The sequence below is a fragment of the Buteo buteo genome, chromosome 20 (assembly GCF_964188355.1).
Source record: "Buteo buteo chromosome 20, bButBut1.hap1.1, whole genome shotgun sequence".
Classification (NCBI taxonomy): Eukaryota; Metazoa; Chordata; class Aves; order Accipitriformes; family Accipitridae; genus Buteo; species Buteo buteo.
In genome coordinates, this window is record NC_134190.1 from 20,554,476 (window position 1) to 20,698,654 (window position 144,179).

The following is a 144,179-nucleotide window of genomic DNA, read 5'->3' on the forward strand; positions in this document are numbered from 1 at the left end:
CTGTCCTGGCTGTGTCCCCTCCCAACTTCTTGTGCCCCTCCAGCCTTCGTGCTGGCTGGGCATCAGAAGCTGCAAAATCCTTGACTTAGTCTAAACGTTACTTAGCAACAACTGAAAACATCAGTGTGTTATCAACATACTAAATCCAAAACATAACACTATACCAGCTACTCGGAACAAAATTAACTTTATCCCAGCTGAAACAAGGACAGCAACCAAAGCACAATCCCACAAATTCTAGTTATTTAGTGAGAGCAATCTAAAACTGAAATGTTGAGAAACATTTCCCAGTTATAGAAAGTCTATTATTTTATTAGAGTTCAAGAATATTTAGACTCCAGCTTTCCAAGAATGAAATTGAAGTAATTCTTTACTAATTTGTTATGCGTGCTGTGGTAGCTTTTAAAGGCTTCCATCAGATATACATTCTCTACACTACAGAACTCATCAGTGAAGTAGTTGTGAAAAAGAGAGTATAGACAGAAAAAAATAGCTGGTTAATATGTAAAATGGAAATCTTTAAACAAATTAGTATTTTTCAAGATGCTCACAGTTGAATTTTGCAGATTCTTTATGCTAGATTTTTCTGTCCAAAAGGCTTAAATAAAGTCTACAAACATACAAATGTAAGAATGTGGCAGAAAGGACAAGAAAGGCTTCATACAGTTTTCAGAAAGGCAGGCAAAATTAGAAGCACAAATTGGGAGGTTGTTTGTGGAAAGAACGATACCCCTTTGGAAGACAGTTTAGAACTTTTGTATTGGCTCTTCCACCTTTTAATAGGAATCTAAAGAGTATCTGAAAGTCCACACAAGCCCTCTGATTTTTATTTCAGAGCTTACGTCTTGATTTATTTCAGTGTCATGAAAACGATATATCAAAAGATCAGAGCGTCCAATGCAAAGGAATAGCACACCACTTATACCTTCCAATTGGAAACCCCAAAATGAGGGATGTAATCTTCAGGAGCTGTAGGCATTCAAATCCTTTTTCAGTGTTCACAGTCCCTGGCCTTGTGCAAATCTTTCAGGTTGTGAATTAGCCTGTAGCCTTTGCTCAGCCTCCTCGGGTACCTATCTTCTTTTAAGGGCTGAGGCCCTGTCCATCCTACAGTACCAGACTTTGCCTGCTGTGATCTACATGCCTTAATATTGCAAGAAATCTGAAAGCAAAGTGTTGGAGGTCTAAGGTTCATACCTATCCCAAAGTCCAGGCTTTGCTGGTCGATACCATGAGAGGCTGAAAAACCCAGGTATGCATGCAGAAATCCTGCCCTTCCCAGAATGAATTCCTCTTGCAATACTACTTTGTAAAAAAATGGTAATATGGCCTCATACAGTGTGAGAGTCTCCCTGCTGACTTTGTCTTTCCTGGGTGGGTGGGTAGCAACCGGTTTCCTGTGCTTCTAGAGGCAAAATGGGTGACTGACTAGTTAGTACATAGTTATAAGCCTTCTTGTTGAAAAGTTTTTCACACAGCACATCCTACATGGCTTCCTTTCTGAGGTTCCTTTTCTACAGGAAAGAACAGAGGTAATAATTCCCCTAAGAATAGCACACATCCTGCACCTGGGTTGGCCAAAACACATGCCTGATGAGTATTCAGGGCATAATCTTCTCTTCAAAGCTGTCCTCCAAGGAACCCTTTTCTCCAGTAACTGTTTAGAAAACCAGCTCGTTGATGAAAGTACATTTATTCCCATCACACATATTCCGCAAATGTACAACAATGACAGATAGAAATGAAATTACTTGAAAACTAAAGCACAATCATCAGAGTGGGAGTAAAATTGAGATATTCAGAGCTTCCTTAAGTATGTCATTCATGAGTATGACTTCTTCAACAGCATATATGTGGAATAGTTTGACTTCATCATAATTACGATGAAAGACTATATAGCCAATAAAAGCATGATCAATCTAAGCTTCTTACTCTTTGTTTGTTCATTTCCCTTCATACCTATTCATACAGTATTTCCCTCCTCTCTGTATTAACCTTTAAGTACATACAGAAATACAATATAAATTATATGCAAAACACAGGCTACAGAAATATTGAAGTTCTGTGACACCCTTTCATCATACTTAAAGAAGCTAAGTAGGTGAGTCTGGACCATAGTAGTATCTTTTAGCAACCTACCACATTATTTATTGTTATAGACACAAAAGCACTGCACTAGAAAACAGTAGGTATGAACCTTAGACCTCCAGTACTTGTAAGAAAAAACTTTTACTGTTTGTACTGCACGTCATTTAATGATGTAGTGCTTTTGATACAGTTTCATTTTTTTTCTTGATGAGATTTATGAAAGGTATTATGCAGCTTTATGGACTGATTGATAATAAAGTGACTAGATATGATGACCCTAGTATGTTTGCAGCCCTTTGTTCTTTTTTTACTTCTTGAAATCTTAGGTAATTTATTTTCCCTTCCTATTTATGTTACAAACACCACTTCAAGTTTATATCTTTTCAGTTTACACTATTAAGTACTTAAACTGACAATCTGAGAACTACTTAAATATTTATTCTTTTTATTAAAAATAGATAATCAGAAAGAAAACATTTTAAAGATAAATGTTAAGTATTGCTGTAGGTAGTATAATGTACAACAATGTCTCCTGGGAATAATTCACCAATTAAAGAATCCTAATTGCTAAACAGGACAACTGTAGAGAGAACATAACAGCAGAACATGGTTCATTTGGCAGTAACCAATCCTATAAATTATCTCATGACAACGACTGAAAGGAAGAAATGTCCTACCTGTCATCTGTTTCCTCTGACTTTACTCTACCCTGCTTCTCCCTAAAAAAAAAGAATCATACATTTGAAAGGCTGCGTTTAGTAACTGCTGAAAATTTAGTCCTTTTAGAGCATCTAGAATTGGCTATTAAAATAATAAAAAATAACATCACTAATCACTGCTGAAAATCTTGGTTGGAGACCCAGGATCATAAAATCATTCACATGAAATGGAAGTTACCTGTCTTATAAAAGCTTCATTGTGACAGACTTCACATTTCAGAGCAGCTCCAGTATGTTTTTTTTCCTAATAATAAACAAACTGTTCCAAGGGCAAATGAAATAATGAAACTTAATTTCCTAGAGATGAGAAATGTACCTATAGTTCTCTTCCTCATTTTGCAGAGACTTTGTCCCTCCTACTCATATTTCCCATATTTCTTCCACCACCTTTTTCACTGATTTTTATCACAGGACCCATATTTTCTTTCCTGATCAAGAGACACTAAGTAACAGGCCAGGCATTGCTCTTGAGGTCACAGATGGGTCTCTCTTCTATTTATCTTCCAACTTTCTAACTTGTACAAAGTTAATTCTAAGACTTTTACATCTCTGAGAAATTTGGTTGTAACTGGATTCAAAAGTTACAATGGGAACTGAAAGGTAGAAGGCAGACGCTGATCTTTTAACTCTTGTTGCTTTAGAAAACCATCAAAGATTTCTGATGTTAGAGCTCTCCCACCAAAAGTTAATTTGAAACCATTCTAAACAGAACTAAGAACAAATTGTAAAGGTTTAATTATCTCTAAGTTTAAAATATCCAGTTTGTGGATCCAAACTGCTCTGCTTACCTTTCAGATATCCAGGACCCATCCAACTAACTTGCATCTTATAATGATTTCTACCTTAACTAAAGTGAATATATTTCACAAAGAGCATGCTTCTACCTTAAACAATCTTTAAAAAATAGCAAATATGCTTTCTTAAGTAAAATATGACAAGAAAGTTATCTTTATCAAGAGAGCTGTTAACATTGCGGCTTGGCTGGTGGGAGTGTTCACTCAATTTTCATGAGCCCTGATGACAGGAATTCACTTCCTAATCAAGAGAGCAACAGGAAATATGATAAATTTCTACAGAATTTTGACAGTGTTCTTCCAGTGTACCTAGCAATAAGACTCACAGGACTTAATCAGTCCCTGGATTTCTATCCATTTTGACTTCTGCATCTAACCTTCAGAGCTGCTCCTGAAAAAAATGAAGTTTAATTGAAGCAAGGTCTGCATGACATTGTTTCCAGTGTACATTTCCCAATAGGAACAGTTGTGACAATATGATTGGGGCTCATTTGGAGCACCCCTTTTTTCAAACTTTTCAGAGGAAAACATATAAAAACTTCTGACCAAATAGAAATAGGACGACAGCAGTCATGTTCTAGCACCTACTAAATGTAGAAACAGACTTAAGTATCTAAAAAAATATTATTTTTCTTTCCATTTATCTATCCACAGCAGAAGAAGAAGTAACTTTTGTGAATCTAGTTATTATTGTCATCAATACCAACATACAACCTCAATTTTGTGTTTCCTGACTCTTTTGCCTAAGAACTAGCCCTGTATCAGTTATGCCCTATATTTGTCTAAAAGTATCCCAGTTCCCCCAAAACTTTTCTAAATCTTCTGGGGAGAGAACAAGTGATGGAAATCCTACTGTTGGTCACCCAGTTACAACAAATGTCTGGCTATTTGTAATGATTTCCCAAATGTTTTTTTTTCCCTTAAGAGGGACAATAAAGCAAACTGAAATAAAGATTTTGGCATTCATATCTAGGGACAAATGCATTACTGAAATTAAAAACAGTGTTACTGAAAAAGATATTTGTATAATTTTTTTTCATAACGAGCACCATTACAGAGAAGAATTTAATGTCACATCAGAAATATGAAGTAATCTGAATCTAATGGAGCTGGACTAAGGTAGAAAACAGTTTCAGACCTATCATATTCAAGTCCAGGCAAAAATGCTTTGCAGAATAAGAAAGAAGCACCCTGGGTTCAAATTTACCTGCAAGACCAGTTCTTTAAATACTAAATGGCATTACAGTAATAATATTTTAAAATGGAAAGGACTATAGAGAAAAAAGTAAGCAAAATGAATTAACATTCCAAAAACAAGTCTGGAAGATACTCCAAAGCTTTAGTGTAGATCAGCTGTGAAATATAAATTTAAAAAAGAAATGTAACCATGATTCATCAGTCTTCCATAAGTACACATTGTTTCCTATGGTATTTTCCCTTTACAGCCTAGTTTTACTGTGCCAGACATAGAATCAAATAACAAAAGGGCATTCACAGATTATAGTGAGAGCTATAAAGGGATGGGGCAAAAGAAATAAGAATGATAAAAGCAAGCACTGTTTCACACTCTTACAAAGATCCTTGACAGAGGCTACATTGAAGAAATGAATCATGAAAATGATGAACTAACATTAGTATTTTCAAAGTACACCAAATTGCCACTTGTGATTATAAAATTACCCTGACTTCTCTATGAATGCTTTTTAAAATAATTTCTAAAAGAAAATGTTCAGAGTTTAGCAAAGGCCCATGAGCCTAAAAGCTCAAAAAAAAAAAAGTCTCTCCACAGACATAAGTAATCTGTTAAAAGAGCAAATTCATTTTGCCTAACAAAATTTTACTCATGATTTTGACTAGCATTTATGTAAAGAAGGACAGGAGAAAAATAATTGTGGTAAAAAATTAATGAGAATTAGAAAGCCTGCCTGAGAAACAGAATGTAAGAACGAAATCAAGGTTTAATCAATTTTTATCCTTAACTTACAAGCATTTACATACAAATACCTCCACGAAACCCAAACTTTTCATTATTATTTTTTAGTATGTCTTAGTAACTGTATACATTTTTGCAGGGCCATGACCTAATCTCTAAACTAGAGCACTAATGCTTTATTTCAAACATATGGACTCCAAATAATTTGCCTCAGGATTTAAGATATATTGGTATATAAAGATCAAATACTAACAAAGGGGAGAGTTTGCATTGTTATAAGATAGGAAAACATTATTTTATTCAAATACAGACTGTTTCTACTAAGCCATAAGGCTATTGCTGTAAAACAAAACCCATCACATAGCTAAAATAAGCAAAGATCTCTGAACTTCATGGAGGGTTCTGATAAAGTAGAATAGCCATAAAATGACCTTTTTTGCAAATCACCATGCCAACAATATCAATGCTACTAATGAAGGCTGAACTGGTAGTTCCTTTGTAGTCTTTGATTCTTTATCCCTGAAGAGCCAAAATGAGCTGCAATTCATTCTGTAATTTCATGAAACTTAATGTATGTCACCAAATAATTATTTGGAACTGTTTTGTGCCAGTAAAGTCCTAACATTAATCTCATATTTATAGAAGCATTAGTAGGTCTGATAAGTTTCCTCAATTCAACTGCTGAAGAAAATGAGAGTTTTCATTGCATGTCTATAATCTGGCCAAAAATTTGGGGAAGAAAACACTGGATATAAGGCAAGACAAGGCGGCAAATATGAAAGTGCCATAATTTCAACATATATACCCTGTGAGTAAAACAAGGAACAGGTACAATGATAATAAGCAGTTTACTATAGTTCTTTCTATAATGATAGCCTTCAGCCTCTAACCTTTCAGAGCAGCTGTCTTTCTCCCAACAAAATGCCTGTTGCCAACTGCCCAACTCTGCTCCAACTTTTGAGAGGGCTTTCTCATACTGTAGGTAGATATCTGTAAGAAAGTGTGATATATCTTATATGATCTACAGGAATAATTAAAGTCTATATCACAGGGACCTGTATGTGAAGTCTGGAGGAATATCCCTACTATATCTCATTGCTTTCCAAGAAAATAAATGAAGTATTCACATTTTCAAGTTTCCTTTTTTTCAGTTTGTAAACCAAAATTACTTTCAATATGGCAGTAAATTAAAAGGCCTAGGAAGGCATGCAGATTAAGCTTCATGTTTTGTATTATTCCCTTTTTGCATCCATATATTTATTTTGAAAACAGCCTGAGGACTGACCTGCCCCACAAGTGCATCCCAAGCTGGGTATTTACCAGAGCCTTTTGGTCTGCCTGAGGGGGTAGCATAGATATTGCCAGAGGACTGGACAACATTTAGATACAATTGTAGAAATACATCATTTGAAGCCTCTGAGACAAAATTTAATTGATTTTTGAGCTTAAAGCAGATATTTAATTCCATTCCCTTCCTTGTTTTAAAGAAGTAGCAATCATGTATCTTAGAACTACAGCAAGTACTCAACACTGAGTGAATTTTCTCAAAATATATTTAAAAATAAAGTCTTCATAAATGCAGAAGTACAAAAAATTGCTTCTTAAATGCAGAATGGAAAACTCACTTCAAAATAATGTGCCACAATTCTGCAAACTAGCCATCTCAAGACATCTATTTAACTGCCTAACCCAGTGGTTGTGGTACTTAAACCATAGGCTTCACACGTGCCTTCATCACAGTGGTTCAGATTATTAAACTAGGAGCATCTAGTTCCCTGTACAGGCAACAGCAGTAGACATATCTCTCTAACAAGAGATCCAGTATCTAATTGGAGTATGTTTACTATTCCTCATTGGCTATATAAAAGCTTTTGTGCTCTCTGAGGCAAATTTAGTATTTCTACATTGTACCGTGTCACATTGTTGCCTACAAGGACTATCAGGCAAACAGATAAGCTTCAACAGAAACCTAAGTCAGGGTTTCACAAGTAACCCCAGTATTCACATGGGATCTGGAACACCACATCAGCTCTAAAAGTGAAGTAACAGACAACCTTTTTGTAATTGCAGTGTTTGTCCAGGAAATAAGACTTGACTGGGTTTTGGAACAGTCAGGGATGAGATCCCTTCTCCTCCCTGCCTGGTGAAACTTGATCATGGTGTGGATAGAAATGTAAGATTTATGTGGTTTGAAAAAAAGGATTTTAGTCTGTAACTCACTGTTGAAGACGCTTGCCCTGAGGGGAAGATCTAGATTTTAGTCCCTGATCCCAGTGTTTTTATGCATTTTATCCAATAATTCTCAAATAAAAATTATATGCACTTCCAAACTTCTGTGCAGATACTACAGATACAAGGAGCTGTATGCATTAAAATGACAGACCCAGATTTCAGATATTTACAACAAAAAAAGACAAACTTATACGGGAAGCTCATACCAGCATACTAAACCAGAGAGGAAACTGAAAAATGTCAATTTTTAACTGATACTGAGTTCCTCTTCAAGAGCTTGTCCCCTGAAGATTTTGATCACCAGTCTTCCCTTACAGATGACTCATGAAAAAGGAGTATGAACAAGCATGCAAGGTATATTGTAGGAGTTTCCCTGCATGCACATGACAGAAATGTTGAAGGAAAGAGCAGTAATATGATAAGTGCATGTGAAGGTGTTAAAAAGCTTGGCAAATGTCAAGATACTTGCTGCATCAGACAAAATAAAGTGACTTTGAACCAAGATTAATGTGCCGGTATGGTCTGTTAAGAGTAGTGTAAAACATCTGCATTACTAATGTAGCCATTTAAACTTAGAATTTCACACAATTGAAATTAGCATAAGGTAAGATTTTCTTGAACTTTCTTAATTGTGTGTGGGATGGTTGGTCGTTCTTAAAAAATGAAGATGTTCAGATTCAATCAATATCGTATAAATAACAGAAACTTGGTATAAAACACTAGCAGTGATATTTCACCTGGCATTGTAAACCTGGGAAATTAGAGATAAATTACAAATAAGAGAAAGGAAATACATTTTAAAAAGGGAAATGCAGAACATCCAATATCTGCAATTATATCTTAAGTAGCACCACAGAGACAAAGGCTATACCTAATATATATTTTAAAAATAGCCTATTGACTAAAATATCCATAATCTCCAATGTGCATTATTCACTATCAAACCCTTATTTTTGACATTATCACGAACATAAGTTGGTGTGATTAAATGAAACACACAAAAAGAGGCTAGTGTCACGTCCCAATTTCTCAGGACGCCAACTCAGGTCTGCCAATTCCCAGGTTAAAATTAAGGTGAAACGACACCAGGGATCCTTTAACTCACAAAACTCAACTTTCATTCACTCACAACAAGAATTGGCAGGAAACTACATCAGTAGACTGTGTAACATGGTAACCATACGTCACCAAACATACTACAAGCCTTACTTATTTAGGGATCAGTTCAGGGAAGAAAATAAGACGAGCCCTCCCTTTGAGTCAGGACATTCAGAGCAGACCCCCTTGCTTTCTAGAATTCTTCTCATAGAGGAGCCCAGGGGCGGCTGGATCTGCTCCTAGTCCCAGACTTGGTCAGCAGTTTATGTCTAAGGGGATGAGGAAAGGGGATTACAGGGAAAAAAAGAGAGACAGAGAAAAAAAGAGAAAGATTTCACCAGTTCTGGGTCCTGCATTGGTCCAGCCAGCCTAGAGGTCCAGCTCTGGAGCGTGCGCACACCTGGGGCTTCAATTCACACCCTTTTATCACCTCCTTGCCCCTCCTTCAGGTGGGCACTCAAACTGATTAGGCTAATTAGGTGTCATGCAGTTTGTGCTTTCAGAACCTTCTGGAAATGGGTCGGTGGGCTTGGGGGTCGTTTGGGGAGTAACTTCTCCCTCCCTGCAGGCATGACTGTTCTTTTGACCTGTGGCCATACATGGTGAGCTGCCCTGCTCAGCATAGCGGAACACGGAGCTGCACACCCCCCAGCACGCCCTCCGTGCTCTGTTGCTGCCTGGCTTCTTCACCTGGCGATCCTTGCTATGCAGAGTTTGTTCTTATGCAGAACTTACCCCGCCACAATGTTTGAGACATTAACTCTTTCAGTCTCTCACAGCTAGGAACAGTAACATTTTATATTAAAATATTTTTTAAAATTTGAAGGTAAATAGCTATCACAGTGTTTTACTTAGTCCACATTTACAACTGAGTATATAGCTGTTGGGTATGCAGTTGACAGTATTGGTTGGGCACCCATTCAACAGAATACAGAAGTGAAAGAAACACTTTTGATAGAGTTCTTTGTTTCATGCTTTACTCTTTCAACATATTCACATATATCTAAATACAAGTGGCAGAACACACAATAGCTGAAAAATTTTCCACTTAGGGTACTTGTTGGCTTTTTAAAAGGATTAGTAAAAATACTTTAGGACTGTCATTTGAAGAGGTCAGATTAGTGGCACTAGGCAAACAATATGACCCAGGTAAATTTTTTGGAAGAGAATAAAAATCATTAAAGGAATTAATCAGGAAATCTTTTAGGGTCACTTTTCATGAAATAGAAGTGCACACCTATAAACTCATATTTGGGGTTTGTTTTGTTGGGTTTTTTTTCTCTTCCCAGACATAGCTAACGTACTAACTTTTAGGTATATTACTGGACATTAATTTACAAAAGCATGAAGATGCCTGAAGTGTTACATGCCTACTCCACCTTTTACTTTCTTCAACAGAATAACATTTTTATTACATGGGATTCTGCACCATTTAACAGAAATGAAATACATCATGTGATTTACATAGCTGTAACGAACCATAAATCCATGGGTTCACTGCTCCATGCAGTTTATCTTCAATCTTCTCTGCAATTTAAAAATTATGATTATTATGACTATTGCAATTTAAATGTTATGTCTGACTGCAGCTGGAAGCATAGGAAGTCATGGGTTCTTAATTTCAGAAAAGTTTACAGAGTACAAGCCTCATACCTGTTTCCTGATAATGCACATATCATAGATGAGTCAGATGTACAATTATAATGCTGCATTAATCTTACATCTCAAGAGCTATTCATGTTCTATATCTTGTTACACATACATATTATAATTCAAGGTGATTAAATAGTCTATTAAAGTGATAAATTTATGAAAAAACCTGTCGCAAAGTATAGTGTTTGAATTTTCACCTCTAACTTGCTTGCAAGCTGGAATCCAAATCATTATTGCTTGCTGATTTGTAAAATAAATAATGATAGTGATATTTTAAATCCATTATAAGCACAGTAGAAAACCATGATATAGTAGCACTTCAGAATAAGTATTCTGTCATTATTTTCTACCTTCCTTATTAAAATGAATTAAGAACAGATTAAAATTTATTTACAAATAGTACAACTGATGTTGATCATAATAAATGTATTTTTAGTAATAGAAAAAACATGGGCAAATAAAACTAGAGAAATTTGGACTAAAACCAGTAAACTTTTAACTTTTAAAAAATTTTAATAAAGGAAAATAAAGTTTATAAGTAAGCATAGGGTATATTTCTAAAACATATTATAGTCCAATACATGGGCATTCTGTAAAGATGTTGGGGTGAAGTTTTAGGGGTTTGCCACATCCCCATTTCTCACAACAATGACACAGGTTTGCTGATTCCCAGGTCAGGATTAAGGTGAAACGACACCAGGGATCCTCTCGCTCACAAAACTCAATTTTTATTTGCTCACAACAAGAATTGGCATGCTCACCACCCAAATTGGTACGCTCACAACAAAAATTGGCATGAAAGTATGTCAGTAAACTGTGTAACGTGCTAACTATACATCACCAAACATATACTACAGGCCTTGCTTATTTGGGGGTCAGTTCAGGGAAGACAATAAGGCGAGCCCTCCCTTTGAGTCGGGAGGTTCAGAGCAGACCCCCTCGCTTTCTAGACTCCTTCTCAGAGAGGAGCCCAGGGGCAGCTGGATCCACTCCGAGTCCCAGACTTGGTCAACGGTGTATGTCTAAAGGGATGAGGTGTAGGGGTTACAGAAAAGGAAAAAAGAGAGGAGAAAGATTTCACCAGTCCTGGATCCAGCGGTGGTTCAGTCAGCCTAGAAGTCCAGTTCCAGTGGGCTTGTGCACCTGGGGCTTCAGTTTGTGTCCTTTTATCATCCTTGCCCCTCCTTCAGGCCAGCACTGGAACTCATTAAGCTAATTAGGTGTAACCTTTGGGCAGTGGGCTTGGGGATTGTTTGGGGAGCAGCTTCCCCTTCCCTGTGGATGTGATCTTTGGCCATGCCTGGGGAGTTGCCCAGCTCAGCACACCAGAACAGCATTACCAGAGCAGGAGCTGTGCACCCTCCGGCCTGCCCTCCCACCCTGTTGCTGATGGGTGCTGAGGGGCTGCGTTTCACCTGGGGTTCCGTGCTGGGCAGGGTTTGTTGCCGTGCAAATTTCATCTTTAAGCAGAACTTGCCCCACCACAATGTTTGAGACATTAACTCTTTCAGTCTCCCACAGGACTATGTTACCACTGTGATTATTTTTTCTGGCCTTTTGAATATCTTTCTTTCTGAATGCTATAAAAAACTTTTTTTTTTAAATTGTTTATATCATTAAGTGGGAAGCATGGTAATTTTACATTAGCCAAAGTATAGTCTAATTTACATAGATTGAACTGAATTGTCTAAAAAAAAGACCAGACTTCATACGTAGCATCACACAATGACAATAAACGCATTCACATGAACGGAAGAACTCAGATTAATAGATATATTAACAATGTACAGACACTGGGTTGTCTGCTGTTATATAATGTTTTCTGATATTCTAATTCTGCATGTTCTTGCAATTTATTTAGAATATTTATATATTAAGAGTTACATAAGTTTAGGAGTATATTCAGTGGTTCTCAGGAAGCACTCAGAGATCATTATATAATGTCCTTCTCTGATTCTTTCAATCATCCTGTGAAACTTGTATTCATTAACATTTGACCATGGGTGTCCCACCAATCAGTTAATGTCTGGTATACTAACACCAATCATAAGTAAGCTGCAAGGCCTTCTTAATTGCCACATAAGAACTACAACCCACCTCATAATATACCCATACTATGCCAGTGTCTTTAAGTCAGATATCATTCTACATAATTTTTTTTTTTCTTCACAATAGAGGAGACTTTTAAACAGTGTATAACATTTCTATACCAATCTATTAAAATCCAGTGGTTTAGTTCATTATTTGGAGAACATTATGAATTAAAGAAACGTTAGACATTCCTTCCTCCCCCTCCCTTAACACATTATCAAAATCTTTTTGATTTATTTAGGCTACAAAATTAGGAAGTTGTAGATTCAAACCTGATATGGGGTATAAATCAACTTCCTATGAATATAAAGATTTTATAGCAGCGTTTGCAAACTAAAAAGCCTGACATTTATACAATAATACATGCATAATTTCCCCCTTGTATGTCACATCCTTGAGATGAAAGTAATTTTAAAACACAAGGTCAGAGAAATATCTGCCAATGTCACTAAAAAAAATAAAGGAAAAAGGCTAAGAACAAGCATAGAAAGCAATTTAGGATTTTTTCTAGTCTGCATAACATTTAGTGCCTAATGTTCATTTTCACACAGCATCAGGGAAAGAGGTAACATTTCCTTCTGTAAGATAGAGATAAATTCTAGGTAGAGAAACTTTTTCACTGATTTAATGACTACCATTGTTCATCGGCCAACAAAACAGTTGGAGCCACTCTTGCAGGACCACGATATCTTCTATATCTGATAGATGGTATGACCAGAACAACCTCCATCACAGCAGGAAAGACGTTGAACAAATTGTCAGCATGATTTACATACAAGTTGTCAACAGCATCTGTGTTGCTGTGCAGAAGAATGATGGACAACAGATGTTTCTAGAAATGTTCCCATCTGCCCTATCTGAATATACGTCCCCTGTGAAACAGTAGGTTTCAATGGCTACAAGAGATCATCCTGCTCTGATTTTTCAACTTTGATCCTCCTTCCTGTAACATAAAATCTCTCCCAAAGTATAACATAACCAACAAACAATTACTTACTGAATTATTACTGAGTTTTGTTCAGTCTTACTACTACTATAGAAAACTGTAGAATAGTTTCCAAAGATGGTTGAACCAAAGTGGTCAGTAGTGACTATGGTACTTTCAGGCATCTAAACCATATTTTCAAGTGTAAATGTGCTTTTGACCTTTTAACCAAATCCTGCTTAAGCTAATAAATACATCACAAGTAGCTAATTAGTATCCCTTAAAACTGTCTAACTCTAAAATATCTTTTAAAAAAAAAAGAATAGAAAAAATAATTTTCATGGTAGCCCATTTTCCTCTCTTCAGAACAACTTTATGCTTTTGCCAAAATTACCTGTTCTTTATAATATAAATATGTAACTATTGGTGAAAAATTTCAAACTCTCACTGTGTCTTTTATATATATATATTTTTACTTATAAATATATATGTGTGTGTGTATGTATACACATATACATACAGATATATATGCATATACATGTATACGTATGCAGATATGCATAGAAAGAAAAAGAATCCAGCTCACAAAAACTGTATTGTTATCATAGCTCATACTTGGCAGTCATAGAAAGAATGGTAAAAAATACATGATGGTGAAAAAAACCCACGAGCCATCACCACCTTTTTGCAATACGGCCTATTATGTATTTATTGCAGTCCTAGTTATTGCTTAAAGTTTCCCTAAGTTGATTAATATTGTATACTGCCATGTACAGATATATAGCTCTCTGATATATAATCAGTTATTTTTTATGTATATTAGCAAACTAAAATGTCATTTGATAAAAATACAATAGTATTCAACAAAGAAACATCTGAAATTAAGCATTTATGAAAATATTACCTGAAGATAATAACTCGATGGGCCTAGTTAGATTCTCTGTTTTCTTTGGCAACAGAGGTGATACTGAAAACTCCCATCACCAGCTCTCTGTTCCTGCCCAATCAGTTCTGGTTATAAACAGTTTTTGAAGCCCTGTCCATAAAGTGCTGGTAAGCTGTTAAACATGAAGGGGAAGGAGGGAGAATGGAATGTTATTGAAAGATACTGCAGTGCAAAACCGAAACATTTTCAGTGGGAGGATCTTTAATGGAAGTAAGAGATCAAGAAAGTGAATAGGCATCACAAAAGCTAGTTATGGCTAATTGTCACTAACTAAAAAATAGAAATTATATTAGATAAGGTGATTCAAAGATTCTACAGATGATGCTAAAATTAGAAAGTATCTCTCTAATATGCCATCTTGCTTCACAGTTTTGTTTTCTTAGTATGATTTTGTTACTCGCAGCAGAAGTACAAATTTAAGAACCCCTCCTCCTACAGAACATGGAAACAATATTCAGAACTTTAATTTCCCTTAGAGAAAGAAGCTTGCACTCACAAGTTTATGAAGACAACAGAGAAGTAAAGGAAACATTTCTGTGAAATAATACTGATGTCCACTAGACTACTTTTAGATGATTGTAAAACAGACACAGTTTCAGATGAGAGAATGTTAATGCAAAATAGAGCTGTCAGTTTATTAAGGGGCTTACTCTTTTTGCTTCCCCTCATACAGCATTAGCTAACTAGTGATGGTCTTAAGAAAAGAAGTCAAAATATTGCTTCTCACATTAGAAAGAGAGAACAAGTAATAAGTAATAAATGGAAACCAAGAACATTAGACAAATGCTTTAATCTCAGAATATGGATAGGTTCCTGAGTATTTTGTATGTTAGCTGGTTGGCAAATAATAACATACCTAGTCAAACAAGAACATAACATGCATTGGAAAATGCTATATAAGGGTATGTAGTAAATGACACTATTATTTACGAAATCTAATCCTGCATTGCAAAATGCACAGCAAGGGTATGATTAAGACATTCAAAACAAATTTACATAAAATTATTGAATAATTTACTTGGAAGGACTAAACAATTTGCAGTTTTCCCCACTGTCTTTTAACATAGTCTTCCTGTTTCTGTCTTCATGAACACTGACTTCAGTTTAAGTATATAGGTAGAGCATTTCAGCAACACAAGCTAGTCTGTACTGGCTCTGGCTGGGATGGAGTTAAGTTTCTTCACAGCAGCCCATATGGTGCTTTGCAGTTGCAGCTAAACCAGTGTTGATAATGCACGAGTATTTTGGCTCAGCTGTGCTTGCACAGCATCAAGGCTTTCTGTCTTCCCACTTCCCCACCACAGCAAGCAGACTGGGGCCCAAGAGGTTGGGAGGGGACACAGCCAGGACAGCTGACCCAAACTGGCCAAAGGCAGGTTCCAAACCATACGACGTTGTGCTCAGCAACAAAAGCCCAGGGCAACGGCTATGCTGTTTTCCGGAGCAACATTTACAGGTGCTGAGGTCCTGCTTCCCAGGGAGTGGCTGGATGTCTCCCTGCTGATGGGAAGTAGTGAGAACAAGTTCCTTATTTTGCTTTGCTTGCAGACACAGCTTCTGCTTTCTTTATTAAACTGTCAGTATCTCAATCCATGAGTCCTATCACCTTCCTTTGATTTTCTCCCCACCCCATGGGAGAGGGGAATGAACAAGAGGCAGCGTGGGTGTTTGGCCAATGGCCGGGGTCAACTCGCTACAAACTCAGATTAGAATCAGGAAAAATTAGAATTTATATTCCTCTGTATTTTTATTTACTATGTCTTCAACTGCAAAGTTTGTGGGGTTTGTCTATTAAATCTACAATCATAAATGGCAAGTGTCTACTTTTATTATATCTAACAATTTATCCCTGAGAGTGTATGAAATGACTCTTTAAACTAAATTAAACAATTTATGTACATAAAACCAATAAGCTACATCTGTGCACTAAAATAAAAAAAGGGCTTGAGTAACAGTATAGAAAAAGTTGTGTATGTTTGACATTTGCATTCAATATTGATCAAATATGGCACCTTAAAAAAAATGGAAATCAGTTATTTTTGTAGTACAACTGAGATAGCAAGCAGTAACCTCGGCTATAAATTGGATCCTACAGTTGCAGATGATGGAAAAATGGAGATAAGTGGGTAAAAGATTGTCACTTCCTTCCGAAGATTATTTCACCTCCTCCTGTCAGCTGCATTTCCTGCTAAAATATCTCTTGCTCACTTATACCCTTAATTTGACTACTCACTATATGACAAATCAATGAAAATTACACTTTTTCTGGCTATACCACTATTTATGATCTGCCAGAATATTATTCCAGGATTGAGATGACTGCTGCACTTACTGAGTTGATGACATGTTTGGTGCATATTTGGTCTACAGATCCTAGACTAACAGGAAGGCTAAAAAGGAGATAGATAAGGAGAACTGACAGTGAAAGGAGCTGGAAGATGGGATAGGAAATGTGTGGGGGGAAAAAATAAGTTATCTATATGAAGTAAAACAAAGAATGTAGCAGCTTAAGACAGCCTAAACCAGAGATAACAGACCTTCAACACACATAGCACCACTGTCACTCATCCAAACCAAGCATCCACCTAGTATTACCTGGAAACCTAATGAATAAAGGTACCAGATTAATGAGGTAGATCTGGTTGAGTATCTCTCAGTAGCCATTTGATGGGTTGCTAGTAAGGAATGCAACATGTTTGTTCTCTTTTGCCTGATTGCAAAAATGCAAGACCCTTTCCTGACTAAGGCCCTCTTGCTCAACAGTGTATGCACTGGTGGTGTGACTGTTCTAGGGTTCCCTCCCCCATCTCTGGTTCTGGATGCAAATGGTCTTCCTCAGCCTTAACTGCTGAACACAACCGAGAATCAGACAGCTCCACTTCCATTCCTTTTTGCTTTTCCTCTTGCTGTGCTTGATGGGAAACCTGATTGGAATTGTTACTGGAACTAATCAATATGTCAACCATCTCCCTTTGACAAACCAGTTTTTCCTTAAATGGAGCCAGCTGTTGGTTAGAAAAATTACAGGTCAGCAATGGAGCCCTTAAAGCAATAGCCCTCTTCTGTTAGCTCTGAACTATCCCCTTTCCTAGCTGTTTCTGAAGACTGGGCTGAAAAAAGCAGCAAAGAAGCAAAAAGCTCCATGTATGAACTGCAAATACCAACCTGGTAAAAATCCATAAAAAACATTAATAATCTTAATCAGAATTCATAAACAGAATTCTGCAGTTTTTCACGATATATTCAGCTGATATCAATAAAGATGTAAACTACAGCAGGAAAGACATAGCAGACTGTAAAGATCTGCCAAATCCATGAAACTGTTGAGATAGCTTAAACAGGCATTTCATTGCATCCTGATATCCCTTCCTCTCAAAAAAACCTATTGTTGATTTTCAGCTTTTCAAATAAGAGCTAAAATAAATCCCTAGTCACTTTTGAACATGTGGAATGGAAACATTTCTGACATTTCAATTTACAGATGAAATAAACCACAATGCACAAAATATTTTAATGTATTGTTAAATTGCTCATTTACCTCCGTTTGCTACACAACAAAAACATTTAAAATGATAGACTAGCATGTAACATTATTAGGTCAAAAGGCATAATTTCCTAGATTGCATTTTACATGCAGTTTTAAAATCTGTCATGCTTTAATTATCAGTGACCTATCCATTAGACCAAAGGGTAAGATGACTGAGGTGGGCATGGCAAGCTGCCCGTCTGCATATGTATATCATTATAAGTCTTTTGATCACTACATTGAACAGTGCAAGGAGATTTATTTACTTTTATCTACAATCAGTCTATCTTAAGTTTGACTGGTGAACTTGAAATTAAAGACAAGTACTTGGTTCATTTACATTTCAATCCAAAGCAGGGGTAGGGTGGCAGGAGTAAATCATCTTTCAGGAGAGATAACATTAATAGTGACAGTGCATAGTAATTAGATAAACATGGCAGATCAAAAGAAAATGTACAGAATATGGTTAAATCCCACAAAGATGTTGACCCTTCTACCAAATCCCACTGTCAAATGTCAGTCTTTCAACACAATGAAAAAAGAATGTTCATCTATCGCTATCTTGAAATAGGTAACAAGTTTATAATGTTAAAGATTTTTCTGCAAATTCCAGCTGTGTACTATCTTAAAATATTTTAGGATTTCTTCATTTGCCTTTACAAAATGATCACTGAGATACACTCTTGATTTTTTAAATAAGTTTGCATTAAGCACTTAAGATGGGAACAGGCAATGGTATTGTTCAGACTACATGCTGAAATATACTTAAAATTACTATTAAAAAGGAGTATTAATCAGTAACGTTCGTCAAGAATTTAGAAGTTTCCAGTTTTATCAGATCAAACATTGTGAAACCATGCTCTAAAATCTTTATGTAGAGTGCCCCTACGAAAAAGGTTCTGCCATCAGTCCATGTCTCTACAATTTTTTTTCCTAGAGTGTTTATCATATTTCAAGTTCAAACACTGCAATACTCTCTTTTCTAGCCTTAATGTTATTTTGAACTCATATGAGCAGGATACAATGCTGCTGTGTGAATTTCATTTTCCTAATTCATTCCTTTTAGGGTTTTGCCATTCCATTATATTCTCTTATAGCTCTCTCTATTCCTGAAAAATACTGCAAATTATTCATATTCCTGTTGCAGGGTTGTTTAACTAACCCTGTGAATTTTTTTTCTTATGTCAGAGTTGAGGTTTCCATACTGAATTTCAGCAATTAATGGCATTTGTTTTCACCTAGAGATAACATTATCAAAAATCACTGTTGTACTCTTCCTGTTCTTTTTCTTCGTAGCTTATAAAAGATGTGCTCTAAATAACATGGCAAAGCCAAACAAATCTTCCTCTGCATATCTGTTCCTAAAGCTCCCTTTTAAATCTGTTGGTTGTTCCTAGTAAGAAGCAGAAAAAACCACCCCAAACACTAGAAAACAGTGAGGCAACAACTATACATTTACAGTCATACTGAACAATAATTTTAACTTATGCTCCCTGGTCATTTTACTTATTTGCTTGCTTAGATTGCAGTATCATTGGCCAGGCTGGTTTTGGTTTTGCTTTCAAAAATATACTACTCAAATAAAACAGCTCTGACTAAATAAAATAGATCTGACTAGCTCTGTTTCCTACTGTACCACTGTGAAGTTAAAACCTAGATTCCCTACAGGATCTTAACATGTTAATGTCAGTCTCATTTAAACAATACTCGTTAAACATAATATTTAGCAACGTTCTGCTATCAGTAGAAAATTTAGCTTGTGTAGCCCTGTCAGTTAACAACACAGTGTTTTGTCATGTGCAAGTTCAGTTGTAAAAGCAGAATCATTTAAAACTAGGCCTTAGCCTGAAGGCTTCTGTGATTTATCGTATGGAAAAATCTATGATGTTGATTACATGCTCTCTTTATGTTATATGGTTTATTTTATCACCTCCTAAGAGCAATCCAAACAAACAGAAAATGCCTTAACACTACTCAGAAGTCTCTTTTCCTGCACTGCATTCAAGGGTAAAGAAAGAATATACTATCTCCCCTCAGGTGGAGTAGGCTTCATCCAGAACTCTGAGAGCATAAAAAACAATTAAAACAGAACAGAGGCTAGAATACCATAATCAGTGCCATAACAGTTAAGTAATTTTAATTCGATATTGATCAATAAGAATTTCTGACAATGAACAGTTGCACAGAGTAATGATGCTGTATGAAAGAATGGCACTTTTGTACAATATGAGATGTTCAGTTCTCAAAGTGACCAGGAATAGAAATGTATGGATTTATGTAGCTGTGCAATGGTGCTATTGTTAAAGCTTGTTATAGATGACTAACTCCAGTGATTTGAGCCAATGGCTTACTGCTATACAGCTGGCTTAAATACACATATCTATAAAAGCCTGAGTGAATGTGGAATTGCATCCCATGATCAGCCAACTTCAAAATGGATTTGAAATGGCTGAACTCTCAAAAGGAACAAGGGTGTGTGCAAGCGGTAGGCCAAAGAAAGATGTGCAAAACTGATGTGATAGGATGTGGAAAGCTAGAAAAATATGTTCCAAAGACATTTGCATCAACTGTGCACACCTTTCAAATTCTAAGAGTCAATAAACCTACAATGATATGAAAAAACTATAAAACCTGGGATTCATGAAATAAAATCCACTATACCAATGTAATTATAAAATCTAAAGAGGGTTTATTAGTTTTAAAACAAAATTAAAATACACTGGACTTGGATTCACTTAGTAATAAAATTCAGCCTTTGTATCAGGTTTACTATTGCATATTCATACAGTCCAGATGTCTTAGTACAAGAGTAATAGCAGCTTCTGCACTGACATTACATGGCCCAAAATACCAAGATTCTCTTCTGCTTCAAATTAAACACCAATTTTCTGTAATATTATATATAAACACCTCATCAATTATAGGAACTTAGAATTTCTGTTCTGCCATGACTATCAACTACTCCAGATCTTGAAATACTATATATTTATGCCAAATTCAGGATTAAAAAATATTTGTTTTTTAAAAGAAAGTTGTGGCAATATGTTGCACTGTCTAGTCATCTGCATTATTATGAATGTTGCAGCTATCATAACTGACGGAACAAAATATAAAACCTCTAACACAGGGAACTGCAACTGCAGCAGCTGGAAAGTCACACAGTCACAAAAAAAGAGTTACTATCCATTGCTCTTATTTATTTTTAATATTTATATTTCCAGCTCATATTCAATTTAATTTAAAACATCAACTTTTGAAGTCAGAATTCAGTAAATATTATTGTCTTTATTTTACTCCAGCAGTAAAGCAATCCTAAATCCAATTCAATAAAGATGTCCTCAGAGGTTAGCAAAGAATTAGGTCTTAGGATTCACTATTACCTTTAATAGGTATATTATTTATACCATACTATGCTTTTTTCCATTAGGGTTTTACATATTTAAACATACCAATAACAAGAACCCCAGAAGAATAAAAATAGCCTCTGATATTCTTACAAAAATAAGTGAAGACCTTGTATTCTATTATGCCAGACCTTAATCTGAGTTACCAAAATATCAGAAGCCTTTAAGAAGTCTAACAGAACAGGGAAAATCATTGCATTTTACCCCATCATATGAAGAATAACTGAACTTCCTTCACAAGATCAGTAAGAATAATGATTGTCTTTGGTTCACACTATTATAGTATGAGTTAAAAGTGAACACAGGTGTGTATGTCTCACCTACATTTCACCATTGCTCACGTAGGTAGAGAATGGCAACCTAAATCCTTGACAGTGCTGTGCACATCAGACTGCATAGTTGGGAAAAAGAAGAAATTCTTGTGTTTGGTAGTTAATCTCCTGGAAATGACAAAAACAACAGGATGGGCCATGAGAGTACTTGATTGTGCAACACAATTATCGATGTGGCACAGCAGGGCGAACGCAGATCAGGTATTTCCAGTGAAGAGAAGGAGGAGCAATGCTCATACCTTACCTAAACTATCATACACATTCACCATTCTTAACAAAGAAAAAATCCTCAGACTGGAACAGACACAAAGATGGGATACCAACAAGACTGTGGAAAATGAACATCTTACTATTAAAGAGAGGAGAGAAGTAGTTTTGACTTAAGAAAATTAAGTCCAACAAAGGGTCTGATTGCTTTCCTGAAAGTTATCAGGATGTGGCCATTAGGAAGTAGCAAACTCTATTAAAACTTAAGGGCAGATGTCGTCACAAGAACCAACATGGGTATATTTAAGATAGGAATTAAGCTGACTGACAGAAACATCCAGGACGTACTGTTCCATCAGTAGAAATAGTGGCAAAAAGAAAACAAAGGGGTGCTAAGACAATGCTTGTTAAAATCATGTATGTCTCTAATGATAAAACACTGGGTTTTTTTTAATCCAGGTCTATAGTTCTGTGAGAACATCCTGTTTTCTGAGTATGTTGTGGGTTGACCTTGGCTGACCACCAGGTGCCCACCAAGCCGCTCTATCATTCCTCAACAGGTCAGGGAGAGAAAATATGACTCTAGCATGGAGTCCCTCCCATGGGATGCAGTCCTTCATGAACTTCTCCAATGTGGGTCCTTCCCAGAGGTTGCAGTTCTTCAAGAAGTGCTCCAGCATGGATCCTTTCCATGGGGTATAGTCCTTCAGGAACAGACTGCTTCAGCATGGGCCCCCCACAGGCCACAGTTCTTGCCAGAAAACCTGCTCCTGCTTGGGCTCCTCTCCACAGGCAGCAGCACCTGCCAGGAACTTGCTCCAGTGTGGGGTCCTCCCTGGGCTGCAGGTGGAGATCTGCTCCACGTGGACCTCCCTGGACTGCAGGAGGACAGCCTGCCTCACCAGGGTCTTCACCACGGGCTGCAGGGGAATCTCTGCTCCGGCGCCTGGAGCATCTCCTCCCCTCCTTCTTCACTCACCTTGGTGTCTGCAGGGCTGTTTCTCTCACATATTCTCACTATTGTCTCCCAGCTGCTGCGCAGCATTTTCTACCCTTTCTTAAATATGGTATCACAGAGGTGGTATCTGCATCGCTGATGGTGGGGGGAGTGGGGATTTCATTCTTCATAATCCAGCTTTAGAAGGAAGAATATGATTGGTCTTACAAGTCACTTCGAAAATATCTAAAGGAAGGAAATATTATAAAAATATCTCAAAAAACCCTAAACTTCTTTGTCTTCCTTCCTCTATGTCACAGCTTTTGGAGGTGATAGAGAAAGGTATCGGTCTCAAACTTAATGACAGCTCAGAAAAAACCAACATTCATCTTTATTGAATAGGATGCATAAAAAGCAGGTAGAACTGTTCAAAAGACAACTCAGTGTTATCAATGAGATGACCTATCAGAGGAATTCGTTCTTCAAATGACCAGAAGAATGAAGCATTCCTGGCAACAGATCCATGTTTAGTTAAAGAGGAGGAAAGAACCAGAGACATTGTCTGTTTTGAAGCCTGTCTGCATTGCACACATTTACCTAACTCTGTTTTATAGACCACAGAGATGATGAGATAATGAAAATATTGAATAGGTAGAATTCATTTCATACTACTGGCATATGTTTCTTGGTGAGGAATTAATAAGAATTTGCCAATAAGAAATATACCATTCACTTCACAAAACCACTATTTTAATCAAAGCTCACTTTCATATTAATGGATATACTTGTACTATTAAGGGTGAATAATATGAACTGTTCACCCACAAAATATTAATCATTCAGTCATTCTCTACCTATCAGTAAATATATTCTCATACTTGCTATTAAAATATGCATTTGCATTTCAGTGTTTGCTGTACGACCCAACATGTTTGACTGTGAAAAACAAATAATGGACATATTTACAAACTTAGGAAGTTACTTCATTTTTGAAAGTTTGCATATGGTCAATCATTTCCATGGAGATCCAACAGTGATACCTATTATCAATCTGCTCTAAAGCAACGAATTAAGCAAACTTCATGATTGACCTGTTATAGCTAAATAATATAGAAGATGTAAACGGTTGTCAAGATGTCTCCCATTCCTTACAGGTTCGGGAGACTGATGTTCTGTATGTGGAGATTTTCTGGGGATTTTGGATTCATTCAGAGTTTATTTACAACACATGATGTATTTGACTATAAAGCCATCTTAAGAACTTCCCAGTTTCTCTCACCCACAGCTGCCCATCCTTCCTCCACACAAACAATTCACTATCTCCTCAGTTTTTTCAGTGAAAGTTTCTGAGAGACTGCACTGTTAAACAGACCACTGAAAAAATCCAAGCTGAGATGACCCAGCACACTGATGTATAATCATGTGAGTGTTGCTCACCTAAAATGGCTGGCAAATGCATATCACCCTACTGGAGTACATATAGTTGGGCTATCGCAGAAAGTAATCTCCAGTAACTGTGAGTAAGAGCAAGGGGTTTGACTTCAAAGTCATCAGCTATATTCTGGCAGAAACATTGATTTTAAATCTTTTGTGGAACTGCTGCATCTCATTAAATACACATTTAATAATGTATTTTTTCAATAATTTCTGTTCATGTATCAAGTAGTATACTGAAGAAATGAGATTCAAAGATGAATTATCTATATCTATTTTTCCATTCTTTAACATTGTCTTTAAGCAGTTTATACAAGGTTTCAAAGGAAGTGTGTCCTCTAGTAAAGCTTGGAATTTTCCTAGGTTCCAAATGCAAACCTTAAATGCAAGATTGTGCTGGTTTTGGCCAGGGTAGAGTTAATTTTCTTCATAGTAGCTTATATAGCCCTATGTTTTGGATTTGTGACCAAAACAGTGTTGATATTTTAGTTTATTTTTGAACAGTGCTTGCACACAAACAAGGCCTTTTTTGTTTCCCACGCTGCCCAGCCAGCAAGCAGGCTGGAGGTGCACAAGGTGCTGGGAGGGGACACAGCCAGGACAGCTCACCCCAACTGGCTAAAGTGATATCCCACACCATGAGACTCACACTTAGCAATAAAAGCTGGGGGAAGAAGGAAGAAGGGGGGACACTTGGGTTATGGCATTCGTCTTCCCAGGTAACCATTACGTGTGCTGGAGCCCTGCTTTCCTGGAGATGGCTGAACACCTCCTTGCCCAGGGGAAGTAGGGAATTAATTCCTTATTTTGCTTTGCTTGCATGTGCAGCTTTTGCTTTCGCTATTAATCTTTATCTCACCCCACGAGTTTTCTCACATTTATTCCTCTGGTTCTCCTCCCCAACCCACTGCAGGGCGAGTGGGCAAGCAGCTGTGTGGGGCTTAGCTGCCTACCAGCATTAAACCACAACAAAGATGAAACCATGCACCATTTCTTTTCCTCACTCATTATTAGAAATATTTTCTTAATATATAACCCTTATTTTCACTGCTGCAGGTTAAACACATTCCCTTTTCTCCATACAGTACAGTAAACCAGACTATTCTTACCTTTCCGCCAGCCACCTTAATGCATTTTAAAACCTTGTTATTCTGTCCCTGAACAAGTTTTCTAATCATTAGTTTAAATAACTCAAATTAGTTCATGCTTTCCTCAGTTTTCATAATTTCTAGCTTTCTGGTTGTTTTCCATAATATTTCCCAATGGATTTGTATCTTTCATTGACACTGAGAGGTCACAAATGCGTATCATATTCTCCCAGAAGAAGATGAAGTTATTGATGCCCTGGAATAGGATTTGAAATCTAATTCTAATGAGATATCTTAAAGCAACCTTTGTTGATTAAAATTACCTCATGGATCAGCACACTTTTCATCCAGGAAAAGGTAAGTTCATTAATCATTTTATAATGAATCTAAATTTGATTTATAAAAACCTGATTTTTTTTCAGAACTTTTTTTTTGTTTTAATCTTTGTCTGATAGAATTTTTTAAATTGTTCCACAACCTTAAAATTTTTAAAAATAGCACACGATAGCACTTTTAAATTTGATTTTAACTACATTGTATCTACATTGCAATGACTGTGGAATCACAGTTAGGCAATTGTCAGAGTTTCACATTAGCAGAACGTTGAAATATTTCTAGTGGCTCATCATCATTCTATTTTCTGCATACTTAATGAATGCATTGTTAACATGTAGGTATATTAATTACATTATAATCTAATCAGAAGAAATTAGCCATGTTTGTAGCTGTCAAGACACAACTGTTGTATATTACATGGTGCAGTATCCTTATAACCACTAAGTTAAAAAGTCATTTTCTACTGAACTTGGATATTCATAAGTTAATGATCACAGTAGTATTCATTCAGTACACACAATGTAAATGGTACCTTTTGTACTGCTCCAAGTCTTATTATTAGCCTAACTGTGTCTTAGAGACTTAAAAGGTAATTAATGTTTCAGATTAATATGCACAAATAACTCATGGTATTCCTGAGTAAAAAGTTGCAGATATTTGGAGATATTTGTAGATACTTATTATGGAGCATATTCTACATAAGTATTTCTGCAAGCATGAATATCAGAAGGATTTATGGTACTCATGCCCTTTTTATTAACAAAATTAGTGATGGTTTTTAACCAATAATTTTCATATTTTCAAAGCATGCCATTTGTTTTTATTTGAAATTTTCTCTTGTTTAATGTTCACAGTTTGTGAGTTATTCATTTAAATTACAAGTAAAATCTTCTTTCTCACACATCTCATATCTGAGTTTATGTTAAACCATTTAGGAAAGTAAAATTCCATAGCAGTAATAGAAGTAGTACAATCATTCAATTTTGCTTTGGTATGTTGTATTCATCTCCCCAGTTGATGTAATCCACTTTCCAACTATTTGCTTTTCTAAGTTTTCCTTTTTCCATGGCTGACAATGTCCCTAGAGAAATGGTAAGAACACATTTGTAGTTTCTCTCCCACAGCACTGTACATTTTTTCATTTAATTAAAAGAAATTTTGGACTTGCTTCTGAGCAAGGTAATTTTAAAACGAGCCTTTAACTGCTGTCTTTAATTCTTGTATGTGATCATATCAAGACACGTGTTTACACGACTTATTACTGTTACATGCTTTATTTTAAAAGACTATATCAAACCTTATAGATCATTGAACAAGACAAAAAAATATAGTTTCTCAACAAGGAATACATGAAAATGAAATCTGAAAACATACACAAAAGACATGTTTCACTTTCTAAGAACCAATACAATTAGAAGTCAACCTTTTGTGATAAATAATTGTACTTCTCACTGGAAAGCACTAGGCTTTGTCAAAACAATAGTTAATAATAAGGTACATATTTGCCCTCTTTCTTGCAAATTTTTCCTTCTGCAGCTAATCTGGCTGCCTTTTGTGATATATTTTTTCTTAAAAATACACTGCACATAGAAGTTAGAGGGAATTAAGGGTATCAGGGTTGCATCAAGTTGGCTTGACATAAGCTTCTCCAATGCAGAAATCAGACCATTTCATTAGCAACCATGAGTCTGAAGCAGGTATCGTTAAGTTCTGCTGAGAGCTAACAAACTGCCAACTGAGAGAGCAGAGGTTTGTGAGTGGTGTATTTTGCTTATACCTCAGCTGAGGGAGTACAATAGTGTCCTAGATTATCAGTTCGCAGTAAACATTGTAATGACCACGTTCTTGCTGAGAAGAGAGGATTCAGAGAAAAACAAGTAGTCACTGTTCGAGTAAATAGATTAACTCTACTAGTAGACACTGAAAGCATTATTTTCTCTTAAATATGCTGTAGGTAAAGCTTTTGAGCATCAAGAGTCGTTAAAGCAAATGAAAATGATGCATCTCTTACGAACTGACCTTTAAATCATTACACTAGTTAAGAAAAAAAATCTAAAAACCAGAGTGTTAGTTTGGAAGATATCATTTGGGCCTTTAGCTAAGTAGCAATTCAACAAATGATTAATATGCCTCAAAGGGCTGTCTTCAGCATCTGTATCATGTAATTGGAAGATGAGGACAGAATCTTTACTTCTTCCTTTCCTCCTGCCTGCAACAAAGGAACATAACTACAAGCTTAAATGTTACATCAAGTAATCATTTATTTTTGCTTCAAATTTCCAACTGCAAAGATATTTGTAAGTGCTTCACTGCAGTCCTGAGATTGTCTATTTGTGCCTTATAGCACAGTAGGATATATTATAGTTATCCCTAGCTGCTGCTTTTTTTTCTCGAAATGATAATGCACATAATAAAATATTAAAGAAAAATCTGAGAGCTGTACAATATATACAAGTTACAGCTGGAGGAAGAACATTTAAGCTCAGAGGCCTTTTATAAACTACACCAGAAGTGACATTTCAGAAGAGCCTTTTCAAGAGTACTTGTGGGATAAATGAGCTTTTAGATTTAAGCTGCTATGGCCCAGATCTCTGAAAATCTTTAAAGTGAAGTTGCATGTTCTTTTACCACCTTCGATTTAAAAAGAGAAATAAACACCACATAAAACCAGCAAACTTGGGATGTAAAAATCTGAGTTCATTTTTAGTGACTGAATGTAGTTGTGGTGGGGCATTGCATGTACATAATTACTACTAAGTAAACATCTTTATGGTTTGAGGAGGCAAAACATACAGTTTATAACTTTTTATTCATTGGAAGCTGTCTCTTATTCTAAACTAGAACTTCAGTTTTATTTTGCTTTCAATAATACAATACTGAAGTAGGCATTTTAAGGTCTAGACTTACACTTTTTTTTACATCAGCATAAGTTTATTTAGCTTTCAAATAAAGGCCTGAGTTTTTATTTTCACTTGGTCCAGAAGAGTTAAAAAAAAACAAAACATTTATCCTGGAACCTTTCGATGTTTAAGGGGTTACTAGATTATATGTACCCTAGAAAAATTGTTGGCTTTGGACAGATAAAGGAAACATACTGTACATGGTGTATTATTATATGCTGAATTGACATGGGATATTTTCTTCTTATCCATGCATTAAAGCAGTAGTAGCAATGTAATAGTCACTTACACTGCAGTACATATCATGCAGTCTGCATATGGCATCTGCATGAACTAATTAGGTTGTGTAATTTCCATCACTACAATCCTCATTCATCAAAATACATTTGAATATCTTAGCCCATTAGAATGAAATTTTATTTTCTTTTGATCATTCAAGAACAATTCCAATGTGATTGACATTCTATTAAACAAGAGCTGGAAAGTATATCATATTTCATTATTATTATTACTAGTAAGAAGATAAAAAAAGAACATACCACTGACAATTCTCAGACATTTTATCACTTAGGCAACATTTATGAATTTTAAGTAAAGCAACCAAATACAATGGCAACAAAAATTACTAGCAAAGAATAATCTACAAAATTGATCAAAATTCTAACAAATACAGATGCTGCCCAAGCTGTTATTCTACTTCAGGGAATATTTCTCATAAAAAGCACATGAGGACTATATTACTGGATTCAATAGGTAGCTATTTTTCGTGTATAATCTCTTTGCATATTTGATTGAAATGTTCTTTTATCCTGTTACATTCTGACATCATTGACATCTAACTGCAAAAGGGCCAAAAGTGCCCTGACAATTTTAAACTGGTGGACTAGTGATGGACAGGTCATTCAATGAATTTTAATAGACTGGACTATAATTTAGAATTATTTTAACACTCACAAAAAAACCCTGTTCGTTTTTATTGTTTGTCTTGAACTTCTTTTTCAACCCTACAGTACGTTGTGTGTTCAAGGAAGAGTGTTATCCCTTTACTTCTTTTATAAGTGTGGGAGGATCACAGTACTGATGAAAGCGCTCACTAGACTATATGATCCTTAATAAAATGCGGCAGGATAGAACAACTTTGCTTATTACATTGTGTAAGAGATTTCTTTATAACTCTAAAAGCTCACACATTTCATTTTCCAGCTCAAGTACAAATACACTTTCCTTTGTTTCTCTCCTACTGTGCAATCTGACAGGCACACGCTGTGTCCCAACACCATTACTACCTTCTTCCCTCCAGACATTTCTCCTAGGCTCCTTCTCTTCCACGCATATGTTTCCATTGCTTCTTTCTGCTTTGACACACTTCTGCTGGTTCACTTCTATTAAATTTCAGTTTCCTTTCTTTAAATTATTTTTACTTTTTTCTTCCTCTCCCTAAAACCTGTCATTTTCCTTCCCCACCCAGCCTTATTTTCACTCTTTGCATTCTACTCAGAAATTCCCACTCTTACTTTTTTCCTCAAATACCTCCCTTTTATCTCCTCCCTGTCATTTTCCACAATGATTCAAGCCTCTGCTTCCTTACATATGCACCCCCCATGGTTGCGCTTTTTTTTTTTTTTTTTTAATTGATGACTAGAGGACTTTTTTCTCTTGCTCCACAGACCTTAAACAATTCTAAGGAAAGACCTAAGCTAGAAAGGTGGTGAACTAGCTAGTCACTGGATCCTCTCAAAAGCAAGAAGAAAATGTACCTCTTTACAATGAGTGGCAAAAAACCCAACCAAACAAAAAATCCCAAACATTTAATGTACTTGGGTACTGAAGAACTTAGCATCTTTCTGTTACTTTGTCAAGTTACCTTCATGGTCAGCAAAATTTACCCCCTGAAAAGAGGAAAAATCTCCAGTTTTCTTCCCTATAGTTGTATCTATGATCTAATGTAGGATGGTTCTCATAATTTCAATAATTTCCCCTATTTAAAGAGGAAAAGAAACAATTAAAATTACACTAAGAAAACAGACTGAAAAATGCTAAGTAGCAAATATTTCTTCAATAATTCCAGTATTAAGAATCCAACGGACAAATAAAACCCCATGCTGTAAAGGAGACAAAACCAAGAAATTACAATTTTCTCCTTCAGGTGCTCTGAAAATGAGTCAGCTGTTATAAGCAAGTTTTCAGAATCTGCAGATGCTCATTCAGAGATTTAGGCACCTAATCCTTTGTACTGTATCGTGTTTTCTGTATTCCAACATTGAATTTGCACCACCTATTTTCTCTTTTCAGGAGATCGATGGATTTATAAAAACAACTAACTTTAATTACAAAGAATGGATCACAAGTGAGAGAACGTTTCACCTGACAGCTACAGTTAGGTCAAATGAAACAAGACATTAATACAGTTTTTTTGCTTTTTTTCATATACAAGTCTCTGAAACACAAGCAACAAGAGAAACCGCAGGGTGATTATATTCATTGGGACTTCTGTGTGTACACCAAAATTGTGTATCCTACATCCTAAAATTCCTTTGAAAGACCTTGACCAAAAATGGTACAGGCACCTGAATAGGAACAAGTATCCTGCCTTATCAAGCACCACTCACTGATAATTTACTTTATTGTGTCTTAAATTTACTACAAATGCATTACTGCTTATCAGTATTCAGGACGACATTTCACAGTGTGTTGAAGAATAGAAAAATCTGTCCAGAGATGGAAGAGTAAGCACATGAAAAATGCTTTTCAGTCTATTCTAGATACAGTTCTTCCCCACCCCCTATAATTATAATATTTCAATAACATTTTAACAATAGTTGAAAACAATTTCCTGAACAACAACAATTATTACTACTTTATAGCACCATACATCTGCATAGGATTTACACAGCATTAAAATCTCAAGAACCTCAAAATCAGCTAATCAAATGTTATAATGTTATTCATAGGTGCAGGTCTGCTGACATTCAGCAGGGTAGTCATGTGAAAAAGGTATGTGGGCTTTGGTGCCAAGTTAAGACATAGAGTTGCTGAGGTTCAGTGTGCAGGTGCATCAGCTGAGGCAGAGAGACTACTAACCATTAAAAGTTTTACGCTTTAAGTTACACTTCCAGGTTCTTATATGTTTTACTTTAATTTCATAAAGTTGGGTGTGATTCTGACAGAGCAAAACTTTGCCAGAGACGCAGACACCGCCTTCTATCTCTTTGCCTAGCAAACCTGATATTCCACTGCAGTTCCTGCCTCTCTACTTGGCACATTAAAAAAGATCCAGAGAGTCCTTCTCACCTGAGACAAATAGGAAGTTCTCAGAGGCAAGAAAGACCTGAAATCATTGATTTTGAAGAAAATACTCTCCCTGTTTTCAGAGAAGCTGAGTTTCTATTCATAGTGGTTGTAAAGAAATCCTATAAATGCATGAAATGAGGAGCTGTTATTGCTGCAGCTGCTGTCAAAACTTAAAAGCACTGGAAGCACTACATATTTTTAGCGTTTATAAGAAACGTGATTTGGCTTGCACCTAAGGAATGAAGGTCTGTAATGAGCATCACAGAACCTAATGATTCCTTGGTTACTCTGGACTCAGCCCCTCTGAGAGTGCGAATTCAGGGGGTAGGCACGCTTGTTCCTCACGCTCAGGCTGGGGGAGCCAGGCCCAGGCAGTCTTTCCACCTGGGGGTACCACTCCTGTCTCCAGACAATGGAGAACTAAAATACCAAGCTGAATTGGCTGTGCATGTAAACAGGTTTCTACGGGAACTGAAGAACCACAGTAGACAAAACCAAAGAAAACAGCATCTGTCAGAATGAGGTGAGGTAATGAGGCAACTGCTGTGACCACGCAGAGATTTAGCCCAGGGACAGAGTCCAAGAAGGATCAGGGAGGGAAGAAATGCTTTGGAGAATCCATGTTCAAATAATCATTGCCAAGAAGTCATAAAATATGCTAAGGCATGAAAAGAAATTACTGAAATTACTGAAACTGTGGAAAGCAGAGGCTGAACAGGAAAGTTATTTACTTAAAGAAGAGATTAATTACAAGTTAGAATGCGCAGTCGGTGAGCAGCTTAGGTTAGGGGAGATGATAATTGTGAGGGTAAGAGGGTAAGCAGAATTAAAATAGGGTAAATATGACCAATTCAGAAGGACTCTGTAGCGAACTAACAGCAAGATGTACCAAGTACAATATGAAGCATGAAGTACTTAAAGGACATGAATTGCAAGGAAGGACAAGATTGTACCATTGGCTATTGCATTTATAATTTTTTTAAGACCATCTTGTTGGCAGTTGTGCACCTGAAGATTGCTGAAGAAAGAATATCTAAGAACTAATAAAAGCTACCTACCAATATTTCAAAGGAGTGAAAAAGCATTCACAGACATCTCTTTTGGGTTTTTTTTCCTATCATAGGAAAAAATCAACAAATTTTTTTATTTTTTATTTCCATTTCATTGATCCGGAGATATTATTAACTACTTCTAAATATCAGTATTTTCAAACATGATTGTGCATTTTACTAATTCCAAAATGATCTCTTAGAGTAATTCCCTTTGCTGTTCTCAGCCCAAGCTTTTGTTAGCAGACAGAAATAAGCACAATAAACTCTCTACAATGAAACATATTGGCCCAATGAAATTGGGCTTTATATCAAAACAAGAAACTGAATTTGTCTCCTAGCCAGTGATATCTGTTAACAGTAAAGGAAACCATCAACACAAGTCACCACAAGATTTTAAAAGAAACAATTACCTTACATCATGCTTGCAAAGGGAGTATTCCAAATTCAGAAGGTCATTATGCAATAAAGCTAGTCATGTTAAGCGCCTTCTTTAGAAAAAGCTGTAAAATCTATTTGCCTAGAAGAAAGCTGGAGAGGGACTTTTTACAAGGGCATGATGTAGTGATAGGTCAAGGCGTAATGCCTTTAAACTGAAAGAGGGTAGATTTGGATTAGATATAAGAAAGAATTTCTTCACACTGTGAGGGTGGTGAGGCACTGGAACAGGTTGCCCAGAGAAGTTGTGGATGCCCCATCCCTGGCAGTGTGCAAGGCCAGGTTGGATGGGACTTGGAGCAACCTGGTCTAGTGGAAGGTGTCCCTGCCCATGGCAGGGGGGTTGGGACTAGGTGATCTTTAAGGTCCCTTCCAACCCAAACCATTCTGTGATTCTATAAATATTTAGCATTGCAGACTAACCTGTAGCAGCTGAGTGAAGAAGTGTGTTATGATTTCTTCCTGAATATGTTTACTCTTTCGTAAGACTCCCCTCATTGAGATGCATGTATGTTTTCCCTATTAACATCAGCAAATCTTTGCAGACATAAATCATGCAGCATAGGATAACATCTTTTTTAATTTATAAGGATGATACACTACACCACCAAATATTTAAACCAGAAAAGATTACTCTTTTTATTCTCCTCTCCCAGGTTTTTAAGTAGATTAAAAAAATAAAAACTTCCTACTATTCCTTTACTACATAAAGCTTACAGGTATCTGACACTGGTGCTATTTTCCTCATGTGATATAACTATTTGCTGTTGTCTTCTTTTTAACTATGTTATTGCTTTAACTTCAATGCATTTCTTAAACAGAAGAGGGTATTTGTGTAGAGAGGGAGGGGGCAGAATTCTATCTGAGGTGGTGGTGAAGAGTTCTGATTCAGCTTTTACATGAAGGAAAGTGTTATTGAGAGAACACTGTATGGCCAGTAGCCATTAGGAGACAAAGTTATCCTGTCAATTGATGATGGTGAGTTTTATCCATTGCTCTAAGGTTAATTACACTGTCTTTGATGAAATGTAAAAAAAAAATTCTGAAGGACATGTTGCTAGCCAGCAACTCAAAATCTATTTCTTCTGCTGAAATGTCAATAACCTTTCAGGCCTTGCATTATTTTTACAGAAACAGAGATGGCCTTGCTTTTAAAGGAACTGCTGCTTGATATACTAGTCAAAATATCCCTTATTATTGTGTACTTTAAAAAACAAAGTCCGAAAAATTATGAGGTAGTTCTGTTTTTGCATTCTAATCCAGTCAAACTTGTTGTGATTAAATTGAAGAAGAAATCAGAGAAACATTGAAGGCTTCCATAAGCTTTTTGCTTTATATTCCAAGATGTCTCTTAAAATAACAGTTCTAAGTCTGAAAAAAGTGACATTTCTAGCATGAGAAAAAAAAAAAAAAAATAAGAGCAACCTGGCAGAGACTAGCTTTTGAAAAAAGATGTAATTGCAACTGCGTTAGTGAAATAAAAATGGGATATGAATATTAAAACTTGGGTCTAACCACTTCTTTGCATTGAAATATAGGTCAGTTTAGCAAAAGAACTTCTACAGTGGAAGAAAAACCCATATATTGAAGAAAACCACATGGATCACAAGTTTAGTAATGGGATCTGGAGCCTTTCACTTTGAGGTCATGGGTTCAAATTGAGCCCAATTTGGAACTGGCCAAAAGTTAAAAGCAAGTAAAGGCCTTTTGTGACTTTGTGTGTGAAATGATATAACAATATCATATTACTTTCTACTGGATGAGTATTTATAATTAACACCAAAAAAACCCTAAACCAAAACAAACAACCACAAACCCCAAATCTGAAATATTGTAGACTTCTCACTTTTCTTAACAATGAAAGATCAAAGACTTAGTCAATATAAAGAAAATACATTCTTCCTCAGGACTGCATGCTCTGGATATACTGTAATTCTTTTTTTGGTTTTGAGAGATCAGCTTTTGAAAAAAAGGGTTTAAAGAGGTTATATTTTTAGAGACAATGTTGCATCAATATTTAGGCCAAATTTTTCATCATTTGATCACCAGCTTCTCTACTGACATTAAATTCAACACATTAGTCATTACTGGATTTGAGATCATAGTTGTCATTGAAATAAGGCAATCAAGACAATTAAAACAGAAATATTCGAGATGACTGCAAGGGGTTAAAAAAAACCTCCAAACTGTGTCCAGGGGGGGTTTCATGAGGGATGGAAGTCAACATCACTGCTCAAAACTGAATCTGACCAATACACACAGACTATGATTCTTATTTCTGAAAAGTAAGATTAGATTTTTGTTATGGAAAGGGAGGAGTGAAATCCAAGTATTACATTGCATTAAAAATTCACTGGAACCTAGCTGTGAAGTAATTCATTCTTTGGAGTAGCCTCTCTTTATCCATTGATTATAGTAGGACCCAAGGACAACCTCACTTCTGTTTTAGGCACTTAAAGCAAATACTTGAAGTTTTCTAGGACAAAACAGTGCATAAGCCTTATATATAATTTTAGAGTCCCGATTTCAAGAACAAGCAGTCAGCAGCATTGTTCTCAATAATAACTATATTTTTATTATTCAAATTAGGTACTGAATAGATCGCTTTTTCAAAGTCTTTTTAACAATTAACATTAAATCTGCTAAAGAGATAGGAAATACGCTCACTGCAGAATTACAGAGGTTTGTACCTTTTCTGAAATTCTGGATAACCTGAGCCTTTATATGTGAAGTCCTTGCAAACTCAGAAGGAAAATATACCTTAAATTATCAATACAATTTTCACTCAATCTGTCAGTTGTGGATCTTTTTTCTTTAATAAGTTGTCTAACGTATCTTGCAGGCTGTGTTATTCCTCTTTGATGTTACATCAAGTGAGGAAGATTAAAGTCTAGCTTGAATTTATCACTGATGACATTTCTGTGACTTTGGTCCATCAATCCTTTGTGATGGGAAAATGTCAAAACAAAGTCATCACAAATTATGTAATGTCACTCCACCTAAGCCACAGTGACAAATAAGCTGATGAAGCATACTGTTGCAGAGTCTATATACTTCCATAGGGTACATTTATAGCTACGTGCCTTTGATTTATAATTCTCCTGAGATGATGAAATTCAGGAGGACCAAACCATTTTGGACTGATTGTTCTCTATCCCGTGTGATACCTTGATCCTTTAGTATACTGAATAACCTCAATTTCTAAAGTATCATTCCCCTCTTTGGTCTTTCAGGATTCATTAAGTAAGTTGTAGAAACAGAGGAATTCAGCAGGAATTAAGGAAGCTAGCTCTCCGCTCAACTCCACATCAAAAAAGCCCATTTTTTTCTGAGGGATATAGGAAGGTTTGTCGACACTTGGCCCCAATGAGCTACAGAGAATGCATACTTTTCTACTGTATTTCAAAACATTAGTAAAAGTAGTTTTCTAGTAGTAGAAAAAGTAACTGCTACAGAGATGCAGAGTGGCAGAATTCCACAATACACCATTGGAAGAAGGTTCTGGGACACGAAAAAAACTTGGGATAGATCAGAGAAAACAAAATCAAGAATAAAGTTAAAGATGTTCATGTGCATGGACATAAAGAAAAGAGAGACTATTAAAGCTTGAGACCACAAAAATGAGAACAGGGAAGTTCCACTGGCATTTTGGTAGCCTAGGGATGACTTAGGACAGATTTGTATGAACTGGTCATACATAGAGCCTGATTGCTCAGGCTATTGTCCAGAAAGAGTATTGGGTCCTTTTCCAATAAAAATCTGGAATAAACAACAGGAGGAGGATGGGAAAAGAGCAAGTCTGACAGAGAAAATTTTATGAGCCATTATTCATTACCTTTTTTCATGAAACAAACTACCTATCAGAGCTGCCAATAAAAAGAAAAACCTTCCGGGGACAGGGAGAACTTCTATTTCAAAATGAGCAATCAAATTATCAGAGTCTCTCCACTGGAAAGCTTCAGTGGATGACTAACTGCTGCCTTCTGCTCATTACTTCTCTCAAAAGATGAATTGAGGTCCTTTGTATTCTCCGGTAACTGAAGTTTCCGTTTTGCCTTTTCTATTTTTAAGAAGTAGTTACAGATGAAGAGAAAATGTGCTGCAGTAATAGAGCCACATCAGGAAATATCCTCCTCAGCTGCTGTTCAGAAACATTTGAAATGCCTTCTAATAGAATGCTGCTTGTCCCATAACATTTGTAAGTGACTGTGCTTCAAATGCAAATTTCTTCATTACATTGAATTGCATTAAATTTTATAAGAACTCTGCTGCACATATCCCCTAAAAACAATTTGCTGAGAAAATAAAATGATGTGGTACGATGATATGCGTCCATTAGATAATACCTGAAAATAGCTTTATAAACATATTTCATTTTAGTTGCTACTTAATGATTTAGTTTTAGTGGGTAGCTTATGGATTCAGCCATTCCAGTGCAATGAACTAGAATCATCTTCAGAGCTGGAAACTTTATTAGTTTGATTATTATGCCAAGTATGATGAGCACATGTAGATTTATAAAACAAGAAAAAAGTTACAGTCCATTGACTATGCCCTTTTTCAGCCTTTAAAGGCACTAACTAGAAGGACATCTCAGCACTGTTAACATCAGTTCTTTTCCCAGAGAGTACCTTATTAATATTTTGGTAGCAGATAATACTATGCAGATACTTTCTGACAATGTCAAAGTATAAACTTTCAGATGAGACAACAAAATTTAGGCTGCAGTCATTCATGCTCATTAAAGATTCCTTCACAACCTACTCAGAAATCAGAGGTGTTAGAATGGGATGGCAAAATTGCAATACCCTACACCCTAGTTGTCTAAACTCAGTAGAACTACAGATAAAGTGGTCTTCATGGATTATTTGGAACTACTGTGCATCTCTGCTCAACCTATCATGCCAGCAACTAAACTGCACCTCGCATACAACTCTACATAAGGCCACTGGTGAGAAATACATTCATTATATTTAATTGTAGGCAACATTTTGCTCTTAGACAATCCTCTTCAACTTCATTGCCTTCAAGTTCAAACCTAATGCCCAATTCAACTAGCTAACTTTTGCATATATACAAGAAAAGATGGATAACCATCGCATACCTTGACTGCTTGGCAGAGATCATGCTAATCCAGTAATAGGTAAAATAATACGGGCTCCAAAACACAAAAATTTAAACAGAAATAATGCAGTGGCAGACTATTTTCCTATGTCTGCCTAAATCTTGTCTTTAATTTATTTACAAACACCTATATAAGAACTGACTGAACAGACTCCTTTTTCTGTTGCAAAAGGGCTCTTAAGAGACCTAGGTAATGGGAACAGTAGTTGTCCTTAAAAGCATAATTACAAAAAGTAATAAATCAAACCACCAGCATATGAATATTGCTAACACACACACACCCCACCCCACCCCCCAATTCATTTATCTTCTACTTGTGCAGGCTTTTGGGAGCTGGAGTATTTTTGCAGTGACAACAATATTATTTCTAAGAAGCTCTGAGTACCCAGCTGTATGATATCAGGCAAACATATCATTTCTTTCAGAGCGGCAACACAACAGGCCCTTCTCAATTCCATGCTCACTATCTCCCAGAATGTCCTTTCCTCACCCCGCTGAAACTAATTCCTGGTTCTCCTTGTTCGGTGGCCAAGTTCCTGAAAGCACTGTGAAACAGGCAATGGAACTGAAGTGGAGCCAGAAACTACAAAGGAAGAACAATACTACACGTTAGCTGTTTAGCATTAATTTCCATATTGACTTCCTTATTACTAAGCACCTGACTTGTTTCAGTGCAGTGCAGCAACTCCTATGAACCTGCTCATGCAATTTTTGCACATGCAGTTTTCTGGAACTGACTCATTTTACTATGTGTAGGCAATACAAAACCGTTCCTTGGAAAACAAAAGTGTATGATTCTAATAAACATAATGTTTCATATACTGACTCAGTATTTACAATAGAATGGTTGGCTTCTTTCACTGTACCTTTTTTTAAATTTAGTTACCAGGAGGCACAACTCCTTAAAATAACTGAATAAAACCCGGGTTTCTGGGGAACAATCCCTCTGCCTTAAAGTCAGTGGCAATTTCTCAAGTATCACTAGAAAAGCTGCAACAGGTAGCATATGCAGGTGATGTCTCTGGAAGCTCTTTTTTTGATGAACAGGTGGAGCTAAGAAGTTGCTAATAGGAGGGATCTCCTGGATTAGTGTTTACACATTTGTGATAGGCACATGACAGGTAACACAATGATAACAACAGCTAATAGCTTTTGTGAGGCACTGAAGTATTGTCATCACTAATGCAGGCAAAAGTATTGCTTCTTGGTGGCACAGAAGTAAAGAATTACAAAGTGGAAGTTACAAAGTTAAAACCTGCAGATTACTCTATGCCCTCAGGTATTCAGGAATACTACCCTCTGTACAGAACAGTGATGAAATTTTAATTATTTAAATAATTTTTTAGAATCATTGAATATATTCACTTACAAAGCAGAGTTTAGTAAATCAACACATCCCAAAAGAAGCTATACAATATTTTAAATTAAAAATAAACCCTGTACACAAACCCAGTGCACAAATGTAGCAGGGCTATCTTGTTGAATATTTGAGTGTTTCTTGGCATACACCTGCATATTCTAAAAAACCTCTTGCTTTACCCCCAGGGTCAGGAAATAATTCTGACAGGAAAGAGAGATCAAAGATGTGCTTGCAGTGACAGGGAGGCTGCATATGTTTCACACCAGTAAACAAGAGACATAACTCCTCTTTTTCTCCGTTTTCTTAGATTAGTACTTGTTTGTATAAGTCAAAGTACTTAAACTTATCTTGCAGTATAGGACAGCATGTAAAAGCAGTCTTTAAGAGGGAACTCTCACTCAACAAAATGACAGATACTGTGGTGTTTACAGTTGTGTTATTTTTTGCCCCATTTGGGCATTACCATCACACCTGGAAATCTTATCTGAGAAGAAAATTTTACTGAAGAAACAGAGAAACCATAAGCATTTAATTTGTTTTTACAACTTGTTAATTTTTGTGACATTTTAGAGGGAGCGAACAAGGTACTATTAGCCTCGTATCTGCCAATTTCCACACCACTGTCGACATGGTGCTTTTTGGTGATTGTATTTATGGAAATCTGGTTCAGAGCAAAAACTATAAAAAAAAGAAGAACACTTTACTAAAAACTAACATTGAGAAAAGGCAGTTTCACATATGGAGGCAACACAGAGAGTACTGAATGATATAATGATGTTGTGGAAATGTTTTGTTCCCTGAAAATCATTAAGTATTTTCTCTGAACATTCTGCTGCTTCCTCATTTCTCTGCCCTCCAAAGGGTGGTCTGCAATTCTTCTTGAATACAATCTTACTGCACAAAAGCCTGTTTATACTTCTAAGTATAATCTTTAGAATACTAGCAGTTATTCTTCAAGAGCCTGTTCACAACATCTTTAGCTTCCTGTACTGTCACAAAGATCCAGAGTTTAGTGATTACAGGAACTGTGGGTTTGGTTATTGATAGTGAATGAAAAATTATACAGCACACAGAAGAACAAAAGAGTTTGCATGGGATATTACTGCATGAAATGGTGGCAAGTACAGCAATCAATATCTGCTCTAGCAATATTTCAGTCACAGTGCATTTCTGCAGCTGAAGAGATTCTAGAAAATAGGTTTCCTGGCTGCCCTGTTTGAAAAGCTGATATGAATATTATGTCTAATTCAAAGAGCATTGCAAACTATATGATTGAATTTTCATTACTGTGTGTGGAATGAATATTGCCAAATACCGATTTTGAAATGGTGGCAATATATTACTTAAATGATCAGTGTCATTTCACATTCACAAGTAATGTATAAAGAGTGGGTTAAAAAGCAATGCCACAGAAGTTTCACAAAAAGATAAATCTGAACTTCAGGTTTTATTTTATTCTCCTTTGGAAAACTAATGCTGCTGTTCTGTATCCTGAGCTTTGCCTTACATATTGTTTTTTCCTCACACACACACACTTATTCAGACAAACCTAGTTATGCACAAGAAATGTGGCAAGTGAAGGAGTAAACATATAATATATTTTCATTTTATTAAAAAGAATACTAACATTGCTTAAGAAATTGAGTAGCTTTTTTTCCCCCATTATATGCAAATATATGTTTAGATTAGACAAAACCCTAAAAGTTAGAATTTTGTATTTGAAAGACGTGACAATTCAGAAGTAATAACTGAAGTCTCCAAAACAATTGTTCCACCCTGTTTCACCCTGTCATCCTTTGGGATGCAATTGCAACAAATCAGAAAGTGACAGAAAACTAGGATTTACTCTGACTTTTCCTGTGACTACAAGTTATATGCTCATTTTAAAATAAAACTAGATGTTCCTGATCTATTTCATTCAATAATATTTTAGAAGAGGCTTTTAAGATCTTTGTCTACAAGGTTTAATTCCTACATTATCTACTGACTAAACATGGAGATTGGGGTCCAGAACGTAAGGGGAACTGGTGGCATCCAAAACCAGTTCCTTACCACAGAGGATTTTTACCCACACACCCCTAGGGTAGTGAAAGAAAGTAGTAGGATGAAGCTAGTGCCTAAACTGGGTAAATTATCCTGAAAGACTATTTACTTATATGTCTACAACAAAGCTTGCTAAAACCTGCCATCTAGAGGAAAACAATCACACTCTTCTCCCATACAGAGCAAATCTTTAAGGCTACAAAAATGCTCCACAACAACTGTAGCTCCTCTGTACTCCATGAAGTCAAATGCACACCTACATACATTAAGGACTGTACTTCCTCTTTGATTTACAAGTCCCACATAAGTCCGATTCTACTTTTCCTCTTTCAGCTCAATAAATCTTGCTATCCTGTGCAACACCTTAATGAGTGACTGAGGAAGCAGGCAGTGTAACATCCCAAGAGAATAAAGTCTAACGGTCAGATGGGCACTGTAGTTAAAGCCAGTACTGAAATACAGAAGGCAACCGTTGTAGTTCTGTAAGAGGGAAGACACTGTTCCAAGCTGGGCAAGGTATTTCAAATTAACAAAACTTACTCAAAAATAAAGAGAAAAAAAAGAAGTAATACCTTAGAAGTACAAAATCAGTTACTGTATTCACAAAGCCAAAATAAAGTTGGGAATCTGCAAGTTGCTGTTCTCATATGCTATATCATTTGGGCCAAAACCACTACTGTACATATGTCTGAGATTTGAAGAGAGATAGATAAACAAGACTGGGTAAAACAAGGCATTTCTTAAATACATGTGCCACCCTCTGAATACCTCAGTAATTCCTTAAAAGAAAGACACAATCTCTGGAGGAAGAACTCCAAGTTCCTAGTAGAAGGGATAACGTTTCAGGGAGGTAGCTCTACATGCTTACCCTTGTTCTTCTGGTCTTCCTTAAGCCTGTGATGTTAAATCATAGCTCAAGAGAGGATACTGAATTTAGCCCACCAAATATGATTGTATTTTATTATGATTGTACTATTACTTGAAGAATTTTTTTAAACAAATTAACATTTTGACAGCAGTATTTAAATGTTTTGAATGGTACTGTCTTTGCTGTTGAAGTAATTTGGAAACCCTGGCATGGAAATGTAATTGCAGATTCAAAACAGGTGGACTTTGTATGTTTCTAAATGTTGAAGTAACCTTCAATATTGTACTGTGCATCTTCATCATTTACTTCTGTACAGGAGTTTCACAACAAGCACTCCATGTTCTTTGGTGATCCTGAAGAACATTCAGAATAACAATAATCCAGATTTTTACATCCTTTACATCCATATCAGGTAGCCAAAGTTTTTGGATGCAGGCTTTTGACTCCAAATGTTACAAGAATACATGTCAATGGCAAACGGTAAGAATGAGACACTTAGTTTTGGTATGGTTTGGTTTGAAATGTGCTAAATTAAAGGTATTTAAACCACGGATTAGAAAGCCGTCAACAGAACCTGGGCAGAGGGGCATGGAGGAGACCACAGCACTCTGTAACCTCATTGCTTCCAGGCTTGCTTTTCTCTGTTATTCTGTTTCTCGGAATGCTACAAGGTAATAACTACTCTTGCATCCCAAGGTCTAACACATCTGACAGGCTTGTTCAACAGTCTTGCGGACTATTGTTAATGCTTTTGCAGTTTAAGCAGCAACTTCTCCAGCCTGCCTCTGGCAAGAAAGGAGAGTAGTTGCCTTGGTAGAAGTAGCTCAGACTGTCTCTTGTCTCCATGAAAAGCAAGGCCTGAATCCATTCACATGCTGTTTAGCTGACTGTCTCTCAAAGCATAAATTAACTGTCAATTAGCTAAAGAACAAATGTTGTAAATAATTCAGAATGCAGCTGTTTGCCTAGAAATTAGCAGTTTATGCAGAGCAAAAATGCTTAAAAATTTTAAAGTGTGGCAATATGGCATATTGTTACATAATGCCTCTCATTAGCTACCAAGAATATGAATACAATGTCTTTGGCATATGTATCACCTTTCAATAACTATCAAAGATGAAAGACTTCTGGATACAGGAATAAAACAGTGTGCAAAATACAGAAATAGCAAGATACTTCTTATTTCAGTGCTGTTAAGCTCAGAAGGCTCCCAAAGAAACTTCATATTGCTAAATCTAAGCTGCATTTATTAATAATTAGCAGTAAGATAAAATACTACACCATAAAGCATTGGGAGACTAAAGAGATCTGGAAATAGCCACCTATTTTGTTTCATACCTTGGTCCTCAGAATAGCCCAATAAGGCACAAAACCTTTGCATTAAAGTCCTGTATTCAAAATAAGGATACAACCGATAGTGTTGTTTTTGTTACGGATACATAGTCTAAAAGAGGTTGCTCTTAAATAACATACCACTTACGTTTCCACTTTTTTTATCATTATTTACTATATCAGTGATGTAGCTGTGGATCACAACTCAAAGTCTGAATACCAGATAGCAAAAGTTTTTGGATGTAGGCTTTTGACTCCAAATGTTATGAGAATGCATGTCAACTGCAAATGGTAAGACTAAGCCAAGGCGTTTAGTTTTGGTATGGTTTGGTTCAAAATACGCTAATTTAAAGGTATTTGAACTACAGATTAGAGAGCTGCCAACAGAACCAGCGTGGGGGTGTGAAGGGTTAGAAGAGACCACAGCACTCGTAACCTCTTTGCTTCCACTCTTGCTCCCTGCAGAAAGACTCCAGTTCCGACAGCTGGTGCAATAATGGGTACCACTACCTCCTTTTCCTTCACCAGCTCTGGTCCTCTGCTAGCATATTCTGCCTGTTCCAGTGATCTAATTCAATACTGTGTTCCTAATGTAATGTGCACTATTGATCTTGTTTTTCACATACTAATAAGGAAAGTACTCCACAAATCAGCCTCACGTGACTCCCTTCTGTATGTGTCTATTTTGCTTCTCCATTTGCCTTCTAAGGAAATTTTAAGGTAAATTCAACAAGAGTTAACAGCCGATCCAGTTTTCCTGCATCTAGTAACTGAAAATTGCTGTATTGCCTATCACATATTTTGCTTTTCTGCTTTTTCATTACTCTAATAATTTTCCAGTAACAATACATTTTCACTCTTCATTCTTTACACTGTCACTGCAAAACTTCTTTGGTGTTGCCTTTGTTTCCCCTTAAATAAATTTTTGCTCATTATTACTCTCCTGTTTCAAATTTCAGCTCCTTCCTCTCTGTCCTCTCACATGTTCTCTTGCAATCTGACCCTGTGTTGTTTCACATGCATCCAACCTGACCTTTTTAACTACCATTTGCCATCTGAATTTTCCTGTCCATATTTCCTTCCTTTCATTATAGGAACCCTGTTGTTTTTCTCTATATATGATCTTCTTTTTCTTTTTTTCAGCAAAGATACCAGAACTTAGAATTTCTCTAGATCTTAATTTTACTAAAATTTTCTCATGTCACTATTGGACACATTAACTGCCTTACACAAGGAAGTTATTATGGCCACAAATGATTACCTGATCAATATTTTTTGCCTTTTCAGCTTGTGTTTGTCCTTTTTATGCAACGCTTGTTGCAAGGGCAAGGGATCTGCATTCGTCTTCTTAATCCACATAATGCAAGGCTAACACCTTGTCAGTATTTGGATATGCCTCTCTGACATGATTATTGTTAACTTAAACCAGAAAGGTTTTCCTAAATGGTGGATCACATAAGGGCCAGAAAAACAAGCTCATACAGCCAAAACATCTGACATAAAGAGAGATGATGAGCTCAGATCTTTGCACCCCATAATGATGGAACACTGCCTGAACATCTATGCTTTCTCATACAGAATGAAGCATGAGGATCAATCTTCCCCTTCCCCCAGCAGGACAAAATCCCCCATTACTCAGTTCCCATGAGGAAGGAACATACACAGAAGAACCTGACTGACAGATCCTTATTCCTGATCCTCCATCTCTCTCTCTCTCCAGCATGCTCCTATCGGTGTTCTTATGTTCTCAAATCCTCCTCTCCTCCAGCTGATCAGCTGGGTCTCCCCAAACCTCCATTTTTTCCAGCCACCCATCCTCTTACAGCTGTTTTCGACACCTCTCATCCATTCCAGTCCCTCATCTCTTTTACCTTATTCTAACTCCTTTCCCCACAAACACTTGCATATAAAATTATTTGTTTAAAAAACATTTCACGCCTTTTCTGAAGTTCCTGCTAAACTCAGTCAGACCTTTTCCTCCTCAATCCACGTCAAACAAAAAGAGACCCTTTAGTGCAGATTATGAAAAGAAATTCACACAGCCAAGATTACAGGCCAATGTAAAATGCCTGAGTGTTGTCAGCTTGCCACACATTGCTAATTGCATCACCATTTTTCTGGACAACAGTCTTCTACACAGCAGAATTAGCTTATGATCACAAAGAAATATAATGTTCTCTTTCCCCCAGAATATATCTGAGAAATACTGCAATCGACATTTTTACATTAACAGAACAACCCTAGCCAAATATGTTGTTTTTAAACAGCACGTTAAAAGTTCTGGCTTTGGTGACATGTGAAGTCAAGTTTTCAGTAACAAACATCATAAATTATCTATTAACAGCAAAAAAATATTTGTGCATCACTGCTTCTTCGTTTTATTAGGGGATCAGACATGAAAAAAAAAAATCTGTCTGCCTTGATTTTTTTCCTCCTTCTCAACAATGAATAAAAGTTGCAGTTTCTGCAGTGAAAGTACATGCCAGCTGAGACAGCCTATCTTACCAACCCCTCCAGAACGTCCAAGAAGGGAGTTCCTGCTTTGCCTCCCTGGCACCAGCCAGCTTTGTCTAACAGATCTGCAACCGAGCTGGCAAAGGGCTGAGCAACCGGCTGAATACCTGCTCTGAGGCCAGGCTTGATCCTGCATCGGAAACAGAATCGGTCCTCCAGGAGTTCACACTCCTCCTGCTACAAGAGTCAAAAGAATCAGCAGTGTGGATAATGACAGACATGAAAAGAACACAGGCCCTTTTTCTTTTTTTTTTTTTTTAATCTGACAGACAATCTTTTATTCTCTTCATCTGGAGACATTTGATCAAGGCAGATACAATTTCAGAACTTGAATTTCAGGCGTGAATGATTGGTGCTACTTTTTATAGATGTTACAAATTCAAATTGGTTTAGAGACGATGTCTGGCCCCAAACATGCATTTCGTTACATGTAACAGATTCTGCTAATCTTCAAAACAATTAATTGAGAATCTTTTAGCCTTGGCCATTAAACAAATTACTCAGCCTGACAGGCAATTACATAGATACATACTTCTCTCTAGATGAATGCTTTCAATTGTGTAAGTTTTGACAGATGCTGTAAGAATAAGCTAGGTAAATGAAATGTGTATTTTAATACTGAGCTACCTCTTTTCAATCTATTGAAAAGATTTCTGCTCCTTGACTCTTTGCATAGGGTACTCCTTACATTTTCTTGGGTTTTCTATTGAGCCTATTTCTATTTTCTATCTCGTGCCTTTTTTAAAAAATATGCATGTGTAAATGTTGTATTAATTACAATTTAAAAATAATGTAGTTTAGTAATTGACTAATAAGTGTAAGTTCTATTTATAGCAAAAAGGACAGATATATTTAAAAAGAAAAAAAATATTGTTAGTGAGGACCAATTGTAAATTTCAAAGATTCAGAAAAATACATCTTTCTTGAGTTACACGCCCTTCATAATCATCAACTCTGTTCATACACTTCAGATAAATGGATAATTTATAAAAATCAAAAGACAAGATTGGCAAGGTTGTAACAATGAACACAATAAAACAAACAAAGGAGAGGATTCACCACATGGCAGAAATTAGTTTTAATATTCAAAAGTATCTGACTCATAACAGCTCAGAACACAATGATAATTACTGATGGGAACTTAATTGTAATGTTGAGCTTCACTTCAAGTCACAGTTAAGGGAGTTGGTTTTATATTTTTTCTGCTTCCATTCAATTAGGAAAACAAACATTTCAAACTTGATTTAATAAACATTTGAGTAAAATGTCCAAATTTTTAGATTTCTCATAGAGCAATACTTAACACCTCTACAAAATGTTCTAACATAAAATACTTAATGTAAAATACCACCATGCCTTAATAAATATTAATAAGTGAAATAAAATATTGTGAAAAGATAATGAAAACAGAGCATTGACATTAATGAAATTAATTAAGAGTTTAAAAAATTTCAACTTCTTTTCCTTATGAAAATTTAATTGGGAGATACATCTTTTTGAATATTAATGTCTAACTAATCTACTATTGCATTTTTGATTTTTTTTTTTTAAATGTACACGATGTGCTATATTACAGCCTTCTGTTTAGTTTGTGATCAACTATGTAATTCATGTTCTAGAAAAAGATTTATAAGGGAGCCTATAAAGAATTAACAATAATACATATAAAATACTTGCATTTTGGAAGCACTCAAGGAAATGTATGGTCTCCAATGCCATTTTTCTGTAATATACAGAGGCTTATTTAAAATGCTTTTTCTCTATTGTGTTTGCTGTAGATACACTACTAATGATGAAAATCATCTTTAATGAAATCTGTTGAAGTCCAACTAATAAAGTACATAAGAATCTACTCCCAGAGATTAACATCTTCAATATATGAGAATCATAGAGAAGCAATGATATGGTAAACAACTTCATAATTGTTAACAAAAATCTAGTGCTTTCAAGAAGTAACAGAATAGTAGTACTGGTGAGTCATCAGCACGGTAAAGTAAAGAAGAAATTACAGATTGTTTCCTCCCATTATTCTCTTGAGTTATCTTATTTCATAGGTTAGAGGACTATGTACTGGCAAAAAGAGGAAACTTTATAGACTTTCCACAGACACTCCCTGTAGTCTTACTTTTGAGGCACCAGGGGTGACATGTAGTGCCAGATGCAATGGTAAGTTTTGTGTATTTGCTCGCTTAGCACAAAACCAAGAACTTTATCACACATGTAAGTCTGCAGCAGCAGTTCACATGAGTGATCACATATCAGTAGAAAACAATCCAAACAGCACAGTGGAAAAGAACATTGAATTGATTTGTGGTTTGAATGGTGACACCCTTTCTTACTGAATGCAGCAACAATTATCAAAATGTTTGAGTTTCTTTTGCACAGGAAGCAAGTTTGACAAAGTGTAGAAAAGGCTGTTTTCTTGTAGTTTCATTATGCCATTTTTAATGTGGGTTTATGTTATCTTTTACTGTTTTAATTCTCTCATCAAGTAGCAGTGTTAAATGTGTAGGCACACAAAGGAACCTTAACCCAACTCTCCATCTTGCCCAACAGCCAATTTGTTCCTTTTCGTCACGAAAGCTCTCCTGTTTCTGAGCTTCTCTCATGCTTCTTCCCATTTGTTTGAGTACATTTTTGTGCAGATTATCCAAATATCTTGTTATATAAAAGAACATATGGTATAACTGGTTCAGAAATCATTATCCAGCATTTTTGTTCCCTACAGAACTGTTTGCACTAGTTCCTCATGTGATCACAAAGATCCTACGTTCAAGGCTGCTGTATTGATCTTCAAAGCATCATATGCTTTGGATCTTAGCTGTTTGAAAGATCCTTTCTCCCCCTCTTGCATTTTCTTTGCTCCATTGAAAAATAAAATGTGAGGGCAAATATGTCCTTTCATCTGGGGGAAATAGAGTTTACATGAGAATTAGGCTGAAAATTCAGAACCCAGCAAAAGAGCAGTCCTAACTTAGCCTATCTTCAAAACAAAATGCGAAGCCTGCATCCTTCAATTGGGATGCAACTACTCATCTTTACACTTTCACTATCACTGTACACAATATTTGATGTCTTCTTCCTAGTTTGAAGGGGGCGGGGGCGGGGGGGGGGTTGTGTTTGGGTTTTTTTGAAGGACAGATAAATATACTGGAATATTTTCCAACAAAAATACTGGAAACTTGAAAAAAAAAAATATTGCAAAAACCTTTTAGGTGGACTTGTGGAGCCCTTCTAAAATGCAGTCGGTCAAATGCACATTTGATGTATAAAGTAGTCAAGTGCACAAATCAAATGCTCCAGGGAAAGCTGCATCCATAAATCAATGACAGGATTACATACACCCATGATACAAGTAGATTTCTCATCTGGAAAGACATATTGTATCAGATATTCTTAAGCATTGTGGGTCTGAATTCCATACCAACTTCTGATCAAATCATGGAACAAAATGTCTGTTTCATCTGACTGGTGATGAGAACACTATGTAGGATGGAGATACCAGGAGAGTTGACAGAAGAGATAAGCTATGTAAAAATTTAAGATTAATTATATGACTTTATTTCAGACAGTATATTCTATAGCCTCTGCAAACTGGTTAAATTTCTGTTGAAATTATAATCAGATTTGAAACCAGTTCAGCTAAAATAAGGGCATTAGGTAGTCCTGTAATTATTTCAAGATGATGCAGGCTATTTAATGCAGTAGATATATTTCAGCCCTAGACAATTCTTAAGTGAAATTTTCATGGATATATTCCTACAATCATAGACTTAATAAGCATACCAAAATTGAAGATTCAAGTATACAGTAACTTTCATAAGGGGATTAGAGATTTCAAAAAAGCTTTTTGTTATAGATAACAACATGGGTTTGCTCCTATTCAAATTCTGCTGTATTGCCTAAAATGAAACTGTCAGATATTAAAGTCATTACTTTTTCTTGTTCAGCAACATTGTCACTCCAAAGGCCATAAAACTTGCTGAAAAAGAAAGAGGAGGGGGGAAAGGACAGAAGATCAAAATGCAGACTGTAAGGAAACAGCTGTTATTACTAGTGGGAAGATGTTAGTCTTCCTCAAGAAATGAAGTCTCAGAGAACAAAATGTAGAGAGCAAATTCACATACATTCATCATCCATACTGTTTAAATCAGTGCGAAGATCTCATTCATACTCTCTTTTAAAAAATCTTCTCCTAATCTTTTCCACACTCCACTTCTGGGACCTCAATTCACCAGTCATTGCTTTAAAAGATATCTTACAGCCTTAGTCAGCTCTTCTTAATGCTCTATGTTCAATAGTACCCATCTTCAACTGTTCCTCTCATTTTTTTTCTGATGCAATAATTGTTGTCGTATGTCTTAATTTGTTTTAAATCCATGTATTTTGAAACTCTTTCCTTTCTCCAAATAAAAGATCCCCTTTAAAGGCATGTGAAGGTTAACTGTCACTTTATGAATATTGAAAGATTTCATGCTTCTGTTGAAAGAAGCAGAAGCCTTAATCTGAAGATTTCTTTTAATGACTCTGACATGGTAATTGCTCTACAGATAATACTTGATTGAGCTACATGTGCTAGTATGCCAGAAGAGATCTCAAAACTTCAAACAACTGTATTAGCACTCATTTCCCTTCCATGTTCTGGATTTATACCAGGTTGCACATATACAATCCTAGTTGCATACTAAGACTTTTTAATCTTCTCTGTCATGAAAGCTTTATTTCTCCATTCGGCATTTAAACCCTGTACTACTAAAATTTTGACACTGTGAGGTAGGAGTTGCAACTGCTGGATATCTCTCAGGAATAATATTGAAACCTCCTCCTACAACTGCTCAAGATGACAATCAGGTCAGTAACTCCATGGAAATTTGAGACAATTGAGCCTCTTCATAGCTGTATAATTATGTGAGTAGATAGATTAAAACCTCAAACTACTAGTCAATTGAGACAGGAGGTTCTTCATTGGCTTCCCCACTGCCCCAAACATGGCAAGAGATTTATGGCTAGACATATGCTTCAACTAATTAGTGTCTTTACAGAGCTGCATGCACATGAAGGGATACATAAAATGCTACAGACGGAAACTACTAAGAAGCAATAGATTGAAATTGAAAATAAGCAACAGTGCAGTAAATAACATTTAAATACCACAAGATTTTCTCATCTCAGATAACTGAAGCAAAACTTCACAAAACTTTCCTTTATTCTTATCTTTGAGAGACTTAAGGAAATCTGTTGTGATAAAACTATTGACTAGTTATGGAAAGAAAGTTATAAATCACACACTAGAGAGAATATTAAACTGAGCAGAAGTTTTCTTTCTCTCATAAAAAAAAAATCCAAGCTACAGTTTTAGAAAATTACATGCAAGAAAGAAAAACAAATAAAAAACCCACCTAATAAGTAAACACTGACAGTATCAGGCACATGCTGAAGAATATAATCATACACTGCAACTGCTACAGCTTCAAGCTGGTAACATGCAATTGCATTGGTTATGGGAGAGGAAATGCAGGTCTAAGAAAACAAATAGAATTAAGTGATAAAGACGGCCCTACATAACAGTACATTACCAGCATGAGCTAAGGAGCATTACCAGTCTTAACAGATAAGCAATGACTAGTACTAGTAAAAGAAGTGGTTAGCTAGGAGTTTCCAAGGACCTGAAATGCAGACATACCTGCAGTAATCAAGATGGGTACTGAGCACCCTAAATCTAACATGAAAACTCACATTAGCATCTCAAAATGTAGCAAATGTAGTAAGCCCAAATTTAAAATTCCAGAATTAATCCCTTGTTTTCGAAGAGGGAGGGAAAGGGTAACAATCATGAGTTGTCCTCCCACTGTTGAGTGAAACTGTGCCCTCCAGAAGAACGATACCCACCAAAGATGGTGCACACAGTCAGAAAATGTAGTCTTCACTGTTTTTTTAGTAGTATTTACCACATTTTCTACCTTATTCTCCTTTAAATGCCATTTGGCTGTTACAAGGACTTAAGAGTAAGTCTCTATAGCAGTCTTCCCTCTAGTTATCCTCAGAAAGGACCTGAAAATGGTTCATGATTTTTAAGGCTGTTTGTAGCTTCAGCTCTAATTTTTGTCACCCTCAGACATTGCTACAAGAGGCACAGAGCTTTTTGCCCTGGTCTCCCAAGAAACAGGTAAAAGGTAAAATCTCAAGGCAAGCATACTTAATTTTTTACTCTTGCAAAGCTTAAACATTCTCTAACTGGAATAAAAAAATGGCCAGTAACAGCCTGCATTCTCCAATGTTCATACTACAAGCATTGATTTTCTTCCTTCAGATGAAGTTTGGAAGCTGTTTATCCTGCTCAGTTGCCATTGTTAGTGCAGGAAAAATACATTTCTGTCAACCTTTCTTCATACCTTCACTTCCTTTTTGAAATTCAGTGTAATAATGTGCTTCATGAGTATCTTTTCTATGTTAACTTTGGCACCTGAGTTTTCATTGCTGAGATACAAAAGGAAACCAAAATAAATAGTGGTGGAGAGCAAATAGGAGAATATTAGCTTGAAAAAAGAGAATTAAAATGAGGCCAGAAAAGAAAAGATCATGTTCCTGTCATGTGCATCACCAGAGTATAGTTTGTGTAAAAAATGATCTTTATCACAGTGTAAACAGCATAGGTCCATCTATGATGCAAAGAGGGTTACTGAAAATTAAATTAAAAAGTCTCAATTGATGCAAGCTGAAACCAGTAGAGGGCAAATTCTCTCTTATTTATTTGCAGAAGTATGATGAGATATCTGACCAAGGTGAGTCAAATAAACTGCATTTTATGAATGTATTTTATGTAGAGGACAGTGAGAATTTAAACTCCATATCTAATATAAACAAGCAGAAGTAGCTGAAAGAAAAACTTTCCGTTATCTGATAGATAGGCAAGGTAACATATAGTGCCCACTACTGAAGTTTTTTTCAAGAGCTTATTCAGTCTCTGGATTTCACCTGACATAGAAAGTTTATGCATCTACCTATCTAAAATGTTTTCTAATGAAATAACTAAATTCAGCCAGTATGGAGAGAACAACATCAACACACACTTTTTTGTTTCAAATAATGCATCCAACAAATCTCCAAACTTACAATGATATCAAGTATCAGCTACTCTCTCTAAATGTATATGTAAACATACATAAAGTATAATATGTCACTGCTAATCTACAAAAGAAAATGCAAATTCAATTAGAGTATATTATGTATTATCTTAACTGAATAGTTTCCTCTAGAATCAACCACAAATCAGAGTCTAGTACAGCATTTTCCAATGAAATGCAAGCTATTTCAATGCCTCCTGTCCAATGATAAGCTTGAATTACTTTACGGTACATTTCTGAATATCATACCAAGTTTTCACATATCAAGTTAGCACAGTGCCAAAAGGTGCATCTGATCTATGAAAATCTACTACAGCTATTGCTGTCCTAGTCAGTCCTGTAAACCAAGGAGCACTACGTACAGTCTGTTATTCCAAAAGGAAGAGTAATGTTTGTGCAGGTATATTATTTTTACTATTACATACCTGCACCTGCTCAGTTTGCTGGAGGTAAGTTGAAGGTCAGCTGCTGGAAACAAACAGTGTGGATAGACAATGTTTTTTAGTAATCAGTTACAGGAAATTGTGCATGGAGACTGTCGATTTTTTACTATTGTTTCACATCATTCCTTCTCTTGTAGCAAATAGACATATCTGCCAGGTCTAAGCCATGCTGTTCCCACACCATCACACTAGATATTTTATACAAAGAGAATGATGTCATCAAAATTACATATATGGATGATTTGGGGGCAGGGAGGCATACATATATATGCATATAAAAACATATATATGTTTTATAACATATATAACGACCTGGGGGAAAAAAAGATTGGAAAAAGTCATTATAAAAACTAGATTTGTAGTAATGTGAATAGAGAAAAGATCTAGGAAATTTAACTCAGCATTCTGAGACAAAAGTACTCATCCTGTAATGGGCAGACAGATATTGCTTACAAAGTTTAATTAAACTTCAGGTCATTCTAATTTTACATGACAGCAATTCTAAATGCAGAAGAGTTTACTCAAAACTGACAGTCACTGTAACATATGTGAGATATTGTAAGATAAGACTCTCCCTTGTTAACTGTATATTCCACAACTCAGTAAGAGGAAAGTAGTTCACTATGGCCAGTTATGTTACAATAAAGATAATTTTTGTTTGTATTATTCTCATTTAAAAAAAAAACAAAAAAAAAAAAACAGTTTGGTCCTGAACATAAAATCAAGTGGTCATTCCCTCTGTGAGAGACAAAACGTGGAGATAACTTAGGCAGCAAAATCTTGGAATATTAGCCAAAGCACTGCATTTAAAATATAATTTGCATATAAGCTAAACTATATGATTATGAATCTATTCCTAGAAGTGAAGCTAATTTTAGAATTAACTTCAGAATTCAGCATGGACAAACAGAGATAAGAAGAACGTATAATCTACATTAGTAGAAAAAGAAATCATGCCATTTGCCTCGAGAATCTGATTAAGCAAAATGGGTCTTCAGTTGTTGCTAAACTTGGGAATGTTTCAATACAGAGTGTACAGGAGCTAGTCTGTTGAATAACTGAAACCTCTGTGCTAGTTGCACACCATGCCAAGAGGAATTAATGGTCTTGTTTGGCCAGGAGGAAGACAGTGAAAGAACATTGCAAAAATGTTTGTGTTTGGTAATGTTGAACTCTGTGTAAAGAAAAGGAAAAAGAGATGGTACAACATTAATATTTTATAAAGCAAAAACTGTTTAGTATATAGATGGTGGTAAAATTTGAGTTGAATTTTCTTCAGCTTAGAGCTAGACTTGAAGTATTCTTTCATATATAACTTTTGGGTTTGGCAGCTTTTTTTTTTTTTTTTTTTTTTTTTAAAGTGATAGCAATTTGTATAGTCATAGCAAATTCAGATGAGACAGTTCAGTTTCCAGCACTTCTCTTTAGAAAGAGTAAGCTGTGGATAATGGTGTCTGCATCTAAGACAGTGCTAGCAGACACCATGTAATTATACAAACACCTAAAAAGTAACATTTGTGCAGTATAAAAAATGTTGGATAAACAGAAACCTCTCCCAGTAAAATTATTCAAGTGTTTTGCTTTGTTTTCGGGTTGATAGGTAGTGGGGGAGGGGGTAATGCTACTAAAACTTCTGCTGCTTCCTATTTGAATATCATTTATTCTTATTAAGTCATTCCAAAATTACACTAATTTATCATGAGCAGGAGTCAGCCCAGCATGTATATTATTCCAGAGAGCTTGTAATTTTGTATATGTCTGGAGAATATATTTTTGTTCTTGAATAATTAAACATACTAACTCTTTGATTGGAGAAAGCAATATCATAAAAGGAAGGAAAGGAGGAGAACAGGCTTTTCTGAAACAAAGAAAACTACTAATTGACAAAGGAAAATGTAAGGCTAATCAGAATCTTAAACACTAGAAATATTCAAAGACATGTAGGCTTTGGGATTTGAATATTTTATTCTGCTAAATCAAGCCCATATTTTTTCTAGCTATCCTGGGATTTGTTCCTGAAATGACAGTCTTGAGCCTTCAGCATGCTTGATTTGTCCATATATAATCAAAGATCACATTATATAAATCCCAATGAAGAACCCCAATACTTAATTTAAAAGAACCATTGCCATCACCTGCATAATGAGTAACAGCCTATATAGTCAAATCTCTGATGCCTTTTTTTTTTTTTCCTTATCAAGGAAATGCAATCTGAACATCACATCAGAACTAATTGCAACATAGCTGTAAGATCAGCTGCAAGCCTTAAGCAATGCAATTCTACTCAGCTAGCCATTATCTTTTCTTTTTGTTGTTTTAAATAATCAAGATTAGCTGGTAGCTGACACTATCACTGACAATTGTTGAAAAGAAATCAAATTAGGATAGATTCTTTAATTAATGACTTAATTCAAACTGACTTCAATGTGATATTGTCATGAGATCTGCCAACTTGCTGAATGACTGTAAATTATAAATGTCATGGACACAAAACCAATAGATGAATCACACTAGTAACTCAAACTGAGGTAAGTTTGCAATAACAAATTGGTGTTTGGGAAAGTAATACTGAGAACATTGCCAAATCTATTTTTCTGGAACATCTTAAAAGCACAGGAAAATGTAAAAAACTTTTAACAAAATCTGCAGACTGCTTTAATTTGAAGGAATTGTCACAAATGGAGGAATAAGTAAAAATAGTCTCACTGAAGTAACTCTGGTTCGTCCAGATGCAGCAGTAGTTGATCCTGTTGTAGGTTTACATGCATCTTGCATGCATGAACTCTCAAATCTTGGGTTTGCTTATGCTTCTTGTAAATCTTCATGCTTCTTTTTACCTGAGTGCACACAAGCCCAGCTATGAAAGAGAGAGTAACATGAAAGATGAACCAGGCAGCACTCCTTATGACCACAGTACATAGCTTCCTTGTGTCACACAAATGATTTAGAGAAGAACCCAAATCATTAATGTGTTGGCCTTAGTGGAATTAAGATAGGGGCATCAGGTTTTGGCTATGAGTTTTTCACAGCTTTTGGGGATTGGGCTGTCCTTATTGAATGAAATCTATATGGCAGTTCTGCTGTAACTGCCCAAAGATCATCCATTTTTCTTGGAGAGTTGATAACTAACAAAAGGATCATTTTTCATCATACATTGGATGAAAATGAGCAAAAGAATTGCTGGAGTTAGATATCATTTTCACATCAAATTAGGAAGGCAAAGGAGAAATGTAGATCATGGAACATCCAGGAACAGCCAAACATGGGCTAGGTACTGAAACTGCTGTTACCCTTATTCCTTTTTGTTGCTACAACTATAGCAGCGAAAGGGTAGTGTCTGCTCCATTTTTTTATATTCTCATATGAAAGCAGCAGGGCCATATGCATAACAAGTATAGAAACAATTTGGAATTTACGGATAAGGTGTGCACAATGTCAAAAAAGATATACTTAAGGAACTATAATAAATGTAGAAATAACGAAATAGTGACATTTATCAGTGAAATATTTATGCTACCTTATTTGGAGGAAGAATTTCACAAGAATTAAGGGTTTTTTTCTGAAAAAAATGAAAAGCTCTAATAGTGAAAGAAAATGGAATAACAGTAGGCAAAAAAAATGGACGTGAATTTCCATTAAATACATCAGCAAAGAAGAATTGACTGCTGTATTTTCCTTTACACAAATACAATTTACTGTAAAGTTATCCTCTAAGAATAGAGAACTTCACAGAATATACACAAACTCAGAGATACAGGGAAATAACTGAAGATTTGGGAATTTTTTGCTTTGGAATATATTTTTCAATTCTTTCATCTCCATCTTTGAATATTCTGCTATTTTCTAATTTATTCTACGCTTTACAGGGTTGTTCAAAAAATCTTAGTTTTCCCACCACTGTCTCTTCACTAAAGAGAGGCTACTTTTTCTTCTCATATTTATCCTCTCCCAGAAAGTCCTTGGCTCTTGTAAAATCTCTGTACAAATCCATACTGCCATTGAATATTGGCACTATTATGTATGAATAGTTACTCAGCAAGGAATTTGGAGATCAAGAATACATTCTTATGATCACATTGATTAATCAAATTTTAGAGGGGCAAATGTAATTTTCATTTGAACAAATATTATCTTGCCTGTGCTATTTGATCAGCCCTACTAACTAGATGTCGAGCAGCTCATTTTCCCAGACTGCCTTTAGGTTAAAGTTACTCTTTCATCCACTCACATAAATTTGTGTCTGTAATCTTTACCTCTGCTTTTCTTCATTTTATGAAATAAACGTATGGCTAGAAGGAGAAAAAAAAAAAAAAAAAGAGCCTACCCTGAAAGGCATCTTTTACCATACCCCACTAATCAGTGGAACATATTAACATGATTCTTAAAATAGACAACGGCTCAGGAAAAGAATTATGAATGTTTGATCAAATGACGTTGCTCATAGCACTTTCAAAAGACATATTCATATGCTGAACCATGAAAGGTTTATACTTTTACACAATAATCAGAAAGAAATGGCACAGGTGTCTGTTACTATTTTGTAGATTTATGCTGTTAGCAAAGCATGTTGAAAGAGTTAACTAGCTGCCAGCTTTTACATCTGTTGTGGTTTAACCCCAGCCGGCAACCAAGGCCCACCCAGCTGCTTGCTCACTTGCCCCTGGTGCGACAGAAGAGAGAATCAGAAGGGTAAAAGTGAGACAACTCATGCGCTGAGATAAAGACAGTTTAACAGGTAAAGGAAAAGCTGTGCACACAAGCAAAGCAAATCAAGGAATTCATTCCCCACTTCCCATGGGCAGGTAGGTGTTCAGCCATCTCCAGGAAAGCAGGGCTCCAGCACGCTAAGTAATGGTGACTTGGGAAGACAAATGCCATCAGTCCGAACGTCCCCTCCTTCCTTCTTCTTCCTCCAGCTTTTATTGCTGAGCATGACGTCCTATGGTCTGGAATACCCCTTGGGTCAGTTGGGGTCAGCTGTCCCGGTTGTGTCCCCTCCCAACTCCTTGTGCCCCCCCAGCCTCCTCGCTGGTGGGGTGGGGTGAGGAGCAGAACAGCCCTTGGCTCTAGGTAAGCACTGCTCAGCAGTAGCGAAAACACCCCTGTGTTATCAACACCGTTTTCAGCATAAATCCAAAACATAGCCTCATGCTAGCTACTATGAAGAAAATTAACTCTAACCCAGCCAAAACCAGCACAACATCAAAACTTGTATTTGGCCTAGTATAACTGAAACATAGCCCTTATCTCCTTGCTTGCATAGCTTTTATGAATGTACTCAGTTCTATCATGCAAGAAGACATGGTTTTCAGGGTTCCATTTTTGTACTAAAATGCTAAAAAACAGTCTTAATTTCAAATGCACTACTTCAGGCCATCTAAACCCATTTGTATATAAACAAATTGGAAATCTTTATAGGTTTTCTTCTGTTCTAGGTTATGCACACATTTTCCTGAAATATAATTTTGCTTCCCCCTAAGGCAGATGAGTACAGACCAGTATGTAATACCTAAAATCCTCCTTAAACCAGAATAAATTTCACTTATGCCATTGCAACTATCCTAGTGCAGACTGAAACTAAACCTCAATTTCAGTATCATTCACCAAGGAGAAAACTTGTATCTGAATCAAAATTCTAGATTTACCAAAAAAATGCCTGCTTTAACTTTTAGTTTATACAAAAAAATCTGCAACTTGCAGTTCAGGTTTAATGTCAGATTAGAATTACAGTTCAGCTTCAAATTATTCTGTTCTCAATTCATTCAAAGGGTCATTCAGAAGGTTTTATTCATGACGGACCTAAAGAACCCTTGGTTTTCAGCTACTCTTAGGACTTCAGGAAAAAAGTTTGATTCAAGACTTTGACACCAAAGTCCCTCCAAATGAAGGAGCTAAAAGCCAGAAGTATAACTGCATCTCCTCATTGAAGTGTCAAATAGCATTCTTTATATTGTTGAAGTCACTGTGTCCTCAGGTAAGCTGTCTTCCTTTTTAGTTCCATCCATGATGAAGTTGCTCCTCTCCCTATACTTTTTTGCAAGTCTCTTAGTTTGTACTTATGCTGTGGTGTTGCTGCTTACCAAGTCACTGACTTTCCCTGTCCCTGGAACATTTGCTCTCCCTGAAAAAAGCTCAGCAATCCCCACTTGTGTCCCCTCCTGAGTTTTCAGCCTGAGCCAGAAGACAGCAGTTGGGGCAAGACAAACAGGCAGCCTGCCTCCCACCCACGTCCAGCTGTGCCCCTTTCAAAAAAAACATAGCAGCCAACACCTTGGGAGAATTAAATATATAAATGTAACCCCAACCACACTCACAAGACTTTCATGCAGGTTTGTGTTAGGCCTTCCCAGCACTCCTTAGCCAGAATAATTAGTTTTATTTCAGAATCTCATTACTCAGGAAGGGTATGCTGAGTAACTATGTAAAAGAAGGATACAAACTTCACTGTGATTCATTACTAACTACTACAGAGGAATCTGAATTATCTCACTGGGTTCAACATCTCTATTAACATCTTGCAGAGAATATCCAAAAGTTCTTTTCAAATATCTATGAAGTTAATCGCTATAGTCTGCATTGCACTGCAACGTGTTGTCTTAATCAGTTTCTTTTCCTAAAAATTCTTGAATATTATTTTAAGCACATGGGGCTCAGTTACTCCATCTGTCACACAGACATTTGTGTGTAAAAACAAACTTGTATCTAAACCACCTCAAGGAGCATATGATGCCTCATATTACATCCTAGGTCGAAGGATGTGATATCCCTCATCCCTACCACAGTGAATAAGGATCAGTAAAACAAGGAAGAACAAGTTTATGAAAAAGGCCTGGCCTTCCACAAAGAAACTTTGTCCAAAGCCATGACAATCACTTTACAAGCATCATGGAAAATGGAATGGGCAGCTCAAGAAAGACAAAACATATTTCTTTCTCTTTCGGCACATGGGACTAATGCTGATTTTGCTCAAAATAACTTTTTAGACCTTTTAAATAGAATAGTTTAGATTGAAAAATACAATATTGGAGCTTGTTTGTTATCATCTCAACAAAACCCAGAAAAAAAAAGGGGGGGGAGGGGGATGCACAACAGACCTTTCTATTGTAGGGAAGGAATAAAGAGATGATTGCCACTGTTATTCTTGGATGTTCTTATATTCAGTGGTGTTAGGCTGTCCTGTAAGAATCCAGTCTACAGAGTCTTCATGTTTTCAGCTATTTGTCCAAAAATCACCAAATAGTCCTGCTTCATTACGAGGAAAGCAGAAAAGAGAACAAAGCTTCCTCAAATATCTTCCTAGATCCTCCATGAATTGTGGTTGTAAACCTAAGGCAGGTGGTCCCACAGGTAAATGGGGAGAGATCAAGGAGCTCCGAGGCACTGGTGAATCAGAAATCTCTCTTCCCAGTCTTCCTTCCAGATAACAGCCTGGAGCCAGAACTGGCTATGGACTTCCTCTACCACAGGAAGGTTCTCAGACTAGCCCTTCTCTTATAAAATCAATTCTGTACAAATGCTATCTGTAATTTCTGAGAATCATTAAATTCTTTCAATGTAATAATAACGGAGCTATAGCATATATCCCTAAAATGCCTCTGGCTTAAACTAACACAGCATCACATCAGAGGACATATAACAAGAATAATCCCAAAAGATGCAAGACCCTACAAGAATGACAACCTAGGCCATTCACAAAACCTTATACTGTAGCCATCCACTAGTAGCCATACAGTTTGCAGTATTAAATTTCTGCATTTCAGCAGTAGTAGTATTCTATCATTTAGACATTATGTGTATTTTTTTCCTTCTCTATTCCAAGGGAGTCATAAGATTGGCTCATCAATTTATTCTATCTGATTCTTCAAGATTTGAACCTTTAGGACAAAATATCCTGCACATAATTAGAACGCTTAGGAATATGGTCATTTTAATTGCTATAGTCTTACCACTAAAAATAAGACCAGAGCAAATTTTTAAAAGGTTTCCTCTAATTTTAGTTAAATTACTCTTTCAGAACTGGCATTGTACACTCCTAGATACATGCAGATTTACTTCACTTTTACTTACATAGGCTAGAAATATTATTTTCTGTTTTCAAGAATCATAGTTCCTACTTGTATGTCATATATCTTATACCTGAAAATGGAACCACATTCCTGCATTGTTTTCTTAATTCTAACATGGACTTTGAAAGATTTGACATGTACAATAAAATCCTATTCATAAAAGGAAACAGTTATTCGACTGTAGCTTGATAGTGATGCAGCTATAGGCAACCTGGCAGCTTATGTGTCTGCAATATGTCTAGCTGAGTAATGCTATTTAAGGACTGTTAGTGGTATGGAAGCTGTATTGTAACGGTATTGGAAGCAGTATTATCTGACTGGTAAGATCTACATAGTGGAACCTGTAGAGCACATGGACCAGCGTGTTATACACAGTCTTTCTGTAGGTATTTAACCTCTGAGCAAGACAAATATTCACTATAGAAACAATCCCTGTACCTGATTGACAAAAAATTCCCTCTTTCCCTTCCTTGCAAGCCAGCTGCTGTCATTCATAGAAGAAGCAGCAGCTGTATCTGGAAAGAATCACCATAGGCTGAAACACTGAAGACCTGGGAGTCTGATACTGTTTCTCTACCTCATTAGCCCCTTTCCCAGTAGCTATGAGATCCTTTTCACTGCTAACCTTAGAGATTCCCTACATTTTTGGCAGCCAAACCCAAGCATCCTCACACACAAGTTCTTCTTTTAACTGCCCTTCTGAAATTCATTTCTTTCCCCAATTGTCCTTTCTGCCAATCCTTAGTCCTAAAACTTACCAAACCTGTAACTTTTTACTGTGAAAACCAAAAAAAAAGTGTACACACATGAAGAAGGATAAGCACAGAAAAGCTTTATAATTCATCATCATGCTTTCATAAGAAATGCAATACTGCACACACCTAACCCAAAGGAATGAGCTCTGCCTTGCCATGATATTATACGTTTTATTGTTAAATCTACTCAAAATGGCAGTCTATTTATACAATGTGAAAGGAATGGGATAAGAATAAGGTTTTTTTAATGTTACATATAATATTGATGCTTGCTATAAATGGCAAAACATAATCTATATTATCCACAGTATAATTATTACAACATTGTTCTGTGTACTTACAAATATGACAGGGCTAAAACCAAATCACTGAGCCTCTGGTGAACTTCCAGATACCTTTCTTAGCAAATAAGCCATAGGTCCTGATTTTTTGGATCCCAAAACACTCCTCACAAAAGAAACAGGAAAGTACAATGTGTCATCTCAGCTTGGTCAGTGCATGTCCACAAAAAATATTTTCGACTTCCATGTTACCACTTCAAAGAAGGTTGGATTTGTTGCATTTAGAAAGGTCTATTCCAGTACCATTGGAGTAAATAGAACTCCCAACCACTTGCCAATTCTCTCATGATAAATAAGTTATTTTTCATTTTTCTGTACATGTTTTTATTGCTGTATACTGGACATAGTCTTGCAATCTCAGCCAACTAATAAGTGTATTAAAACCAATACCAGAAAAAAATCCTTTAAATTCTCTTGAACGGATAGATTGATGAAAGTCAATTTCAAGGCATTATTAGCATTGCATTTTGATTTTAAAATATTTTATTTTAAAATAAAAAATAAAAATTTCTGGACTGCTGTAAGAACCAGTGCCATAGTTAAGATACTATCAATGGTCTTTTCTCAGATGGCACTGAAAAGGGGAGATTTTAGATTTTTAAAGTGCATTTTAAAATCATATGCCAAAAAATCTCATGATTTTGCATTTTGGGGGAAAAAAATAAAATTCTCCTATTGGTTGTGTAAGCAATTAGGATAACTTCATTATTTTCAGTAGAATGATACTAGTGTGTCACAGCAAAATTTGGCCCTAAGAATAGGGCACAAGGCTGTGCAGTGCTTAGGCTACTCTGTTGTGAAACAACAGCTTTGGTAAATAATTCTGAACATGCTAAAGCTCATCATAATGCCTGTTCAGCAGTGAGTCACGTACCTTTTCTTAGGGGACCTTCTTATAATAACAATAGCTCTGAGTATTTCTCCTACCGAAGGGTTCATCATACATTTGCCTTCAACTTCTAGCTTTCCACCTTTTGTTATCAAAAGAAAAAACAAATTTTTAATTTCTAGCAGATTTCTCTATTTTTTTCAGAAAAGTTGACTTACTTGAGGGAAAAACCAGGCATAAAGCTTGGTTGCCTTTTTCACCTGTAGGAGCCTGCTGAAGTCATGGTAATTGTCTAAAGCAAATTTTCTTATGGCTTCTACAAATCCTATTTCCTGAGTATGTAAATTCAGTTTTCAAACTGTATAGTTGTGCTCATTACAAAAAAGATATATAACATAACATCTTATAATATAAATACCTTCAAAAAATGTTAACTGATTTGTAGCAATTATGTTCCCTGTATGCTCTATAGAACAAAGCCTTTGTTTGTTTAACAAGCTACTTAATAAATTTTCTAAATTAAATTTTAAAAGGACTTTACTGCAGTAGTTTAGGCAAAAGCAATCAAAAGGATTTTGGTACCAAAGACATGACTGTTTCCTTTTCAGAATGAAACAGTTTCATTGAATAGCATTGTCCTTATTTATATAGAAATGGAAAGATTTCAAACCTTAGACTGAGAACCAGACCATTACTGGTAGTCTAAATCATTTAAAAAGAGATCATAAACCCTTTACATATATTGATGAGAAGCAGTCCTAGCTTCTTCAATATTTAATGTCTTAAAGAATTAAACAAATGAGAAAAATGCAGGAAAAAAATAGGAAAATCGTGTGGGAGGGAAGAAGAAGAGAGATTAGGAGGATAAAGAGAAAATCATGAAGAAAAGACTGATGGTGAGGTGATGAACAAAGAATGATAGAAAGAATGACCAGAACACCTGGAAAAACACAGATGATATCATTCTTGCAATGCAAGAATATAAGAGAGGGAGACGTAATGAGATTAAAATATTGGATTTCACCAGAATTGGGCACAGTATCATAAATCAAAGAATGAAGCAGAATCAGGCATTAAACATGTTGAAGAGAAAGAAAACACTCTTGGAAAATGCAGAGAAAAAGTTGTCTTATACTCTTAATAAAAGTCTAAAAAAAGTACATTCATATGAAGGTACAACATAAATAAAAATAAAGGAATAACATAACCAAAACCTCATTGTTATAACTTCACAGCAGAATTGCTGTAAGATTGTACTATTACATCAGTTTCATAATGGCAACTGGTACCCAAATGCAGAGAGCAGATCACTTTTACTAAACACAAGAGGCTTGTCATTCTAGGTAATCTCAATTGACTTTAAGCACCAGGCTTTATGTTTTTAATAAATTAATTTTGGAAAATTAAAAAAAGACAGACATAAGAACTACACATGACTGTTCACTGTTTACACCATTTATGAGTTTATTGATCCCCAGTATACTGCCCCTTAAACCACCTTTTTTCAAACTAAAGAATCCTTAATCTCTTATATGAAAGCCAGTCCATTCCTCTGATAAACTCTGTTGCCTAAGCTTTCCTGTATCAATTGCACTTAGTTTTTCACATGATGCAGTCAGAATCTGGTTTTGGTTTCTTATCCAACTTTTCCCTTATTATTCATAATAGTCTATTTGTGTTTTTCATCACTGCTAGCAGCAAACAAAGTTTTTGGACTACAGTTCATAGTGGTTTCCAGATCTCTTTCCTAAGTAATGATAGCCATCAACATATGCAACATTAGAAACTTTTTATCCATGTACTTTAAAATGTAGTTAACAAAACTGAATTCCACCTATTATTTGGTATACCCAGTCACTTGGTATCATGATACCTTTCTGTAAGATTCTATTTCAACTCTTAAGTTTCAGATCATTTATGAATATATTCAACTTCACAACTTCCCTTGCTACAGACAGGTATCCTACATCTCTTGTGGAAACGGACCATGTATTCTTACCACTTTTTCACTTATCTTTCATTATGTCATTAATCTATGAGACAACATACCCTCCTAAGGAAAAAAAGTTGACATACGATAAGAGATACATGTATGGCTCCTTGAGTAAAAACTACTTGAAAAATTCATATACCTTAACAATCTTATCAATATCTAATTGACTTCCACTGACAATGCCAGATTCGTGATTCACTATTTGCTGACTCTTCCCAAACACATTATGACACATTTGGTCAAACAGTTGTATTCTTTATTGAAGTTTCTATGTATTTATCCTGTGTAGAAATCAATCAATTCTGGCAAGTGCATCTACACTTACTGTTTTATAATATTCATAATTTTGTTCTAAAATCTTCTTCATATATGATATCTTTCTCCATCAGAAGTATCTCTGCTTTGATAACCTTTTGAGATTGGTTGTGATAAACAATGACAAAAAGAATTTATCTGTTCTATCATAGTCTTAAAATTCCTTTTTGTACCACAGTCATATTTACCTTTCTATGATGTGTTTGAGGAAACATCTATTTTTAGCTCTTATGCCTCTAGCATCAAATGCTTTAGGGGTTTTTTTGCTGTCTTTTTTTAAATTTATTTTTTTTCCCCTGTGATTATACATCTTTTTGAAGTTTATGTCTTTCCCATTTCTTTTGTTTAGACGTGGCACCAACATTTTGAAGGGTATCTTTTTCTTCACATTCCTCCTACGACTTCATTATGGTTACTCTTACACAGTGGCTCTTTTCTAGTTAAGTATTTTGTACTGTTGAAAAAGTTTTGCCTTTCCATCACACAGTGAGGTAACATTTACCCACTCTGTATGGAAGTTGTCGAAAGTGCTTATCTGTGTTTTCATCTGTACAGCTTCCCTAATCTCCCATAACTTTTTGTAATAGCTGACTTCTGATCAATAACAATCCTATCCTCTTCCTACATACATATAGATTTAAATCCATTAAAAAAACCAACACTTGTAGTTTGACGATATAGGTTACTTTTTACTGCTTTTAGAGCAATGGTCCTGTACAACCTTCTCTGTCATTTCTACATAACTTGTACAATTCTTTTATTGCAGAAACTTGAATGTAGCAGAACTTTTCCCAAATGACAGCAGAACCTGTGACCACTCCTTAGAGAAAATTCCAAATCCCAAAGATGCAACCTCAACCTAGTTTCCAAACAAGTCTTTTATACCAAAAGTACATGCTACTTCACTACTAGTCTGTAAAGTCAAACAACTGACCTGGTTTCTTTATCAGGTACTAAAACATTCACTGACTTCCGCATCTTTACTCAAATGTTAATACTATGTATTTAAATATTTGATATTAAACTTATATAAAAAGGAAAACAGAATATAAACATATTTCCACTGTTAAAACAATGGATTTGTAAATAGGAAATTATTGTTTTACTCTTTTATAAAGTCTCTAAAATGATTTCCAGATTATGTGTCATAACTTCAGTTTGGATTTATTTCTTATTAAGTGTTCAAGAAGAGGGGTTTTTTTTCTAATGATCAGTTCTTATATCCTCAATTGTGAGATATTACATCTGACTGCACACACATTTATGTTTCTATCACAGATCACATAATTATTCAAAATAATACTTAAAATATTTCAGGAAATATATAAAGTACAGTTCAAACATTCACAAACACCACCAACAACAACCACCTCCCCCTCCCCCCCGCCCCTAAATATATTTAACTCAGATTATAAGGAAAAGCTACTGATTACACAACATAATGAGGTTACCAACAAGGCTAGGCTCCTACTGTCAAGACTATAAAAAAAGAATGTATAAATTACTGCTGTGAGATAACTACAATTTGGAAAGGTCTTTATAATGCTGTCTCCTAATTAAAACTCAGTAGGTTGTTTACCTGTTTCAAGACGGATGATATATACAATATTACACTGAAGACACTATTAAAAGGAGTCATACTACAGAAAGCTTTTCTTGATGACTTTCCCAGATACTTGCAATGGAATTTCACAAATGCTCAAAATGCAAAGATGCTGAAAGCAATGATAAAATGGTTATCAAATTACCCATACACTTTTGTTGTCCTTCCCAGTTCTTGTAACTACAGAAGCTACCTGTCACCTGCCCTCTGATTTGTACCACAGCAAATATAACCTATTAGGAATACATTACACCACTATGATGTGTTAAAAGACTGCCTTATTTTCTGATGATAGTGGATAAACAGCAGGCCTGCAAGGCCCAAAGAAGTGCTTAGGCTGAGAAAGGCCTCCAGCAAGGATGAGGAATGAAATTGAACTTAATGGTAGCTCCAAAACACTTCTTACAGTACAAGCAAACACACAGAATCCTTTACTTAAGCTAGAAGTGGTTTAGTCTAATATTTTCATGAAGTCTGCTTATTTTTAAAGAAAGATTTGTGGAGTCCACCTCCCTCCAGGAAGTCCTGCTTACACCTTTGTGAAATTTAGTGGTTTCCCTGGCAGAGCACCATAGATTTTTTTATTCATCTTTATACAGGTGAATTTACTGTAAAGCACATTCACTTTTGTACCTTAAGAAAAGGCCAATATTCTAAGAAAGACCTGGACTGAAACAGGCTTCCTGCTATGGACACGATGTAAACATTACAGGCTTGATTAAAAATAACCCCTAAACCCCCAAATAAAAACAGACAGGTACCAACTAAACCCGAGTTCTCATAAATTCTGGAAAATAATTTTAAAAATCAAGTAAAATTTTATGTGCCCGCAATATTGAAGACACCAAATTATACAAATTTGAGCTTACAACCACTCCAAAATGTGAGTCAGTAGGTGACAGCTGAATACTGTTGCAGGTTACACTGAACTCAGACATCCAACTTTGTGTCTCTGAATTTTGAACTGAATCCAATCCTAATTTCTTTTAGCTTCAGGTATCACTGAACATTCATCTTATCTTTAACAATATTAGTTATTAAATGGCAGAGAGACTGTAGTTTTCTGGTGCCAATTACTGCAAACTATCATCATTATGTTTTGACTGGTGTTTAAAAATAAGACAGAAAACACACAATGAGTTAATGATTTGGAGCCACCTTGAAAATTACTAATAGAAGCCTACTTGCCTTGTTTCATTAAGTTCATCATTGCTTTCTGTTATTGAAGAAAGATTTAAAAAATACTAATCTTTCATGTTAATTGAGAACTGACCAATATTGTTTAAAATACTCAACACCAAAAGCACAATATCTTAGTCAAAAGACATAACATTACTTTTCAAATTGAAATATTTGTTTGGGTTTTGAATAAAACAACGAGGCAGTAACTCCACAGTGATGGACTGGTAAATCTTATCTACTTTACTTGTAGCTTAATGCTGCCAGTCTGCCTTGGACTGTCTGTCACTCAAAAGACTGAAACATTATGTTGGTGAGAATGCAACATCTGGTTTATAATATTTTTACCAAAACCTTGTTACTGAATGTTTCCTTGTTGGTTTGAGCCTAACTGTTCATGATATTTTCTCTGTGCTGCTGGCCTAAATGCACAGAAAGTATCCTTTTTTGAGTTAAAAAGACATAGCATGAGCAGTGCAAGAGCCTAAGGGAACGAGAGTAACAAGCATATACAACAATGCCACAGATTAAAACCTCATTGTTTTCTTCCACCTAATAAATATAGTCCTTTTATCAACAGAAAAGAGATTATTCACTCTCCAGAAAAAAAGAAGAAAAAAAAAAAAAAAAAAAAGAACATACAGAATGTATTCTCTCTCCCCCAAACCAGTTCAACCAGTAGAAAAGAAATGTAATTCAGGGAAGTACTACTACAGTCTTGCTGCTTACTTCATTAAACACATTCTTTTTCTTGATTTTCTTTTGTAGATGTTTGGATACCATCCTTACATGTAAGCTTCTTGTTGAATCCAATGCTTTTACAGGCATATCTGTGAACATAAACAATATGTACTGTCCTTCATTTTTTTTGTGAAATATTAATAAATTATGTTACTGTAACAATGATATAAAAACGAAGCATTAAGAAAACCTGGATATTACTCCAAAACCTGATAGGTCTCCACATAACCACAGGGCATCTGCACCAGAACCCTCTGTGCCTTTGTATCAATCCAGTTCCCACCTCAGAGGCGTATGAGTGCCTAGGGAAATTATCTGCGTCTAAGGGGAAATCACTGATACATTGGACAAGATGTGAAAGTGAGGACCAAGAGAACTGCCTTTTATTTCTGACATTTATATTCACTTTTTGAAGCTGTTTACTTTGCTTTTCTCCATCTCCACTTGGAAAACACCCTTAATGACAGTTTTCAGGTCAGAAAGCTGTCACTGAGAGATGACAAAAAAAGATGTTTTATTTAAAAGGCAACAAAACCAATCTGGCCCCATATCAGTTCAACACTTACAACTTTTTAGTGCACCAAGAAATATAAAAGAGAAATGAAAACTATAAGCTGGGCACCATTATTTCTTTCAATATTACTTTGAGCCAAATACCGTATGTGTATGTTTAAGGACATGTAAGAAATGGTCCCTTGATGACTTAACCAGTTCTTAGTGTTCATTAGGTGTATTAATATACTACAAGAAAAATATTGGACTATCCTGTGCCAATTTTTAAACTTCTTTTAAGCTTAAAATCAAACAATAACATTTGGAAGGTTTTCTTATTTTTATTTCTTTAGATCTCTTTCAAAACTAAGAATTATTAAGCAGAAACAAACTTGTAATACTCCTAATTATATTTGAGAATTACTTCATATGATAAGCACTGGAAAATACATTGCCATCTGTGAAAGTGTAATAAGACAGAACATATCTTACTACACAAGATAAAAGAATACAGTCAGAAATAAGAAAAATGACAACCGTGCTTTCTCCAGAAGATACCAGAATATTCATACAACAACAATACAGAAAGGATTTGCAGAAATTAAACTTTTTAGAACAAATTATCTTGTTTTAATATCTCTTCTGAAATAAAAGCTTTCTAGTGCAAGTTACCATTTTAACATCCCAGCAATCTACATTTTCCCTTTACATGATGCATAGTACTTAATTTTACTTCTTTTTCAAGGTAATTGGCTTGTAACTAATCTGTATGGAAATCAAAAGCTATAACAACAGCAAAAATTATGCTGGAATCAGGAGACAGATTGTCATTTACAATATCAAAATTATTTCAAATATGAATGAAAGTCCACAACATGTTAGCACACTAACCTGTAAAACACATTCTATCAAAAAACCTTGTATGGAAAGCTTCAAAGCCAAGCACTCAAAAGTTCAGAAATGCTACTAATGTCGTTCCTTAATTTGTTCCTACTGCATGCACATTTTCTTACAGTCGTCATTACTCGACTGGTTGACAGTTGGTGTTTATTTTTTTTCAAGGCTCCTGCCTTGTTCAGTACATGGACAGTTTCTTTCTGTCTTCCACATTCAATGTCCATCTTCAGGACTTATATGAAGTATTTCACTGAACATAAGAAGCATAAAGTAACTTCTCAATACTTGTACAGTTTTCTTACTATACCATGAGAATTCTTCATTTACAATACATGTATTTCCACATAACCCTACAAGATAAGGTTATATTATTAAATTTTTATGTTCCTCAAAAGATGCATAGGGTGACAAAATATTTTAAAATTCCTCAGCAGCAAGAGGAAAGCCAATGAAAACAAGTAAATTATTCAATGGTAACAGAAAACTGATGACATTATCTAAAAAAGTTTGAAGCACTTAATATGCCACTTTTTTCTTTTATTTTAGTTATGAAAAAGACTAATTACATGACTAAAAATTAACATTATAAACACAGCTGAAAGACTTCTTCCCCTGTGTCATGGTTTAACCCCAGCCAGCAACTAAGCACTATGCAGCCGCTCACTCACTTCATCCCCCAACCAGTGGGATGGGGGAGAGAATAGGAAAAAGTAGTAAAACTCATGGGTTGAGTTAAGAACAGTTTAATAGAACAGAAAAGAATCGGCTAATAATGACAATACTAATAAAATGACAATAGCAATAATAAAAGGATTGGAATATACAAGCGATGCACGGTGCAATTGCTCACCACCCCCGACCGATGCCCAGTTAGTCCCTGAGCGGCAATCCCCCTTGCCCCCACTCCCCCCAGTTTATATACTGGGCGTGATGTCCCATGGTATGGAATACCCCGTTGGCCAGTTTGGGTCAGCTGTCCTGGCTGTGTCCCCTCCCAACTTCTTGTGCCCCTCCAGCCTTCTTGCTGGCTGGGCATCAGAAGCTGAAAAATCCTTGACTTTACACTAAACATTACTTAGCAACAACTGAAAACATCAGTGTGTTATCAACATTCTTCTCATACCTAACTCAGAAACACAGCACTATACCAGCTACTAGGAAGACAATTAACTCTGTCCCAGCTGAAACCAGGACACCCTGATAACCAGCGGAGGTTTTAGCTTGCCTGGACAAAGGATGGATAGTGTTTTCTCAGTGAATTACTGATTCCACCCTCTTCCCCCTCCCCCCCCCCCCCCCCCCCCATGTAGAAGCTTCTGGGAAGAAAACTAGTCAACAAACAGAAGCAAAAGAGCTCAGAAGCATACATTTGCCTTCTGAAGATGCAAGAATTGGATTTGCACTCATCTACACCAGAGAAAAAAAGTCAGCTGAAAAGGGTTCATCTGAAGAGATACTTGGTTAGCAGTACTTGTAGTGATCAAAAATTAGTTCTCCAGAATTGCTCTAGACTCCTTCAAATTTTTTATGTCAAAGAATCAGCAGAAGAAGTCTAGATTCCATGGGAAAAGATGGACTCAAATTTGCCTCCACTTAAGAAATATGTAAGTGAGAGATAATTCCATGGTACAGCATAGACAAGTGTCTCAGAGAAAGAAAGAAAAGGGGTCAGACTGTGAAAATGTGAACTATGGCTCAGAATGGGACAGTAAAAAGCTGGAAATATCTGTGTAAAGGCTAGAGCAAAAGGGCAGGATCAAAAGCCTTGCAAAAAAAGGTTTTTTATTTAAAAATCTTGTAAAAACAAATCTTCCATTTTGGGAAATTGTGACCATGGGCTTGACTCTGGAATATGCCTTATTCATTGGTTACAAGAAATACATGTAAAAGTGCCCTCTCTTACATCAGTCCCAATCTGTGACTGAATATAAATCACAGACATACAGAACAGGTGATTGACACAATAGGCAGGAATAAAGGGGTGAGAACATAAACTAGAATATGGAAAGAATAGTGTATAGACTGCTTAGATAAAGTAAATTTTCTCAAATCAGCTGGAAGCCATGAAATTGCTAAAAATTACCCTGCAAACCTATGAGACTGTCTCAGAGCTGTTAAAAGCTAAGCTTTAGAACCAACAAAGAGTAAGCCTGGAAGAAGACAAATATTTACAGAATCTTTGAAGGGGGAGAAGGAGAAAAGGACACAAGAAACTATAAACCAGACAGCTTAACAAATGAGACTCCTAGGAAACTACTGGAATAGTTAAACTTGGTAGTTTGGGAAGAAATAGGTGCAGTATATTTTGAATATGAGAAAGATTTTGATTGGATTTTATGAGAATCTCTCAAGGATTTTAGGGTGATACATTTTAGATGAAAATACTTAAAAGGTGGGCACAGAATTAATTATGAACATACTTGAAACTCTGATCAATATTCTTTGTTAACTTGAATGGTTCTATCCAGTAAGATTCTGCCAGCGTAGGTCTTGTAATCACTGCTATTCAATGTATTAATGAAAAAAGAGAAAGGAGCAGAAAATATTTGCATTTGCAGATGGAAGAACTTCATGGATTTGGAAGAAAGGATCAAAATGCAGCACCATTTGAAAGATCGCAAATTGTTTAAACCAAGATGCAACTACATGTAGAGAAGAGCAAAGAATAATCATTAGTTAGCAATAGTGTGAAGTAGATAGGTTTTTTGCAAAAAAAAGATCAGAGTTTGTAATTAATTACGCAAACTGAATATGAATCAAGATGTTGAACTAATTCATATTAGCATACAAAAAAATATAGTATTATAGAACAAGGTGTCTGAACAATCATCTTTCAATGAAGATACATGAAGTCCAGAGGACAAACAATTGGATATGTTAAGGTGTATTCCAAAGTTTTTCTTCTATAATCATCTCCATTTTAACAATGGAAGCTCAAGAAACAGGATATCCCAAGAAGGAATGGGGAGGTCACAGCAATGTCAAATGAGAGTCCCAGTCCCAGAGAAAAGCTTTAAAGGATCATGCTCAGAGCAGACTTGTTCAAATAAGTAATCTGCACAAATCTATCAGGTCATGCCTAAGTTAGTGATACAGCTTAGTTTCAGCAAATGTTTCCAGTATGCTTCATGTAAAAACTAACTAATTTTCAAAAATTAACTAAGAAATAGGATGTGAGATTGGAGAGAGTTTTACATGCTTTTTTGTGTCTGCAGATTTAGACCAAGATAAAATTAGAATATTTTCATAGCACGAGAAAAAAACACCACAGCAACATCTTCCAAAGAGAGTCAGTTTTCCATTTTACAGTTTGCAGAAGGACTCATTTCCCTAAAAATTAAAGTTCAGCAAAAATCTAATTTACCAAATGTAAGATGGTTTTGTTAGGGGAAACAGTTATATAAACTTAATGATAAGGTAATGTCCTGACAGCTCCCTGTAAACATGCCATTTTGGGAGCTATCACCTGGCTCCATTTGCATAATGCTCAGACCCACTGATTAATCTCTGTAGTAAGAAAGAGCAAACGTAATAAGAATAATATTGGGTGTCCAGGACTTGGAGAGTAGAGGAGCAAGAGAAAGAAAATTAAATGTCAATATTTGTTCATCAAATCATTATAAGAAATTTCTGTGGTACTCTTTCACAGTACCTCCTAGCTATTTAAAAGCCTTTTAATCAGATTTAAATGCATCATATTGAATCAGTTTCTAATGCTTTTTCAAAATACTTCTCTATGCTCCACTAAAGAGTTAAATAAAATAAAGGAAGATGTATGCAATAGTTCCTCTGATTGATTTGCCCTGCTATTCTGTCTATCTACAGATATGGGTAATTTGAATAACAAAAAGGCATTAAAAAGGTAATTTAAACAATACCTAATTTCATCTCATTGTTATTTTAACTGTTATTTTATGTAAGAAAATAGATTTTCCTAGGTAAATTTGCTAACACCAGACATAGTTTCTGAGGTATTTATTTCTCTAAGCAATCCACAGATTTTTTTGAACATTCTTTCACAGTACTGGTTTCCAAAGACAGAACTCAGTAGGTCCCAAATGTACTTTTGAGATTATAATATTTCATAAGCATTTGTCTTTGGTTTCTTCACAGTTAAACTGTACATATCTGGAAAGACCTGAGGTGTTTAGGTTACTGGGGGAGACCAAATGAGATTCATGAGTTATCTTTGTTCTATCTAATGAAATGTGGCTCTCCCTCCCCCCAAAATCCAGACTATTAGTTTTAATTCTTCAGATAAGTGAATCATTGTTATGATCAATAACATATAAACATTTCATTAATTTATTTTCACTATCCAAAATAAGCTTTCTACACCCATTACAGAAATTTATTCTTAACAATTATAGGGCTTATTCAATTCTTACTGAATTATCAGGCTTCCTCTCTTTAAACAAAAAGATAGACTAGATAGATTATGCCAGTAGATAGATTATGCCAGTTCCTAGGTTTATTGCTAACCAAGCTAAGGAAATGTTTAGTGTCCTAATATATATCTGTATTTATTATTCATTCATTCCTCGAGGCTTATTTTTTGAATTAGAACAATTAAGAGTCACAGATACAATTTTTTCTTCCAAATTGGGAAAACTTTTTCCTGTGTAAAATAAAATATATTTTCCTAGTTATCGTCAAAATAAACAGAAGGGATGTTCTGACACCTCTCCTTTTGATAGTTTATAAAATCTGAATTATCAATGAGAAGTCTAAGATTCGCAAAGCTCTTCCACACTTAAGCTTAATAAAATATTTCATTTGGACTAGACAAAGGTGCTAATTTTTCAGATCAGATCAACCTTGTGGAGAAAAAAAAAAGGTCAAAAAAATTATTCTAGGTAAAAAAGAAGAAGATTCAAGTGTAAGCCAGAAAATGCTTAATAAATATCAATGGAATTACCCTTGCTTTACAGTTGTGGGGGCGAAAAATTATGACAATTAGTTTAACCTGGAAGATGACTCATTTAACTCCATGTGATTTGCTCATTCTTATTTAACACAATTCACTGGGTTATTTTAGGTTGTTGGAACATGGAATGGCACAGCATGTACTTCTTTTGGAAATCACTCTTTCCAAAAAGAAGGTGACTTCATAAAGTAATAATGAGAGCAATGCCACAAAACAACAGAATTAGCAGCTATGAAAGGGGTCTAAAGGCAGTGGTTCAAAAGTAAGCTCAAAAGTGTTTCTCATTTCATTCAAACCATCCTAAATCTTCTTCTAACTTTCTACGATGAACTAGAGTTCTCAGCATTGTTTTTCTCCAACCTCTCAAATGCCATGCATAACTCTCACAACCTGCTCACTCCATTTCTAATTCTTCAAACTTCTATTATCAATGATGAAATTCTTTTCTGATGAATGTCTTATCTGGCCTTTTATTATATACATTATGGCATGTCAATCAATCCAAGTTTTACACGATGAGAGGCCAGGTTAACCTTGACCATGAGTCTAAATGTCATACATCCGAACTTTGGGAAACAAAAAACCTGGGGAGGCGAGGGGAAGAGAAAGAAAGGTGGGCTGGAAAGAGGTCTTTTTAATCTGTTGAAGCCTTGGAAAGCTTTTAAAAGAAAATATATATACAGATAGTTAAGAAGCAGGGAACTGGGAGCTTCCATTAGAGCATGAGACTGAATTTACATCATGCTTTACCTTATTTTTAAAGGGAACTATTTCGGAGACAGTTTATGAAGCCCCAGCATAACCACCAACAGGTGAACTGGAGAACAAAGGTTTTAAGTTCACTGTTTTTTCTCAACCCAGAGGCTACTCTGAGTCACTGGAAATCACATAGCACACATTCTCGTGCAAAAGGTTTTAGAATTTCTGAATTCTGAATTTCCAATTTCTGGTCACAACATGAAATAATCTAAACAAGGGCAAAATAACGAATTTCTTACATGTATAAGGCTTTATGAAAGGCACCATTACCATTACTCATCAGCGATAAGCATATCCTACCTGTAAGAACAAAACCTAAATATTTCACTATTCATTTATACCCACTGGAACAAGAACAGTAGTGTTTCAGATTATAGCTGTTAGCCTGGGCTACCCAGTGTAACTTAGAAATATTCTTACTAAACAAGTCAGTAAAGATGATTCTCTATATATCTATAAACATAGCTCTATACAAAGAAAACTATAGTTTTCTCTCTCATGTATTAATTAAGGAGACAACTTTTTTCTTTAACATGCATGCTCCCTTTTTTAAATTCAAAGCAGTAACTAAAAATGTCTTTTGGTAGTGATAAAGCATATTTTAATTTCACACAACTCAAATCCTAGGGAGATTTCTAATAAGCAATTTTAGTTTTGATTTTTACTTTAACACTCAAGAGTTTAAGAAAACAATGCTATGGTCAACATAGGAGAGAATTTGCACACATGGGTAGAGCAATATTTCACACATATATTAAAAGTAAAAGTAAGCTGTATATTGCAGAACAACACCAAAGCAATATGAGAGATGTGGAACATCACAGGAGAATCTTGAGAGGTTCACACTTCAGTTGTTCTTATCAGATGGTAGTCACTAAGATGATTAAGGGGCTGCAATATGAGACATGCAAGTACTGCCTGAGAGAGCTGGATTTGTTTAGCCTAAAGAAGGAAAAGTTAAAGGAGGATTTTACTGCTGTCTTCAACTACTTAGTGTGTGGTTGCAGAGAAGATGGAACTAGCATTTTCTTGGTGGTACACAACAAAAGAAGGACAACAGGTACAAACTGCAACAAGGGAAATTCCAGTAATGTATTTGAAAAAAATGAATTCACAATGTCTGTCAAACACCAGAACAGGTTGCCCAGGGAGATCTGGATGAAGCCTGAGCCACCTGACTGAACTACAAAGCCATATCCCACATCAAAATCAGCCTTGCTCTGAACAGTGGGTTGGACTAGATGACTTAGGGAGATATCTTTCAATCTCAACTATTCTCTAATTCTAGTCTATAATACACACATCCCTTTTTCCACTTTCTGTGTTCCTTCCTCAGATTTTCTGACTACTCCTCCCACATCTTTCTGCTTTCTCATCCAAACCCCAGACATGAAACAACTTCATTAGCTGTATCAAAATGGCCAAAATAGTACAAAATAGTAAACATATGATACCTGTACCTGAGAGGCTGATCAGGAACAGTTGTGATTACTGACTACAGGTAGGCAGCAATTCGATGTATCTTTCGGGTTGAGCTTGTCATCTGTTCTGAGACCCTGCACAAAAGCAATTTACCTACAGTATTTCAGAGACTGTAATATGCACATAAAATGTATGCTTATCTTAGAAAGTTTTTGAAGCTGTATTAGCATCTTCCCTGGAAACAGGATGAAGAGAAAGACAAAAAGCTAGAAAATTTTACTATATTTAATTGTACAGGAGTAGCAAATCAATTACAAATGCAGAAGTATAACACTGCAATATGAAGTTTGTAACAAATTTGAGGATGTACTTCAGAACTGCAAAGCATAATTTCCCATACTGATTTTAACATTACACTTCACACGTTACATCAGAAGCAATAGTTATATGCATATTCTGTGCATCTTTCTATAACCATGTATAAATATTTATAGCAAAGACCCAATATTTTCCGTAAAGAATCATCATAACAGTGGAATTTACAAATATTCTTGTTGAAAAGTCAACCTTGCAGTTAGTGCATTGAATAAAATGTTATTTCGTCTTTTTTTAAAATCTAAATATGTATGTTCTAGTGGTAAAAAAATAACTGAGATTGCTTTAACATATCAGGTTATACTAACATAAGATTACTGGAGCAGTTTTGCGTTTTCTAACCTCTCATGTGGAAATGTTATGCAAATTATTTGTAAATGTGAAAGCCTCAGGAGCAGGGCTGCATTAACAGCTCCTATTACAAAGGTATCCTCAATAATTTACAACTCAACAAAGGCTGAATTGGATATAAATTGTTTCTGTCACAATAAATTCTAAAATAAATGCAGAGAGCACCATCTTCTGGAGTAAATGAAGTACTTACGACCCTTTACAGTGAAAGCAGATCATTGAGTTTCAGTTAAATAAATGTTTATATATGCAACAAGCTTAGCAAATTGTTCTGTGAGCAGAGTAACTAATGAAGCATGGTTTCAAACAGACTCATGTACTGTGTCTCTCAGCACATAATCTTCCCAACCTTGCCAGCTCCCTCTGTGTCACTAGTGCCTGCCTTCCTCTGCAGAGCGATACACAGCTCTCTTCACAGAAGCTCCTTCAAAGAAGGGTTTCTTTTCACTGGACAATAGCTACTCACACTCTGGCTAGTTCAGAGCTATGCACATCCTTAACCAGTACATGTGCTGTTTGGCAAACTGTTAGCTGTTTCTTGGAATGGCTAAAAGACTCTGAAAATTTTATTGGAACTGTTCAACGGATTAAAAAGCTGCCGGGAGTTTAACAAGAAATTCAGGCTCATGGAGTTATATTAGGCTGTCAGTCCAAAAACAATTGGCATAAAGCAGGTAAACCATACCCAATTAAAAAGGAAAACTGATATACCAATTAGCAGCTTTGCAGAAAGGGACCTAGGGTCCTGGAAAACAAGCTGACCATGAGCCAGCAATGTGTCCATGCAGCAAAGGCAGCCAACAGCATCCTGGACTGCAGCAGGAGTGCTGCTGCCAACAGGTTAAGGGAGGCGACTCTTCCCCTCTGCTCAGCCCCGGTGAGACACATCCGCAGTGCTGTGTCTAGATCTGGGCTCCCTTGCTCTGGGCAGGGGGGTTCAGCTACTGTACTGGTGGGGATAGAGTTAGTTTTCTTAATAGCATCCCATACAGCGCTAGGTTTACATCTGAGATCAAAACAGTGTTGATAATACACCAATGTTTTATCTGTTGCTGAACAGTGCCTGCATAGTATTGAGGCCTTCTCTGCTTATTCTGCCCTCTCCCCTCCCACGGCGAGTAGGCTGGGGGTGAGCAAAAGATTGGGAGGGGACAGAGCCAGGACAGCTGACTTGAACTGACCAAAGGAATATTCCATACCATATAACATCACACTCAGCAACAAAACTAAGGGGGGGGGGGGACACGACACGATAGATGGTATTTTTCCAAGGCAGCCATTACTCAGAGACTGCCTGGGCATCAGTCTGCTGGTGGGAGACGGTGAGTGACTGCCTTTGCATCACTTTTTAATTTCCTTTTTTTCCTTCACCTGTTAAACTGTCTTTATTTCGACCCACAAGTTTTCTTGCTTTTGCCCTTTTGATTCTCTCCACCATCCTGCTGGAAGTGAATGAATGAGGAACTGAGTGGGGGCTTAGCTGCTGGCCAAGGTCAACCCCCACAACTAGACAATCTCCAGAGGTGCCTTCTGGTGCCTCAGCTATTCTGTGTTTCTAAAATATCATACATATGGAGCTGACTTACCACAGGATTTCTCTCTACATTACTATATTGATTTTTATCTTAAAAAAAAAAAAAAAAATCTAAAAAGCGAGAATTGGTAGTCCATGTATGTAATTACCTCTGGCACCATTTTCTAGACCTACGAATTAAAGACAAAGAAAAGGCGAACAGTATTCCTTTACTCCAAATGTTGAAGACCCCTTATGTAGAACCTCTTGCTTAATCTGGCAGTGTAACTCCCATATTCTTTTGTCTTTAACTCCACACTAGCAATAGCACACAGAGTGCAGGAATTTCTAGCACAACACCCAAGTTCATAAGCACATATACTCTCCATTTCCGTCTAAAATTTCCAAGTTTTAAAAGCAGGCACAGATTTTTCAATCCAAAACAGGTTTGAGGTTTGCAAAACAAGTCAATTCTTAAACTATTATTTTTCAGTATCATTTTCTTCACATCCTCTCATACAACATAAATGCTTTTAACAGGATAACAGTATTATCACAGTGTTATTGCTATGTGTTTTTGTTCTGTTGAGCTATGAACATGAAATTGGCTACAAGGTAGTTTCAGATTTATCTTCTCCATTAGAGGTCAGCAGAAGACCATTTATCTATACAGGATCTGAATGGTTCCCATTTCTTCTTGAAATTCTAGGTCATTAAGCCAGTAGCAAGAAAAAAATGAATTTGACATTATGGGCCACAAAAAGCGAAGCCTAAAAGTTCACAATAACTATTGCATGTTCCACCTGGAATAACTTCATTGTAGAATCACTGTAGACAAATTTAGATCGCTTACAAAAATTGTGGAATGTGAAAACTAGTGACAACTTCAACAGACAGATTCATGCAGAGTAGACATGTCTACAAGATCCTTCTTATGCAGACAAACCCCAATGGAAAACTCAAAATTTTGTGGCCTCTTCCTACTGTTTGGGTTGGGGGGGGGGGGGGGGAGTCTAGCACTCAAGGGGCTGTAAGCTACTTCACTGCCTGTTCTCACATTTTCAGTATGACTGAAAAGTCACCTTTATCTAGGAGACCTTCTAGACCAGATGTCTCCTCTTCCAGTTTTTGAAGTATCTCTTTCTAAAGAGAGCATTTCACCTCACTTCCCATAGAAGACCATCATAAAGCCACTGCTTCTCCAAGCCTGAAATTAGTCATGACCTTCATACAGTCACTAAGAAACCTTCACAGGTGTCCAATTAGCAAACATTTAGCATTATGAAATATTTTTTCTTTAGCTGCTGTCATAAGAATTATACCATGTTTTCACTCCTGAAGTTAAGCATAGTCACTGTTTTGATCAGAACCGAGGAATGCTTCCAGAGCTAATCTGACAAGGATTTGTGGAGGAATGAAGGACACTCACATACATCAGGTTATTATAAATACTGAGATTTATAACATACAGTAAACTGTTCTCCCAAAGACCACGCTGCCGTGAACTCAACTACAATTAACCAAACACTGAAAAAGTTCAGACTGATGTGTTCAAGAATGCATATAGGGAAACAATTCTTAAAATACCAAAAAACCTAACAGTATCTGAACAATATGCTATTTGAGGAAAAAAGTCACAATACTGAAAAAGAAAGCATAAACTGAAATATGATGATATACACACACACACAAATCCCTCCTGCTCCAATTATCAAGCAGATTCCAGGTTCCCCAAGACAATTTTTTTTTTTAGTTACCACTTATCTTATAAATGGATTTTTTCATCAAAAGTAGGCTTAACTATAGCAAATCCTCCAAATGAAATTTTCACAGTATCAGATTCTCTACCAAAGCTTATTTTTGAAGAATATTATGTGGATATGCTCTAGTGGAAATAATCTAGACTGGGATTTCCTAGTCTGAGAAAAAGAATTCCTTTGGGGATTATCAGACTGCTTCAAGAGGTTGAGGTCATAATTACTAGGAAAAGGAGTATTATACAGGCAATGCCCCAAAAGGCTTTATTCATTTCTAGAAAAGAAATTTGAAAATTATTTGCCTTTCCCCTCTACTACATCCTAATACAAAAATCATCATCTCCACCTGAAATGTTTCCTACCAGGTTTTGGTGAGGTTTTTGTTCCCTTGCTCAACTGCAGCAGGTAGGTTTTACTCTGTGTATACCTACATAAAAACACATTGTGTAAATACTGACAATAAATTGATAAAAAATAAACTGATCATGAAATTGATTATAAAACTGCACTTTCTGTCTGGTAACTAAAACCTCCTCCCAGGGTCTGTTCTCACCTTAAGCCAGTATTTATAAAAAGTGGAAAGGCAAAAAAACTTTCCAGAGAAAGCAACTTTTCTTGTACCCTAAATGTTAATATATTCTTATAAGAAGTCATTGATGCAAAGTCAAAGAGAAGCAAGATGCAGACCTGCACAGATTTAAAATGTGAATTCTCACAGTACTGCAGGACAAAATAAAAGGAATGTTATATTGTGAGAGAAGAAAGTATAATTGCCATTCTTTGTTCAAGAATACTGAAAGGAGTCCCCCTCCTTCAGCAGAACATTTCACTGCATATTCATAGGTTTTCAGGTTTTCATGTATTATATTTCCTGGACAGAAGAACAGAAAAATATACTAAACTATAAAATCTCTCTAAAATATTCTAATATTAGATAATTTTTTTTTTCCTTCCTCTAAAGGACGCCATACTTCAAGAGGACCCACACCGATGTGGAACAATGGACAAGTCTCATTAGATCTTTGCATGATTGTAGCAATGGGATTCAGAAGCCTGAGAAAGATCCATGTCATTTATTTTCTACAATGAGCACAAAAACCCCTTTTAAACTCAAAAGTCAGATTTCATTAGAATATAAACCAGAATACTTAGCTTTTTAGTTAAACCTAAAGCAACTAGACTAGACAGCGTTACACTCAAAATCTTGTTACTGACAAAAAGGGAAAACACTGTATATATGGAAAAAAACCCCAAACCATTGTTAGCCTAATTAAAGTATTAGCAATTTAACCAAAACACAACAGTTATCACTGGTTTAGTAATATTAATATTCATAGTCCAACTGCCACAGTAAAGCCTTATTAATAGTATCACCTTTAAAAACACCATACAAGAAAAACTTGTTGATACGGATGCCTTTTCCTTGCTGCTAAGCTCACCCTCGCAATGCCCTTCTGGATCCTCCCGTGGGCAGCTTCAGCCTTCCTCAAACAAAAGCACCGGGGGAAGAAGGGGACGTCACACGCAAGGTCTTTGCCAGGAGAAGTTCATGGTTAGGGTTTCTTCCTCCTGTTTTCTGGAAGGAGCAGGATGTCGATGCTTTCCTCCTCCTCAGCCTTCGGCTTGTTTGGGTTTACTTCTGTACTTTCCCTCAGCACGGCCCACACCACCGATGGCACCGCACAGCCCCAGCTCACCCCAGGGAAGCCAGAGTCACTCACCCCCAGCAGCTGGGGTGGCCAGTGCCACCCAGACCGGGACCAGGACCAGGACCAGGCACTGGTCCCGCAGGCCCCAGGGCACCACTGGCCTTCTGCTAACGACCCCGAAATCGTATTTACAGGCCATGCATGCAGATCCCACGCTTCCATTCTGCTCCTGAAGGAAACTACAACTACAACCACAATCACAGTCTCAACCGTGTCTTAACCTGACAAGAGCCCTGCTCTCAGCCACTGTATCTTCCTATCACGGTTGCGTGAGGGCATCTTATACTGTGTCTTGCTTTAGTCTACTTCTGCCAGTTATCCTGACAGGCTAGCATTTCAACCACACCTGAAGATTTCAGAGAAAAGAAATCCTGAGGAACTTTAACTTCACAGCAAACTGGAAGCCTGCGCAAAGGAAATACAACTGAGCCATAAAACTCAGCTCTCCCCAGAAAAAGGCATAGAGAGTGGTACTTGCATAAATACATTAGGTTGTCAAATTCTTTCTCTCTCAGGAAAAAAATAATTTTTATACACAGACTCACAGACACATATATACTGACAGATCAATTGATCAAATTACTTTTCTTCTGGTGGCAAAAAAGGAAGCCTATGTTTTCTTGCCATCTTCTAAGGTCAGCAGATTTATTTCCAGTGAAGAACATAAATTTACAACATAAATTTATCTTCTGAGAAAAATAATTGCAACTAACAGAAAAACATGGGAAAAACTGTAGGCTAAATTGTAGCTTGACTAATGCAAACTAAAATCCATGGTGGAAAGCACCATACATTCCATGAGGCAAGTATGAGGCTGTAATTGCTGTGTTTGTGAAATCTCAGACCAAAGAGAATTGCTTTTTATATCCATTTCATTTGTTTTGTGAAACACGTGAAACATTCATACAGTATTGTTCTATGGTAGATTACATTCTATCATCCTCCCATATTGCTAGTCTTTTTCTGACCCAGATATATTTTAGTTGAATGCTGCTAAAATTATTTCTAATAGAAAAGAAATAAGAAAACAAACAACTCCTTCCAAATCACTTCCACTGTAACTTATCAACTAGGGAGAAAAAAAATCCCCCAAACAAACCCAACAAACTATGAAAAACACACCAAGAGTAAAACTAGTCATCTAAAGTAATTTGATATATTTACCAGCTAGCCTGGTATTTTTTAAAAGCCTGTAAAAATTTATAAGAGGCCTGTGCTGCCTTATCAGCACTGACAGAAAATGGAGGCAGTGTGCCTGCATGCACTAACATCAGTAATTAGACAGGATTCACTGCTAGTTACTATTTTTTGACACCACAATCAGTTGTTTTATTAGTGCTGCCATCATCCCATTTCTATTTCTTGTCCATGACCTTTCCACATGGTGAAAAAACCAGACAGGTATCCAAAAGAGGAAACCATAAATTACAAACCCCAATATTTATCAGTTGTTTTGGAAACCAAACAAGTTAGGAAATGCAACATTACTACACATCTATGAAAATTTTATTATTGCCTCAACTTAAAAATAATTTTAAAAAAAGGTTTCTCAAACCAATATAAAAAGGTACCACTGATCTGATACAACAGAGTACTGCTTCCAAGAAATTATAACAAATACACAACATGGTAAATTATCATCATTGTGCATATTAACCCATGTTCCATCAGTCTTACTTCTTGCATCCATCTCAGTTCTCCCACAGAAAATAGTCCAAATGCCACCTGTTTTATTAGGTTGAAGATGCACTACTATGACTGAAGATTTCTTCAGTAATTTACTGAATGTTTCTCACTAATTATATTACAAAGAGCACCATCATCATATTTCAGTTCCACTGGCAGTAGTATAAGTTGCAGACAAGCCTGTCTGTCTGGCAGAATTATTTTCCTAGTTATACCAGGCTTACTGGAGCCAAAAATAAAAATATTTGACCTTTTCTACAATTCCTTGGTTGTATTAGGTGTTAAAATATGACACAAGCGTTATGAATCTAATTCCACGGCCTTACACAGGCAAAACTTCCAAGGACCCTGAGATAAATTTTCTGTGTTAATACTGCAACAACTGATTTCATCCCCTGAAAACTGTGTTTTAAATCAAACGCTTTTTCAGACGTATACTATCCACATCACACAAAATGCAACACAGAAAACAAACCATGATAGTACAGATCCTAGCTGTCCAGCCTTGTTCCAGTCAAGCTTTCACCAATGATGCTGCAGGATTTTTGCCTGACATTAATATCTGACTGGTTTATGTTTCCTTGATTCCTATGCACCCCTGCCATCCATCATGTGTGTAGCTGGTTCTTTGCAATTCTAACCCTTAGCTACACAGACCTGGTAAGTGCAGTGGCAGCCTGCTGAACAGTATCTCTTTGATGTATTGGCTTCTTGTTTGTGTGCTTTATTCCTTCAAGAAGAGTGACCAGACAAGGTAGATCTGGAAAGAGGGCAGTGATATCCCTGAAGGCAGTGAATATGCACCAGAGGAGTTTCCACCTTGCAATTACAGCAAGCAGTCATTGCACAAGTGGCCAGACTGCAGCTCATGCAAAGACATAGACTACTGAAGGAAGCAGGCGGCACACAGGCAGGCTGCTGTGGGGACAGGAAAAAAGATCTAAAGGGGATTTTGCAGAATTTGCAGTAAGCCAGATAGACACTGAATAGACTGAAACTAAGCCTAGAGGCACGATCCAGCTTGAAGCGATCCATGAATTAGGCAGGGAGTTGTTTACATAGACCTTTTTAGTCTAATACGTTACACAGTCATGCTATTAGAAATGGCAAATATGGGGGCTTATATTCTGAAAAATTCCGAATTTTGTGTCTCAGAATCTTTTGGGGTTCCACTGAGAAACTCACAGCTACAGAAAGGTTTGGAAAGATCAATTTGTAAGCTCTGGCTAACTCCTTATTTCTTCTTAGGCTAATACTAAATGGTACATACAGCTTTACTGAGATGAGTAGGTATCATCATGCACTCACAGCTGTCTAACATTTCTCAGTTCTGTTTCCAGGACAGAAGGTAACATTCTATGCCATAGCTGCAGATTACTTTAAATGAGTATGTCTTAACCTCTACCCTATCCATTCAACTTACTCTTTTCCTTAGGCATTTCTGAACAAACTTTTCAAAATTCCCAAGATATTTCATCCTAGCATTTTCATTCCTATTATACATACATAATACACAGATTACATGGCTGTTTGAGAGCTTCATTTGTAACTGTTCAGTTTAATTGGGTAAATCACGGGCAACTCCTTCTCAGAACTGAATACCATCACAGTTCTCTAGCCAGAGCAAGCCAAAAATCAAAGAACACCTCTGCTTAACCTAGGCACTCTATCAAGTAAGGTTACTATTAATTCCCATCCATCTACCAGGTGTGCAATCAGCATATAAGTTGATGGTTTAGAAACACAAGAGGCAAGAACTCTCAAGGCTTAGAATATTCTTGCACTACCTTTGTGCCCTAAAAACCTTAGTGTCTCAGTACATACTGAAAACAGAGTAAAAATAAAGGCTGAAGTTTTAATTTGCATGTTGGAATTCATAGGTGTTTATGCTTTGAAAACTGGGTATTCCATGTACAAAACTGCTTATAAAAGCACTAGTACTAGCATGCAACAGACTAAATCCATTATTTATGTATGAACTTGTACTTTCTATACTAAATATGTAACAGAAGAATTTGAGAGTACTAATTTTCAGCGTATTGCAGTTTTAGAAATAACCATTAATTACATTACATCCAAATACTGATTTTTAATGCACTGACTACAAACTGATTTATATACATGATTTTATTATATTTTGTTACTTTTTACAGGGGTTTGTCATTTGATCTGAGATAAGAAGAGAACAAAGGAAAGGACAGGAATCCCTCAATATGTGATAGGCACCTATTTTCCTTGAGGAATGATAACCCTCAGAGAGGATGAGATAGTCCTCCTTTTTCTGTTTCAGGTTCTTAGCTCTGCAATAAGTGGATACCTTTCTTTGTTCCAGATGCTGATAATGGCCTCACTCAACCAATACTGCTATCAAATGTTCTAATAACCAATTATTCCTCTCTTCATTCTAGCATAAATAGTAATAATTTCTGAAATAAAAAAAATAAAAACATCATGCTGAGCAAGCAGGCCAATATAGTTCCAAATTCTGAGCTGACAGAGATGTTCTTTGTATAAAGATATCATTGTAGGTCAACAATATTTCTTCAGTTTTAAGCTAAAAGAAGAGATATTGTACCTTCAGGAGTACAGTACGCTCTCTGCCTTCTGGGCTTAAAAGGCAACAGTAGCTGATTTCTTTCCCAATATTCTTGTTCTAATAGTTCTCCATTACTTGGAAGAGCTTTCTTCCTAGCATAATTTACAAGTATCCACATTGCTGTGTTTCTACACCTGCTAGTAGGAGCTACTGGATTTTGGACATTCTCCTTCTCATACATTACCTGAAAGCAAATAATACCATTACCTCAGCTGGAGATGAAGTAGAAATTGCTAATACAACAGACACTTCTTTATCTTAGTGATGTACTTAAGAAATTATGTACTTAAGCCACCTTAAAAAGACCACAAAGGTCTTGTGAAACAAGATACCCTTTGTATAACCAATGCATGCCTGCTAACGACTGTGCCCCTGAAGAAGAAGAAATAAAAGACTGATAAGAAGGGAACATCCTACCTCAGGAGGCACGGAAAGTTGCATAATTGCTACTAGGCATGAAGTCAGCAAAGATCTTCAAAAACTGGAGGAAAGGTAAAGGCAGCATGAGGAGATCAAGACCACCAACTCAATTCAAGACCAAAAAGACTTACCACCCCACTCTTCTTGAGCATGCACTGTAGAATAAAAGAACACTGTACCTTTAATTTGAAGAGGGGAAAACTTTAGCCCAATAGAAACCATGCTAGATAAGCGACTACCAGTAATAGTTTTAGGGAAGAACTTTGGAAATTAAATATGTATAACTGAACTGTATAAATTGCTTGCCTGTCTAGGTATGAGGTGTGCTAGCTTTGTGGATTACCACCTAGCCCCCATTTTTGCGCAAACATGAACTGGAATAAAATACTTCTGCTCTGTGAGAATATTAGCATTTTGCACACCGGGTAAATGACCCCACTTTTTGGACAACATTAAGATTGTTTTTACCTCTTATCTAAACATACCAAGTGTTACAAATGGTGCCTGGGGTTTGGGGGTTGGGGGTTTTTTGGTTATTGTTGGTTGGTTGGGGTTTTTTTAAGTAGCCATTTGTAAGGCCATAAGGTAAAGAAGTACAGTTCATCTTGCCTTATGTTTGATCTCTCATCTGAGCTAGTCACCCAGTCTCCCTTTACAGTTACTGGAGCAAAACCACACCTCTAGGACATGTTTCATCAGATTTCATTTACTTCTTTACTCCGTGATGCAACCAACTGTGCCAAGGAAGTATCTTGCTCTTCCTTGACTGTAAAACAAATCCACAGGATTAGTTCAGGTACAGGTATTTTCCTCTGGGAACATGACTCCCCCTTTGAAACACTTTAAGGTGCTCACCAAGAAGGACATCTAAACATGTGTTACTTCATAACCTCTATACTGAAATACAAAGTTTATAGACCTTAAAGGACGCAATGCTTCACTTCTTTGGTAACTGCTTGCAAGGCAGGCAGAACATTTTGCCTAACTTGTCTTTCTCTCTCTCTCAAAATCTATGGGTTTATGTCTGTCATAGCTGAAAATCTGAAGTTTGCTCCCTCTGTAAAATAATATTGTTTTTCAAACTTCACACCAAAAATTCTTTGCAAAATTTGCTGCTAGCAAGCAACTGAGTATCACAGGAAGAAACAAAAATACTGTGTACTAGCTTGCACACGGTTTTCCCCTGCTCCCCCCACCCCACCCAGTACGTTATTCTACAGTATTATTTTAGCACCTTGTGGTGCTGAATATTGTAGGTTGATGGAACAAACTGTTGAAAAAGTGTCAGAGAAAGTAGAACTAAATGACTCTATGACCTTTCAGTGACATGCCATCATAAGATGGTGAGAATTTGCATGCAGGCTGAAAGGCTTTTTAAAAGTTACTGAAATGTATTTATATGACATAGTTTTATATTTAAATCCTACCATTTCCTTCAAAGAGTTCTTCATTATCTTTCAGGGAAAAAACAAACAAACAAACAAACAAACAACAACAAAAAAAAACCAAAGGAAAAAACAAACAAACAAAACAACTGTTGCTAGAAAGTCTAAATAACATTAAAAATTCCATTTGAAAATTATTTCAGGACTAAAATTCTATATTTTTTGTTCAGATTTAATTATATTTTGCATTGTATTAGAGCAGGAAGTGATTTTCATATTTTAAAAGAAAGTGGATTTTTGTTTGGTTTCTTTAAAAAAGCTAGTACACCACTTGTCATTTAAATGAACAAAATAACGAATTGCAAATGGAGAGAACTCAGTGAAGCATGAGACCATTTAGCAAAATATTTATACATCCCGCACAGATTCTTGTTTCCCTGGAAAGGTTATTTGAGTGTAAATGTGACATTTTGAAATGTGTGACTGCAGTGAAAACTAAATCAATCATAAGTCATTTATCACTTAGTAATGAAATTTAATGTTTATCTTCATTCCCATTCTCATTTAAAGAGGTTTGCTTCTGTAATTATTGGCTTTGAGCCTGACCTTCGTACTTTTTACAGGCAATTAACTTTTTTCTTGCTTATGTCTGACCTAGATAGGGGTCTGTTCTTCTGTAACAAATACATATTTTAATAAAATTAATAACCCAGTTTCAGTCATTGATACATCAGAGTATTTTTTTAAAATGGAATTCCACAGCATTTGGCACATTTACTATATCTTTATCACTAGCTTTATATCCTTTGCAGCCATTTTATATAACCAGACAAACAAACCATGGTCTCTAGCTTCACAGTCCTAGTCTAAACTTTTCTCCTGCTTGGGCTTCCACTTAAAAGGATTGGTTAAATAAGAACAAAAGTTAATACATTCTTTGCACTAGCAGAATAAAATATATGTTCACGAATATGTAATTTTCTGTTTCTATGTTATTTGAAGTTTCCCAACTTGCATCCATTTCACTTACGCATACATATTACCTGCACAAATACAATGGTCTTACAGTTATACCCCCATAATGTTTAAGGTATCTTGTAATATTTCTGTACACAAATCAAGGAAACATTTCCCCTACCCCCATGCTGCACCCCCCCCCCAAAAAAAAAATAAAATTAAAAAACATAACAAAATAACAACCACCACATGATCAGGAATTTAAAGGTTGGTTAAAGGTTGTATGTACATACTGGATCAATAAGACAAATTATGTCTAAACAAACAGCATTAATCCTAACTCTGGTTTCTTGATCAGAAACTGTTTTCTTCTAGCTCGGTTAAGGAATTTACATACACATATGCATGTGCTCCTGATTCAACACACTATTAAACATGATATCCTGTTCAGGGCATGGATTTTACAAAGGCTTGTCTCACAGACCCTTCTGAAAGGAACAGCAATTTTGATGTTGTAGAAAACTGCCTTTTCATCAAAGTTAACAGTGTTGTGAAAAAAAAACAAAAACCAAACAGAATACAATTTAGATCAGGTCAGGACAGACGTAGTGTATGACTGCAGCTATAGGATAGAACACACAGCACCAATGTGTCAGACCCTGCTGATATGCACTCTGCCCAAATGGGACAGAGTTTGTATACCTTTAGGTTATACAATCCATTCTTCAGCAGCACTGTGCCAGATAAGCAGCATATGGTAAATAACAGCAGTGACTGAAATCCTTCTGATGAGCAGGGTCTAGACAGCACAGCCTGACAGGACTAATCCACTCTTTTGTTAACTGAATTGTGTAGGACTGGCAAGACCCTTAGCTGCAAATGTTTCTTAACTAGTGAGCCCTGCAAAGGCCTGTGAGACGTTAACTCCATTGCTTCCACAATGGAAACATGAATGATTTTAACCACTCAGGTGTGTGCCAAAGCTAAGTCAGAGAGGAGAGGAGCATAAGCTTTGGTTCTGAATCTGTAGTTCTTTCAGTAATGCAGAAACGCTGCATTACTAGTCTCTCCACCAGTAAACAAGATCATCACTGCATGTTTTTGGCTGCTGCCAGTCATTTAAAGTAAATGCACCCTGTGGTCAAGCTATGTTCCTAAGGCAAGAATGTGCCTTCTACACAGAGTGTTGTCCATCAATAAAGGAGAGTGCACCTTCTTTTTGGTCAAGTGGAAGTTATCTGAAACAATAACACTGAGTTTTTAGAAAGACAAAACCACAAAATAGAGGAATCCAATGCATTTCCCTCAGACATTAGATAAGATTTCACAAACTTTATTAAGTTTGAGTGTTTGAATGATCAGAATTTCTGGTCAGAATGGAAAGAAATTATTTTACTGTTGGGTTATCCTGGGATGGATAATTTGTGAATGGTAATTCCTTTACTGGGAAGAAGTTTTCATGGGACAGTAAACCCAGTTTCCTTCCATTTCAGTTGAAGTGCCAGCCTGAAACTACAGACACCTCTCTAAGAATCAGTAAAAGGAGGTTGAGCTCCCTTCTGCTACAATTGCATTGCAAACTCCTTGAACTTGCCTTTTGTAACATGAGCATCCATCACCTCCACTGCTGTCCTGGATTCAGGTGGGACAGAGTTAACTGTCTTCCTAGTAGCTGGTATAGTGCTGTGTTTCTGAGTTAGGTATGAGAAGAATGTTGATAACACACTGATGTTTTCAGTTGTTGCTAAGTAGTGTTTAGTGCATTCCTGTAGAATTTTCCTGTTGCACCATTATTATCAACATCCCAAGAAATGGTTAAAAGGTATAAGATTTACAATTATAGTTCAAGTAGTATAGTTCAGGGAATCAACCATAAAAAGTGAGCATTCAAAGATTAAAGAGATAGCCACTTCCAAGTTGCTGATCCACAGAATAATTATTTTTTATGTATAGCCTATCAGAGATGTGGGTGAGGGAGAAGCTGTGACACCACACAGGAGCACATGCAAACTCATATGATAACTTGACAACAGGTTTCCTACTGTCTTTCTATTCTTTTGGAAATATTTCTACCTATATTTACAAGATCGAAACTATCTTTGTAATTTGGTAAGTTGTACTCCCCAAGAAGTGAGGTCTACAAACAAAATAACGGCTGCAACATAAAAGTATAAGGCAAATTCAGGCCTATATAACAGGATTTCCAATTAAATTATTAGGTGAACTTTTTTATATATTCTTCTTGTTTCTAAATTCTATTAAGACACTTACTGAATACAAAGAGGCAAGGGAAATTCATACATGAAAAGAGCATGCAAAAGAGGAAAAATGAAAAAAAAAAAGAGGTTATCAACTAATGGTGGCAAGGGACACAGTAAAACATTAGGAAGAGGTAAAAATACACATTTGTGTCGAAGCCCTGGAAAGTAAGACGTCAAATGGAACTGAGCTACTGAGTAGTTTGAGAATACAGAAACCTGGAAGTAAAGTGATTGCATATATGTTTAATCCTATTTAGTAATTACACATAAATACTAAACTAGCTAGCTTATCTACTTCAATTAGTCTCTCTCCAGACAGGGGTTCTCTACTACTATGTATTTATACTAGAGCTTATGGCAACATGCCCTAGGCTAAGTTGGCCTTTGAATACCAACAAATAGATATAATTATTAATAATTAGAAATCTTTGGATTTTTTTAGGAGCTCTTCATGGTTAAGCATTTTGTTTGTTTTGTTTTTAACTATAACTTTGTGTTAATCATTTAAAAACATTACAGACATAAGAAACCCCCTCTAACAATTTATCTGGCATTTTATACTTCCATAAAACACTCCAGGGTGCCCATTACTGTATGATACCAGCATGCATATGAAACTCAATGTAGGTGAGCTGTGTTAATATTATGCTTCAACAGCAGACCCTGGAGTGTCTTACTGCTTAAATGATGGAAAGGTCAAACATTTACAGCATACTATCATGTTTCACAGAACAATTCTACATTAGCATTCTCTGTCACCTCATCCTTTCGGGAAAAGTCATTGCGAGAAAAAATAACAAACACAATTCAATTAACTAGGTTTGTTAAAGTGCTAATGTAGTTTTCTTTGGGTAGTGAGTAAGGTCACATCCCCCGTATATAGTGCTAACATAAATTATCTATCAGTAGAAAAATCCTGTCAAACCTTAAATAAAAACATATAACTAGATATTAATAATTTTAAATAAAATGAAAGGACTGAATCTTGCCGAGGCTGATATGTTTACTGCAGAATATATTAACCTTAACAAAAACTGGAGCTGTACTGGGGGTGGGGGGGAAGGGGGGAATAGAATTTTAAGTCAGCATCAGTGTCTCACTACACATCTCAGCTGTTTTAGTAGAGACTTTCATTCTAAGAACCTCTCTGGGTAATAGGACACTATAGTAGAGCAAAGTAGAAGAACCTGCAACCAGGATGCACATAGCATGATTGTTCCAAAACTATATACTTGTGGTATCCAGAACAGTTAGTTTAGTAGTAACCTTTAGTAATAAATATCCAAAAGGACGATATTTGTTAGTGCTTCCCCTACTTACTCTGCCTTTGATTAATTCAACTGGTCTGTCACACAGCAGTTCTATGTACTATGAAGACTGAGATTGCACAAAATATTATTCCTCCTGAATAGTAATTCATCTTTGATTTGGACTCAGCAACATTTGACTGGTCCTACAGGGGTTGACCAGGAAAAACTAAATATGGACTTTGAAAGCAAAGTATTTTTGCTCAACACGCTAAAAGCTCTGGTTCACTTAGCACTCCAGCTCTCATTCCAGAACAAAAGAAATTTTCTGCAGTTATGGAGAGAGGACACCGCTTCTGCAGGCACCTGGCATTATCCATTTTATGGTACTAAGGTTTTTCTAGAAAGCACCAGATCCTTTTCCTCATCCTACTTTTCCTGACGTTGCAGGAGTAGTCATATCATGATGCCCTGTATCTCTGTAGAAGAATTCCTGGGAGGTTCCTAAAGAAGGCTGTAGGCACAAATGGCTTCCTAAATGTTACTGAAACAGCCCTTCCTCTCTGTAAGAGAACACCACCACTTCAGCAATACCACCTCAGCTTGTCCTGTAAGATACCTTTGAATTCTGAAAACAATTCAAAGAATGCAGTCTACCATTAAAAAAAACACCACCACCACCCAAAATGCAAAACAAACACACCTCCCACTCTACTTGTTGTCTACCATCCTCCTGGCATGTTCTTCTATCAGTCCTGAATCCCACTGCTGCTTTCTTTTATTGTTTTGTTACTGTCTATGGTCGACAGAGTAGAGTAGGACCACACTGGAAATATATGAGGTCGTCACTAGTAGTGTTGTCAAGCATGTGTGCTGGAATACTTTCAGCAGTGATTTCTCCTGGTTTGTAGATAAAAGTTCCATTTTAAAAGTTAAAATAATTATTGAACCAAATTCCTGAGTATCACTTAGAAGAGAAGTAAGAAACTTCTTTCAGGTTAAACAGTGCCAAACAGTTACTTACTTTGGATACAACTGTACTTCAGTTAGAAGAATGCAATCTTCTTCATGATTATAATAAGCAGCACTGATGATGGTATCAGTTAATTTTGAAGTGTAGAAAAAGTTACTTATGAGGTATAGATTTGTTTTAAATTTCTTTAAAGTGGCCCCAGTAAGGCAGATTCCTTTGTCCCTTCAAGCTTTGACTTAAAACATTTTTTCAGTAACTCTCAGAAGCTTCCTCTATCAGAAATGATTTAAAAATTCACATCTGTTTTATGCAACTGTATCTTTGGTGTTTCATTTATGTGCTGCCGTTATTTCTTCTTTTGCTTTTCATGTCTTTTATTAGGTATTTCTGTGAAAAGCAATTACACAGTGTGTACACACATAAGTGAAAAAAAAATTTAAAAAAAGGTAAAAAACTTTAAATTTTTACATACCTTTCCGATTCCTCTTTTCACCACAAATTGGGACTGTTCAGGGACACTGGGAATAAACAGACCACAAATGCTGCTGCAGGCTTTTTAGGACCATAAATTATCAGTACCAGTTTGAAAGTAATTAATAAGTAAAATGTGACTTTTTTTTCATACCTGAAGAGAAATGCTTCCTTTGCCTGGTACACAGAGATAAAAGACACTTTGCTATTTCTCCTAGTTTTTGTGCCCTATCTGAGGCTTAGGCAGGCTGCTAGTATCCTGAGACCAGCAGAAACCATAGCTTTCCTTCTTCCTGCCAGCATGCTCACTTCCCAACACATGGTTACAAATAGAAATACACCAGAATGTAGGTGATTTGCCGCAGATGTTTATGAATTACTCTTACAAACATTTTTCCTGTAGAGCAAACATGTATGTGTAGACAAATGTATAACACTACAATTTTCTTTTTAATTGTAATACAGACAACATAAGAAAAGTTAATTTCAGTGGGCCTCCATTTAACAAACCCCAGACCACCCCCTCCTTTTAACACCATATAGGTATTTCTTTGACTCCCCAGTTAAAGCTGAGTGCTTCATGCTTTAAAAATCTAGCTCTCACACTGATTTACTCTTCTTATAAAGTAAGACTATCATGAATATGCATTTTTCTTTAAAGTACTTCTTGAAAAATCCCCTTAGTTTATCAATCACTTAAGTCCTTCCCTTGCAAATGTGCCTTGTGCAGTGCTATCAATGACCCATGACTACACTGCAAAATAGGCTTTCAATGCAGAAAAAAATCGCCTCTGAATGCTAGAATTTACATGCTCCTAAATAAACGTTTTTTATTTTTGTAACATCAAGAGTAAGGCAGTGTTTTGATCAAACAAGTGCATGCTGCAACTTGGACTGGCTAGAAATGTTCTTAACTGTATCAATCACACTGTCACACTGCTGCCTTCAAAACAGCCATATGACCAACCTTGAATTGTATGAAGTCATGGAAGGTGCAGATTTGAAACTTATATTTAAATCAGTTATACTTTCTGAATTCAACAGGCAAATTGGTATAACACACAAGTTAATTTTAAAAGTACTAGCTTTGTCAGGCAAGTATTTTGGAGTCAAAATTCCAGATATTTTGTCAATGATAAAATGTAAAGAATCTCAACCGTTACATTTCCAGATTCCCATTTAAAGCCTCTTATATTCTATATAAGTCTCTAACATATTCTAGAAAATCTCCTTTTTCTCTCTGCGGAATCGACATCAACGCTCCTGAAATAAACCAGGTATTGATGGACCCTTTCCCACCACAGAAGAAATTTTCAAGCCCCCCAAGTCAAGTAGCATTCACCATGATCATGTTGATATAAAAAAGCTGAAGTAACAGCTAACATCATATATGTAATAGTTATAAAAGAAGATTCAACAGTCATCTTTTGGGTGGTTTCAGTTGTGTTATATACTAACTAAAGAGATGCAAGTAGGATTTTTTTTTTCCCTCCAAATCTTCCAACCAGTAATCTGAATGAATGAGTTACTAAAGAGGAGACAGCAAATCCAAAGAAGAGCAAAATGGAAGTGTTGCAAGAATTAAAAAGGAGAAAACAAACGTGTACCTTTACTATATGAGGGATACTCAATAATATGCAAGTTGTACAATCTTTCTGATAGCTATAAGCATTACTCCATAAAGACAAAGTAAAATGAACATACCCCCTTGGTATTCATAATTATATAACTAGAAAAGTAAGTCCTGGTAAAAGGTATTCCAGTAAAGGTGCTGCATCTGGTCAAAGAATGAAGAAAATGAGTAGCAGTAAGCCTTAACAGCAGTAAAAGAGCTCTGCTAATTGCAATCAAGGGGTAAGTAGCAGTTTCAAAGTTTAATTAATTAAGCACAGGTTTTCAAGGAAAATTAGCAAAGCATCTGAAACATCTTTCTACAGATAAATAATTACTTTCATCCTGTCAAGAATTTTAACTCCAGATTTCTACAAACAGAAATAAATCTTGGTAAATAGGCAACCGAAATTGTTTTGTTTTTTAGATTCTAAGAACCTTTTCCAAAATACTACCACCCTCCCATCATCTCTTTGAGCTGTTAACCAAGAGAAGAGAATGCTCCAGGGAGACTTTACAGCAGCCTTCCAGTATTTAAAGGGGGCCTATGGGAAAGATGGGGAGGGACTCTTTAACAGGGAGTGTAGTGATAGGATGAGGGGTAATGGTTTTAAACTGAAAGAGGGTAGATTTAGCTCAGATATAAGGAAGAAATTCTTTACTGTGAGGGTGGTAAGGCACTGGAACAAGTTGCCCAGAGAAGCTGTGGATGTCCCATCGCTGGAAGTGTTGCAGGCCAGGTTGGATGGGGCTTTGAGCAACCTGGTCTGGTGGAAGGTGTCCCTGCCCATGGCAGGGGGCTTGGAACTAGGTGATCTTTAAGGTCCCTTCCAACCCAAACCATTCCATGATTCTGTGACATCAAGGGGAAGGATTATCCCCCTCAGCTCACCACTGTGAGAACGCATCTGGATACTCTGTACAGTTTTTGGCTCCTCAGCTCAGGAAAGACTGACAAACTGGAGTGAGTTCAGCAGAGGGCCCCCAAGCAGAACTGAGCTGGAGCACTTGGCGAGTGAGGAGAGGCTGAGGCTCTGGCGCTTGTTCAGCTTGGCTTCGGGGGAAGCATGAGCAGCTTTCAATACCTATGAGGAGTTACTGAGAAGGTGCAGCCAGGCTTTTTACAAAGGGGGATAAATTACAGAATGATATAAATAGTATGGAAATACACAAAAATGGGTAATAAATTTTCTTAGAGGCTTCATATTCCCCTACAACATATTTCTAAAATAGCAAAAATTAAAAAAAACTGATCTGAAATGTTAGCAAGTGGTTTTGCATGCACACACATTGGTCTTTTTTTTAACAAAGTTGGTATTTTCCTCAAATTATTAAATATTTTTTCACAGATGAAACAGTGGCACTAGCAAACAGAAGGAAGATACAATGCAAGAAAACATTCTGCAGTGGTTCAAGAACCAGAAGTAGGCAGTTGTCCTCTTCATTTTTCACCATGCAATCAGTAGTGCTCTTCAGATTTTTCTTACTTCCAAATCTCTATGTTAACTTTATGCTTGCTCTTCTAGATGCTGATATTGCTTTCCTTCTCAATTTATCTGCCTCATCCCTTACTCTCAGAAAGTCTTTTATTCCACCATATCAAATCAACTGATGGTTACTGATGCAGCAACCAGTTTTCTCCCTCTATTTCACAGATAATATCGAGAGGGACAGAAAGGAATTACTGTGATACAAGGACAGAAGAGGCATTCAGCTGTCTTGATTTGCTACCAAAGCCATCTGCAGTTTTGTTCTGGAGATCAAGTAGTTTATTTCAGAAACAGACCTTTTTATTCCAAAAGTCTATTTGTCAAAGGTAGTCAGTTGGCGTATACATTGTTTCATGAGGGTTAAAGCTCCAGACCATTGTTTATTAGTGTTCTTATCTCTCTTAGCTCTTTAAAAATATTAATTTAAAACATTAATACCTTAATACAATTTTTTTAAAAAGCTTCCTCATCAGTTTTCATATTTCTTAGCAGGAATACAGTAGCTTATGGCTATAATACAAACAGAAGAGCACAGAAAGGTCAACTGATTAAAATATTTGTGGAAAGTAGATTTTATCATTTTGGTTATAAACTTCACAAAAAAATAGATTCAACCCACTTTTTAAGTGAACTACATGTTTTCTGGTAGGAACAGAAATCAACTAAAGCTAGATAATTTAGCAGGGCAAGCTTCAGAATTGACAATGAGGCACTCATGTATAGTTTCAAATTCTCAGCTTGAATGCTTCAATATTTTAAAGCTAGAATTTTAATTAAGTTTGATGTAGTTTTGCAAAAAAGTGCCACTCAACTATGCAGAAAAATTTGTTCTTGTCCTAGGATGTAATAAAGTTTTTTTTCTCCCTGACTAAGAATATTTCACCAAAACCTTGGGGGGGGGGGGGGGGGGGCGCACAGGACAACAAACAAACAGTTTGTTCTCTACTTATTTTTTGCTGTTGCTATAGAACATAAAACAGATTCCAAGACAGTCAGCCATAGATACCTTAAAGTTTTTATTAAAACAAGTATACTTTTGACTTAAATATAGCGTATACAATATTTACTCTGAAAAGATGCAGTTTTTAACCAAGAGAAGAATACAGTGAGTTTATAAATGCCTTAAGAACTCTCCACAGAATTCAAGTTTCTGAAGAACCTTAATGAATACACCGACATTTAATTTATAGCACTCATAAGACATGTTGAAAAGTACTATACTTTCTCTACTAGCATATCAAGAAATGTTTTGTCACAGTTACTGCCATCAGTCAACATGAAGCGTTAATGCTTACTTAAAATGACAGTGCTCAGAAAATTGTACGAGTTCTCAGCATTGCTAATGACAGATCAAACCCAGAAGTATTGCGTGCACACACTGAATAATGTGGCAAAGGCATACCAATGAAGAGGCAGATGAATGTAAAAGGACTCTTTTTAATCCAGCGGAATTTGATGCTGAACTAATGGACAAAACAGACTAGAGAATTTTTTAAAAAAAATTTCGGTTCATTCATCAAGCTCTGACACTGAACAAAAAAATATTTGACTAAGGAAGCCTTAACTACAGACTTGATTTGACCCAAAACTACTCATACATGGCATGGAATAAACAACAGTGCTAGAGAAGCTCAGATTTGTGTGTTCCCTGTGTTCTCCCGTATTCCCCCTCTCATCATCTCCCTGTTTCTTCTGATTTCAGTACATGATTTGAGTGTTTCAGTACATTTATCGTTCTATGCCACACATCACCCTGTGAAGCACTGAAACTGTTCTGCCTGTGATGTGGGTTAAGTAGGAGCCCATCTGAGCAGCATTCCTCATAGGTGAGGGAAGGCAAGGCAGACGTGGCCTGGAGTAGCCACCACACAGGGAGTAGCACTCTCACCTGCTACAAAGACACAAGGAAGCTGCAACCATTTATTTTACCTGATGAAGGCATCCAAAATTATCTCTGGAAAACTCTGAAATATACCCTAAAAATGCAGGCAAAAAATACCCTGGGGCGTGTGTGTGTGTGTGTCTGTGTGTGTGTATAAAAACAGGGAGAAGAGGGAAGACGAAAGGACGTGATGTCTATGTCCAACCTATTTTTAAAAAATTATAATAAATCTAATATGCAACTACAGATGGATTTGAAAGGCTTCTATATTAAAAAAGTATTTGTATTAGGTCCACCTGTCCAGGTTTTGATAGCGAGAGTGGGCTGCAGGGGCAGCCGCCTCTGTGAGGAGAGACTGGGGGCTGCCCCGGGCCAGACCGGCCCCAGCCGGTTCCCGCCGGTTCCCGCCGGCTCCAGCGGCCCCACCGCCGGGCACAGCTGAGCCCCTCAGCCTCGGGGAAAGCCTGGGGAAGAAAGGGCAAAAGGGCTGAGGGAAACGGGGTGAGAAACAGCCCTGCCAGCCCCGAGGGGAGAGCGGGAGGAGGGCAGGAGGTGCTCCAGGCCCCCCTCCCCGGCAGAGATGGCCCTGCGGCCCCGGCAGAGACCCCGGTGGAGCCGGTGTCTGCACTGTAGCCTGTGGTGGGCCCTATGCCCGAGCAGGTGGCTATTTCCTGAAGGAAGCTGCAGCTTGTGGAGGGACCCAAATAGTTCTTGTCTGTCTAGCTAATTACATCCTTCCTCAACATCCTTTCTTTTAACAAGCCAAATAGAAAATTTCTGAGGATTTTTTTTAAAACCTTTTTTGGGGAATTTGTAAGGATGACCATTATACTCCAGTATAGTAATGATATATATATAGAGAGATATTTATATGTATATATACACTCCATATAGTAACAATAATATATGACATTTTACTCAGGCTTTCATGTAAACGATAAAAACTTGCACCTTTGCAGAGTACCTTCCCCTATCCCCCAAAGGTTTAGATATCTACTTGAGTACAATCACTACTCAGAAAACCATATGACAGAGAGTTAGCTTTATTTTATTCCAGTAATTAAAGACAAGCCTCTCCCTCTAGAGGTGGAAGGAATTTTTAAAACATTTTTCTTCAACCTTTCATGTATGGAGCACTACCTTTAATTATTCTATTCCAGAAAAGCTTTGGCTACTTTCCTGTTATCCACAGTCATGGTATTTTGATTCAAGTTTAGCACACCTCCTTGATTCCAATACCAACATCAAAGGAATAGCAAGCAAATTTTACATTTGCATATGGGACAGTGAGATTTCAGAGAAGAGCTTGCTATACTTACCAGTAAATGGATTATATCCATTTGAAGATGCAAATATTTCTTTTGGAGTATGAAGCTCAAATTCACAGTTTATTCAGGGAAACTAGGTTAACTACAGCAATTCCTACTACACTCTAAATTTTCAGTGATGACCCAATATCCCTGGTCTCACAGAATGCATCTAATGCAGAGTGATTAGAAATAAAAAGGAACTTAGTAAATAAACTTTTAGAAATAGATTTCTTTTCATGTTGTAAAGTTTTCCTTGGTTTGGGTTTTTTGTTTTACTACAAAGCCTATGTAGAAATAGGCAAATTTAAGAATATTTCAGGCAAACTAGACATACAATTTATTTTCTAAATTCATTATAAAATCATTTCACACCTTTACTTGCTTTTCTTTAAAGAAAACAAATAAAAAAGGTTTTCTTCCCTTAAAGTTCCATTAAAATGTTAAAAACATTAACAAGAATCAGAAGATACTATTGAAGTATGAACTACAGTATGATCAAACTGTTGCTACACAAAGTCTGAAAATATCTGAAGGGAAAAAGTGTTGAAATAATGTATTAAAAATAAAAATATAAGGGTTTTTTACTTTTATCTGTGGCATGAAAATATAGCTACTAGATGCATATCTCGTGCAAATTCAAGGTTGAATAAAGAACAGCTGCATCAAAAAGAACAAGTCCCAACAGGCATAGATTCTTCACAGATTGTAGAGTCACTTAGCCATCAAAGAGGAGAGAGCGTGGTATGATGCCTGATTATGCAAACCCTTTTGTTTTCCCAGGTACTAGAAAAGAAATGCAGTCACTTGAGTTCAGTATAGTTGAAATCAGGAGCACCCATATGAAAGACTGGTGAATAAATAGCATCACTCACATAATTATGATAGTGATGAAATCACTTTAATTCAGATAGTATTGAATGATAAAGTAGGCATGTAATTACATCTGACTGACATGTACTCATAACACCTAAGAGCTGGACAGCAGATTATAAAATATAAACACAGACTTTTAGCAACATAACTGTTTGCCCTAATTCCTCATTTAGTGTGATTCTCTGTTCTTAAAGAACTGATTTCCAATATAATTGATTTTCAAATAATTTGAAGACTTCAAGCAATATTAGTCAGAAACATATTGTAGGATAAAACTGAAAAGCCTAGAAAAGGCTGCTGCAGTTTACTTTCATTTTTAGATCTATGCAGAAGTACAAGCAAATCCTACATGCAGTTGTTCTCATCATATTGGTTACTATTTTAGAAGTCTCATATCTGCTTTTCATCACATAATTCCTTTATCCCCTATGATCCTATTTGGTTGGTTTTGGCTTTGTTTGTATATTGAGTTCTGGTTTTGGTTTTTTAAATATAGTATGGAAATATGGACTGGCTGTTGTTCTTCCCCAGTTCCCTTAGGACTCAAGCTTAGTGCTCCTCAGCAGAAATAAAATGAAGACTAAGTGTGGACCACGGTACATATACCTGCTCCCACTCCTGTTCACATTTCCTGTCTGAGCTCAGGACAATGGAAATAAATCAGGTCTGTCAACTCACTGGTTTCTGATGTAATATGCAGTAACTAGTTAACAGTGACGTTCTGTCTCAAATCCTGAGTAGGTATCTTCTAAGATAAGCAACGTGCACTCCTGAAGCAGAAGCAGATTAAGCAAGATATATTTGACATTTGCTTCTGTATTGGGTTTATGTAGCAAGGTTTTTGTAGTGGGGGTGAGGTCTGCAGGGGTGGCTTCTGTGAGAAGAGGCCAGGAGCTGCTCCCATGTCAACAGAGCCTGCTCCAAAACAGACCCACCACTGGCTAAAGCTGAGCCAGTCAGTGACGGTGGTGGCACCTCTTTGATAACATATTTAAGAAAGAGTAAAAAATTCTGTACAGCAGCTGTGAAAGAGGAGTGAGAAGAATGTGAGAGAAACAACTTCAGACATCCAGGTGAGTGCAGGAGGGGGAGAAGGTGCTCCAGGCACTGGAGCAGAGATTCCACTGCAGCCCATGGAAAAGACCATGGTGAAGCAGGTTGTCCCTCTGCAGCCCATGAAGGCCCATGTCGGAGCAGATATCTGTACTGCATCCTGTGGCAGGGACCCCAAGCTGGAGCAGGGGAACAGTGTGAGGAGGAAAAAGTGGTAGAGACGAAGGGTTATGAACTGATCACAACCCCCTATTCCTCCACCTACATCGTGTGGGGACGGGGAGGAGGTAGAATAGTTAGGACTGACGTTGCACCTGGGAAGAATGAGGATGGAGAGGAGGTGGTTTTGGTTTTATCTTTAGTTCTCGCTATCCTACTCTGTTATTAATTGGCAATAAATTAAATTAATTTCCCCAAGTTGAGTCTGTTTCGTCCATGACAGTAATTCATAAGTGGTCTCCCTGTCCTTATGTTGATCCAGGAGCTTTTTCATTGTATTTTCTCCACCCTCCTGTTGAGGAGGGGTGATTAAGAGAGCGGCTTGATGGGCACTTGGTAGCCAGCCAAGGCTAACCCACCACAGCTTCCCTTGAACCAAGGCATAGAAATATGCATAACAGGTGACTGTACATAAGCTTTTGTTAACACTGTAATGCCACTAAGTATAAATAATAGGCAACCACAAAAGGACAAATAGGGACTTGTGGTATAGTTGTCCAAACAAGGTACAGGAAAGCATGGACATAGTAAAATCTGCAAGATGAGAACCAAGGATGAAAGCAAGCAGGAAAGATATGTGGTAAAACCAAGATAATCCTGCAGAAGTGTGTCTGGTGCAACCAGAATAATAGTGCAGAACAAACAAGAAAAATGACTGAGAAAACCAGAATGAGTCCTGATCCAAAAAATTAAGATAAGCTATGTCAGAAGCAGATAGATTCTCCCTATTTTCCTCTGGGGAGGAGGCTGAGGAACATAAAAGAATGAAACTGGAAAGGCAGGAGTAAAGAAGTAGCCCACAGCAGTTCCCTCACTGAGAGTTCTCAAGCCTCATTACTTTGATCTCCACAGCTAAGACCATCAAGGATCACAGTCATCAATGCTAGCTTTATGTCATCAACTCTCTGGTGTAGCATACTCACAGGTAATTGTAGATAAACTCTTAAAAGACTAATTGTATTCTATATGGAGTGAAGATAATGGATAATGGGTAAGAACTAATTATTAGCAATGTGTATTGTTAATTATTGTCAATCCAGTGTTGTTCTGAAATTTGAAACTCACCTGACTTGTCAGTCTTTAAACACTCTAAAGACAGTAATCCCTGGTATGTGTATAGATAGACATGTATTCAGTTGCAAAAGCTGCACAAATCCCAGATTACTTATTTTTAAGGATTAAACAAAAAGTTAGTGTGTTCAATGCTGCATTACACACCTCAAAGAATCACACCTTTTGATGCATATAGAGTCAATAATTCTTCAGAGATGATATCCTAGGGAGAATAACAAGGTGTACCTTTTTCTGGGCAACAAAAAAAACAGGTTTCAATAGCAACAACCAATTACTGTTCTCCCAGTTTTGGCATTGGACCTAGCTACTGCTACTAAGTGTGTAAGGTTGGGGAAAACTCCATGTTTCTGTCTTGTAGCTCTCAGACTAATTAACTGCTTGTGCTTTGGAGATGTATCTCCTTGCTTCCGAAGAAAGGTGACATGCATACGATGAAGTGAAATTTTTCTAGTGTGTCAGATATAGTTACAAAGGGTCTGAAAAGCAAAGTAGATGTGTAATACTATCCTGTAATACAGCAAACATTAGAAGCAATACAATATATTCATTCTCTTAACATTAAACATGCAGTGTATGCTTTAGCTCTCCTGACAAGCAAATCCCATCACAGCTTTAGAATGTATCATATAGGGAAAAAAACCCATACTCTATTGAAATATGTCTATTGAGAGAGCAAGAGGAGGTCTGTCCTGTAAGGAACAGGACGTGCCAGTTGTATTACTGAGTACTTGAGTCTAAGCATAGATTTTCAATTGCAGCCCCTCTTTCTCTACAATTATTCAGGGTCTAAATCCACATATGGTCTTTACATTACTAGAGCAGTACCACAGATCCTGCTGCAGTGGCTCAATGGTCTACTTGTAGAGGGTTTTTTTAGTTATTAACTGGCTCTTTGACTTTATCTTCTTGAGCACTACCCTGTTCTCAGATAGGAGTTTTAAATAAGTGTCTTCTGTCCAAGGTATTAAAGTTAGATAGGGGACAGATAACATGTCACCAATTGCTAAACAGAGTCCAAAGGCCAGGATTTCATCCAGAGAAGATCAAGCTAGCCCTAAAAGTTAAGGTCAAAAAGTCTTCTGGATTTTAATTCTGTTGTTAAACATGACCAAGGTACCTGTGTACGGAAATGCCAAAGTGCTTTTTTTGAGAGAAATAGATCTGTTTTCTGTGGTAATGTTATGACAGATATTGCCATATTATTTAAGTTAGCTGGTCAGTCTTTATGGGAACCCTAGCTGGATCCAAAAAACTATCGTAATGCTGAGATATTTAGGATGCCACTTTATGCCAGGTATCTGTACTTCTATTTGCTAAATCTGTATACATTCTTCTTGTGATAGCAAAGACTAAGAAGTACTGATGTCCTTTGTTCCTATATGCAGCAGTTCTTATGCTTCTCCCTCATCTGCCATCAACCATCTGGTCAGAGATGTCATTGGGAAGTGCAGTGACCTTATCCTATATCACGAAAAAAGTATCCTTAAGTATAGCACAGTATACCACAAGGATAAGTCTAGTTTGTCTGATGTTGACTAGCCTACCACTTTTCCAAGTGCTTTTACTGATCCCAGGGGTGCCGAATTTTTCTTTTACAGATACAGAGCTCAATCTGATGTCTCAGTTGGCAGTCTTTGTAAGACAAGTACACAGTAGTTACTCGATGACGAGCACAAAGATGATTGGTGATGGCAGAAAGAAAAACTAGCTAGGGTACCTAACATAAAACTGCCTGAAGTCTGACAGAAGCAGAAGTTTGCCCTTAGCTCAGAAACATTGCAATGAATTATCACTATCTACAGGGTAGAGTATGAAGAATATAAAAACAAGTCTTTCCAGCCATAAAAATTAAGATGATGAAGTAAAATAGTGCTATAACTCTGTATGGTTTTCTCATTGTTACTCAAAATAAAGAGGAATTACACCTTGAAATAATCTAATGTTAAAAAAAAAAAGTTCTATCCTAATCCCTGAAACACTGATAAACTCCACTAGAAGCATTCTAAAATTAAAACTTCACACCATACCACCATGCCCCCCAGGTATTTTAAATGAAATGTCACTGCCACAAACAACACTGGAAAACATTTTTTTCAAGGTAGCTTTATCTCGTTTTGCCTTATAGTTTTACTTGTCTCAGCCTACTCATCACTCTCTTCCTTAGCACTGCTGTGGAGTCGTTCCAGGAACAAGATATATAGGCAAAAAATGCATTGCTTCTATAATTTCATTATTACATTTAACATCCGATAAATACAATGATGGTGTATTTTGTTGCACTGAAAGTTCCATTAGTTCCCACAAAGAATGCTGTTATGCTTAGCCTTCAGAACCTACATGCATTTTTTTCACGTTACTTGGCTTGTTGATTAACTTGTCTTCAGTTTACTACAAGTTCCAGGTATAGTTAGAACTACCCCTATGTCTTCACAGTACCTATCTGTTGACAGTTCAATAGACTGCTTTGTGCACTGCATTCTCCACAGGAGTTAGCCTTCAAATGTTTATTCAAATACTGTCAGAATTTCATCTGGGTTATAGTAGAATAGTTCATTTAATGAAATGCCTTACTGTCATTGCAGACTCAGGTCCTCCACTGCACATTTTCTTTATACGTGTCCCTCATTATTTATACTGCTTTCTTAATTTATCGATACTGCAAAGACACCCTCCCTTTACTAAGTCTCTGGAAACTGGATGCAGTATTTTTCTTTGGAAACACATACACTAAGGCCCTATGTGAAGTTTCAGAGACTTTATTATGAATCCTCCTACTTTATCTCTTATCAGAGGTGTGAAATATTGATGTAAGCTGCCATCTGCTTTGTTGCTCCAGTATCTTCAAAATACTGGTATCCAGAGCGATACTAGATAAACATGATTTTAGCTCATATTATTTTAGCTCATATTATTTTGTTTATGAAGCTTTAGAATAGTCACAGGTGAATGAAATAGATAACTGCTATTAGCTAAAAAAATAAGATAACGAGCTAAGTTTACACTGAAATTTCATTCAACTTATAGCAACTTCAAACAGCATTAGAATATTTGTCAAGATAGAATAATTTATATGCTAAATACATCAGAAGTCTGCAGAGATAAAATAAACCAAACGCTGTTTGCCTGACAAGTCAGGAAACTAACAGGTCAGATTTTACCATCCAACCTCAGTAACTAAGAAGTGTGACCTCACAGTAAGGATGTGCTGTAAACTAATTGTAAATGTATTAAGTCCAACAAAACACCTTAAAGGTACAAATGAAATCGGTAATCTACATACAATTAAACTGGTGAGGAACGGAAAGTGCTGAGAATTGTTACGAGGAAGACGATCTAACAGAGGCCAGATCTGACTTTCCAGGGACAGTACTTCAGCATTTTCTGCAAGCTCTAACAGTATGATTGCAGGTAACAAGTGGAAAGCCACTTGTGATCTATATATAACTCATCTTAAAACTGGAGGGTCATAGAGCAAGCAAGCCCATCCACAGAAATAGAAAACCAAGTATATGCTGAGGTTGAGGAACGTTGAAATGCTGTGGTTCAGAACACACAGCCCACTCTCCTACCAAGGATGCTTGATGGGGGTCCCCAGAGGATACAGGTAACTGCTGGCAGATTGGTTACCTGATGGGATGAGGGGACTCTGTCCATTGCTGCACTGGAAGAAAGCAATACTATAATACAAATAAAGATAACACTCTTGGTCACTGTCACTTTATTGTGGGAAGGATCCTAGTTGCATAAGGGTGCATATCCTATGCATATCCAAGGCATAAGAAGAACTGAAATAGAAAACAAGTGAAGGACACATTTTTGTTTGGCAACAGAAAACAATGTAAATAGACTTGAGAATTTGCCTTCCAGTTTGGAGATGATGGGCTGCAAAAAAAATCTAAAGATTCAGAAAACCCTGACCAAAAAGTGCCCTGGAAGAATGAAAAAAAAATAAAAATCAGGTAGATGAATATTCATTTGGTTTACTAAATTGTCTAGAAAGATGGGGGGGGGGTTAATTACTATTTAGTTAAGAAGGAATTTATTTTAGACTGTAGTCTAACATTTAATATATTAAATTTTACTAGTTCCAAAGAACTAAAGCTCTAAACTTGTTTAGTTCTTTCATGAAATGATTCACTGGTACCCACTAATGTACAATTTATTCAAATACATGGTTTTTTGATTTCTTGATTTGCCTGTTATTTGCAAATTGCTTATACTAATCCAGAGACCAGGATATCTTTCTCGTCTTTCTTCAAGCCTATGACAGATGTGAGAGGTGTTCCCATTCTGGATGAGTGGGAACATGCGCTCTTGTCTACAAGCCATAATAAAAACAGGAAATTGGCTTTTTACATGTAACAAAGGCTGGTATCCTCAATATGAATATTTATATAGTACTCTGTACTCCATATTTAAGTTGTTGTGCTATAAGAAAAACTAGAAAACAGATGGTGGTGCAGACAAACCAAGCACAGAAAAACTGTGGAGTTTCCAGTGTGTTTTAAAATCTGAGTTCAAAGTTTCTACACACTGGTACCTTTTAAATAGTAGCTTGCATAGGACTTTGAGCACTTTATTGCACTAACTTGGCTTGTCCTTTAAAACCAACCCATCACCACCATTATTTTCAGTATATAAAATGACAACAAATAGTCCTCAAATTGCTTGTTAAATAAACAGTAACACTTCTGACACTGACAACTCCATTATTAGCTCCATGGTTTTGTCATTCAACTCCTAACAGATACATTGCCTCCCTAAAACTGCCCTCTAGAAACCACAGCTTGATGTACTGTACCAAAAACATGAAACTTTTAGCAATTACTTACTTAAGCATGATTTCCTATTAAACTGTATAGTACCTCTTCTGGCCCACAATATTCTATACAGTGGTATTACCACTCCCTTTCCAGTAGTAAACAAGTCTTAGTAATCTGCTTGACTGTACAATCAGGAATTATTAAAAAAAAAACAAAAAACAGCTAAATTGTAGGGACATAAGATAACTGCAAGTTACACAATGAAAACAGGTTGAGATAGATACATAAACAGAAGTTAGTGTATCAGAGCTTCTATGTATGTAAACAGGGTAACTCTTCACCACCAAGTTTTATTACATAGGAGCAGCTCTCCTATGAAGACAGGCTGAGAGAGTTGGGGTTGTTCAGCCTGGAGAAGAGAAGGCTCCAGGGAGACCTTATTGCAGCCTTCCAGCACTTAAAGAGGGCCTACAAGAAAGCCAGAGAGGGACTTTTTAGAAGAGCATGTAGCAATAGGACAAGGGGTAATGGCTTTAAACTAAAAGAGGATAGATTTACATTAGATGTAAGGAAGAAGTTGTCCACTGTGAGGGTGGTGAGGCACTGGAACAGGTTGCCCAGAGAGGCTGTGGATGCCCCATCCCTGGCAGTGTTTCAGTCCAGGCTGGATGGGGCTTTGAGCAACCTGGTCTAGTGGAAGGTGTCCCTGCCCATGGCGGGGGGGTTGGAACTAGATGATCTTTCACTTCCAGCCCAAACCATTCTATGGTTCTATGATTCTATAAATATATAAACTGCCAGATTACTCAAACTGTTTACTGAAATATGAGTAAACATAATTCAAACTGAAACATGATTACTATATGCGATTTTCCATAGATACTGTTATTTTCTGCCTAGCCTTAACTAAAAGAAGAAATTTATTATAAAATTAGTTTTCATTTTGATGGAGGCAAAAGGACAGAAAGACCTAAACCAGACTGTTTTTTTGGTCTAGACTTTCACAGATAGCTAGATAACTAGAAACAGCTTATGATTTTCTTATTTTCTACCATGGCTATTATAATCACATTGAAGAGTACAGAAGCATAACCTTTATTCTTATGAAGTTAATTTAAAGTGAAAGCATGAAACAGTGAACAGAAGGTCCACATGATACAGAAAACTGAGTTTTTAAAGGTGTTCTTCACATGAATGTCTTTTAAACCTCCAGTAAATCTGAATATTGAGATGATAATTCAGGGGTAGTTTTGAAGATCACAGCTCTACAAAACCTATTAAAGGTTATAAATCATTAAAAGCTTTTCCATCCAAGAAAGTTTCTAATTTTACAGTGTCGTACATAGAAAAGATAGGAAGGCAACTGTTCCCTCTGTAACTGCAAATGAAAAAACAAGCAAACAAACAAAAAAGTAAAGATTTTCAACTGCAGTTATTTCTGAGAAAAATTATAACATGCTTAATGTTAAAAAAGATAGGTGTATTTTCAGAGGTACAAACAGGAACAACGCCAACTCCTCTGACTGCCTTCTAATAAACTGTAGTTTCTCTGAACCTACTTTCAGCCACCTACCAAGGGCCTTGCAGGTAATCTAATAAAAATTCTGGATAATCATTTGCCTTGCTTCATTAGAATGAAATGGTATAAAATTGAGACTGAGCTTTGATGCTGTTTACTCTGAAGTAAATGTCATATCACTGAAGGATTAGAGAGTCACACTGAACACATGGAAGGATGAAATAATACCGGGCATTCAGTGTGAGAGAGGCCTCTGTGAATAAAGAATCAGTTTTCCCTCAGTTCTCCAAGGGTAACAAGTCTCAAGAATAGCACTATTCAAACTCTATACTGGAAGATCTCAACCAATCACCGAGAGTGTTAAAATAGCATAACTATTTTCACATTTCTTACTGATTAGAAAAAAATAAAATATTACAAAGGACTATAATTTGACTTGTTCTCCCCACAAACTTTATACAATGCGGAAAGATTAAACAGCTTGCCATTGCTCCAGTAGCCACTAGATGTCAACAGAGCCTAACAATCTAACACACTTTGCTTTGTATTTTACATACAGTGCAAAGACATAGATTTGAAGCTATCTTGTTACATGCATTTGTATTGATACATGTTTAAGCAAATGTATACTACTTGGCTCCATACAAATACAACCCAACCCAGTCCAAAATCCAATCAACTTAATGTAGTAGAAGAATAATAATAATCCCGCCCCCCCCGCCCCCCAACCACTTCCAAGTTCACACATGCACATATAGCTAATCATGTTGTAAATCTAATTTTTGAGGTGTCATCTAAGCTGCCAGCAGGTGTCAAAATAAGCTGATCTTCCTTGCCTGGATGAGAAGTGAACCAGACTGAGTGCTTACATTTGACTGTGAAAAGGCTAGGATAATTCTTCCTTTTCCTACTTTAAGATCTGTGCGATTTTATGCAATAAAAGCCAATGAGAAGAGCTGTGGCAGATTTGCCATGACCTACATATCATATGCAAATGGGACACTTTCATTTTCCATGCTTTCTTTCTTGAGCACCTTGCTTCTTTATGACACATTTGTGTCTTGCTAGAGTACCTTTGTCTACTCTGAGTTGAAAGATAGAGCTGAAGCTTATTTTTACTTTTGTACTAATCAGGGAAGCTGGAAGGAAAAGAAATAGAATTTTCCCTATGAGAAGAAAAAAAAAAGCTGAGCACTCCTTCATTCTGACAGGAAAGGGGAGGCTCAAACTTACACACTGCCAAGAACTAGAAAATTAATGACCCTTTTTCTCTTTTAAGTTCAGTGGCCTAAATATCAAGATGAGCATATACTCTGATGACAGCCTCTCTCTCACAGTTGCACCAATTTAAGTGATAACAAGCCACTCCACATCTAGCTGATGTCAACAGATGCCTCAACTGTTTATCAACCAAAATAAGGAGGACACAAAAACCACCCAGTACATGTCCTAGTTTGAAACTGCCTCCACATTTTGATGACTTCTTTTTAAAGCATTCAGATTCTGAATAGAATTCTTCCTTCCTATAACAGATCAATTTCCAGATTGGAAAACTTGCCAGTCTTTAATTTGTAGTATTCTAGACCCACTTTTAACGGTGCAATTGCTAAATGAGAAACCCAGAAGAATTTTGTAATACTTCTAAAATTGGCATTATCACTCTGGTAGTCAACCAAGTATTCATACCACAGCTGTTTCAAAGAAAAGCTGATTAGAAACTCTGGGAACCAAATTGTCTAAATGCTATTCATTTTGTTCAAAAATGCTACGGTATTTTATGCTTTCTTTTAATTGTGAAAGCATTAACATACACATGCTTTCCATTTACTATCAAATAGCTCAGTCCTCAAAAAATTTCTGATTTTTTTTCCATATCTAAATAAAGCCAACTAGGAATGATAGGCTGTGTAAATAAAAGGGCATATGTAACTTTCAGACAATGAGTGAAAACGTGAGTCCTAGATTACTTTCCTTCTGGACTTTTGAATAGTCAGATACAGTATCTTACCAGGTGTACACAATACACTTCAGAAGAAACCCCTCTGTTGCTTCTTTCTGAGTTATTGCAGCAACTATTCCCATTTTTAAAATTTCTTTGGAGCAGCAACACATGCAAGCACAGAAGAAACATCACAATTCTAGTGCAGATACCAGGAAAAAAACCCCATAACCTAGAATAGACAGAACAAAACAAACAAAAATTGCTTCAAATCTACTGAGTTATCAGTTTGTTTTCTTCTTTCCTAATAATTACTGGCGAAGTTTAAAACTAAATAAGTTAACTTAACTACAAGGGGGAAGAAAAGACTGATGACAAAGCAGAACATAAGGAAAGATTCAAAGGTTTTGCTTTTGTTTTCTGAACTTCTTCAAGAGCATTTTCAATTTAGATTTGGAATTAAAATTTTAAACTGGTGCAATGTATTTTCTCTTTGTCTCACTTTTAATAACTATTTCTAAGTCTCAGTCATCTATTCTGGCTTTTAAAGCATTCCATTTGCTCCAAAAAGCTCAACAGCATTCAGTTATCTGACTAAGGTTATTTTTGCTATCATCAGCATTACATGAGAGACAGCCATATTGGCTCTCCTCTCTTGTACTGCTCTGAGCCCACACTAATGGGTCTTTTGCTCTTTGGTCCATTTCAACTGTGGTAAAATAAAAAAAAAAACCAAACCAAAACCAACAAACAAACAGCATTCCTTCCCCTCCCCTTAAAATCAAATGGTTTGCACTGACATTCTACTGATGCTTTGATATGCATTCAGAAGACACTTCCATGCAAAATTATTTCAAATTAATGCCAAGTATCAGAATTTGAATGCTTGGACTAAAATGTCTGGGAAAATAAAAGCTACAGTTTGAAACCATCCCTGTTATGGAGACAATCCATTTCAGCAGTTTAGTAACAGAGTGCCTTTTAAGAAGTTAAAACAAATTTGTGGTGCTTTGGGTTTTTGTCCAATTAAAACTAATTATGCATTTGTATGGAAGTTGCACCTAAAGATTATAAGCATCAAAAGTTATTTAAAAAAAAAAAGTTACACTAGCATGAATTAAAATACCTCCAAGATAAAGAAATCTGGAATTCCTCACTGTACTGCATTTACTTTAGCACCCTTGAAGGTGAAGGTTTTAACAAACAATATCTAAGCAGCTTTCCAGAGTACACATCAATTCCAGAAGAGATAAATAACACTGATAATTACAGCACAAGAGATTAACTTCCCCAACAGGAAACTGGAAGGTGTGACAGAGTGGAAGAAAAACAATAAGAAACCCAAGAAAAACAAACAAACAACGCCAAAAGCCTCTTAAAACAGAACAGTCTGAAGAATGAACCTATTTAAGTAACCAGAAGATGATGACAGGAATTGGAAGAAGAGAAAAGGAAGCAGTGATGGAAAGCAGCTGTTATTGCTGCAACTGGTCTTTGCCAAAGACTACAGAACGTTTATCCCTTTAATGAAAATCTGACAAATATAGAGGCTTACCATCAGCATCTCCTACCTGCTGGTTTTTGTATTCCTATGCCAGAAGAAGAGTCTTGATCTTGCCAAATGGAAGGGCAAAGCTGTCATTAATGTAGATTCTGCTTCAGAGGCAGCTGCACTACCCAGAAAAGAAGGCCACCGTGTTTGGATTGAAATTCAGTTGCTCTTTGTTAACTCTTCTGCAGTAAAACAGTTGGTCAGAGCCCCGGCAAGCTGAGAAAGTAAGATCCATTCATATATAAACATACATGCATGTATGTTTATACATGTGTACATATGTGTATTTATATATATATTTTTCCAGTAACACATCTCCCTTCAGCAAAGGCCTTGCATGGTGTTGATAAACTTCCCCCCAAGGCATAATTTCCATCTTCAAACAGTCACAAACAAATCATTGTTCTGTTATTTGTGTTTACACACACGGGAAAAAGCAGAGTGGATTACAAATTCCCTCCCATATCTGTAAGAATAGATGGCACAGGATGAGCTCTATAAATCCTGTCTCCTGTTTCATTGTCTTTTTCTAAATCACTACACTGTATGTGATTTTGCACTTGCAGCATATAATTTCTGAATGACCAAGGCTGGCAGAGCAAATTTCATTTTTATATGTATTAACTATTTTATGCATGCATGTGTGCATGTCAATCAAACCATAAAGTAATCGGGACAAAGACACAATTATTTTAATTATATAGTAAAAGACTAATTTTATAGTCATGTAAAACTGCTAAATTTCTCAAAGAGCTATATACCATTGCATAATGTGTAGCAATTAGTTTCATCAGGCAATAAACCTTTCATCAGCAATATGGTACACAGTAAATTATACCAGCAATGCAGCTTTGGAGAATGACAGGTTGACATATACAGTGTGAAAAAAAGAAACGCATATGTATTTCTGGTACAAATCCAAAGCAACTTCATAAAAATCAAGAAATTTACTCCAGCCTATCTGAGAAATATCCCATGTAAAATAGATTACAATGGGTCATATAATGCATCTTTCAACATGCAGTGTCTATAAACATGCTGTACTTTTATTGTTATGTGTATTAACAACAAATATAACTGAAAATGCTTGCTTATTTTTCCTCCATTGTGCTAATGGTCCTAGTGCATATGAACTACAAAGTACTGCAGGCACGATGCCAGGAGGTACTAAGAAAACCCCTCCCTCTTTCCTTTCCACATTGCTTCTCACTATTAATAAACAGGTCTCAAACAGGTCTAGACAGACTTTTGACTTCTTAGTACATATCACATGGAAAGGCAAAGCAGTAGTACGAGCAGAAAAAAATCCATCTGTCAAAAGAAGCCATCTACACTGGCATAAGGTCTGATAGAACTTCTATATCAACAAATTACAATCCTTACAGTGTAGCTAAAACTCCTATTTTCAATCACTGCTCTTCTCAAACTGACAGGTTTGGGGCTGAGATTTTTCCTTGTTAGACTGGCTGAAAATTAGCTTATAAAATTATGCAACTGCTTTACTCTAATAGGTCTCCTTATGAAACAGTTACATGGACAAGTGAACTTCATATCTGGCAAAAGAAAAAAACAGATCCAGATTCCAGCGTTATGCTGGACCACTCCAGTCCAGTGTGAGCAGGATCAAATAAAAAAATCAGGTTTCCTTTGCTTTTCCTATCTTAAAAGTCTTAGGAACTTCATACACAAAAAGCAAAGCACAAAAGGATTGCACAGTCATCACACCTCATTCATTGTATTTGTTGTTTTAAAAGAATAAGATTAGCTCATGGTCCCCCCTTCTCCTTTCCTCTTTCTGAAAGCCACAGGAAAAAAAAGACTTAAGATGAATGGCAAGAAAGACTAGTCATCAAAAGGCTAGGGTTGTCTCAATGTCTCTTACTCATTACTTAAATATCCATCACTGGCAGAAGAAACAAGAAACACAGGAATGAAACTGCCCAATTTAACTTGCACATTTTTACATTTATAAAGAACAATAAAACAAAGTGCAACCAGAATGAGCTGTATATTCTGCTACATAACACTGAATATATATAAGGAGGTCACTATCACAGTCTGAGAGAAAAGGATTCAATAATTCAAAATTACAACAGACAATACTAGTTTTTATTTCAAATTTCTTCTAAAGGCACAAACCAATCACCATCTGAAATGGGTCTGGAAGAAGCTTAGTTTAAGGTCATTATTGTTCATTATGAACTCTTGCTTTTTTCTGCAAAAGAACTGGTATCAACCACCATTAGATGGAGAAGGCTGGCCTAGATTGTTACTGGTGTCACCTGTGGCTTATGTGACCTCATTATGCATAAAGTCAGCAGGGATTTTTCTGAAACCAACAAAATACTGGGGGTTTTTTCCTGCTTGCATTTTGGATGATAAATTTAGGATTGGCCAGCTTAGAAGTATCTGTGACAACTGTGAAATTGACATCAAAGTATTCAAGAAAATGAAATGCAAACAATTTGAAAGGCATAGGATTTTCAGCTACCTTTTAAGAACTCTGCTTTGTTTGCTTATGACATCTTCAGTTACCACTACATGTTTCAAGACCAATGTCTAGTACACTTCCATGAAAGATTCTTTATAAAAAGTCAGTGCCTGTGCTGTGTCAATTATGGAAAGGATTTGCAACGCAGAAAAAAGTGGGGGAAAACACTGACAACTCTGAAATTTTTGAGTGTCAATCACAAGATAAGTAAATATATCTCTATGTCATTAAATATTAATAACCACAAAACTAAGTTACAGGAAAACTATTAATCAAATAATATCAAAAACATGATGAATGCAAATAGGTATAGTTTCGCTTATCTCAGGGGAACTATATTGAGTTGTTCTTGAGAATCTGTCTCCAAGTATAAGAACTTAAGGATGTTAGAAAATGGTTGTGAATGTAAGTCTAAACCTAGACTGACTCCTTAGTTAGTTCCTTAGATATAAAATTTTACTATGAATTTATGGAATCCCTTGTTATTTCAGGGTGCTTCCTGTCTGTCCTGGATCATCCATGCCACAGACTATTCTCAAGAAAGATGAAGAAGCTCTGAATCAAAAAGTTTTTATTTTTACCTTTAGAGTTTCCTATTTTTTGATACAAGAATTACCATAAACCAAAGCCACATCCTAACAATGAGTAACAAACATAAAAAAAAAAAAAGAAAAGAAAGAAAAATTAGTTTTCTGTCATAGACATTTAGATATAAATAGTTCGATTTTAACAAGGGATTACTAAGCAAATCAAAATCAAGAAAGCAAGGTGTAGTAAAAAATTAGATCATTAATAGGGGAACATTACTCTGAATAATCAGTGATGCTTATAATGTTTTGTTTCAGAAGCTCTTGCTAACTAAGGGCAAAGCCAAGTTAACTGAATGTTTTCTTGTAGATTTGCTTGTGCTGTCTTGACATACAGAAGAAAGAATGGTAAACAAAAATGTTAGTACAAAATAAATTCAAGTCATATACTATAAAACTGTTTAGATAATCATTCTATCCCACTGTATATAATGGGAGAAATTTTTTTTAAGGAATCCTGAAGTAGAAAATTTTATACCTGGAAATAATGTTTTGAACTTTTTTTAGGATCTATAAGCTAAACTAACATGACCAACTAAACAAAGTACTGCAAGGGAAAAGATTGATTATACTTTCATTTGATGTATTACAATGTAGTCTTAAGTTTATTTTAGAGACTTCTTTGGAATCAGTGAATTGGCTTCTCATCAGATTTATAACTAGACATCTCATGACTTTTTTCAAATGTAGCAAACCCAAAGACATACATAAAGATAATGTTGCAGCATTTTTTTCTAGCATGACCTTTAAAACTTGATTATTCTCATGACAGGAAATACAATATTTCAAAAAAACATCATATTTCCATTAATATTTTCTTCATATACTTAATATACACTGGGGTGATACAACCCTTCTTGCCAACATATTTCTGACAGGTTTTTTGCTTGATAATTTTATGCACTACCAAAAAACCTCCATGAACAAGTAAGACAATTATTATGCCCTAATTATAGTCAAATTTCACCTTAGATCTTTTTTTTTTACTTCGTAGTGTTTCTCTTAGTCCTGTGAAATGTTTTCAAGTCCCCATCAGCTTGCCTTTGTAAATTTTACAACTTTTTATACATTACCAAAATTGAAATACAAGGTAATCAGAAGTCATGTCAAAATGAAGTGTTTGGTTTATAGCTAATGAGCTTTAGGCATATGTGATAGGTAGATGCAACTAGAAAATGAGCTTTGAGAATTACCAGTAGCAACTTCCATTCTTCAGATAGCCAGTTGTACACTAATTTGCCAGTGTGGAATACTTCCGTGATTGCATTCAGAGTCTGAAAATGTTTTGCTAGATTCTTAATGGGGTCTCCAAACTTGGCTGAGCACCATTATTCCATTGCTTTCTCTTATTTTCAAAGAACTGGTGAACTATTAAAAACAACCAACCAACCAAACTAAACCAACAAACTGTTGAGTTATTCCTTAAATACTGTTACTTATGAGATAACTTGATAATTACTCTTTTGTTGAATTCTGTTGAATGGTTTTGCCACTTGAACTTTGCATAGGAGACTTTGAGATATTCTTTATTATATAATCTTTATTTTAGTTGTATTTACATAAATTATTGAAGGTTCGAGAGTGCTAGAACACTCTTAAGTTGTGGAAGGAAGAGAAGAGCTAAGAGTAGAGCCCAGGCAGACCTAGTGAAGAGAAAATAATAAAAAGCATTTAGAAATTTAGCATACAATCAAAAAGCTTCAGGACAAAAATCTAGTTTTTTGAGATCTACGAGAAAATTTGGACAAAATTGGTTACTTGTGCAAATGACACAAATACACTTTCTCTGCTGAAATATTGCAGTACCTGTTGAACACAGTGTGATCAAAAATGTATCCACTCTGAATAAAACATACCCCTTGAACAAGTTTCCTCTTTTTCCACGAGGCATTTAAAACTGTTTGAAGTAAAAGCATTTAGAGCACCATCTCGTATTTCCACACAAGATCTAAACTACTATAGGTATTTAAATTATTTCTCCCATAAAAGATCAAGAAAGAGATAATTTGAAGGACAAAAACCCAGAAAAATTATTTTTAGGTCTGTAGTAATTGTGACATAGAATCACAATCAGAAGACAAGTGAACGAGCAAAATGCATGTTTGTGCTCTAAGTATGCATTTACATAAATAAAAAGGCCCAAACATAAATTGCAAAAGAAATAACATGCAAGGTGAAGGCTATTTGAGAAGCAGTTTTATTACAATGCATGGATTTCTAAAGTCAAAACATAAACAAACCCTCCCCTCAAAACACCACAGAAAAATCCAGCTGCATAAGTTAATTTCATGTTTAGATGAAAACAAAGGCTTCACAAACACCCCATCATATTGATTTGCACAGCCTGTGCTGAAGCACAGCCTAGCTGAAGCTAGAACTGCTGAGAACGTTCAGTCCAAGAATGAAGAATGAAGGAGACATCTGCATCTGTGGTAATTCAGAAGGACGCTTTCTGACAATTTAACGTTCTTGCAGCACGCAGTACATTTGATCTGAATAAGCAAACTAGTGGTCCTGCCTTCTTTACTAGCTCCCATTTTTCTTTAGTTTAAGCAGCACAAAAAATCATTTATCATACACATAGCTCTGCAATTATGTGGAATCTTAGAGAGAGGCTATTACTTTTTTAGCTCACTTCACTCACCAAGACTTTGTTATCCAAATGATATCAAGGAAAGATAATTCTAAGCTAAGATCTGAACTCATAATTTGATCAAATGGTTAAAAGTACATTGAACTTTTAAAACTAGCTATTGCTCAAGAAAACATTAAGATTGATACTAAGATTATATTAATATTCCTTTAAAATATAATCATTAGACATGAAAGCCAGCTTATTTTATCTACAACATATACAATTTATACTGCACAAGGAAATTAGTCAGATCACTAAAAGACACAGGAAAAGCCATCTGTGCAGATAAGGATTTTTTCATTTAAGTGATCACAAAAATGACAGCCACTGAATTGTCTTTGTACACATCAGGAATTATCACAGACATGTTCAATCATGCTCTGCAATACTGAACAATATACTCATTTTTATATGAACCAGTAAGATCTATGGCTTGTGTTTAGTACTCATTTTAAAAGGTACTAAAACAGAGCCAATCACTGTACATAAGATGAAGTGATAGTTTAGGAAGAAAATGTGATGAAACAGTAACAAAAGAGGGCCTTTACTAACCACAATGTGATAAGAAAAATACTTCAACAATAAGTGAGATATCAATTTGTCAAAACTAAATTATAAGAGCTGTTGAACTGGAACCTAATACATGGCTGATAGTAAATGTGACGACGTTTAGGAAAATAGTGTCTTCTATTAAATTGTTAGATATGTCAGAAATTTCATTGCTTATTCAACATTATTGAATGAGTGCAGATAAATGAAAAAAATTGCAGAATTTTCCAAAGTTTCCTAAGATTGCTTGCCTATCCCTGCTTCAGTTTGTTACATCAACTCAGCATAATCTTAGTAAACTTTTGACCCATTGGACTATTTCAATCAGACTTGACAGAGCAATAAAGACCCCAAATGAGAATCAAACTCCCACAGGCTTTGTAGAGACAGAGCAAGTCCCTGCAGCGGGAAATGCAAGAATGCAGCCATCACACATGATTTGGCAACAGACATTGGCTATAAGGACACAATTATCCACAAAAGCAGAGCCACTCTTGTCCAGTGGCACAAGTTACAAGCTTGAGGAACAGCTAGGGTTCAGTGAAGAGAAGGGAGGGAAGAACCCCTAGAGGATGTAGAGCACATACCCATAGGAAATGGGACTTCATTAGTTCAACTGCTTTTGAAACGATGTTCTGTCTGCTAACATATGAATAAACTACAACTGACCTTGAGAAAGAATGCTTTGGGGGAGCAGAAGACATGCCATCCAAGTGTAAAAGTATCCCACGAGAGCTTCATATATCCTGAAGCAACACAATATATCAGATATAAACAAGTACATTGTTTACTGCTTCCAGCAATGGAGGAAGAACATATTAACAGGGAATAAAATTAGTAAAACTTCAGAGAAAATAATTCATATTGCTATTTCATTTGCAATAGCCTCTCACTGTAATTATTCACTCTGATCTTCTGCAACCAGAAGTTTAGATTGAAGACTATGCCTAAGATAAAAAGCCAGTTTAGAAAGAGTGAGAGAAAATCACATACACACTAGCAAAAACCAAATTCTGAGTAAAGGAAAACTATTCATTTACCAAGAAAAATTTTACACTGTAAACTACTTTGACTTGAAAAACTGCTCTTATTTCAAGATGAGAATGTAAAGGTTTGCCGTCTTCAGTGTTATAATTACAGAACAAAGAGCGATGACTAACAATGATGAAGGCAAGTAGAAGACCTTTAAAATTAGTGTTTCTAAAAAAACATCTGCTGAAATTTTTAAAGGCTTCCTTCCAAATTATTATTCTCCTCAGTTAAGCAAGAAGAACTGATTTGGGAGAAGAAGGCACACAAACCAAAATTCATTCCTGAGTTAAACTTGCCAAAAAATTATCAGCTGAGATGACTGGTAGATACTTACCAACTTTCTACCGTCAGTTATACCAATGACAAGTATGCTAGTAATTTAAATATTTGATAACATAGGAACTGATCTACTAATCCTAGACATTCTTTATGAACACAGAATCATCTACTGCAGTATTATCTCAGTAGACTGGTATTCTTGATTATATTAGATCACATCCAATTGTCTGAAGAGTCATGCATTTCAGTGTTATACACAAAAAAAATTGAAGGAATCTTTCTCCACCTTGCAAATTCATTCATGTTATTAATAAATGCAGAAGATCCTTTGAAGGAATCTCATTTCCCTATTCAGTTTGAAATTTTTTTTTTTTTTTTTTTTAAATAGAAGTCTGATTTTTTTTATCAGGTAGAAGGAAACATTCAGAATCTATCATTATCAACTGGAACATTTTATGGTAAGGGTTTTTTTACCATATTTTCATAGAGATAGCTTGCAGATTGATTCCAAGCAATGGCACACATACATTGTTTGCGTTTGCAGCAGCAGCATGTGAGACACACATCTAGAGAAAATCTATCCCAAAGTGACTGTCTGCCATTTCAGTGGTTTCCCTACTGTAATCCCCCCACCATTTACTTCCTTTCCCCTAATTACTTCACTACCTTTAGCTCTTACACCCCTTCAAATATAGAAAGGGAACTGCAACAATCTCCATATCTAGTAGACAGATCCAAATCTCTCCCTAGCACAATTGCTCCCTCACCAATTGCTCTTTAGTGATATATACGTGACACACATAAAAGCCAGTATTTAACAACATTTTTGTGTACTTAATTATATATATACTACAGAGCATCATATCATTTGATAGGTAAAATTACATTTGTAACTACTAAAGCCAGAGACAGATTTTCATTAGTTTTGGTGTCCTGAACTAACAAACATTCAGGACATCGTCAAGCATTCCTTAATGTGTCTCTGTTTTTAAGAAAAGTTGAATCAAATCACAGCTCAAGGACTGAATTCACAGCAGCATCACATCCTGAATGAACCACAGTAACAGGAGCAAGACTAGGTTTAGCTATTATTGCTACTTCTAAGAAGATCCTTAACCCTGCTGTTGGCTACCTCCTGCTAGGCAGAGGAGCAGAGGTTCAGCCTGATACCAGCCCCTATTACCAAGCATAGCCATGTCAACGTCAGCATGGTTCAAAATATACTAAGTCTTTAAGGGGTGGAGCTGTAACCCTGTCTTTAGTGCCCTGCTTTAAACTTCCTGCTCTGCACACAGAGGTTTAGCTGCTTGTGTATCAAGGATCCAAGACCCAGCTCTGATGTGGCAAAGCTGCATGACCCTAGCTCAAATCTCACTAAAACTCACAAATAATGAGAAAAACTGTAGGAATGTTTGGAGAAAAAAAAGCTGAAACTCCACATAGAGGTTAAATTGAGTGAGGTGGGGATCATCAGTAGCTAAGAGATTCAAGAGGAAAAGTACCAACAGGGTATGGTATAAAATCATTTAAAAATAAATAAATGAGGAGGGTTGGGAAACATCTGGCCACGTCATCAGCATTAGAGCTAGTGGCAGACAGCAGCTCAAGAATGGTGAGGGCACTGGAGACAGCCCTTCCACTCCTGATCAACACATGTGAGGAAAGCCTCGTTGCATAGCTTACTGGTGGTGGTGAACATACAAATGCTTAACCCAACACCTCATTATGCCTCGACTATCTTTTATGTACATGTGTGTACCAGTAAATAGTTACTTTATACATTTAAGTTGTATATATCCTGCCCGCACAACCTCCCTGCACTCAACTCGCTGAGGCGAGCAGCTCCGGTGCCGGCCGGATCCACAGCGGAGCACTCCAGCGTGGTGCACAGGGGGCTCCCAAACCAGGGGAACCTCTGGGGAGCAGAGAGACCCGCCACAAGCCTGCAGCTCATGCCACAGCGGCTGGTGGGACCTGGGTGAGGCCAGGAGTGATGTAGGCTCACTTCGATTCTGTTCTTGAGAGGTACTACAGCTTTCCTGCAACCTCAGTGCTGTCATAACTTGATAGCACTGCCCGCAGCCATTTTCCTGCAGGTTGTCACAGTCAGCACCTTTCTGAAACTGTGCTCTAAAGCTTATTTCTTACTAAACCTTTTCACAAAAAAAAAATTCCTGGACTTACCATGTTTACAGAAGCCTTGTGGAAGGAAACAGGAAATTAAGTTTTCTCCGTTGAGGCAAACAGACCACAAGTGAATTTGTAGGAATGTATCTACATTAGGCACAGGGTATCCTGAAATACGAATTCACAGCTCCTGTGTCATTTTTAGCATCTGCAATACCCTCAAGACCTATTTAAGAAGTATTTCTTTTTTACAGTTGAAGGTTCTAACATGAGTGGACTCAAGCTGTAACTAGTATCCTCCAAGTATTTTAAGACAGCATTTTAATATTTGAGGGCATTGAAAAAAACCAACAGTGTCACTGAATATAGCTTTTGACAACAAGTTTAGGGACTGCTTTTTGGTGGCAAGGTCAGGTAGAAAATGTATTGCTGAGAGTTTAAACCAGTGTTCTCTGACCTGACAGTAAATGCAATACCCTTTTACCTCAGGGTAGCTTGTTGAAAATTCAGCTATGACTTTGGTCCTTGTTACAAAGCTGTAAGAACAGCCACCACTGCAAACCAATTTTGAAACTAATCTGCAACAAATCTCAAATTACAATTTAATAGATGCCCCTACAAAAGAACCCCCAAAACAACAGAGTAAGCTAAATAAAACCTCATAGTACTAGAGAGGTGATAAGTGCAGAATTTTAGGCGTTTCAAATACGCGTTATTTTCAGAGGTCTGCGTAATGTAATTTGCAAAAAGAGTCTAGAAGGCTACAGTAAAAATTTTACAAAACAGGAGTCATAACAGTGAATCTGTAACAAAAGATACATGACAGACAGTGACTAAAACTTTTTAATTACCTTCCAGTGTACTTCTGTATTGGATGTCCATGGCAAGGTGTTGGTGGAGGGGCCCTGCAGGGGCGGCGGCCGCCTCTGTGAGGAGAGACTGGGGGCTGCCCCGGGCCAGACCGGCCCCAGCCGGTTCCCGCCGGTTCCCGCCGGCTCCAGCGGCCCCACCGCCGGGCACAGCTGAGCCCCTCAGCCTCGGGGAAAGCCTGGGGAAGAAAGGGCAAAAGGGCTGAGGGAAACGGGGTGAGAAACAGCCCTGCCAGCCCCGAGGGGAGAGCGGGAGGAGGGCAGGAGGTGCTCCAGGCCCCCCTCCCCGGCAGAGATGGCCCTGCGGCCCCGGCAGAGACCCTGGTCAGGAGTGAAGGGGTGAAGCTGAGCATGGGAGAAGGGGTGGAGTGGAGGGAAGGTGTGTTCTTTTTGTCTTCGTCTCTCAATGTCCCAATCTATTCTAACTGGCAATAAATTAGATTAATTTTTCCCAAGCTGAGTCAGTTTTGCCCATGATGGTAACTGGTAAGTCATCTCCTCGTCTTTATCTTGACTCATGAGATTTACCATCTTATTTTCTCCTGCTGTCCTGTGGAGGAGGGGGAGTGAGAGAGTGGCTGGTAAGGTCTTGCAGACGGCCAAGGTCAACCCATCACATCAACAAAGTTGACTGCAATGGTAGGGGGCAGCAATGTTTTTGCACACTAAACAATGTATTGCAGTCCATTCTTGTCTGAGCTACCAAAATAATCACAACACAAATTATAGAAAGCAAGTAGTTTGAACTCCAACCTTTTTTTCCTCTGATCTTGAGAAAAGTTTTAGGATTTGCAGTAATTCAAAGCTGATATATAACATAGCTCATTCAGGTAGCACATAAGGCAGTATCACTAACGGCTCTAAAAGACTGAAACCTTTTGAATGTTCTTGGCTTTAGCAAGCAATTTCCAGGAGACTATTTCTAGGGAGTTTAACTACCATAACAGAAACTACTTTGATTTTAATAAATCATTTATTCAGGTAAAAAAAACAAACAGCAACAGAACCTGAAGAAAGAGTAGGGTAACCCAGTGACCAAGCAAAGGGAATGGAAACTCTTTATCATCTGTGTCACTGTAAGGTTTAGAGAATCATCAGAGAAGTAGTTTTCCTTCCTTATGGAAATAAAAATTAGAAGTAAAGCTATGCAGCACATTAATATCTAAAGATATAGTGGGGGAAGAAAAATGGGGGGGTGGAAATTGCCCAATATGATGCATAGATGCATAAAGCAGTTGAAACAAATCTGTAAAAGGCAACTTACCTACTTCCTCAATAGTGAAAGACTGAAAAGCCAGGAAATGTTCTAGCCTTTTAATTAGTGCGGAATTTTTAAAAGATTTTTTGGTGCTAACTTCACACTGAACTTTATCAGATGCACATTTCCAAAGGAATTTTAAAAATTTCCATCATTGAATTGTGTTACTTGGTTGACTCTATCTGTAGCTTGTAAACATTACATTTGGCTCGAGTTTTAATCACAGCTCATCAATATTCAGAGTTCCATAATGGATCAATCGATTTAAAATATTTTAATTAACTGTCTCTGAGGACAATACAGTAATCATAATTTTACTCACTGACTAAACAATAATTTTATGCTATTAATTATGGTAGTTGCAATCTTAAGAAGAAGAGGGGCAAATATATGTGTCTGTTCATTCATTTATAGCCCTTTCCCCTTTATGTGCCTTGCCAGTACTCTGACTATTACTATTTAAAGAATTCCATGTGCCACAGTAAGAAAAAAAGCCCCAATGAATTCTATAACTCAAATTAATAGCATTCATGTAAGAAAATGAGACACGGAACATGCAGAAGGAAATGGATACTTTTTTTCCTTAAAAACAAACAAACAAAAACCAACAAAAACCATCTGCAGCCTGGAGTGTTGCATAGCTTACAATGTCAGTTGGAAACAAAGTCTATTAATTTTCAGCATGTTACTGCTTAGCAAAATACAATTGCTTTATCACTGGTACCAAAGGGAAGATTTCAAAAAAGAACATAAATCAGCTATATTGGCAGTTGAAAAGTTGAAAAAGAAACATCACAAAGATCATTGCTAGTGACTTGGGAAACAAATGATAATTTTAGAGGATTTGTAAACACTTGGAAGAGTAAATGAAAAGAGGTTTTGAAAACTGCTGATGGGAATTCATCAAAATGAATTCCCAAGTTATATAAACTACATTTATTCCCCCTGATTTGATAACACCACAAGGAAGGGACTTAGGAAAAGAATACATCTTTAAAAGAGGAAAATGCTGACAGCAGCATGTATGGGGCTCTGTAAGGCACTTTCAGCTTTTTAGTATCTCACACACATGGGAGGTATTTTAGCACAGAACATATAGCTTATCGCTCATAAAAACATGTTACATTTAGAAATAGACCCAAATCAGAAACAAATGCAAAAGTTCCAAGTCTATAAACAGTCTCTAATTTTGCAATGGGCTATCTCTAATTTTGTAATGGGTTGAAAGAAAAGTAGTGATGCAAAAATGCATGTTTGAGCTGCTGGAACATACTCCAGCACTGATATTTGGACCAGTCTCTAAAGGAAGAAAGCTGGTATTTGCTTCTGATCTTGAACAAGTCAAGTCATTATTTTCCCATTTTTGTTAATCACTTACATGCATTTGATTTTTATCTTGAAAAGTATGTTAGGATTAATTGATACAAAGCACTTGAAGTATTTACATTAAGATCCAAGAGAAGAATATGACAGGTGATATTAGAGATCAAAATACCTATAGAATCAAATTGTAATCTCTGCAAGTCTCAGAAAAATTTCAAAAGTTATATCTGGATGTCTGCTATTGCAAAATGCAAGCATATTACAACTAAACAAAGGTACTAATAGGTGTCAGAAAGTATGATCAACGTTAAGTTTCTGAATAGGATTAGACAGACTAGTACTAATTTAAATTACCTAATCTTACCAGCCTAAATAAAGATTTCTTGTAACTCTGGTCTTTAGTTTCTCTTATCATTTCTTCTCCTCTCTAAAAAAGTAAGATTAGAAAAAGGACTTTGTTCACCTCCACAAACTTTAGAATTAATCCAGGAAAATAAAAAAAAATCTCTTATTTATTTAATTTCCCCTTAGTAATTATAGTTGAACAAGTCACATACTTAGCATTTCTATTCTTTCACTTTCAGTAGAAGTACTCAAAGACATGATTCACAGAGGGCATTTCTTACATATCTTTCGATTCTGCACTTGAGAACTAATGACTTGCTGTCTTCAGACATCTGCTGAGACCTAGTGTGAAAGTCCCTGCTGAACTGCCTCCTTCTTTAAGCCTCCACACTTCTCTGGTGCTAAAGGAGAAACAACATCTTCACCTCCCCAGCACAGGAAAGCCCTGCAACACAGAGAGCTTACTATTTATTCACTGACTGCCATCTGTATCCCTGGAGTTCTAAGAAACAGGAGCCGAGCTCGGGCCCAGCACAATGAGAGGTCAGATCCAGCACAACGCGGGGTGAGACCCAGCAGAACGTGGGGTGAGACCCACCACAATGCGGGGTGAGAGCCCCGGCCCGCGTGGTGCCGCTCGCTCTAGGTCATCCCCCCACATGAGGTAAGCTCCCAAATAGTGACAGGGCAGAGGTAGAAGCTGGTGTCTGTTTGGGTATCTAACCCTATAAATGCATTTACAGGTGTCAGCTGAAGTGCCCAGCCAGCTCTTGAATTTCCTAAGGGGAAAAAGATAACCATACCTGGAGTTCTGATTTGAAACCACTTCTGCCGTTGTTCAAGGTGGTCGAACGGTAACCAGATGCATGAACTCCATCTGCGTTTTTCCCCGTTCTCGATCTTGGATAGCAAACAACTTTTTTGTGTTCTATTACAAGGAAATGGCAAAGAAGCTTTCATGTTAAACAGGTGAGAAAGAATTAGAAGTAGTAAGTCTACCTGACATTATCAAAGGCCTAGCACAAAGAAAAGAAAGGATATAATTTGTGATGCCTATCACATTTTACAAAGCGCCTTACTTACCTCTTGACACCCTACTGAATGAATTATATCAACATTAGCAATTTTATCCCACTTCTGCAGAAAGAATAAGCAGCAAGGTACTTAACAATCTGCTGAGGAAAAGAAGCTTCAAGCTTATCTTGCTTTTCAAACAGAAAAGCAAGTTTCATTGTCTTATTAAAAAAATAATAAATTAAAAAATCAATTTATACCATAGTAAGAAGGAAAAATACCAGCACCATCAGATCCTTAAGGTGCTTTAAGTACACAGCTAACCTTTTCAATGTTTTTGCAAAAATTGAAATGTGACCAATTGATACCTGATTTTGCATGGAGTAATTATTTTGTACTAAAACAGTTTTAAATATGCCTAAAATCAGGTTCAAAAGAGTTGGCACTCAAATACTTGAGTAAGAAAATTATTCCTACACAAATTTTTGTCAAGTAATGAAATCATTTTGGCAAAGCCTCAGGCTGTTAAACGTAATTTTTGAGAGCATTAGCAATTCATTGAACTAAGACTTAGGCCTTGTTTTTCACTCTTCAGTCTTATGCAAGGTCTATTACCAAGCTCTACCTCAAACATTCTCTTTATTTAAAGTGAGGAAACACTTCCTATGGGAAATGGTATATTGGCTATCACTAGTAGAACTACTAAAACAAGTGCAGGTTTCATTTAAATCAGCCTTATCTGATCTCATAAAAAACTTCTGCAGAAAACACCTACAAAGATCTTTTACAAGGTAACAATGGGGATTATTAATCAATACAAGTAAGAAATGGCATTTTTTGCAAGTACTGAAGCATTCAAAACATTAGTCATAAGCAAGCAGCCTTAAACACAATAGTGATGCCATCTATCTGTGACAATTTCTCCCCGTATAACCCCTCTCCAGCACCACAGAGAGCAATTTACCCCACCTCCAGGTCTCAGGTAATTGGACACAGCTGCCAGTAAAGCTCATCCTACCTGGATCTAGCTGACCCCGATTTGTGCAGGAGGTTGGACTAGAGACCTCTGCAGGTCCCTTCCTACCTAAATTATTCTGTGATTCACTGCAGTGGTACTATGGATGCTCCAGAGGGAGTTCGGTTTCAAAGGCTCATTCAGTCACAATGCTCATCCTCAGGAAGTTTGAGGAAATTCAAAACCAGAGTTACTTCACAAAGTCTTCCCTTTGTTTGAGACCCTCAGAACAAATAGATTTTTTTCAGATGACTTCTGTGGGTATTGGAGAGCTTGTATGATTACAGAGCCATCTCCAGTACCTAACCACAGCTAACATCCCCTCACTGGTAGAGAAGCCCAGATCTGCCCCTTCCCCTAGGCAACAGCTTCCAGATGTAGCACAGAAAGGGTATTTGGCTTCCAGGCTCCCACGGACAGGGAGTAGAGCTTATATAGCCCAGGCCTGTAGTAGAAGAAGTTGTGGGACAATATTTGAAAGGGAATATTTTTTAGATGAATTGTCAAGGAGATGGGAGGATAATCAGTAAAAATGCTAGGAATTGAAGTTTTTTTGTTGAGAAGTCACAATCGAGCAGTTGTAAACACACAAGACACTAAAACTATGCAAGAATATGTTATTAAGCAATCTAAATCTCTAGAAGCAAAAAATAAAGTCTTCAATAGTAAAACGGACATTAAAATCTATAGAATGATTGGCTGTTATGTGCAACCTTAAGAAACGAAACTCAAGACATGTAACCGCTGTTGCAGAATACAGCTGTAGCAAGTACTGAATCCTGCTGGGGCTCCCTCTGCAGTTAAGTGTTTTCAGTTTCCAGAAATTTCTTGGCTGAAGACAGTCAGAATCTCACCAGTATGCCAACATCTCATTGATAAATGTTTGTTAGCCTTGACCTAGAGTTCCATCTAAACTGCATCTTGCTCTTTTGATTCCATATTTGATAAGTGAGTTTTGATAATGGACCTCTTAGATGAAAGCTGTATACTGAAAAAGGAGAGCAAAATTGAATGAGAACATTAAATTGCTAGCAACAGAGATTCAACTCATGTGGAGAGTGACTAGATAATGCAAAAAAATCTGCCCTTTAAGGGTTGTTTTGTTTTTCTTATAGACATGCTGGTTCTACCCCTTAATCTGCCAGTCCACTTCTGAAAACCTCCTAATAAAAGCAAACTGAATGTAAAAAATTGAGAAGATTACACTGCATCTTTTTCACCTGCCAGATGGAATTTAAGTGCTCACTTGCATGTTTCAGGTAGTAGACTCTCTCAAAGCAATGCTTTATTTCCCCTCAGATATTTCCTACAAAGTTAAATTTGACATTGACACCAAATGTCACAAAGGGAGTTTGCTTGTGTAAAATCTAAACACACTGTAATCTACTTCTGAAAGCCACCCAAACAACGAATCATTCTCCTTTTTGAAAGACAGAATTTCTATTCAGTTAGATGATCTCTTTTTCTTTTAAATTATATTCCCTTCACTAAGGTCAGGAATTACAACAGGTGGAAGTACAAATCCATACATTCAGCACCTGAGTAAGCGTCCACAGACCCTGCATCAGCAGATTGCATGCTTCCATCTGAGAAAAAGTATGACCTTGAGTACATGAATTACATCCTGACACAGTTCACTTACCCAGACCTTTGATGCCCATGTAGACACACCTCAGCTTGAGTACTCACCGGACATACTGATCTCAGTGTTGGGAAAGCTCAGCAGCTTGGGAAAAAACAGACCCTCTGATCATAGCAAAGTTGGTCAGCCAAAACCCAAGAAATTAGAGGTCACCTTTGGAAGATGCGGCCTTATGCTTAAGGCTCCTCAGTTTCAAAAAACATGAAAAAGGACTATAAATAGTTTTGCACTCTGTAGCCCAGTAAATGTGATTTTTGCCATCACTAGCAGAAGCCCCCAGCTGCTGCTCTGAGGCTTCTGGGGCCTGGTCCTGGTCCAGGTGGCACTGGCCACCCCAGCTGCCTTGGGGTGAGTGACTCAGGCCTCCCTGGAGTGAGCCAGGGCTGTGTAATACCATCTGGTAAACATCGGTCCTGCTTCCCTGGTCACTCAGAAAAAAGAGGTGGATGGTCATAACAAACCCAAATAGGCCTCCAAGCTGAGGAGAAAGAAGGTGGTGATACTGAGGTCATGTTTTTATTGGCAGAGGAAAGGAAGAAAGCCCTACCATGAACAACACATGCCTTCTGGCAAGGACTTGTGGTACTGTTGTCCGAAACGCAGATTCGTCACCTGATGTGCAACAAACCAATAATCACACACTCAAGAGAGACATTATTTATTTCATATTTGTGCAAAGATGGGTGCTAAGTGGTAATTCCACAAAGCTAGCACACCCTGCAGTTAAACAGGCAAGCAATTTATACAGTTTTAGATTCATTCACTTAGTTTCCAAAGTCCTTCCCAAAAATCATTATTGGTAGCCGCTTATCTGCCACCATTTCTATTGGGCTAAGGTTTTTTCTACTTCGGATTAAAAGTACAGTATTCTTTTATTCTACAGTGCATGCTCAAGGAGTCGGGGCAGTAAGTCTTTTAGGTCTTGAATTGAATCTGTGCTTGTGATCTCCCCCTGCCACCTTTACTTTTCCCCTAGTTCTTTGGCAATCATCCAGCCTTCCATGCCTTCTGGAGCAGGACATTTCCTTCTTATCAGTCTTTAGTTCCTTCTTCAACAGTATAGTAGCTAGCAAAGCCTGCATTGTTTATACAAAGTAACCAGGCCTACCTAGTAAAACTATTGACTAATGGTCCTCCTTAAAGGACAACGCGTTGTGTTTAACCCTACATTGAGCAGCATCACCACAGTTAGTCCGTAACTCAAACATGACTGCAGTACTCCTCCGCCCTTCCCCTCAAGAGAGTGTGAAATGGTCAGCCTGAAGAACCAGAAGAGCACTGGGAGTTTGAACATAACACCAGCAAAGGGAAAAAAAAGACAGCTATTAAGAGGGTGTGCTTGGTTTGGGGGGCTTTGTGTAGGGGAATAGCTTTAACTGTATTATTACTGAGTCTTTTCTATATTAACTGGATAATTTCGACTATTAGACTGTTAAAAAACCAGCTGGACTAACTATAAATTCTTGGCTCCATATATGTAGTGTGTTCCCTTTTGACCATAAGATGATTTTGAGTGTCATGGTTCTTAACAATTGCTAGGTTAGCATTGTTGTGACCAGCATACATCTGCAGAGGTCAAGACGTGTGGAACAAGAGATGAAACAGTTTTAGAATATTGGCTTAATTAAGATTGATATTGTAGCTGTACATTAGAACTCATCCTCAGGTAGATAAATACTCCTCCAAATATTATCTAGCACTCTTACACCTGCTTCCTTACCAAGTTGATACCCCAAACCCAGCATTAGCCACCTTCTTCCATGCAGCCTCTATTGGGCCATGGACACCAATTACAGGATTGCTTTATTTGTCCTACCTTGCCATTTACAGTGGGAATGATTTTTGAATCAGGAGTTTCTCATCACAGCAGTCATGTTTAGCTGAATGTTTAATTTTGGATGCTACAATGTTAAATTATCAATGTTAAAAACTCAGGGGATCTGAACCATCTCTTACCTAAAAAATATGCTTAGAGATCTTCAGTGAAACCAGTACATTAAAACACTCCTATGCAGCTTGCTAATGCTTGAAAACAGCAATTATTTTCTTATTTAGAATAAGCTGTGATTGTAAATAATGATAAAAACCTAGTCAAAGCAAACAAACCTCTTTGCAGTGATTGCCCAATTAATTTATATACCATATCTAAAGGGCAAATACCGCTGAGAAAATATTCAAAATCCTAGTTTTCCACATCAGAAATAATCTAAGCCAGCTTGTTGTTCAGTTAGTTTATTGCTGTTCTGGTTTTTAGAAGGTTACCAAACCTCTGCATCCCAAACAGTTCTACAGTATCACATGAAAGTTTTTAAAAAAATAAATATAACTTTCCAGTCTTCCCTCAACTCCCAAATGATTGAATTAAAACATATTTTGCAGCCTTTCCATTCACAGGCAACTAAATTATTTTTTTCCACCTGAATTGTTTTCCTCAACCCCCCAAACTGCAGATTCCATTTCAGAAAAGGGAACCTAAGAGACTAGGATATGTAGCAAAATATATTTAAGAAGGTAGAAAATACCTTATGATGCAGAAAGCACAGTGGAAGGAGAGCTATGAGTCTGTGCTGCTGAATTTTAGGTAACCTCAGGGACACAGTTCTCAGCACAGGCTCATCAAAGTTTTTTACTTTTTTTATTATTCTTTTCTAAAGTGTGGATTGCAAGCAAAGATGAGGAAAAGGGAAAGTATGTGTACTGTGACTGTTGTATAGAAAGTGCTTTTTGTTTGTCTATTTGTTTTAATCCATAACCTATACAATTTGACCTGCAAGATAGAATAGTTGATTCTTTTATTCAGCAGAAATTTAATCTGCAAGGATAACCATGAAGCAGAGTATATATATTGAGAGAGACTGGTGGAGTCACACTAGACATATTTAGATTAATAAGAATAAAGACGAATAGAATAATTTCATTAAACTAAACTTCAGGAGAAAATTATTCTAGTTCGGTAACCTTTGTATTATGTTCCAAGGGAAACAAGTCTTATTTGCACAGTTTAATTTCAAAATGATAAACTGCTACAAAATTGTAATACATACTTGATTTTCAGTACGTAAAACAGTGTAAGGGCTCTGAATAATAAACTTTCTGGTTGCTATAAATTTATTAAAAAATTAGATGGGAACAGTGAAAAATTGAGCAAAAGGTCTTTTTTTAATATTCTATTGATAAAGTATTATTAGTTGCTACATCTGATGTTTGGAGCTTTCAAAAGCGATCAAGTGTTTTATCTTTTCAAAGGGAGGACTGTTGTATAACGTTAGTTGGAGAGAGAAACAAAGAACTGAAAAACACTTCCTTTCCAGTATTCAATTGTCTTTTGTTTTCATAGTTCAAAAATTAAATTATATATACATTGGTTGTTTTTTTTTTTTTTTTTGGTGCTTGCGTGTGCATGTTTGTGTCTTAGAATATAGGAGCAGCCTCAAATATTTTCTTAAAAAAATAGCGTGGTTCAAATACTCAGCTCAGCTGAGAGCTAAGTCATTTGACCACATACTCAGGTGCCTTAATAACAGGCATTTATCAGTCATAATACTTGGAAAAGGAGAGAGAGGATGGCATTGCAAAATGAAACCGATTAAATTGGCCAATAAGAAACACTAAAAAGAGGTTATTTCTGAAATTCCACCATTATTCCAGACATGGGTGCAAACTGAATTAAGTGAATTCTTGAGTCTAGGAATCAGAGCCTGAAGCCCTTTCTCTCTTTGACTCCTAAATTGCTCTTTGGTGCACATCATCTTGACAGATTGCTTCCTTCCTTTCAAAAAAGAAAAGTTCCATGGCTAGGAACAGATTGATCCAGTTTCCATGCTTTTGAAAGCCTGAGGATCAAAAATGATATTTTTTATATGATGTAGTTATCTATCCAAACTGTCCATCTTTGAAGCTGTGCAAAGGAGTTCAAGATGCCCGAAATAAAAAAGGTGTGATAATATCCCAGTGTGCAGCACCTTTCTCCCTTCTCCAATGATATATTTTATGTGATAGCATTATCTGATAGTTCTTTAATGCAAAATATGCTAACAGTCCAAGATCTAGGGAGAAATCAAGACTATTCTCCCTTCCAACCCCTCTGCTGTCTAAGAGAATGATGTACTGAAACTAGTACAATGTAGAATAAATAGGAAGGAGTTCATGCAGCTTCCACCCTAAGGAGTAAGTTTCTTAAGTGGACTGCTAAAAATATCATATTAAATATAGAGACAGTATCTTCCTTATTAGCTTTCCACTCAATAACGAAGTTGCTTCTGATACTGATTTAGAAATTACACAGAGAGCTGATATAGTGCTAGAAGAAGAGCTATCTTTCCTGCAGTGAGGCATTGCAGTAGCTGCAATCACTCCATGTACGTCAGGGAACTTTAAAATTCCTTTTCAATAACAGGACAAAACTCCAGTATAATCTTCTCAAAGAAATAACAATTTTTTTTAACCATTTCTATTTCAACTCGCACTATGAAATGTTTCTTACATATCCAGAATAGGAAAAATAATAATAAAAAAGAAGTTGTGCAACTGAAAATAGAACCTGACAACCTGACTCAGGAATGTGAGGAAAAGCTGGCCACATATGGAAGAGTGCTTCTGATTTTCTGTCAGCTTTGACCAACGTCAAGAATCTCCAAAGATATGTTCCTTAGGGATAAGAGGTGAGGAGGAAGAAGTAATTTATTTCTTTCATCCCCACATCAAATTAATGACATTATTTTTTAAAATGTCACAGATTTAAAAAAAAAAAAAAAAGCCTTTCCCTGTAAATTCTGCTACTATGATGGCATTGCAGGGTAAAGTGAATTATAACATCATAAACCTTTACCTGTTATCATATGGTAATGTCACAGTTGAAATTGTGAATAATATAGAATACATTTTTCTTACAAGGAACTAGGATAGCAGCAACCGAAGTGTTATCATACTCTAACTTTGAATCCAAATTCAAATTAAATCACCATCAGAAGTCTGGCAAGGTCTTCATGCATTGCTTGTAAGTCAGAGCAGAGAAGCTTTGTCTCAGTCACAACAATTTTTTCTGGAAGAGTTACGTTTTGTTTTCTCATTTTCCTAGCAAGTACATCATAATATTTGATACTTCATGTCAGGTTTCATCAGTATGTTGGCTCACAGCTGATGCTGACAGACCCTCACATATTTTTTCTTGTGAGAAAAGCATTTTTAACAGTCCCTGTTCTTCCTTCTGTCTTTGAATTGTAGCTTATTCTTCCTGAAAATGATTAAGGCTACACTATGTTGTACTTAATGCTATACATAATCCTACATTTAAAATACGTCCCTCAAAAAATTTGACATCCAGAAAAGCTCATTGGACTGTTACAAGAAAAAACAGTGCTTACCCAAACTCTGAAAAATCTTCCTCAATTTGAAATCCAGGGCTTCTTTGCACAGATATTTTAGGCTCATACTTGTCACTCCTACATCACAGTCTTAACTCCTTAATGAATTACTACTGATGCACAACAGTAGAGCAGACTTTCTATCTAATATCTAAACCAAGGGAACTACCCAGTTCTATAGTTGGTTTTCAAACACTTGTTTGTATTGGTTAATAAGAGCAGAACTTCTTCACTTGTTTTCAGGTGGTAAACAAATAAGATCAGGTAGACAGCAAACCTTGTTAGTAGACTAACAGAGGAAGCAATCCAGACACAGTCTGTCACACACGGTACTGGCATCCTTCAAGTATGCACGCTGTTGCTCTTACTGAAGGACAGATTCCACAAAAAGGCTTAAAAAATCTAAAATGGCAAAAAAAAAAAGAGGAAAAAGGCAAAAAGTCTAAGTGGCAAAAGAGCATTATAGGCATGCAAGTACAAGAACTATATCCCCAAGCACCCTCTAACTCTGTAGAACACAAAGGCCATGATCATACAAGTCTCTGCTAGTAAAGCTCCAGCCATAACGTTCTGCTTTGTAACATAGCTAGAAACAGATTTGTCAGGGCTTGAAACGTCTTTGTTTTTGATATAATTTCAGACACCTCCATGAACTTGTAAAAGTCAAGACAAGTTAAGTGCATGACTAGAAGAAAAACCCCTCTGTTTCAGAGAAGGCCAAAATGTGTTAAAAATACTTTTCTTCTGCATTTTCTGCATGTGTTTATGGTGATGCCAGCTCTGCAGGCTGAATTCTTGTACAGGGAGCCTATGTGCCCCACTAATGGGCTAACATAACATATAACCTAAAAGTAGATCTAGGCCTACAGATACAGCAGTCATTTGTAAGGCCAGCAATGAATGTGCCCAATAGGTCAACATTACTATTAGATACAGGTATCCAGAATCTAGTATCCTTACCTTTCTATTTTTACTGAGTCAAAACAATGCAGTTTTTTCTCTCAAAATTCAGTGCATGATTATGTAATCCAGTTTCTACTATCACTTCTATTTGCAAGATTTAAAGGCCAGATGTTTTCAAATCACTGGAGTTCTGTTAATTAAAATATTTCATTCCCAGTCTCCTAAAATGCAGCAAATGACCTAACAGAGAATGGTAAAAGCAAGCAAGGAATCAAAAAGATTATGACAGTCAGGTTTTCCTATGAAAAAGGGCAACACAGTTATTATAGTGAATTACTGTGATTGGAACACTCTTAAAGCAAATATAAGTCTTCTGAGTCACTACAGCAAAGGTTGATCAGTAAAGCAAAACAAATATTTTATATACAGTGCAGTCAGGGCAGATAATATGCCTCATTTGCCCATCTATCCCTTAGCACATTTAAAGGGGCTAAAAATATTTTCCTCCAGCACAGGATACATGGTTTACTGCATTAACTAAACCCCCTCTGCCAAGGAACTCAGCAGAGAAACTAAGCTTTATGTCCTGAAGAGACCATACCCTTCTTGGATTGATGGGCTGAGGCCAACTGTAGGAGGTTCAACAAGGCCAAGTGCCGGGTCCTGCAATTGGGTCACGGCAACCCCATGCAACGCTACAGGCTTGGGGAAGAGTGGCTGGAAAGCTGCCCAGCAGAAAAGGACCTGAGGGTGCTGGTTGACAGCCGGCTGAATATGAGCCAGCAGTGTGCCCAGGTGGCCAAGGCGGCCAGTAGCATCCTGGCTTGTGTCAGAAATAGTGTGGCCAGCAGGGACAGGGAAGTGCTTGTCCCCCTGTACTTGGCACTGGTGAGTCTGCACCTCAAATAACATGTTCAGTTTTGGGCCCCTCGCTACAAGACAGACATGGAGGTGCTGGAGCGTGTCCAGAGAAGGGCAACGAAGCTGGTGAAGGGTCTAGAGCAGAAGTCTTATGGGGAGCGGCTGAGGGAACTGGGGTTGTTTAGTCTGGAGAAAAGGAGGCTGAGGGGAGACCTTATCGCTATCTACAACTACCTGAAAGGGGGTTGTAGTGAGGTGGGTGCTGGCCTCTTCCGTCAGGTGGCGGGAGATAGGATGAGAGGAAATGGCCTCAAGTTGCGGCAGGGGAGGTTTAGACTGGATATTAGGAAAAATTTCTTTACTGAGAGGGTTGTCAGGCATTGGAACAGGCTGCCCAGGGAAGTGGTTGAGTCACCATCCCTGGAGGTATTCAAAAAGCACATAGACAAGGCACTTCAGGACATGGTTTAGTGGGCATGGTTGATGGTTGGACTTGATGATCTTGAAGGTCTTTTCCAACCTTAATGATTCTATGATTCTTGTCAAAAATGATACATGCATCCAGTACTCTCTAGTTCATACCAGCAATTACGTGACATGTCAAGCTAGGCATTACCAAAAGTTACTCCCTCCTTCAACTCCTCTTCAGAGTTTATTCTACCAGAGGTCAAGAAGGATCCTGATAACACCCTTGCAGGAGGACAGTTGATCTCAAGGATGAGACTCAAGGTTATGATCTATGCCAAAGGCACCACAACCAAGTCTGTAGCTGCTTTGATTATTTGTAGAAGACATTCTTCTTGTCAAATGTCAGGCTTCTGTAAAAATATCCTATCTCAGGTAGGAGAGCTCTTCTGGGGCAAAGAACCGTGTGGCTCCAACACAGATAGGGTCCTGAGTATTATGAAAAATCATAGGGTTACACTGAAATCTTTGGGAGTGCACTAACCTTGCTCCAAGAGAAGACTATCATCCCTTCCTGGGGGTAAATACTTTAATCATTTAACTAGATTAAGAGATAAATGGGCAAATGGGTGCTTACAGACAATTTGCAGCACTCATAGGCTATATTATTTCTTGGTTCCAGCTCTCATTCAAGCAGTCAGCATAAGCCCCTCTTCAGCTGCAGGTGCCACTTGGCAATGAGTACTTCACGCCTCAATACCAAGTTATAGCAAAAGTGCCAGAAATCTTCATGTTGCCATCTCCCTTCCTACTTGATCCAGAAATCACTCATTGCAGTGCAAACAGCTGACCTGCCACTCCATGTGTACTGAATCCAGACCTGGCAGTTAGCTTCAAACACAATGTGCAGAGCCAGCTCCAAATTTTCTTCCAAAATAATTATGCTTTTAATAATGTTAGATAATGTAAAAGTTTTTATTAGCACAGGAACAGAGGAAAAAAAGAAATGTTTAATATTCTCCCCTCTGGATGTTAAACATCTATTCAGCATCTATTCAGATGCTATTCTAAAATTTTAAGATAGTGGTGCCTGATTTGAATCTTCATATAGTACAAATTAGCAACCAAACATGGGAAGCTAGGCATTTGGCCAGCCATAGCCACATGCAAATACTTGATCTGTAATTGCAATCAAGACATTTTCATGCATATAATTATTTACATACACATATCACTGAAAATCATTCACATTACCTTAGACTCAAATATTACCAGATCTCACAAATTAGGCTCAGTGACATCTGGTCATTAAAGTGGAAGTTTTAACAGAAGCTCGGCAGAGTCAAGTGATTTAACAGATTTCTACTGTTTGAGGTCTATAGTAAGATAAAATCCCCTTAAATAATCAAAAGGTACAATGCCATTAGTAGTGATGCATCTCAAATGAGATTTAAATGCAAGTCTTACAGATCTTTTTGTTGCTAAAACCCCCGCGTCGTCACTTTCAGAAGTTATAAAGCTCTGGTTCCCTGCACAAGCTCCCTCTATTCCATTAATTTACATTTGTATAAATTTTCCTCTGCTTTTCAATTACATGTAACACTCATTGCTTTTCTTAAAAGCCTGTGTAACATTGCAGTCAGCAATTGCACTCCTCCATTGTCAGAGACAGCTCTCCTTCAGAGGTAGATGAAATGGTATTTGCCTGCAACAGCATTAGGATCATTTGGGAGGCAAAGTACTAAAATGTATTGCTATCTGCCTCTCATAATTTATGAGAGACATATTTTCACATTTACACTACTTCAAATCATATTCCCTACTCATTTACCATTGTAAACCTAACTTGCATATTTGAAAGTGAAAAATGTGAGGCACAATACAGTATCAATAAATTCAATATAGAAATGAATAATTAGTGTTTCTCATTAGTTTTCAGAATTTGCTGCATTAGAAAACAATAAACAATTGTATCTGAAAATACCATTTTTCTCCATGTTTAGTAAAAACTTCTGTACTAATTTTCTGAGCTATTTAAATTTAATCTTTTCTACTTAGTCATGCTTCAGGGGAAGGAAGAACTAATTTAGAAGAAGGGAAAGGAGCAATGATTATTTCCAGTAGTCCCCCTGGAGATGGAGAAATGTAAACAGTATCACCTGAGTAGGTGGATGATCTTGTGGCTGAGGTAACAGTGGCACATGCTAGCTGAGGAGGATGCCTAAGTGGCAGTCCTCCACTTGCACTGGATTCAGATCTTGGCATCAGCATTGGCTGGAATTTCCATCTGATATGGATGTACTCTCATGAACTCCTGGGGACCAGCAGGAAAACTAGTCCAGTTGCAGGTTCTGCTCTTACATATTTAATGGGGAAAATGCTAAATTATCTGAGAAAAGTGGAAGACAATTTAGATAAAATGAATGAGTCTTAGCTGGGTTGCTCTCTGACTTAGCTGATTTGGAACACTTGGGCAATAAATTACCCTATGGAGGTGAGCTTTTCTTCCTTAATTGCAAATACTTGTGGGATGACTAACATCATACCCCTGCCCTTTCCCTTCCTTGCCTTGCTCCATATGAGAGCTGTCTGGAGGAAAGTTTTATTATCTTTGTAGTGGACATTAGGGTTGGGATTCAGCTTTTCTGTGTCTGCAGTGTAGACAGTTACATGTGAATTCATCCCTTCAGACTTATGGAGGGGAATTGCTGTTGCTAAAATCAGGAGGATCATATCGCAGCACTTTTTGTCCCACAGACTCCAAAGGGAGCCTCTAGTGATCAGCTCAGATGTAGACAAATAATATTTCATCTGACAAATCCTACCATAGGAATCAAATCATATTCTCTAATTTATTTAAGGAATATCTTCTCTCATCTACTTCCAGTTTCTGATTATCAGAGAACTGGTTCCATTCAAAAAGGAGTGCTTAACTTTGACACATTTGTGTTTGGCTTGTGCATCATCCTGTCAACAGCATTCCCAGAGCAACAGCAACTGTATTCTTAACAGTGTCCAAAAATACACATACATATTCCCTCAATGGAGCTATGTGTCTTGTTTTCCCCAAATACCTCAAGAACCAGATGATATTTTTGGTAAGTAATCACCAGTACTCTCAAGGCAAAATTCATATAGTTCCTGGTCTTGATAATGTATGGATACAGGACAGCTTACATCCCTTCCTTATTGCTGTATTCTTGCAGTCTATAGAGGAAAAGTACAGGGGTCTGGCCTAAATATCTTTTAGTCCACTTTCCCCAGCAAAATTCCAATACATGTATAACCAGTTACATTGCAACTATTGGATGTATCTGTTTCTTTGAGGCTAAAATCCTGTATTAAGCCATCAGATATTTTCAAAACAACCTCCTTAAAATAAAAACTCAATTTGTTTCATTCTCAACTATAAACAGCCAAGTGAACTGGGGGTTCTCCTGTGGCCACAATATGGAGTGCTGTACTTACACATAAGATTAGCAGCTCTTTTGTGTCATTTTCTTAATTGTGTCAAATAGGTAAACAGCAAAACTATGCCAGAGATCTTTAATTCCCAAGTATGTGGAGAGGAACTCACTGGAATGTCCACGATGTATCACACTCATGGCTTGTGCGTTTCTCATGACAAACATTCCTCAGACACAGATCTTGGTCAAGAACTCATTTACCCATGTTCTGACTTTTTGACCGAGTGGACCCAACCACTTGGGTGGGTCATTTATGTTTATCTTGTTCAAAATCTCCAAATCTGCTGTATAAAAATAACCTACCTGCTTTTTTGCTTGTAATTTTGCTTTGATTCTTAGATGCTCCCATCCAAAAGTAACAAGAGACCTTGAATTTATGTGAATTATGTGGGAACTTGGTGAATGTCACCCATTCCCTTTCAGTGTGCTCAAACTGGTGAAATACTAATGAGGCAGCAAGTTATACCTAACAATATATGG